Here is a 144,179-nt window from a genome sequence, read left to right as displayed (position 1 = left end):
TGTCAGGCATGTCTGCCTAGCAGGAAAACGAAGGTGTCTCAGCAGGCCGTACCGGCAATGGAACCGGAGGATCTAAAGAAGAGGTCTGCCACGGCTCCTTACGAAGAAGAGACCACCAGGAGCGGATATGATCCAGGTGTCGCCACATAAGCTGCCCATGAACATGAACCTGGTAAGATACAGGACCTGATTGATGGACAATGATCCCAGACAGCCAGTGAGCACCTTCGGCAAAGTTCTGAATGCAGACCACGTCGTCAGGTGTGAGGTGTCGAAGAGCCCATGCAATCCTTGGCTACAGTGCACCTTAGCACCAATGTCCGGCATCAGCAAACAGATTTATGTCCAAAGTTGTCGACCCATTAACAGCTTGGCAGGGGCCACCCCAGTCACTGCATGAGGAGTTGTCCTGTATGAAAACAGGAATCATGCAAGCCAGGTAACCATCCAGCCCCCAATTTGTTTCTTTAGCCCCCTTGTTACCGTCTGCATGGATAACACATTCAACGCCGGGTAATAAGGGGCGGTGTAAATGCCGTTGCATTCTGCAAAAGCGGCAAACTCCCTACTTGTAAATGAATCTCCTTTATCAGTGGCGAGCACCTTGGGTATGACATGGACCAAAAAATAAGTACATAGACACTCTCTGGTCGCTTGGGATGAGTCGGATGTCATTCTGTGGACCTCCAGCCACTTTGAGTGGACATCCACCATGATCAGAAACATCAACCCCAAAAAAGGATTGACAAAATCTGCATGAACGGAAGCCCAAGGGCAACCTGGCCACTCCCCAGGATCTAGGGGCGCGCCACATGGAGCTTCTGATGTTCATGACAAATGGGGCAGTTCTGGGCCAATGTCTTGATAGCTGCTTCCAACCCTGACCATCAAACGTAGCTTCGGCCAACATCTTCATCTTGGACAGTCCAGCATAAAGATCCTTCAAAACCAAAACATGCCCTATTGCAGGGACGACGACCCTCGTGCATCGTAGGAGGATTTCGTCCTCCATGGTCAATTCTGAGAATTTGGAAGAAAGCGCCTTCAACTCTCGTGGAAGCTGTTGCCACTGCCGACCATACAACAGCAGCTGATGTACCTTAGCACGCACAGGGTTAGTCTGCATTCACTTGCAGTCAGCAGTCACAGGCAATGAGTCCATCAAGTTGAGGACTGCAATGACTTTGTCCACCATGGGCGGGTCAGCGACCACAACCGGTAGGGGAAGATGACTCATCGCGTTTGCATTTTTGTCCCTGGACGGTGTTCAGGAGAGTACAGATCTGCAGCTAACAGCAAAGGCCAGCGCTGGATCCTGCTATCGCCAGGACCGCCTTGTCCTCACAAAATAGAATGAGTAGCAGCTTGGGTCAGTTATGATGATAAAATGGCGACAGTAGACATATTGATGAAAACGTTTCACGCCAAAAACAACAGCCAGGCAATCCTTCTCATTATGCACCCCAAACCCAGCGGTGCCACTTCTTCAAAAGCAAATGAAGGGGGGGCCAGGATGGTAGCCAGGTTTGGAATGCAATGCCTGTAATACTTTTTGAGACCTCGGCGTCTTGTGGTGCAGGGGCCATCTTTATCACCTGCACTTTATCCGCTGCTGGGTGTAGCCCTTCATGATCGACCCGGTAATCCAAATCACAACCTCCTTGCCGTGAAAGGCACATTTTTCCCCTCGCAGGCAGACTCCTTACTCAGAGAACCTTTCGAGCACTGCCTCGAGGTTCCTCAGGTGCTCCTCCACCATGGCCCCTGTAATCAAGACATCATTGAGCTAGATGGCAACACGCAGAATGCCCTCCATTACGCACTGAACACAGCACATGCTGTGGACATACCAAACGGAAGCCGGGTGTATTCGTACAGACCCTTGTTTGTGCTGATAGTTAAATACTTCCTCAAGGCCTTATCCATACGTAGCGTACAGGATCGGGCAGGCCCATAAATATCGGGGTTGGGCTTCCGGATCCACCTAGATAGAAGTAATAGCCTCCTTAATGGTACCGAGGCCCGGCTGAAAGACTTCGAGGAATTTGCTCAGCAATGACGATACGTACCCCCCATGCCCACGCGAAAAACGTATTACCAATCAATCTTCAAGTGGAGCAGCCAATCACAGTCCAACAAGCTAGAGCCATCAGCCTGCACCACGATGAGAAGACGATGCAGGGACTGATCACTGGAAACCACTGGAATGAATGTAGGCCCCAGGATATGCAAACGTTCACCTGTATACATGGCCAAATGAGCTGCGGAGCCCTTCGACGACAAAGCACTCGCTCGCTGCTTAATTTGATCGAAGGTCGAAGAAATAGCCACTCCTGTGTCAACTCCATCCAGAGAAAATGTCCATTGACCTGCATCGGAATACGGATTGAGGCTATGCAGGGCACTGACACACAATTAAGATGCATCTCGGCCTCATCCTCTTCCGGGTCATCCAAATGCAAAGCCTTACCATGGGGTCGATGCCTGCCATGACCTGGTCGCCGTCTGGGGCTGGGGTTCTGAGATGGAGCGATAAGAGTTATGATCCTCGTCACTCTCATCCTGCTCATTCACTGACCAGTAACAAACATATATTGAAGCATTTTACCAGGTGACTCCATCTATTGACACATTTCAATAACTGACATACTGCCCTGTCTCTAACTGTGCCTGATGAAGCAAGGCCAAACACTTCCAAATCCGAAACAAGGTCAGAGAATGCTGCAAAAACTCAGCAGGTCTGGCAGCATCTATTAGGGGAAGGCAATGGGGTAGTAATATTGTCATTGCACTAGTAATCCAGACCAAGGGGAATGCTCTGGGCACCCTGGTTCAAATCCCACAACAGCAGATGATGAAATTTGAATTCAATAAAAAAATCTGTAATTAAAAGTCTAATGATGACCATTGTCAAAAAACCCATAAGAGCGCCACTCTTATTAGGCCTAGACTTCCAGTGTAACCTCAAGAGCCTCACCCTCAGCTTTGGCGGGCCCCTGCCCCCACTCACGATCTGCAGCCTCGCTATGCTGCGAATCCCTCCCACTCCTCTCTTTGCCAATCTCACTAACGACTGTAAACCCATAGCCACTAGTAGCAGGCGGTATAGCCTGCAGGATATGGTATTTATCAGAGCAGAGGTCTGAAGGCTACTCAGTGAGGGGGTTATAGAGGCCAGCAATAGTCCCTGGAGCGCTCAGGTGGTGGTCGTTAAGACCGGGGAAAAATTCCGTATGGTGGGCGAATACAGTCAGACTATAAATAGATTTACGCTCCTCGACGCGTATTTCCTCCCCAGGATTGCAGACATGGTAAATCAGATCACTCAGTATTGGCTCTTCTCCATGGTGGATCTGAAGTCTGCATACCACCAGCTCCCAATCTGCCCGGAGGACCGCCACTACACGGCATTCGAGGCCGATGGCCGCCTCTTCCATTTCCTCCGGGTCCCCTTCGGTGTCACTAATGGGGTCTCGGTGTTCCAACAAGCAATGGACCGAATGGTGGACCAGTACGGGCTGCGGGCCACGTTTCCGCACCATCTGCGGCTATGACCAGCAGGACCACGATGCCAACCTCCACCGTTTTCTCCAGACGGCACAGAAACTCAACCTAACGTACAACAAGGAGAAATGCGTTTTCCGCACATCCAGACTAGCCATCCTCGGCTATGTCGTGGAAAACGGAGTCCTGGGCCCCGACCCGGACCGTATGCGCCCCCTCTTAGAACTCCCTCCCCCTCATTGTCCCAAGGCCCTCAAACGGTGCTTGGGATTTTTCTCTTACTACGCCCAGTGGGTCCCTCAATATGCGGACAAAGCCCGCCCACTCTTTAGGACCACACGATTTCCCCTGTCAGCCGAGGCACGCCAGGCCTTCGACGGCATCAAGGAGGACATCGCCAAAGCAGCCATGCGGGCGGTGGATGAATCCGTCCCCATTCCAGGTAGAGAGCTAATGCCTCAAAGGTAGCTCTTAGCAGCCACACTTAAATCAGGCAGGGAGACCCATTGCATTTTTCTCCCGTACCATCTCCGCTTCAGAACTCCGACACTCTTCAGTCGAGAAAGAAGCACAAGCCATTGTGGAGGCTATCCGTCACTGGAGGCACTACCTCGCAGGTAGGAAGTTCACCCTCATCACCGACCAAAGATCGGTTGCCTTCATGTTCGACAACTCGCAAAGGGGCAAAATAAAAAACGATAAAATTCTGAGGTGGAGGATCGAACTCTCCACCTACAATTACGATATCAAATATCGACCCGGGAAGCTCAACGAGCTTCCGGATGCCCTATCCCACAGGGACATGCGCCAGCGCGCAGATCGACCGATTAAAAAGTATCCACAATGACCTCTGCCACCCGGGGGTCACCCGGCTCGCCCACTACATCAGGGTCCGAAACCTGCCTTTCTCCAACGAGGAGGTAAAAGCGGTCACCAGGGACTGCCCGATCTGTGCGGAGTGCAAACCGCACTTCTATAGACCAGACAGGGCCCACCTGGTCAAGGCTTCTAGGCCCTTTGAACACCTCGCGATTGATTTCAACGGGCCACTCCCCTCAACTAACAAAACCATCTACTTCTTAAACGTCGTAGACGAGTTCTCCCGCTTTCCATTCACTATCCCGTGCCCCGACATGACCTCTCACACAGTCATTAGGGCCCTGCATAGCATCTTCATCCTGTTTGGTTTCCCCAGCTACGTACACAGCGACCGGGGTTCGTCCTTCATGAGCGACGAGCTGCGTCAGTACCTGCTCGACAAGGGCATTGCCTCGAGCAGGACTACCAGCTACAACCCCAGGGGGAACGGGCAGGTGGAGAGGGAGAACGCGACGGTCTGGAAGACCGTCCTACTGACCCTATGGTCTAGAAAGCTCCAAGTCTCCAAGTGGAAGGAAGTCCTCCCAGACGCGCTCCACGCTATTAGGTCCCTCTTATGCACAGCGACCAATCAGACCCCTCACGAGAGGATCTTCATTTTTTCCAGGGGCACTACCACGGGGGTCTCACTTCCGGCATGGCTGAGGACGCCGGGCCCCGTACTCCTGAGGAAACACGTCAGGGGGCACAAAACCGACCCCCTTGTTGAGAAGGTGCACCTGCTCCACTCCAACCCCCAGTACGCATTCGTCGAGTTCCCTGACGGCCGTCAGGACACTGTATCCCTCCGGGATCTGGCACCCGCCGGATCCAGCGCCCCCGCTGTCCCCACAGAAGGACCTCTCATACTACACCCCATGCTGCCGCCCCCTTGCGCTCCCGAGCCCACGAGCTCGCTCCGCCAGTCCCGCGCACCCGCGCCAGCCAGCCCCCAGCGCCCCCAGTCCCTGGTCGAACTAGGAGAGTATGAAGCTCGGATACAACCCTCCCCGGAGTCCGCCATCGTACCCCAACACACTACACCCGTACAGCCACTGCAAGAGGATGCAACCCCGGTGCTCCGCAGATCTCAGCGGACAATCCGACCGCCGGACAGACTGATGTTATAGACTATACCACCACCCCCGCCAGACTTGATTTTTTTGCAGGGGGTGAATGTGGTGAATGTAATATATGAATGTATATATACTAATTCACACTGTTATTGTAAGCACAGTAGCGCCATCCTACCACTAGGGGGAGTAGCGCTGGGAGTACTTAGGAACTTGTACTGGGCTCCACCCTTGGTTCCGCCCACGACTCCTCCCCCTAGTACAGCTGTATAAGTATCCGTGTCCAGAGCCAGCCTGGTTCACTTCGAGTTCATCAACGGGTAACAGGCTGGCTCTGAAGTAAGTCGATTAAAGCCTAGATTCACATCGGAAACACGTGTCTGGTGAATTGATGGTTCCATCACCCATGTCCTGTGATGCGACGAGACGAGAGGAGAGAGTAATCGAGGCTTTATTACACAGAGATGTGTTGCCTCCTACAGCTGCTGCTGAAATGGCTGCAGCTTGGAGAGCCCACACATTTATACTCCACCTACTGGGTGGAGCCAGCAGGCAGTGATCTATCCCTGTACCTGTAGTACCGGGGCCTTACCGTAATACCTTTGTATGCAGTGCAGTATCTACAATATAATACAGTGGTGACGACCACATTCACCCCCTGTTAAAAATGAGTCCAGCGGGGATGGTGTAAAACTATATACATACAGGTTGTCATTAAGATTTCAGAGAAGGTTACAAATTTAGACTATCGGGTGCCTTGATCCGTCGTTGAGAGCGCCGCAGTGTTGGTGGTGGAGTCAGGCGTCGGCTCGGTCGTCGGTGACTCCGGGAGCGTGTCGTCATCCTCTTCATCCCCGGGTGGGACCAAGGGGAGGATGGATCATCCTGGAGCGGGGGCTGTAGTGAGGTACGCTGGGGGGAGGGAGGGTGGTGCTGGGGCAGAGGGGGGGGGGGTCTGTGGGGATCCAGCTGGTGCCAGGTCCCTGAGGGAGACTGTATCTTGACGGCCGTCAGGTTACGCTACATAGGCGTACTGCGGGTTAGCGTGGAGCGGCTGTACCTTCTCAACCAACTGGTCCGCCTTGTGGAGCCGCACGTGCTTGTGGACGAGAACGGGTCCTGGCACTGCCAGCCACGTTGGGAGCAAAACCCTGGAGGTGGACTTCCTGGGGAAGGCAAAGAGACGTTCATGGGGGGTTTCGTTAGTCGGCGTGCACAGGAGCGACCGAATGGAGTGAAGTGCGTCGGGCAGGACCTCCTGCCAGCGGGAGGCCGGGAGATTTCTGGACCGTAGGGCCAGCTGGACGGCCTTCCAGACCGTCCCATTCTCCTGCTCCACCTGCCCGTTTCCCCGGAGAGTGTAGCTGGTCGTCCTGCTCGAGGCAATGCCCCTGTTGAGCAGGTACTGGCACAGCTCATCGCTCATGAATGAGGATCCCCTGTCGCTGTGAACATAGGCGGGGAAACCAAACAAAGCGAAGATGGTGTTGAGGGCTTTGATGACGGTGGCAGACGTCATATCGGGACATGGGATGGCGAAGGGGAATCTGGAATATTCGTCGACCACATTGAGAAAATACATGATGCGGTCGGTGGAGGGGAGGGACCCTTTGAAGTCCACGCTGAGGCGTTCAAAGGGGCGGGAGGCCTTCACAGGTGCGCAGGGTCCGGCTGGCCGGAGAAGTGTGGTTTACACTCCGTGCAGACCTGGCAGTCTCTGGTGACAGCCCTGACTTCCTCGATGGAGTAGGGCAGATTGCGGGCCTTAATGAAGTGATAAATGCGGATGACCCCTGGGTGACAGAGATCGTCGTGCAAGGTCCGGAGTCATCCACTTCTGCGCTGGCACATGTACCTCGGGACAGGGCATCAGGGGGCACGTTGAGCTTCCCAGAGCGATACAAAATCTCGTAATTAAAAGTGGAGAGCTCGATCCGCCATGCAAGATCTTATCATTTTTGATCTTACCCCGCTGTGTGTTGTTAAACATGAAGGCAACCGACCGTTCTGTGAGGAGAGTCAATCTCCTGCCGGCCAGGTAATGCCTCCAGTGCCGCACATCTTCAACGATGGCTTGGGCCGCCTTTTCGACGGAGGAGTGCTGAATTTCGGAGGCATGGAGGATGCGGGAAAAGAATGCTACGGACCTGCCTGCCTGGTTGAGGGTGGCGGCCAGAGCGACGTCTGATGCATCGCTCTCGACTTGGAAGGGGAGCATCTCATCGACCACGATGACCTTGGTGATGTCAGCCTTGATACGGTTGAAGGCCTGGTGAGCCTCGGCTGTCAGTGGGAAAGCGGTGGAGTGGATGAGTGGGCAGGCCTTGTCCGCATAGTTAGGGACCCACTGGGCGTAGTACGAAAAGAACCCCAGGCATCGTTTGAGGGCCTTGGGGCAGTGGGGAAGGGGGAGTTTCATGAGGGGGCGCATGCGATCGGGGTCGGGCCTTAGAGCTCCGTTCTGAACCACATAGCCGAGGATGGCTAATCAGTTTGTGCTGAACACACACCTCTCCTTGTTGTAGGTTAGGTTGAGGAGTTTGGCGGTGTGGAGACATTTGGAAAGGTTAGCGTCGTGGTCCTGCTGGTCGTAGCCTCAGATGGTGACGTTATCCAGGTATGGGAAAGTGACCCGCAGTTCGTACCGGTCAACCATTCGATCCATCTCCCGTTGGAAGACCGAGATCCCGTCAGTGACGCCGAAGGGAACCCTAAGGAAATGGTAAAGGTGGCCTTCCACTTCAAACGCGGTATGCGGGCGGTCCTCCTTGCGAATGGGGAGCTGGTGGTAGGCAGATTTCAGGTCCACTGTAGAGAAGACCCAGTACTGTGCAATCTGATTGACCATATCAGATATGCGAGGGAGGGGGTACGTGTCGAGCTGCGTGTACCGATTGATGATCTGACTGTAGTCAACGTCCATCCTGTTTTTCTCCCCCGTTATCACCACTACCACTTGGGCTCTCCATGGGCTGTTGCTGGCCTCGATAATACATTCCCGTAGCAGCCACTGGACCTCAGACCTGATGAAGGTCCTGTCCTGGGCGCTGTATCGTCTGCTCATTGTGGCGACGGGTTTGCAAACAGAGAAGGCGGGTCGACCTTCAGGGTCATAGAACAGTACAGCACAGAACAGGCCCTTCGGCCCTCGATGTTGTGCCGAGCAATGATCACCCTACTCAAACCCACGTATCCACCCTATACCCGCAACCCAACAACCCCCCCCTTAACCTTACTTTTTTTTTAGGACACTATGGGCAATTTAGCATGGCCAATCCACCTAACCCGCACATCTTTGGACTGTGGGAGGAAACCGGAGCACCCGGAGGAAACCCACGCACACACGGGGAGGACGTGCAGACTCCGCACAGACAGTGACCCAGCCGGGAACCGAACCTGAGACCCTGGAGCTGTGAAGCATTTATGCTAACCACCATGCTACCATGCTGCCCGGTCGTGAAGCCGCAGACAGTAAGGGGTGGTAGGGGCCCGCCAAATTTCAGGGTTAGGCTCTGGAGGTTGCACTGGAAGTCCAGGCTGAGTAGTAAGGCAGCGCAGAGGTTGGGGAGGACGCTGCTGAACTCTAAGCCCTGGATGGTGAGGGTGGCGATGTAGTACCCCCAGATCTCCACGGAGTGGGATCCAGAGGCCAGCGAGATTCTTTGGTTAAGGGGGTGTACCGTGAGGGAGCAGCGCCTTACCGTATCGGGATGGATGAAGCTCTCAGTGCTCCCGGAGTCCAGAAGGCAGGATATCTCATGCCCGTCGCCCTTCACCTTTGTCGACGCGATTGCAAGGTTGTGCGGTCGGGACTGGTCGATCGTGACGGAGGCGAGATGCAGCTGCTCGTCGGCAGTTGCAGGTGATGAGCGGCCCGATGAGGTGCCCGACGAGCAGGGATCCTGAGGCAGGGAAGATGGCGGCGCCCACGGGCCGCACGTGGTCTGAGGCGAGGAAGCTGGCGGCGCCCACTGGCCGCATGCGGGACAATAGCGGCGATTGAACAGGCCTGGCACAATGCAGCTAAATGTCCTTTCTTGCCACAGGCCTTGCAGAGCGCGCTCCGCACCGGGCTGCGCTGCCGGGGGTGGTTTGTCTGTCCGCAGTAGCACCTGGGTCCCCTGGGATTGGTTGGCTGCCACGCGGCGCAGGCGTGTGGTTGACTGGGGGCGGTCGCTGATGGGGTCCACGACGGGATGGCCACTGGTGGGGTCCCCGATGCCCAGGAGGGGTGGATCGTGCGGTCGGGGACATACGCCTGTATGTTTCGTGAGGCGACTGTGAGCGAGAGCGCTAGTTTCTTGGTCGCTGCAAAGTCACACGTAGCCCCTTCTAAGAGGCGCTGGCGATGTAGGCCGACCCTATTGGGTCTGTCACAGATGCGATGTAAGCAAGCTAGCCAATGTGCAAAGTCCTTTTTGGCGTTGTCTGCATGAGGATGCAGCTGCAGGCGATCCGGCTTGATGCGGAGATCCATCTTTATAAAATCTCTGTGTAATAAATTGATGCACTATCAATTATGACAAGACAAGAGTAGAGAGTAATCGAGGCTTTATTACTCAGAGATGTGGAGCCTCCTGCAGCTGCTGCTGAAATGGCTGCAGTTCGGAGAGCACACCCATTTATACTCCGCCTACTGGGCGGAGCCAGCAGGCAGGGATCTACCCCCGTATCAGTAGTACAGGAGCCTTACCGTAATACCCTCGTATGCAGTGCAGTATATACAATATAATATAACAGTAGTGATTACCACATCCTGTTAAAGGGTTTTTAAAAAGAAAATGGCGCTAACGTTTCAGATTTCAACATCGGCAGTATTTCGCTTGCTTTTGTACTTCCAAACTGATCCTGGACCCGCCCATGAACTGGCCAGGGCTGCTCCATTTCTCCTTTCCGTCCTGTGGTGATATGCATCATTGTAAATACACAAGGGGTTAATGTAAATACACGTAGACTAGCTAGACACTAGAGGGAGCACCAGAGATATGACACACAGACATTCAACCAATAGGTCAATAAGATAGAACACGACCAATGGGCATTCACGATACACACAGAGGTGATACTACCACAGGAGGGCATTACACCAACCCATATAAAAGGACACAGCACACATGATCTTCCTCTATCCAATGGAGACACTCCGTGTGTACACAAGGTTGATTTGAAACACATCACACCCACCACATGGATTGTAGCAGACTGGTTCCTCAGTCTGAGTAGCTATAGCAGGATTAACAGGAGAATCGAATCCAAATAGGAGAATTGTTAACAGTTTAATAAATGTGTTAAAGCTATCTCCAAGTCTGAACCTTCCTTTGTCAGAGTGCTCATCAAGGAAGCAGCTTATATTACGTCAAGAGCATAACAAAACACGTCCAACAGACAGCCAGGTCACTGCTGTGCCTGGTGCCAAAGAGCAGGGAATGTGCTCAAGCGAGTTCACTCAGATGACTTTGCATTTCTGGTGCGGTCTGCATATTATTTACCTCTGAGCAGGAAATCAGCCCCGACGGAACTGAAAGTGCTCTAACCATAGACTGTCGGAATGAACAGCTTGACTTTAACTGGAAACATCCAGTGAATGTTCTCCTGGCATCTGAACAACATTTTGACTGGAAATTCTGGGGACTTTTTTTATTTAGTGTCCAACCCAATGTGCACAGAATTCCTGAAGCTCCACGCAGTCGAACAAATGTTATTTCAGATGTTGTTCAATATCATCCATTTCAGTTCCCAAAGAAGTGATAGAACAGTGACTGATTTGACACCGCTCCAAGTTTTCCTTGGCACATTATCCACTTTGTGCAATACAAGAACCTGCACAAGCAACCACCACTCTTGTGGCAATCGGGCCAAGTATTAGCAAGTAGCAACATCCCACCTCAAGTGCTTATTTGAATATCACTACCTCAAAAGGTTTTTTTTCGAGGATTTATCTCAATAACTGAGAAAAGAATGAGGAGAAAAAGAAATGGATTAGAAACGCAATTGTAAGAATCCAAAGGGAACAAATAATTGGACGGCAAAGTTAGAACCACAGAAACACTGACATACACATTGGATTTTGTACGAGCAACACCATAGGACTCTTACCTCACATATGTTAAAAGTGAGGTAAGCTTTTCCTGTCCATCAGTCGCTCAGATTTTCCATCTGCTTTCCTGGTACAGCTCCATGAATTCTGTACTCATTCCTGTTTGAATTGAAGATTGATGGAGGGTAGAGGAAGCAGAAACAAAATTCTCGCCTTTAATAGAGCATAACAACTTTCTGGTGCCTTTTGGCACAGATCACTCATTATCAATTCAATGATAACTTGTATTTTACTGAAGAATGTCCCCTTACTCCAAACAATTGCCACACCTTGGGCTGACTAGGTTTCGAAAAAAGCAGCACTTATACCCTGATACTGCAACATTTCAGATGGACGGGTCCGTTGTGGGGGGCTGGGGAGGGTGAGGGGCAACATCAGGCAATGTGACTCTCTCTCCCCCCCCCCCCCCCCAAAACCCGGTCTTTCTGTGTACCCGCAAGGCAGCATCTCAATTCAACTGTTCAAATGCCCAATTCAAGACTGCACTTGCAGAGGCCATGGGCCTGTGCAACGGGACAGCAAAGTTCAAAGCTGACCTCAGGCCAGCCGATGGCCGCATCGCGGTTTGATGACGTGATGCTCACACATTGCCGGCGTGTGGCGAGGAGGGGGTGAGAAGGAGATAAGGGATGGAAGAGGCCAGCTGCGGTCACCAAGGAAACATGGTTGGGTATGGCTGATGAGGTCAGCAGCAGGGACATTGCTGCCTGTTGCTGGATCCAGTGCAGATAGAGCTTGAATGACCTAACCAGATCAGGAATGGATCAGGAACAGATTCACCAACAGCCCATTGCTCATCACCACTTCCTTCCTCCACTGTTTTGTAAAGCGAGCCAAAACAATCCCACACCAACTTACTCTTCAAGTGCAACCATTGTTCACTTTCTATTTCCTCACAAAATTTGTCTTTTCATCAATTACTCACCCCAATCCTTCTATACCAAAAATTTAAACGGCATTTTTGCTTTCAGGTTTACTCAAAGCTCTCATTTACAATTTGACATTAATAATTCTAATTTGGAATTAATTTAATATCAAATTTGTTAGTGCACTCAAATACGTCCTCTCTCTCTCATTTCCAAACTCTCTCCCTCTCTCATTTCCAAACTCTCTCCCTCTCTCATTTCCAAACTCTCTCCCTCTCTCTCATTTCTAAACTCTCTCCCTCTCTCTCATTTCTAAACTCTCCCCCTCTCTCTCTCTCTCTCTCTTGTTTCCAAACTCTCTCCCTCTCCCTCTCTCTCTCGTTTCCAAACTTTCCCCCTCTCTCTCGTTTCCAAACCCTCCCCTCTCCTTCCAGTCGCCACACTCCCCCCAAACTCTCCCCCTTTCTCCAGACCCAACCCCTCCTTCCAGCCTCTCCCCCTCCCTCGACCCGCTCACCCAACACAAACTCTCTCCGCCCTCCAAACTCTCCCCTTCCCTCCAAACTATCCCCTCAACACTCCCCTACCTCCTGAGGTCTCCAGGCATTGGGGCCTCTCAAACTCTCTCCAGGCCTTCCAAGCTCTCTCCCTCTCTCCCTCCGACATCCCAGTATTCATCGCCACAGTCCTGCTCCCCATGCTGATTTCTAATCTGTATAGAGCTTGCCGTTAAAGTCTGGTTTCCAGCCAGCCTGAGAACGGAGGTAAAAAGCAAAAAAATGCTGGAAACGCGCAACAGATCTGTGCAGATTTGATGGGCTGAAGGGCCTCTTCTGCACGGTGTGATCCTGAGGTCTGGCAGCATCTGTGGAGAGAGAAAACAGAGTTAACATGTCAAATCCATATGACTCTTCCTCAGGGTTAAAGAGAGGGAGAAATGTGATGGATTAGGAGAGAAGTAGATTGTCGGTGATTGGTGGAACCAGGAGAGATTGCAACAAAGATGGATGGGTCATGAGACAAAGGAAGTGTTAATGGCAGACAAAGGTGCTGGTAGATGCATGTGAGCAGAGATCTTCAGTTGTTGGGGCAGGGGGTGAGTGGAGAAGGGAGGGGAGAGGGGGAGGTGTAAATGGGGGATAAAGGAGGAGGAAAGGGGAGAGAAGGAGGAGAGAGGGGAGGGGAGTGGAGGAGGGAGAAAGAGGGACTAGGGGAATAAGGGAGATGGGTATCCGGGAAGTAGGTGGAGGGGATTGGAGAGGAGAGAAAGAGAGAGGAGGGAGAGGGATAGAGAAGAGAGGGTGTTGGGGAGGGATGAAGATATCCTTTGCAATCTGGGGGTCATCTGAAGCTTGCCATATCATTCAAGGGTACACTGTCTCTGCGGAGTCTAATTACTGATGTTAGACTGTGAAAACTTTAATGAGCGTTGTGTGATATTACTGATGTGGCAGGGTCTTCAATAACCAATAACCTCCTCCTCCAAGGAGGAGGAAGAGCCCTGAGAGGATGTAGTGTTACATCCTCTCACAGCACCCAGCACCATCACAGACACTGGAACCTCGGCAGGGAACATTGCATCAGGAGGGTTCATGCATGGCCTGGTGAGGATACCCCAATGCTGCACGTGTGGCTGCCAGAGAATGTGGTGGAGCAGGCCTTGGGCCGTGGGAAGAGTGTCCGGGATGATCAGGAGACTGATACGGAGTCAGAAAATAAGCCTCAGCAGTCGTCCGTGAGGCAGCAGATGCTGGATGTCCAGCGTCAGGTCCGTAGCGGCTATGCCAGAGGGGTTACACGCTCTGCTGGCTGGGACTGTGGAGGTGTCAAGCCAGGCCATGTGCACTGCGATCACCCACTCTTCGGAGAACCAAGCTTCCTCCATTGACAGACTGGCAATTGTCCTGGGGTGGCAAATGGAGTGCATTGCAAATGTACCCATGGGTACGCACTCGCGCCCTCCCCCTCGCCCTGACTCAGTGACCCAGTGCCAGGGCGACAGGGGAAATGGGAGCTTGGTCACCCTCCCTCTTCTGCAAACTCACCGGTACCACATGTAACTAAATATCCACATTGGTCACAAATGAGTTGTTTTTTAACAATGTTATTTGCCGTTTGATAATTAACATGTATCTGACATTGCCTCGTGCTGACGTTGTTATTCAGTGTGGTTTCTGTATGAGGGAGGCCACACGTGTGCACATGTGGGGAAATTGATGATGTTTGCATATGAGGGTGACACCTCTCAAGTGTTAAGTACTTAATGACCTTCATTTACTTTTCAAATTGATACTTGAATAACCCGGATGGGTTTCCGTCTTTTAGCCCTACCCATATCACGTATTATTGCAAAGCAGCCTGATGACATTAGAAACACCGCCCCATGACATCACCCCAATGTCACATCGTGCCATGGGGAACGCTCTAACGCATGAAGGCCATCCACACGCCTTGCCAAACCCAGAATAAATTGGGTGTTTCCCACTTCCAAGGGGGGATCCTTGATCCCAGGGAAGGCCTGCTGCTGGCCATTTAATTGCCACTTAATACCAACAGTATTAAATATACCAAAAGCTGTCTCCAAAGAAGCGGTATGGGGCTCTCGCTTGCTCTCCAGCTGGGGGTGAGACCCCCCCCATCCCCTAAAGTTAAATACTACCCCAAGATGGATCAGTCAGAGGCCTACCTGCAACTGGGAGTGGCTGTGGAATCCCAACGCCCTCTGACCATAGTGACTCAGTGGGGGTAACATCAGCTTAAAATACTTAGGGCACATCATCGACAGGAAGGGGCTTCACAAGATACCAAAGAAAATCAAGGCTCCTCGACCTACTAATGTATCCCGGCACGAAACAGGTGTCCACCGGACATACTCTCTTATTAAGTGTGCGTATGTATTACTTTTGGAACTTTGCAAATACTGGGGGTGTTTGCTTAAGGAGAAGCTTTAAAGTAATGGGGGAGGAGATGTTAAGTATTATAGTTGGTGTATGTTATTTTGGAGTAGTGTCCCTTTAAGGGGTGAGTTTCATGTGCACAGGATCAGCCTGGCGCACAGGCTTCAGGCCCAGTCTTGTATTTAAGCCTGTGGGCACTGAGTAACATAAAATAATCTTTAAAAACCTACCTGTTGAGTTGCAGCAATCCACAAATCTTATGATCTTTGGTTCTGACTGCGGTCTAGTAAATGGCCCAGTGCAGAACAAAATCAAATAGGGAATTCAGAAAAATCTCCTTTACCCAGAGAGTGGTGAGAATGTGGAACTGACGAGCACAAGGAGTAGTTGAGGCAAATATTACAGATCAATTTAAGCGAAAGCTAGATCGGCGCATAAGGGAGAGCTATGTTGCTGGAATTAGTAAGGGAACAATGGGAATTGGCTCAAGTGGAGTAAAAATGCCAGCATAGACTGAGTGGGCCGAATGGCCAGTGTCTGTGTTACAAGTTCTATGCAATCAGAACCACTTTCCACATAGCAGCTTTGCGAGCAGTGGGATTAATGGGAATGAAATCACACTGGTTTTTGTTGCGACTTGCACCAGCAAGTTGCAGCAATGATGTCACTGCTCACAGTGAACCAGTGTTTTATTTCACCAAAAGCTGACTGCAGGGATTTCCCACCGTTCACCATCACCTCCACTGAGGATAGAGACATTTACAGAGTTTCCAGCTGAAACCACCTGTGCCTTCAAACAATGGTCTGATTTGAAAAGGTAAATTTCACACAGGATGGGAGCGCACAACTATGTTCAGAAGTCTATTTAGAAAATTGTTCCACTGTTCTAAATCCTGATAATTTTATTTTTATTTTGTACCCCCCCACCCCGCACATCAAACTCCCCCACTTTTCTCAGCCCCCTCTGCAGAAGGGGCTGGGGCTGGGTGAAGTTCTCTGTTTGTGAGACGAGGGGAGGGATTCTCCTTCCAGCGAAGCAGGAATCTCAAATCGCCATCAGGCGGAGAATCGCGCCTCAGCTGAAAATAAGGCCGGTGCTGGATGCCCAACAGAACGCCATGCTCCAGCACCTTGATAGCGGCTTCAATGCATTCCGTGTCCCATTCCAGCGTGGGCATGCAAATTGTACAATACCATTAAAAGATCCGACCTCCAAGGGTTCTGTGACAAAATTGAAAAGGTAATTGAGTAATATGTAGGTTTCAACTGTAATTGTGAGGTGTCGAAGGCAGTTGTCTGGGAGGCTCTAAAGGCGGTGGTGAGGGGTGAGGTCATCTCGTTTAAGGCCAGGGTGGACAAAGAGGAGAGGTTGGAGCGGCAGAGGGTAATAGATGAGACGTTGGAGGTAGATAGGAGTTATGCAGAAGATGGGGACCCAGCAAAGCTGGAAAAGGGGAAGGAACTACAGGCAAGCTTTGACTCACTATCTACCAGGAAGGCGGTGCGCCAACTGAGACGAGCAAGGGGTGCAGTTTACGAACATGGAGTTAAAGCTATGTTAGCAGGTCAGCTCCGGAGGGAGGCAGCGGTAAGGGAAATTGTTCAGGTGAGAGATAGGGCAGGGAAGTTGGTGGTGGCTCCGGATCTGATTAACAAGGTCTTTGAGGTTGTACAGGTCAGAGCCACCTGGGGAACTCCGGGAGATGCAGGAATTTCTAGATGGGTTGGAGTACCCGAGGTTAAGGGGGTGGGGGACACGGCTACATTAGAAGGAGCGATAGTGGCGCAGGAGATAAAGGATGCGATTGGGAGGATGTGTCGGGGAAGGTGGCAGGGCCAGATGGGTTTCCAGGGGAATATTATAAAATTCCGTAGGGCAGGGACTCACTTTAGGTACCTGGGGGTGCAGGTTGCCCGGGAGTGGGGGGGGGGGGGGGGGGGGGGGGGGGGGCGCGGTTGGGTGGGGGGGGGGTGGCTCTGCAGGTACAGCATTTCTAGTTTGGTGGGGAGAGTGAAAGCTGATCTGGCAAGGTGGGATGGTCTCCCTCTGTCACTGGCGGGTCAGGTACAGGCGGTTAAATGACCGTGTTGCCGCGATTTCTATTTATTTTTCAATACCTGCCGATTTTCCTGCCAGAGGTTCTTTTCAGAGAGATTGAGGGAAGGCTTACCTCGTTCATATGGGCAGGGAAGGTGGTTAGAGTTAGGAAGGTGCTGCTACAGAGAGGAAGGCAGGCAGGAGGTTTGGGTCTTCCGAACCTGATGTATTACTACTGGGCGGCGAATGTGGAGAAGGTGCGGAGCTGGGTCAGAGGGGTTGATTCCCAGTGGGTTAGAATGGAGGAGAGTTTGTGTAGGGGGTCGGGACTAATAGCACTAACAACAGCGCCGCTCCCGATGGCCCCGTGGAAATACTCAGGGAGTCCGGTAATAATAGATTCATTGAGAATTTGGAGGCAGTTTCGCCAACACTTCGGGTTGGGGGCAGGGTCAAGGGAAATGCCGATTTGGGGGAACCACAAATTTGAGCCAGGGAAGTGGGATGGGAATTTTCAGAAATGGGAGGAGATGGGGATTAAGACACTAAAAGATTTGCTTCTTCGGAGTCGGTTTGCAGGATTGAAGGAGCTGGAAGCGAAGTATGGGCTGGAGCAGGGGGAAATGTATTGAATTATGCAGATTTGAGATTTTGCCAGAAAGGAGATACAGAGCTTCCTGGTAAAGCCAGCCTCCACATTGCTGGAGGAGGTTCTGACAACAGGGGGACTGGAGAAAGGGGTAGAGTCGGCAGTTTACGGACCAATTTGGAAGAGGAGAAGGCACCACTGGAAGGGATCAAAGCAAAGTGGGAGGAAGAGTTGGGAGAGGATATGGAGGAGGGGTTCTGGTGTGAGGTGCTCCGGAGAGTGAATGCCTCCACCTCGTGCGCGAGGTTGGGGCTGATACAGCTGAAGGTGGTATACAGAGTCCTGTCCAAAGCTGGAGGATTACTGGAAGGAGGTTTTTAGGGTAATTTCTAAAGTGGTGCACATGAAACTGGACCCGGGCCCACGGGAGGCCATATTCGGGGTGTTGGACCAGCCAGGGTTGGAAACGGGTGCGGAGGCAGATGTTGTAGCCTTCGCCTCGTTGATCGCCCGAAGGCGGATCCTGATGGGTTGGACAGCAACCTCTCCACCCAGTGCCCTGGCGTGGCGGCGGGACCTGTTGGAATTCCTGACTCTTGAGAAGGTGAAGTTTGAACTGAGGGGAAGGATGGAGGGGTTCTACAATTCATGGGCATTATTCATTCTGCACTTTCAAGAACTGGATAACATCGAACATTAGTTGGGGCGAGTGGGTGGGAGGGTTGGGGGGAGGGGGGCTATGTGTGTTAATGGCGACTGTGGGTGATTCCTGATTCCTTTTTGTCATTTGTTTGTGTGAACATGCGGGATAATGTTTGGGGTTTGGTGGGAGGATGGGATCGTTGTTATTGATATGGGGATTGACATATTCATTCCTGATTATTGTTTATTGTTGGTGGGTGTAAATTGGGGAGCAAATGTGAAAAAGGAGGAGAATAAAAAAATGTATTAAAAAAAGATCCAAGCTGGTAATGTGTGGCCTCCCGTGATGCTCCGCCTCTGCCAAGCGGAAACAATGCTGCCGTAGTTCGCTTTTGGTAATTAAAATTGGGGACCAGACGCCATGGCTGCTGAGGGTGAGAGAAGACATAAGACATGTTTCCAAAGGCGCAACCATGGGCTGCCAGTTGTGCCGCTGCCTGGGGGCGGGGGGGCACTGCCAAGGCCTGCGAGACTAGTGGGGATTGACCAGGAGATGGATCGTGGGCCTGTAGTGTTCCCCCAGGGCCGGGGTGTCTGGGCATGGACCGGAATTCCCGCAGCCTTTAATGTAGCCATCTGGCTGCACACTCCACTGCTTGAGTGGGAGGGGGCCTTTCATCAATCAGAATTGATTCCACTCCCTTGATAGAAATGAGGCTATGACAGGTGAGGACCTTGAGAGGATTGTTATCACTAAGGAGGTAGTGATGGGCAAGCTAATGGGGCTAAAGGTAGACAAGTCTCCTGGCCCTGATGGAATGCATCCCAGAGTGCTAAAAGAGATGGCTAGGGAAATTGCAGATGCACTAGTGATAATTTACTGAAATTCACTAGACTCTGGGGTGGTCCTGGTGGATTGGAAATTAGCAAACGTGAAAACACTATTTGGAAAAGGAGGTAGGCAGAAAGCAGGAAATTATAGGCCAGTGAGCTTAACTTTGGTAGTAGGGAAGATGCTGGAATCTATCATCAAGGAAGAAATAGTGAGGAATCTGGATAGAAATTGTCCCATTGGGCAGACGCAGCATGGGTTCATAAAGGGCAGGTCATGCCTAACTAATTTAGTGGAATTTTTTGAGGACATTACCAGTGCAGTAGATAACGGGGAGCCGATGGATGTGGTATATCTGGATTTCCAGAAAGCCTTTGACAAGGTGCCACACAAAAGGTTGCTACATAAGATAAAGATGCATGGCATTAAGGGTAAAGTAGTAGCATGGATAGAGGATTGGTTAATTAATAGAAAGCAAAGTGTTGGGATAAATGGGTGTTTCTCTGGTTGGCAATCAGTAGCTAGTGGTGTCCCTCAGGGATCCGTGTTGGGCCCACAATTGTTCACAATTTATATAGATGATTTGGAGTTGGGGACCAAGGGCAATGTGTCCAAGTTTGCAGATGACACTAAGATGAGTGGTAAAGCGAAAAGTGCAGAGGATACTGGGAGTGGGCTAGGGTCTGGCAGATGGAATACAATGTTGACAAATGTGAGGTTATCCATTTTGGTAGGAATAACAGCAAATGGGATTATTATTTAAACGATTAAATATTAAAGCATGCCGCTGTGCAGAGGGACTTGGGTGTGCTAGTGCATGAGTCACAGAAGGTTGGTTTACAGGTACAACAGGTGATTAAGAAGGCAAATGGAATTTTGTCCTTCATTGCTAGAGGGATGGAGTTTAAGACTAGGGAGGTTATGTTGCAATTGTATAAGGTGTTAGTGAGGCCACTCCTGGAGTATTGTGTTCAGTTTTGGTCTCCTTACTTGAGAAAGGACGTACTGGCACTGGAGGGTGTGCAGAGGAGATTCACTAGGTTAATCCCAGAGCTGAAGGGTTGGATTATGAGGAGTGGTTGAGTAGACTAGGACTGTACTCGTTGGAATTTAGAAGGATGAGGGGGGATTTTATAGAAACATTTAAAATTATGAAGGTAATAGATAGGATAGATGCGGACAGGTTGTTTCCACTGGCGGGTGAAAGCAGAACTAGGGGACGGAGCCTCAAAATAAGGGGAAGTAGATTTGAGTTTAAGTGGAACTTCTTCACCCAAAGGGTTGTGAATCTATGGAATTCCTTGCCCAGTGAAGCAGTTGAGGCTCCTTCATTACATGTTTTTAAGGTAAAGATAGATAGTTTTTTGAAGAATAAAGGGATTAAGGGTTATGGTGTTCGGGCCGGAAAGTGGAGCTGAGTCCACAAAAGATCAGCCATGATCTCATTGAATGGCGGAGCAGGCTCGAGGGGCCAGATGGCCGACTCCTGCTCCTAGTTCTTATGTTCTTATGTTCTTATGTGCAGCTGATGTGCGACCGCCAGATGCACATCATGCACCTCTGCACCCGATATCCGGACAGCGTGACCTTTGCCCTGGCGCACTCAACGGTGCCTGACACTTTTGAGGTGCTCCCTTTGGTGAGGGGTCGGCTCTTGGTCGACAGGGATTAACCGCTGTTGTAATGGCTGATGTTGTCTATCTGGAGGCCTCAGACCAACGTGGAGGACAGCTATAACAATCCTTGTGCAACAACCGGGGGCATCATCGAGTACTGGACCGGCGGTCCTGTAGGTGTGATTCAGTTGCCTGGGCTGCTCTAGAGGGACCCTCCAGTACAGCCCTGGGAGCTTCTCCCGCATCGTGATGGCCTGCTGAGTCCTCCACAACATCACCCTGCAGAGGGGCGACGTGCTGAAGGAGGAGGTGGAGGCACAGCATGCTTCATCTGATGAAGAGGGTGTGGAGAAAGGCCAGGACATGGGGCCTGGTCAGGCACAGGAGGCCACAGGACATATGCAGCAGTGCCGCCATGCAAGGGACAACCTGATCGCTTCCAGGTTCACCGACTAGGGAGCCTGGTCACCGACAGCTCAACCAACCCATTCCACCCCTACATATCCTGCCCCCTCCACCAACAGATATCCCCTGCACCCATCACCCCCCCAACCCCAGCACTCTCAATCCTTCTACGAGCTACCCACCAACTTCATGACAGGGTGTTGGTCCTTGGTCGGCAGTATCAGCGGGCCTGGTCCATGGGGTGGAGGGTGATGATGACCCGCTCCATGACGAGCTCTGGTGCTCCGCAACATCTCACAACTCCTGACCCCCCACCCTGGTGTCACGTACCACTGTCCACCCGGGTGATCTCTGCATGTGGGTTAGTCATTCCATCACACAGGTCCACAGACGCTCTGGGGTGATTGGGAGAGGGGGTCGGCGTGAGGCGTTGAAGAGCAAGCGGGGCTGTTGGTGGTGAGTAGTGACCGCATCATTGGGCCAGGTCCCTGCCGCCATCAGGAATGGTCACAGGGGATACCCCCAACTGGGGCCCTGGCCCATACCGTCTTCCAACACCCGCACCTGACATCACCGGCCCCCCAAAACACCCACCCCCCACCCCCACACAACATACCCTCTACACCCAGACTATCCCTCACACCCTGCAGACAGTGGGCCGAGACAGTTTGGATCATCAGTGAACATGTGTTTATTGTGCTGTGTATAACATCCATGCCTTAGCCCCTAATTTTATCTTATGTGCTGCACCCATGCCAACTTAACTGGTGTCCGAACTTCTAACCTTACATGCCCCAATGCTCCTTTCAGGTGGTCCCCCAAGAGGGTATATCAGATGTGGAGGTGACCTACTGTGTAGCCGTCATGTCACCTGGGCCCCCCTTGGCAGCCGCCTTCTGGAATGATTGGGCTCAGATGGGCCCGACAGTCTACCGGGTGTCACAGGTGGCCTGGTGCCACCCTGTTCTGTCCGCTGCCCATCGAATGTGGCAAGAACAGATGGAGGGGATTCAGAGGTGCTGCGGGGTGCAAGTGCCTCCCCCCTATGGGTGTCACCGCCATGGGCCGCATCATCTCCTCCTCCCTCGGGGTGCCTGATTGTCCCTGGGCTGCCAGTCTTGGTGGACCGCTCTCGTCTCGACCAGGGTCTCCATTCTCACGGCAATGGAGCACAGGGACTGTGCAATGTCCCTGTGGGACTGGGCCACAATACCCAGGTCAGCCAGCGCCAGGCAAATGCTCTCAACGCCCACAGCCATGGCCATTGTAATTGTGCCATCCTCTGGTGCACCACAGTAATGTCCATGTGGCCCTGGTATATTGCTATCTGTGACATGGATGCTGTGTCCTAGGCCTCAGGCGCTGTCCGCATGCTGTGCCCTGGGCCTTGGACATCCTGACCCAAGGCAGATGCCTTCACACACGCAATGCCTCCGCCATGGATGCTAAACTTGCTGTGGTGGCCTGGGTAGCACACATGGTGGACTCCTTCAATTGCTCCTGCAGGCCCTGGATGGTTGCTGACATCCCCTCATGTAGTCCCAGGCTCCTACATCGATGGGAATACCCTTTCCAGAAGTGTTAGACCCATCTGGACGGCAGCTATTCCCCGTGGTCGAGCCCCCCCCCCCCCCCGACCTTCCGCCTTCTCGGGGGTTCCCACCTCCACCTTGTGTACCGCAACATGTGTGTGGTGCGCACCAGATGATGCCCCAGCAGCCTCTTCACTAAAGTGCCCAACCGAGGCGAGTGTGTCTGGGATGGTGGAGGGTATAGGTGACTGCAGTAACGAGAATTCGGTGTCATCCCTGGACATATGCTCTGGGGTGTGGCGGAGTGGTGGGGGCGGGGGAATCCTGGTCGGTCCCACCCGGTCGCCTGGTGAGTCACGGGGTTGAGGCTGGGGACGGGGTACCTGGTGGAGGCACTGAAAGGCGCACACAAGACGCATGTTGGGATCGAGGGTAGATGTGCTGTGGGGAGGGGAGGGGTGACTCACGTGCTATAGGGACATCGGAACATATTGGGGCTCACTTGGTTGTCCCATGCCAACCTCCACCTCATCGTGTGTCCGCTCTCCCACTCCGCCAACCAGGTCCAACGCCTCTGCTCTGCGACGGTTTGTGGGCCGCCTACTCATGGGGGGACAGATAATGCACAGTCTGAGACACTCAGACATGGGCAGTGCGAGGGTCTGTGTGTGGTCTGTGTGTGCAGGGATCGAGTACAGCACCCAATTCGGCATCAGGCTTGGACCTCAATTTTGACCGGTTGCCTGATTCTCCACCAGATCGTGGTTTGTGTTTGTGGCTTTACCAGGTGGAGAGTTCTGCCCACGGACTATTGTTTGGGAGTTCCACAGATTCCATTCAGTCTGTGAGTGTCCATTCAGTAAATGGGCACTCTTGTGTAAGTGTAGACAGTAATTGCTGGTTGATATATCACCACAGACGACAACGTAGCCAAGGCTATGAATATCCGTGCCCAATATCCACCCACTTTCCGGAAAAAGTCTCTTGGTGTTTTTTTTATTAATCATAACCTGCAAACGCTGGGACTGTAAAGCTGTTTCTTTTTAAAATGCAAATCGAAACCTGGCACACAATGTGTGGAATCATCCCATTATGCACCAGGTCAGTGTTTTTCAAAGCTTTTTACCCATTTTTGCCACCCAGCCATCATTCGCTACCCACGGCGTCCAACTTTCGCTACCCACGCTGGCCAACCTTCGCTACCCACACTGACCGACCTTCGCTACCCACACTGACCGACCTTCGCTACCCACACTGACCGACCTTCGCTACCCACACTGACCGACCTTCGCTATCCACGCCGGCCAACCTTCGCTACCCACACTGACCGACCTTCGCTACCCACACTGACCGACCTTCGCTACCCACACTGACCGACCTTCGCTACCCACACTGACCGACCTTCGCTACCCATGCCGGCCGACCTTCACTACCCACACTGACCGACCTTCGCTACCCACGCCAGCCGACCTTCGCTATCCACACTGACCGACCTTCGCTACCCACGCCGGCCGACCTTCGCTACCCACACTGACCGACCTTCGCTACCCACACTGACCGACCTTCGCTACCCACGCTGACCGACCTTCGCTACCCACGCTGACCGACCTTCGCTACCCACACTGACCGACCTTCGCTACCCACACTGACCGACCTTCGCTACCCACGCCAGCCGACCTTCGCTATCCACACTGACCGACCTTCGCTACCCACGCCAGCCGACCTTCGCTACCCACGATGACCGACCTTCGCTACCCACGCTGACCGACCTTCGCTACCCACACTGACCGCCCTTCGCTACCCACACTGACCGCCCTTCGCTACCCACACTGACCGACCTTCGCTACCCACACTGACCGACCTTCGCTATCCATGCCGGCCGACCTTCGCTACCCACACTGACCGACCTTCGCTACCCACACTGACCGACCTTCGCTATCCATGCCGGCCGACCTTCACTACCCACACTGACCGACCTTCGCTACCCACACTGACCGACCTTCGCTACCCACGCTGACCGACCTTCGCTACCCACGCTGGCCGACCTTCGCTACCCACACTGACCGACCTTCGCTACCCACGCTGACCGACCTTCGCTACCCACGCTGACCGACCTTCGCTACCCACGCCGGCCGACCTTCGCTACCCACACTGACCGACCTTCGCTACCCACACTGACCGACCTTCGCTACCCACGCTGGCCGACCTTCGCTACCCACACTGGCCGACCTTCGCTATCCACACCGGCCAACCTTAGCTCCCCACGCTGGCCGACCTTTGCTCCCCACGCTGGCCGACCTTTGCTACCCACACCGGCCGACCTTAGCTCCCCATGCTGGCCGACCTTCGCTACCCACACTGACTGACGTTCATGATCCACGCTGGCCGACTTTTGCTACCCATGCCGGCCATCCTTCGCTACCGATGATGCCCGACCTTCGCTACCCACGCCGCCAACCATCGCTACCCATGCCGGCCGACCTTCGCTACCCACGCCGCCCGACCTGTGCTCCCCACGCTGGCCGACCTTCACTACCCATGCTGCCAGACCTTGGCTACCCAGACGGGCCATCCTTTGCTACCTACGCCGCCCGAGCTGCGCTCCCCATGCTGGCCGACCTTCACAACCTATTGTTTCCGCTTACCTTTAATGCAACCTGCGTGGTCCTCACGATCTCACTTGCTTTTATGTTACATTTCTGCTAAGGACCTCAGCTGATGATTTAAGTTCTCGCTGCATCCTTTGAAAAAAATCAAGAGGTTTGTCTTCGAACTCGCCATGCTTAGTATTCAAATACCTTTGAAGTTTTGAGGGTTTTAATCTTTCATTTGCCAGCACTTCCCTGCACATAAAGCACATGGGCCTTGCATTGGTACAATTAATAAATCCATACCTCAAGAAATCAACTGCTTCGTCACGATTTCAGCTGCTTCTTCATGGGTTGTTCATCAGAGACCCTGGAGCTCACACCAGCACTGCTTAGTCCTGCCGTGGACTCTCCTGTGAAGCTCATTCCAGCAGATTCAGTTGTGAGATCCTGGCCTGTTTGTTTTTCTAGCCCTCTATTCATTGTTACAAACTGATCCATCTTCAATCCTCATGCACTCCTGTTGCTTGCTTACTGGCAGCTACAAAATTGAGGAATCTCTCCTCTATGGTTTGCGACCAAAGCACGAATTATATGACATCAGTGAACAAGCCGGATGGGTGACCTGCTCTCTGCTGCCACTTCTGGCGGGAAGTTTGATCCTGGAACAGCGCAGTTGTCAGGAGGAGACGGCACTGGGACATCCCTGATGTCGGGAGGAGACGGTACTGGGACAGCGCTGGTGTCGGGAGGAGACGGTACTCAGACAGCACGCTGATGTCAGGGGGAGACGGTACTCAGACAGCGTGCTGATGTCAGGGGGAGACGGTACTCAGACAGCGTGCTGGTGTCGGGAGGAGACGGTACTCAGACAGCACGCTGATGTCAGGGGGAGACGGTACTCAGACAGCGTGCTGATGTCAGGGGGAGGACGGTACTCAGACAGCGTGCTGATGTCAGGGGGAGACGGTACTCAGACAGCGTGCTGATGTCAGGGGGAGACGGTACTCAGACAGCTTGCTGATGTCAGGGGGAGACGGTACTGGGACAGCGCTGGTGTCGGGAGGAGACGGTACTCAGACAGCACGCTGATGTCAGGGGGAGACGGTACTGGGACAGCGCTGACGTCATGAGAAGACGGCACTGGGACATCCCTGATGTCGGGAGGAGACGGTACTGGGACAGCGCTGGTGTCGGGAGGAGACGGTACTCAGACAGCTTGCTGATGTCAGGAGGAGACAGTACTGGGACAGCGCTGACGTCAGGAGGAGATGGTCCTGGGACAGCGCTGTTGTCAGAAGGAGACGGTACTGGGACAGCGTGCTGATGTCAGGAGGAGACAGTACTGGGACAGCGTGCTGATGTCAGAAGGAGATGGTACTGGGACAGCGTGCTGATGTCAGAAGGAGACAGTACTGGGACAGCGCTGACGTCAGGAGGAGATGGTCCTGGGACAGCGCTGTTGTCAGAAGGAGACAGTACTGGGACAGCGTGCTGATGTCAGGAGGAGACGGTACTCAGACAGCTTGCTGATGTCAGGGGGAGACGGTACTCAGACAGCATGCTGATGTCAGGGGGAGACGGTACTGGGACAGCGTGCTGATGTCAGGAGGAGACAGTACTGGGACAGCACGCTGATGTCAGGAGGAGACGGTACTCAGACAGCACGCTGATGTCAGGAGGAGACGGTACTCAGACAGCACGCTGATGTCAGGAGGAGACGGTACTCAGACAGCGTGCTGATGTCAGGGGGAGACGGTACTCAGACAGCGTGCTGATGTCAGGGGGAGACGGTACTCAGACAGTGTGCTGATGTCAGGAGGAGACGGTACTCAGACAGCACGCTGATGTCAGGAGGAGACGGTACTCAGACAGCTTGCTGATGTCAGGAGGAGACGGTACTCAGACAGCGTGCTGATGTCAGGGGGAGACGGTACTCAGACAGCTTGCTGATGTCAGGGGGAGACGGTACTCAGACAGCACGCTGATGTCAGGGGGAGACGGTACTCAGACAGCACGCTGATGTCAGGAGGAGACGGTACTCAGACAGCGTGCTGATGTCAGGAGGAGACGGTACTCAGACAGGGTGCTGATGTCAGGGGGAGACGGTACTCAGACAGCGTGCTGATGTCAGGGGGAGACGGTACTCAGACAGCGTGCTGATGTCAGGGGGAGACGGTACTCAGACAGCTTGCTGATGTCAGGGGGAGTCGGTACTCAGACAGCGTGCTGATGTCAGGAGGAGACGGTACTCAGACAGCGTGCTGATGTCAGGGGGAGACGGTACTCAGACAGCACGCTGATGTCAGGGGGAGACGGTACTCAGACAGCGTGCTGATGTCAGGGGGAGTCGGTACTCAGACAGCGTGCTGATGTGAGGAGGAGACGGTAGTCAGACAGCTTGCTGATGTGAGGAGGAGACGGTAGTCAGACAGCGTGCTGATGTCAGGGGGAGACGGTACTCAGACAGTGTGCTGATGTCAGGGGGAGACGGTACTGGGACAGCGTGCTGATGTCAGGGGGAGACGGTACTCAGACAGCTTGCTGATGTCAGGGGGAGACGGTACTCAGACAGCGTCCTGATGTCAGGGGGAGACGGTACTCAGACAGCTTGCTGATGTCGGGGGAGACGGTACTCAGACAGCACGCTGATGTCAGGAGGAGACGGTACTCAGACAGCTTGCTGATGTCAGGAGGAGACGGTACTCAGACAGCATGCTGATGTCAGGAGGAGACGGTACTCAGACAGCTTGCTGATGTCAGGAGGAGACGGTACTCAGACAGCGTGCTGATGTCAGGAGGAGACGGTACTCAGACAGCGTGCTGATGTCAGGGGGAGACGGTACTCAGACAGCGTGCTGATGTCAGGGGGAGACGGTACTCAGACAGCTTGCTGATGTCAGGGGGAGACGGTACTCAGACAGCACGCTGATGTCAGGGGGAGACGGTACTCAGACAGCACGCTGATGTCAGGGGGAGACGGTACTCAGACAGCGTGCTGATGTCAGGGGGAGACGGTACTCAGACAGCACGCTGATGTCAGGGGGAGACGGTACTCAGACAGCGTGCTGATGTCAGGAGGAGACGGTACTCAGACAGCTTGCTGATGTCAGGGGGAGACGGTACTCAGACAGCACGCTGGTGTCAGGGGGAGACGGTACTCAGACAGCACGCTGATGTCAGGGGGAGACGGTACTCAGACAGCACGCTGATGTCAGGAGGAGACGGTACTCAGACAGGGTGCTGATGTCAGGAGGAGACGGTACTCAGACAGCGTGCTGATGTCAGGAGGAGACGGTACTCAGACAGCTTGCTGATGTCAGGGGGAGACGGTACTCAGACAGCACGCTGATGTCAGGGGGAGACGGTACTCAGACAGCGTCCTGATGTCAGGAGGAGACGGTACTCAGACAGCTTGCTGATGTCAGGGGGAGACGGTACTCAGACAGCTTGCTGATGTCAGGGGGAGACGGTACTCAGACAGCGTGCTGATGTCAGGGGGAGACGGTACTCAGACAGCACGCTGATGTCAGGGGGAGACGGTACTCAGACAGCACGCTGATGTCAGGGGGAGACGGTACTCAGACAGCGTGCTGATGTCAGGGGGAGACGGTACTCAGACAGCGTGCTGATGTCAGGAGGAGACGGTACTCAGACAGCACGCTGATGTCAGGGGGAGACGGTACTCAGACAGCACGCTGATGTCAGGGGGAGACGGTACTCAGACAGCACGCTGATGTCAGGGGGAGACGGTACTCAGACAGCGTGCTGATGTCAGGAGGAGACGGTACTCAGACAGCACGCTGATGTCAGGAGGAGACGGTACTCAGACAGCGTGCTGATGTCAGGAGGAGACGGTACTCAGACAGCGTCCTGATGTCAGGGGGAGACGGTACTCAGACAGCTTGCTGATGTCAGGAGGAGACGGTACTCAGACAGCTTGCTGATGTCAGGGGGAGACGGTACTCAGACAGCGTCCTGATGTCAGGAGGAGACGGTACTCAGACAGCACGCTGATGTCAGCGGGAGACGGTACTCAGACAGCACGCTGATGTCAGGAGGAGACGGTACTCAGACAGCACGCTGATGTCAGGAGGAGACGGTACTCAGACAGCTTGCTGATGTCAGGGGGAGACGGTACTCAGACAGGGTGCTGACGTCAGGGGGAGACGGTACTCAGACAGCGTGCTGATGTCAGGGGGAGACGGTACTCAGACAGCTTGCTGATGTCAGGGGGAGACGGTACTCAGACAGCTTGCTGATGTCAGGGGGAGACGGTACTCAGACAGCTTGCTGATGTCAGGAGGAGACGGTACTCAGACAGCATGCTGATGTCAGGGGGAGACGGTACTCAGACAGCTTGCTGATGTCAGGGGAGACGGTACTCAGACAGCGTGCTGATGTCAGGAGGAGACGGTACTCAGACAGCTTGCTGATGTCAGGGGGAGACGGTACTCAGACAGCGTGCTGATGTCAGGGGGAGACGGTACTCAGACAGCGTGCTGATGTCAGGGGGAGACGGTACTCAGACAGCACGCTGATGTCAGGGGGAGACGGTACTCAGACAGCGTGCTGATGTCAGGGGAGACGGTACTCAGACAGCGTGCTGATGTCAGGGGAGACGGTACTCAGACAGCGTGCTGATGTCAGGAGGAGACGGTACTCAGACAGCACGCTGATGTCAGGAGGAGACGGTACTCAGACAGCACGCTGATGTCAGGAGGAGACGGTACTCAGACAGCGTGCTGATGTCAGGAGGAGACGGTACTCAGACAGCACGCTGATGTCAGGGGGAGACGGTACTCAGACAGCTTGCTGATGTCAGGGGGAGACGGTACTCAGACAGCGTGCTGATGTCAGGGAGGAGACGGTACTCAGACAGCACGCTGATGTCAGGGGGAGACGGTACTCAGACAGCATGCTGATGTCAGGGGGAGACGGTACTCAGACAGCGTGCTGATGTCAGGAGGAGACGGTACTCAGACAGCTTGCTGATGTCAGGGGGAGACGGTACTCAGACAGCTTGCTGATGTCAGGGGGAGACGGTACTCAGACAGCGTGCTGATGTCAGGAGGAGACGGTACTCAGACAGCGTGCTGATGTCAGGAGGGAGACGGTACTCAGACAGCACGCTGATGTCAGGGGGAGACGGTACTCAGACAGCGTGCTGATGTCAGGGGGAGACGGTACTCAGACAGCGTGCTGATGTCAGGGGGAGACGGTACTCAGACAGCGTGCTGATGTCAGGAGGAGACGGTACTCAGACAGCGTGCTGATGTCAGGGGGGAGACGGTACTCAGACAGCGTGCTGATGTCAGGAGGAGACGGTACTCAGACAGCTTGCTGATGTCAGGGGGAGACGGTACTCAGGACAGCACGCTGATGTCAGGGGAGACGGTACTCAGACAGCGTGCTGATGTCAGGGGGAGACGGTACTCAGGACAGCACGCTGATGTCAGGGGGAGACGGTACTCAGACAGCTTGCTGATGTCAGGAGGAGACGGTACTCAGACAGCTTGCTGATGTCAGGGGGAGACGGTACTCAGACAGCACGCTGATGTCAGGAGGAGACGGTACTCAGACAGCGTGCTGATGTCAGGGGGAGACGGTACTCAGACAGCTTGCTGATGTCAGGGGGAGACGGTACTCAGACAGCGTGCTGATGTCAGGAGGAGACGGTACTCAGACAGCGTGCTGATGTCAGGGGGAGACGGTACTCAGACAGCTTGCTGATGTCAGGGGGAGACGGTACTCAGACAGCTTGCTGATGTCAGGAGGAGACGGTACTCGGACAGCGTGCTGATGTCAGGGGGAGACGGTACTCAGACAGCGTGCTGATGTCAGGAGGAGACGGTACTCAGACAGGGTGCTGATGTCAGGGGGAGACGGTACTCAGACAGCCTGCTGATGTCAGGAGGAGACGGTACTCAGACAGCACGCTGATGTCAGGGGGAGACGGTACTCAGACAGCGTGCTGATGTCAGGGGGAGACGGTACTCAGACAGCGTGCTGATGTCAGGGGGAGACGGTACTGGGACAGCTTGCTGATGTCAGGGGGAGACGGTACTGGGACAGCTTGCTGATGTCAGGAGGAGACGGTACTGGGACAGCGTGCTGATGTCAGGGGGAGACGGTACTCAGACAGCACGCTGATGTCAGGGGGAGACGGTACTCAGACAGCGTGCTGATGTCAGGAGGAGACGGTACTCAGACAGGGTGCTGATGTCAGGGGGAGACGGTACTCAGACAGCCTGCTGATGTCAGGAGGAGACGGTACTCAGACAGCACGCTGATGTCAGGAGGAGACGGTACTCAGACAGCGTGCTGATGTCAGGGAGAGACGGTACTCAGACAGCACGCTGACGTCAGGGGGAGACGGTACTCAGACAGCTTGCTGATGTCAGGGGGAGACGGTACTCAGACAGCACGCTGATGTCAGGAGGAGACGGTACTCAGACAGCACGCTGATGTCAGGGGGAGACGGTACTCAGACAGCTTGCTGATGTCAGGAGGAGACGGTACTCAGACAGCTTGCTGATGTCAGGGGGAGACGGTACTCAGACAGGGTGCTGATGTCAGAGGGAGACGGTACTCAGACAGCTTGCTGATGTCAGGGGGAGACGGTACTCAGACAGCTTGCTGATGTCAGGGGGAGACGGTACTCAGACAGCGTGCTGATGTCAGGAGGAGACGGTACTCAGACAGCGTGCTGATGTCAGGAGGAGACGGTACTCAGACAGCACGCTGATGTCAGGGGGAGACGGTACTCAGACAGCGTGCTGATGTCAGGGGGAGACGGTATTCAGACAGCGTGCTGATGTCAGGGGGAGACGGTACTCAGACAGCACGCTGATGTCAGGAGGAGACGGTACTCAGACAGCACGCTGATGTCAGGAGGAGACGGTACTCAGACAGCGTGCTGATGTCAGGAGGAGACGGTACTCAGACAGCTTGCTGATGTCAGGGGGAGACGGTACTCAGACAGCACGCTGATGTCAGGGGGAGACGGTACTCAGACAGTGTGCTGATGTCAGGGGGAGACGGTACTCAGACAGCGTGCTGATGTCAGGGGGAGACGGTACTCAGACAGCACGCTGATGTCAGGGGAGACGGTACTCAGACAGCACGCTGATGTCAGGAGGAGACGGTACTCAGACAGCTTGCTGATGTCAGGGGGAGACGGTACTCAGACAGCACGCTGATGTCAGGGGGAGACGGTACTCAGACAGCGTGCTGATGTCAGGGGGAGACGGTACTCAGACAGCGTGCTGATGTCAGGGGGAGACGGTACTCAGACAGCGTGCTGATGTCAGTGGGAGACGGTACTCAGACAGCACGCTGATGTCAGGAGGAGACGGTACTCAGACAGCTTGCTGATGTCAGGGGGAGACGGTACTCAGACAGCGTGCTGATGTCAGTGGGAGACGGTACTCAGACAGCACGCTGATGTCAGGAGGAGACGGTACTCAGACAGCTTGCTGATGTCAGGAGGAGACGGTACTCAGACAGTGTGCTGATGTCAGGAGGAGACGGTACTCAGACAGCACGCTGATGTCAGGGGGAGACGGTACTCAGACAGCACGCTGATGTCAGGAGGAGACGGTACTCAGACAGCACGCTGATGTCAGGAGGAGACGGTACTCAGACAGCACGCTGATGTCAGGAGGAGACGGTACTCAGACAGCACGCTGATGTCAGGGGGAGACGGTACTCAGACAGCGTGCTGAAGTCAGGAGGAGACGGTACTCAGACAGCTTGCTGATGTCAGGGGGAGACGGTACTCAGACAGCTTGCTGATGTCAGGGGGAGACGGTACTCAGACAGCTTGCTGATGTCAGGAGGAGACGGTACTCAGACAGCTTGCTGATGTCAGGGGGAGACGGTACTCAGACAGCACGCTGATGTCAGGGGGAGACGGTACTCAGACAGCGTGCTGATGTCAGGGAGAGACGGTACTCAGACAGCACGCTGATGTCAGGGGAAGACGGTACTCAGACAGCGTGCTGATGTCAGGAGGAGACGGTACTCAGACAGCGTGCTGATGTCAGGGGGAGACGGTACTCAGACAGTGTGCTGATGTCAGGAGGAGACGGTACTGGGACAGCACGCTGATGTCAGGAGGAGATGGTACTCAGACAGCCCGCTGATGTCAGGGGGAGACGGTACTCAGACAGCGTGCTGATGTCAGGAGGAGACGGTACTCAGACAGCGTGCTGATGTCAGGGGGAGACGGTACTCAGACAGCTCGCTGATGTCAGGGGGAGACGGTACTCAGACAGGGTGCTGATGTCAGGGGGAGACGGTACTCAGACAGCTTGCTGATGTCAGGGGGAGACGGTACTCAGACAGGGTGCTGATGTCAGGGGGAGACGGTACTCAGACAGCTTGCTGATGTCAGGGGGAGACGGTACTCAGACAGCACGCTGATGTCAGGGGGAGACGGTACTCAGACAGGGTGCTGATGTCAGGGGGAGACGGTACTCAGACAGCTTGCTGATGTCAGGGGGAGACGGTACTCAGACAGTGTGCTGATGTCAGGGGGAGACGGTACTCAGACAGCGTGCTGATGTCAGGGGGAGACGGTACTCAGACAGCGTGCTGATGTCAGGGGGAGACGGTACTCAGACAGCTTGCTGATGTCAGGGGGAGACGGTACTCAGACAGCGTGCTGATGTCAGGGGGAGACGGTACTCAGACAGCGTGCTGATGTCAGGAGGAGACGGTACTCAGACAGCTTGCTGATGTCAGGAGGAGACGGTACTCAGACAGTGTGCTGATGTCAGGAGGAGACGGTACTCAGACAGCAGGCTGATGTCAGGGGGAGACGGTACTCAGACAGCACGCTGATGTCAGGGGGAGACGGTACTCAGACAGCGTGCTGATGTCAGGGGGAGACGGTACTCAGACAGCGTGCTGATGTCAGGGGGAGACGGTACTGGGACAGCTTGCTGATGTCAGGGGGAGACGGTACTGGGACAGCTTGCTGATGTCAGGAGGAGACGGTACTGGGACAGCGTGCTGATGTCAGGGGGAGACGGTACTCAGACAGCGTGCTGATGTCAGGAGGAGACGGTACTCAGACAGGGTGCTGATGTCAGGGGGAGACGGTACTCAGACAGCCTGCTGATGTCAGGAGGAGACGGTACTCAGACAGCACGCTGATGTCAGGGGGAGACGGTACTCAGACAGCGTGCTGATGTCAGGGGGAGACGGTACTCAGACAGCGTGCTGATGTCAGGGGGAGACGGTACTGGGACAGCTTGCTGATGTCAGGGGGAGACGGTACTGGGACAGCTTGCTGATGTCAGGAGGAGACGGTACTGGGACAGCGTGCTGATGTCAGGGGGAGACGGTACTCAGACAGCACGCTGATGTCAGGGGGAGACGGTACTCAGACAGCGTGCTGATGTCAGGAGGAGACGGTACTCAGACAGGGTGCTGATGTCAGGGGGAGACGGTACTCAGACAGCCTGCTGATGTCAGGAGGAGACGGTACTCAGACAGCACGCTGATGTCAGGAGGAGACGGTACTCAGACAGCGTGCTGATGTCAGGGAGAGACGGTACTCAGACAGCACGCTGACGTCAGGGGGAGACGGTACTCAGACAGCTTGCTGATGTCAGGGGGAGACGGTACTCAGACAGCACGCTGATGTCAGGAGGAGACGGTACTCAGACAGCGTGCTGATGTCAGGAGGAGACGGTACTCAGACAGCACGCTGATGTCAGGGGGAGACGGTACTCAGACAGCACGCTGATGTCAGGAGGAGACGGTACTCAGACAGCGTGCTGATGTCAGGACGAGACGGTACTCAGACAGCACGCTGATGTCAGGGGGAGACGGTACTCAGACAGCTTGCTGATGTCAGGGGGAGACGGTACTCAGACAGGGTGCTGATGTCAGAGGGAGACGGTACTCAGACAGCTTGCTGATGTCAGGGGGAGACGGTACTCAGACAGCTTGCTGATGTCAGGGGGAGACGGTACTCAGACAGCGTGCTGATGTCAGGAGGAGACGGTACTCAGACAGCGTGCTGATGTCAGGAGGAGACGGTACTCAGACAGCACGCTGATGTCAGGGGGAGACGGTACTCAGACAGCGTGCTGATGTCAGGGGGAGACGGTACTCAGACAGCGTGCTGATGTCAGGGGGAGACGGTACTCAGACAGCACGCTGATGTCAGGAGGAGACGGTACTCAGACAGCACGCTGATGTCAGGAGGAGACGGTACTCAGACAGCGTGCTGATGTCAGGAGGAGACGGTACTCAGACAGCTTGCTGATGTCAGGGGGAGACGGTACTGGGATTGCACGCTGATGTCAGGGGAGACGGTACTCAGACAGCGTGCTGATGTCAGGGGGAGACGGTACTGGGACAGCACGCTGATGTCAGGGGGAGACGGTACTCAGACAGCTTGCTGATGTCAGGAGGAGACGGTATTCAGACAGCTTGCTGATGTCAGGGGGAGACAGTACTCAGACAGCACGCTGATGTCAGGAGGAGACGGTATTCAGACAGCGTGCTGATGTCAGGGGGAGACGGTACTCAGACAGCTTGCTGATGTCAGGGGGAGACGGTACTCAGACAGCGTGCTGATGTCAGGAGGAGACGGTACTCAGACAGCGTGCTGATGTCAGGGGGAGACGGTACTGGGACAGCTTGCTGATGTCAGGGGGAGACGGTACTGGGACAGCTTGCTGATGTCAGGAGGAGACGGTACTGGGACAGCGTGCTGATGTCAGGGGGAGACGGTACTCAGACAGCGTGCTGATGTCAGGGGGAGACGGTACTCAGACAGGGTGCTGATGTCAGGGGGAGACGGTACTCAGACAGCCTGCTGATGTCAGGAGGAGACGGTACTCAGACAGCACGCTGATGTCAGGGGGAGACGGTACTCAGACAGCGTGCTGATGTCAGGGGGAGACGGTACTCAGACAGCGTGCTGATGTCAGGGGGAGACGGTACTGGGACAGCTTGCTGATGTCAGGGGGAGATGGTACTGGGACAGCTTGCTGATGTCAGGAGGAGACGGTACTGGGACAGCGTGCTGATGTCAGGGGGAGACGGTACTCAGACTGCACGCTGATGTCAGGGGGAGACGGTACTCAGACAGCGTGCTGATGTCAGGAGGAGACGGTACTCAGACAGGGTGCTGATGTCAGGGGGAGACGGTACTCAGACAGCCTGCTGATGTCAGGAGGAGACGGTACTCAGACAGCACGCTGATGTCAGGAGGAGACGGTACTCAGACAGCGTGCTGATGTCAGGGGGAGACGGTACTCAGACAGCACGCTGATGTCAGGGGGAGACGGTACTCAGACAGCTTGCTGATGTCAGGGGGAGACGGTACTCAGACAGCACGCTGATGTCAGGAGGAGACGGTACTCAGACAGCACGCTGATGTCAGGGGGAGACGGTACTCAGACAGCTTGCTGATGTCAGGAGGAGACGGTACTCAGACAGCTTGCTGATGTCAGGGGGAGACGGTACTCAGACAGGGTGCTGATGTCAGGGGGAGACGGTACTCAGACAGCTTGCTGATGTCAGGGGGAGACGGTACTCAGACAGCTTGCTGATGTCAGGGGGAGACCGGTACTCAGACAGCGTGCTGATGTCAGGAGGAGACGGTACTCAGACAGCGTGCTGATGTCAGGAGGAGACGGTACTCAGACAGCACGCTGATGTCAGGGGGAGACGGTACTCAGACAGCGTGCTGATGTCAGGGGGAGACGGTATTCAGACAGCGTGCTGATGTCAGGGGGAGACGGTACTCAGACAGCACGCTGATGTCAGGAGGAGACGGTACTCAGACAGCACGCTGATGTCAGGAGGAGACGGTACTCAGACAGCGTGCTGATGTCAGGAGGAGACGGTACTCAGACAGCTTGCTGATGTCAGGGGGAGACGGTACTGGGACAGCACGCTGATGTCAGGGGAGACGGTACTCAGACAGCGTGCTGATGTCAGGGGGAGACGGTACTGGGACAGCACGCTGATGTCAGGGGGAGACGGTACTCAGACAGCTTGCTGATGTCAGGAGGAGACGGTATTCAGACAGCTTGCTGATGTCAGGGGGAGACAGTACTCAGACAGCACGCTGATGTCAGGAGGAGACGGTATTCAGACAGCGTGCTGATGTCAGGGGGAGACAGTACTCAGACAGCTTGCTGATGTCAGGGGGAGACGGTACTCAGACAGCGTGCTGATGTCAGGAGGAGACGGTACTCAGACAGCACGCTGATGTCAGGGGGAGACGGTACTCAGACAGCTTGCTGATGTCAGGGGGAGACGGTACTCAGACAGCTTGCTGATGTCAGGGGGAGACGGTACTCAGACAGCACGCTGATGTCAGGGGGAGACGGTACTCAGACAGCTTGCTGATGTCAGGAGGAGACGGTACTCAGACAGCTTGCTGATGTCAGGAGGAGGCGGTACTCAGACAGCACGCTGATGTCAGGAGGAGACGGTACTCAGACAGCGTGCTGATGTCAGGGGGAGACGGTACTCAGACAGTGTGCTGATGTCAGGGGGAGACGGTACTCAGACAGCACGCTGATGTCAGGGGGAGACGGTACTGGGACAGCACGCTGATGTCAGGAGGAGACGGTATTCAGACAGCTTGCTGATGTCAGGAGGAGACGGTACTCAGACAGCGTGCTGATGTCAGGAGGAGACGGTACTCAGACAGCTTGCTGATGTCAGAATGAGACGGTACTGAGATAGTGCGCGTGTGAGGAAAAAGGGTTATAGCACACACTCACGTCATAATATCCACTCATGTATATCATGAGATGCAGACAGGCAGTGATTGACACACAGGATAACCAATGAACACACACGACACAGAACAACCCATCACCAGACAGGACACCACGACTATAAAGCCCACAGGGCATTAAGGCTGTCCCTCTCTCACAGGACTTGGCTGGGGAGATAGTCGCAGTGCACAGGCCAATGAACATCATCACTATGTGATAAAGAGCTAGTCTGGTCAAGACAGTAGGAGGTTATCAGTGAGGTTAATAGAGTGTCAACCCACAGCAGATTATGTGCAGCAATCAACAGGATCAATAAAACGGTGTTGGCCCATCTCCTGTGTCGGAAGCCTGTTTCTCGTTTCACTGCATCCAGTTGCAGTCGATGTTGGACCAACACAGATAACACATCAACTCCCAAGAAAGATTTTGACACAAATCCCTGACATCACACAAGGATCCAGTGAGGTTAACATCACATGAATGTGAATCTCAGAGAGACTATTACTGAGTGGGTGGGTGGTTAAACCTGGCAGTAAGAGGATACATATGTAAAGGATCACAAAGCCTTCAGTTGCCAAAGTCATTCACATTAACATTAAATGCGTCAACAGAAATGCAATATCTATACAGAGGTTGCACAACCATGACCCAAAAGAGAGTTCAGTATTTCTTATTTTTTCCTAATCCTATCACTGTGCATGGTTGCAGCCTAACATCGGCAGCAGAGGTAGAGATAGCCTGCTGACTGCTATTCTCTGTTTCAGAGATGACTTTGGCAGATGTCTACTGCTAAGCCTGAGGCCTAGAGGGCTGTGGTTTGACAAGGAATTTCTGCTCTGGGGCGGGTGCACCTTCCTCAGCATCGGCAGCCACTTCCAGAGGTTCATCATCTGACTTGGATTCAATGGGTGGCTGATTTACAGCACTCCTCCAGGTTCCAGAGACCAGGGCTGTCCCTGCCTCACACTGCTGTGGAGACATGTCAGTGAGGCTGTAAAGGATAGGCTTGCAGACCACGAAGGTACAAACTAACAAGAGCTTTATTGGAAAGGAGTTTTCTCACAAGCTCCTAGAATAGACTGACTGTTAGCTCCACCCAAACTGCCAATGATGTCATCAGTACATCATGTGATTGAACTCATAAAGTGACCTTGTTCCTGGTAGGAACATAACACTTTCCTCCCACGTTAGGATCGAGGTTCTTGCGATGAATGACAATATAATGTGCTTGTGGCTTCACAGCTCCAGGGTCCCAGGTTCGATTCCCGGCTTGGGTCACTGTCTGTGCGGAGTTTGCACATTCTCCCCGTGTCTGCGTGGGTTTCCTCTGGGTGCTCCGGTTTCTTCCCACAGTCCAAAGATATGCAGGTTTGGTGGGTTAGCCATGGTAAATTGCCCTTAGTGACCAATTAAAAAAAAGGTTAGGAGGGGTTATTGGGATACGGGGATAGGGTGGAAGTGAGGGGGTCGGTGCAGACTCGATGGGCTGAATGGCCTCCTTTTGCACTGTATGTTCTATAATATTAACAATCAAAATTTGCAGTACGAACAATTAACAAATGCAACAGTCCGGACATTTTGGATGACATCGATTCCTGTGTGGTTGTAAGTGGGCCTCATGCGTCTGCTTTTGCATGTTGACTGCAGCCTTGGGTGTGTTTGGTTGGGTTTTGACATCATCCCCTATTGTATCAATTGGAGCCGACATGAGATTTGCAGATTGACTCGGTGTTGAAATGTCCTCAACTGACATACTGTCTTCCACAGTTGTTTCTGGTATTGTCAAGTTCTCAGGTATGTACAGGTCTTAACTTGGCACAGTTTGTTGCAGGCTCTCGGCTAACTCTGCTTCTGGCAACCTTGTTCCAACAGCTAAAAGTTTGTTTTTTAAATTTAGAGTTCCCAATTATTTTTTCCAAATAAGGGGCAATTTAGCATGGCCAATCCACCTACCCTGCACATTTGGGTTGTGGGGGTGAAACCCACACAAACATGGGGAGAATGTGCAAACTCCACACCGACAGTGACCCAGGGCCAGGATTCGAACCCGGGTCCTCAGTGCCGTAGGCAGCAATGCTAACCACTGTGCCACTGTGCTGCCCCAACAGCTAAAAGTTGGTCATCATGTCTTCTCCACAAATTGTCCTGAGTTTGAACGACAACAAAATTGGCACCAGCCGCGGTGAAATTCATGACCCGTTAATGGGCTAGTATCGGCGCCACATGGAACCTGAGAGTTTCCAGTGAAAAGCGGTGCCCGATTCAACAGAGTCGGGACTGCCAATCGAGAGGCTGACAAGTTGCAGCCACGTATTAGCACCCTCATCCCCACACCCACTCACCCCAGCCAACAAGCTGGCATCATGAAGAGCGACACCCTGGTTCGCGGATGCAGAGCCTCAGACCCTGCTGTATGCTGTGGTGGAGAGGTGGGGAACTCTGATCCCCGGGGTGGCAGGGAGGCTGCCACCCACTGATGTACACATGGCCTGGGTGCAGGTGGCAGAGGCCGCACCGCCAGGACTGGACAACAGCCACTTTTTCTGACTCCATTAGATTGGTGCGGTTCTTTTTCGGGTGTTTTCAATGTGGATCAAGCACGTTGTTGCCAGTCGCTTTGTGGTATTTTTAAAAGATCGACTTGCAGACCATGAAGGCACAAACAACAAGAGCTTTATTGGAAAGGTGTTTTCTCACAAGCTGTAAAATAAATAGACTGACTGTTAGCCCACCCAAACGGCCAATGATATCATCAGTGTGTCACGTGATCAAACTCTTGGAGTGACATTGTTCCAACTAGGAACAAACATGAATATACACAGAGGTGTTCTCCACAGTGAGACCTTGTGCCTAACCTGGTACAATGACCCGCCAAGATATATGTGGTGGTGGAGGGTGCAGCTGATCGCTGCTCTGCTTTGGTGTTTTCATCCTCATGATGATCTGGGGGCCTTGCTTTATGTTGGTCCTCCTCATGTGCCTAGATCTGTTGGTACCAATGAAAGAGAGAAAATGGTTTTAGTTCATGAGCGGACATAACGCAAGATTGGATGCCACTCACTGTGAATGTCAGGATGTCAGAACTCAAGGAGGTATCACCTGTGCTCGGTTACCGGGATAAGCCAATCATCCTTCCCCACAGGAGTGATCCCCGATCTCCCCAGCCAGCCCAATGGCATCCTCCTTGCATTTGATGAAGGATGTGATGTTGGCCATCCCTCCTCCAGTCTGGGATCTTCTCCTTCTGTTGTGGGCCAGTTTGGACGAGATGAAGACAAAGGAAAATGAACGTGATGAGAAGGGATGGAGCAGAGGTTGGAAAATGTGTTGAGCCCTCCAAGAAGGGCCAGGGATGGAGGGTGCACAGCTTGCTAAATGAGATGGTAGTGATGCGACAGTATCCATGAGTCAATAAGTGGTGACATGTGACCCCCGCAATGTGTGTGAAGAGAGAAGACTCCTGAGTGCATGATGTCATGATGAGATTTTGATATTGGAGGGAATTGAAGGTCGCCACACCATGGAGGGATGTGACTCTGTTAGGGAGGGTGCAGAAGGGATTCAGCAGGATGCTGCCTGGGCATCTGGGCTGGAATGTATCAGCTCTGGAGAGAGGCTGGTCAGGCTGGGGTTGTTCTCCTTTGTGCAGAGAAGGCCGAGGGGGGAACCTGAGCGAGATGTACAAAAGCATGAGGGTCATAGATAGGAAGAAACCTTTCCCCTTAGTAGAGGGGTCAAAAAGTAGAGGCATAAATTTAAAGTAAGGAGCAGAAGGCTTAAGAGGATTTGATTAAAGATGTTTTCATCCAGAGGGTGGTAGGAATCTGGAGCTCACTGCCTGAAAGGGTGGTAGAGGTGGGAGCACCCACAACATTTAAATGAGCACTTGAAATGTCATTGTATACAAGGCCATGGACCGAGTGTTGGAAAATGGGATTAGAGTGGAAAGGTGCTTGATGGCTGGCACAGCCATGATGGGCCGAATGGCCTTGCCTGTGTGCTGTAAAACCCTACGGGTGTGATTCTCTGGCCTGGTTTCGCTCAAGCTAGAGCACAATGAGGCCAGAGAATCGGAGGAGCAGCCTAAAACGAGAACCGCGGCGGGCGCCAAATCGTTGGCGATGCAACTGGCCTGCTCCAGTCGGCGAAATCGGGATCCCGCCATAGCGTGACGAGAAACAAATTATCACCATCTAAGCCCTGTTTCCTTACCCCACAGCCATCGGTCTCCCATGATCCAGTGGCTTCCCCAGCAAGTGGTCACACTGGTAGTACCCCTTTTGAAAAACATGAACCTGACGGATGGACTGCTGCAGGGAGCCGAGGAGGTGAGCTTCACTCACAGGCAGTGAGCCCAGGGGCACTGGGTTGGTGGGGGTGCAACTGGGGGTGCAACCACAGTTGGGGATGGTCCACCATTGGGGACAGGAGGTCTCGGGGCTGGGGTAAGAATGAGGGGTTCCACTCCGGGGGGTGGGGTCGATTGTGCGTGTGTCATCCATGCCAATCCACGGACCATGTGTTCCCATTAGGGGGGCAACCCTGGTCCCTGCCTGTTTCCAATGATCACCCATAGCTCCCAATGCCCACAGGGGTCTCTGGCCGTGCGGCTGAATGCGATTGCTAATCGGGAATTGGCAATCATGGCTAAGTGAGCACTTCACACATCTCAAGTGGATCCCCGTGGGTGGGCCATGTAGCATGTGGGAGTCATTGATTCGCATCCTAATCACACCTTGATGCATGGACACTTTGCTTGAGCACTGTGGGAGGCAGCACCTTAGACGCAGCGGGCAAACTTAGATCACCCAGGGGATGGGCCCTGGGCATATGTCCGCGCCTGGGTGTGCATGAGCAGGGCATGTCGGACAGAAGGTGTGGGGGGGGGGGGGCACGTCTGGGGGATGTGGAATTGGTGGTCGGCCCTCATCATGGAAGAAAAAGCCAGAGGGGTCATACTGATTATGGTGAGGGTATTTTAATGTTCCTTGTCCAAGTGCACACTACTGCCCCACCCTTTCAATGGTGCCTCACCACTGTCCCCACCTTCCCATACCTCTGCCCCCCCCCCCCCCCCCCACCAAATACACATTCCACACCTTACCTCCCACCTGCCCCCACCCCCAAGTGCCCTCTTGGTGATCCTCGGCATGCTTGGCCTTCCTTGATCTATTGCATCATTCAGGTGTATCCCCAGGATGCACATCTGAGGTGGCGGCAGCCAGCTGCTTACCATGTGCCAAGGCCTTTGATGTCCCTGGTGGCCATCCTCGGGGGGCTTTGGGATCAGTGGGCTCCGGCACACTTGATGGTGGCATATGCACAGCTGTGTCGCTCTTTTCCGGATGCTGGCTGCGAGACGCGGCCTCATCAGATGGGGAGCTGGTGGTCAATGTCGCAACTCCATGGGACGGGACCGTGTTGCCACCCTGCGCCCCCTCCTCCCGCTCACTGCCCATAGGGCCTTGGCATTCACCTCGGGACGGTGGGGCAGGTGGATTGAGCTCCAACTGCCCCTGCATTGTCTGGACTGCCAGATCTGGCGCTTCTCCAATGTCTGCACCATGGTGTCAACGCCCTTGCCGATTCTCCGCAGCTTCTCCGCCATTCCTATCTCATACCGGGACATGTCCCTCAGAGCCTCATCAATGTCAGCCTGGTACTGGGTCATGTCCCCCAGTGAGTCGAATATTCTGCCGGGGCCCTCAGCCATGGCCGTTGCCGACTACGCCACGCCTTGGACACTTCCACTAATGCTGCTGACATCATGCACCAGGCTCTCCATTGTAGTTGCCATCCTAGCAGTGTTGGCCTCAGTGCCACATTGCCGGTGACATTTCCTCTACCCATAGCTTTTGGGACTCCTCCAATTGGCTATGGACCTGCTGGAGCGTCACTACATCTAATGCTGCTCACTAAAGTCTCCATCAGCTCTGGAATAGTATGCTCAGCATCTGGCTGGGACCCAACTGGGTCCTGGGATCCAGCAGACCTCCCACTGCTGTCTCACCTGGGGGTTCCTGCCTCCACCTGATGTACATTAATGAGTGTGTGGTGCTCACCAGATTGTGCCCAGAAGCCTATTCACTAACGTTGCTCACCAAGGTGTGGAGGGTGGGGATGATGACAGCTGTGACGCTTTAATTGTGGCATCCTCCGAGCTCTCCTCCGAGGTGGTCACATAGGAGGCAGGAGAGGGGGCCACTCCGGGATGGGCCAGCGCTGTTACCTGGAGGACCTGCAGGAGGATGAACATGTGGTCAGTGGGAGGGATGGGTCAGTCAGTAAAGCAATAACAATTCACATTTGGCAGGTCCTCCGGATGGGGCCCGGTGGATCCTCATCTCTGCGGCGTGCACCGACCTCCTCACTGGGGACCGCTCTGTCCTCGGCCACCCCCGTAACCTCTAGGGTGGGTTGGGGTTCAATGGAGGATTGGGGGGGGGGGGGGGGGGCTGGTCACGTGGGGGTTGTTATATTACTTGTTTGTAATATGTCATTACTCTTTGCTTTACTTCCAGAATGGTCTGATGGTTAGATTTCACAGAAACTACCAATCTTCAATTCAAAGCAAAATAGGTTTAATGAATAACGAGTTAAATAATAATGAATTTGTTCACTCTTCAGAACTATCACTGATAATAAAGTAAATCAGAATAAGGATTAATTGTATTTAACTATAAGAATTAACTAAGCTATATAGCTCTCGAACTGCTGTCTAGTCACTCCTGGTCGAAGAGAGGGAGGATCTTCCAGGTTTACATATTTATATCTGAATCTAGTGCTGCCATCTAGTGGTTGTCTTACTCTATGATGCAGTTGTTAACCCTTCATATACCAGCCTATATACATATCACTACTATAGGACTGGGAAGGTTTCGGGGGAGGGGGGGGGGGGGGCGGTGTCAACTCAAGCATGTGACCCAATGTAGGTCGTTGACCTTCTTGTGGCACCGGAGGTCAATCCTCCTGGTCACGCTTCCCGAGCTGATGGCCGCTGCCACATCATCCCAGGCAGCACTGGCTTCCCTGTGGCTCACCCTCCAGGACCCTCGGGGGAACAGAACATCCCTCCTTGCCTCCACTGCATTGAGGAACCTCCCCGGGTCGGTGTCTCCAAATCGTGGGGCCAGTCACCTTGGCACCATGGCTGCAAGCTGAGTGGGGTTGACTGAGCTGTTTACGTGCTTCTCGACCCTTGTTAGCGGGGGGCTGGTAACCGTGGCTCTGGCGAGTCGGCTGGCGAGCCTTCATGTGCGGCGTGAAGCCTGTGGGACCTCGTTAAGTGGACCAATTAACATTGTATTTCATTGCCGGCCTCGCCGGGAAGCTCACTACCACACTTAGAAATCTTTCCGGAGAATCGCGCCCTGGCGGAGTGACTGAGATAATTCATCATCTACCTGCACTGGATCGCATTCTGGGGGCAGGTGCCAGCCTCGCTGGCCTGCTCTGCAATGGCCTCCCATGCCGGAGGGATGAGGCTGGTTTGGGTTTTCAAGCTTTCCCTAAGGTAAAGAGTGCTGCCATCTAGTGGTTGTCTTACTCTATGATATTCCTGTAGCAGCCTCCCCGAACAGACGCCGGAATTTGGCGACTAGGGGCTTTTCGCAGTAACTTCATTTGAAGACTACTTGTGACAATAAGCGATTTTCAGTGCTCCCTATGCTCTTTTTAACAATGATGTGGTAACTTCGGGTAAGCGTTCTCCAAAGCGGCCTTCAGGACGCGCGACAATGCAGAATCGCCGAGCAGAAACTTATAGCCAAGTTCCGCACACATGAGTACAGCCTCAACCAAGACCTTGGATTCATGTCGCATTACATTCATCCCCCACCATCTGGCCTGGGCTTGCAAAATCCTACAAACTGTCCTGGCTTGAGACAATTCACACCTCTTAAACCTGGGGTTACCCCACTCTCTGGATTTGTAAAGACTTAATCACCTGCAAATGCTCGCATTCAAAGCATCGTCTTGCATCTTTGACTTTGTCTATGTATATATGTTTCTGGAATCTACCTCTTCATTCACCTGAGGAAGGAGCAGTGCTCCGAAAGCTAGTGATTTGAAACAAATCTGTTGGACTGTAACCTGGTGTTGTAAGACTTCTTTCTTCTTAACAAGAAGCCATCCCTGTGGATCTCCTGGAGACAGCTCGGCTGGAGAGAGTGAAATGTTTGTGTTCGGACAGCAGTTAAATATGATGCCCTGACCTTTAACCCTGTTAGCTAATGGCAGGGAAGACAAATCACTTCCCGATCCGCCATGTGATTCAGAGACATACTCTCCTGTACATAATTGAAGAGCTTCCAAGCCCGGAATTGGGCACAATTTCCTGTCATTCCAACCAATAGAAAATGAGCTACAGAACCTCCTCCATCACCACTTAGCTTCAAAAACTGAAAATTCCGCCCAATATCTTTAATAAAATCTATTGGAAAACATCGCAATAAAAGTTAGGAAATGACCAATTAATTCTTACATTTGATCAATATTGCAAATATACAAGCTCCTGCTGATTATCAAAAAAACTTTTAAATGGGATTTTCTTCAAAATGTTAGCAAATAAGCCACCCGATGCAGTTGTTTTAATTTTCAGGGAATGCATCAAAGAATAGTTAAGCCATGAGGTGATTGAGCAATTATTCCCCTATTTATGCACTTTGGGAAGGAAGTGAAGGCATTCGAGTGGGTGTCGAATAGATTCATGAGAATGGTTCCGAGCATGAGGAACTTCATTTCTGTGGGGAGATTGGAGAAGTGGGGTCTTCCTTGGGGAAGAGAAGTTTAAGAGGCGATTTGACAGAAAAGTGCAAAATCATGAGAGGCCTGGACAGAGTAGACAGGGAGGAACTGTTCCCGGCTCTTCAATTATGTACAGGTGAGTATGTCTCTGAATCACATGGCTGATCAGGAAGTGATTCGTCTTCCCTACCATTACCTAACAGGGTTAAAGGTCAGGGCACCATATTTGGATCTGGAATGTACAGCCTGAGAGAGTGGTGGAGGCAGATTCCAGCATGGGTCTCAAAAGAGAATTGGATAATTACCTAAAAAAAACGAAAATTCATAACTGCAGGGAATGGTTGGGGAGTGGGTCTGGCCAAGTTGCCCTTGCAGGGAACCACCATGGACACAACAGGCTGAATGGCCTCCCCCTGTACTGTAACCATTCTATGATTCTAATTCTGGAGTGTGATGGAATATTCTCCACTTGATTCAGCTCCAACAGCACTTAAGAAGCTTAACCATTCAGGATCCAGCAGCCTGTTTGATGGACATTCCACCCACCTCCTTAAACTACACTCACCTTGGCTAGTGGAGAATATTCACTCACACACTTGAATTGTGCTTTGTAGATCATTGGTAGACTTTGGGGAATTCCCATCCTCTGAAGTTTTGAGGCAATGATAATCAAGATGTTTATGGTGGGGTATTCAGGCATGGTAATGCTGTTGAATATAATAATAATAATAGCTTATTGTCACAAGTAGGCTTCAATGAAGTTACTGTGAAAAGCCCTTTGTTGCCACATTCCGGCGCCTGTTTGGGGAGGCCAGTACAGGAATTGAACCACCGCTGCTGGCCTTGTTCTGCATTAAAAGTCAGCTCTTTAGCCCACTGTGCTAAACTAGCCCCGTTATCAAGGGAATATCAAGGGAGATGCTTAGATTCTCTCTTGGAGATGGTCGTTGCTTGGCACTTGTGTGGCATGAATGTTACTTGTCGAATAATAGCCCAAACGTGAATGCTGTCCAAGACTCACTGCAAATAGGCATGGGGTGGGATTCTCCGACCCCCCACCCAGCCAGAGAATTGCCCGGGGCAGCGTGAATCCCGCCCCGCCACCCCAACGCCAGCTGCCGGATTCCCCGGCACTGGTTTTTCGGCGGGGGCGGAAATCGCATTGCGCCAGTCGGGGGCCGTTGGCAGTGGCACCCCTCAGCGATCCTCTGCTCCCCGATGGGCCGAATGGCCACCCGTTTTCTGCCAGTCCCACCGGCGTAAATCAAACAAGGTCCTTACCAGCGGGACCTGGCTCTGCGGGCGACCTGCGGAGTCCTCGGGGGGGGCTCGGGGGGATCTGGCCCCGGGGGGAACCCACAGTGGCCTGGCCCGCGATCGGGGCACACCGATCTGCAGGCGGGCCTGTGCCGTGGGGGCACTCTTTCTCTCCGTGCCGGCCGCTGTAACAGTCCGTCGTGGCCGGCGCGGAGAAGAACACCCCTGCGCATGTGCTGGGATCACGCCAGAGCACGCCGGCGCTCCCGCGCATGCGCCAACTCGCGCTGGCTGGCGGAGGCCCTTCGGTGCCAATTGGCGTGGCGCCAACCCTGCCGGTGCCGGCCTAGCACCTGAAGGTGTGGAGGATTCCGCAACCTCCGGGCGGCCTGACGCCGGATTGGTTCACGCCACTTCTCGGCGCCAGTACGGCCCGTCCCACTGGATAGCGGAGAATCCCGGCCTTGGAGTGCTTTGGTATCTGCAAAGTTGTTAATGGCGCTGCACAATGCACAATGTGCAATCATCAGCAAACATCCCCGCTTCTAACCTCATAATGAAGCAACTGAAAATTGCTGAGCCCAGGACAAGACCCTTTGTAATTCCTGCAGTGAGGTCAGGGACTGAGAAGACTGACCTCCTGCAAACAAGCCATCTTCTTTTCTGCCAAGTATGACTCCAACCAGTGGAGAGTTTTTCACCAGCTTCCCAGTGACTTTAATTTTGCCTGGGCGCCTTGATGTTACACTCAGTCAAATGCTGCCTTGATGTCAAGGACAGTCTCTCACGCCTCACCTCCTGAGTTCAACTCTGTTGTCCATATTTGACCCAAGGCTGCAATGAGGTCAGGAGCTGAGTGGCCCTGGCAGAACCCAGACTGAGCGTCAGTGAGCAGGTTGTTGCTGCATAAGTGCCGCTTGATAGCACTGTTGAAGACCCCTTCCATCACTTTACTGATGTTCAAGAGTCGACTGATGGGGTGGACATTGGCCGCGTTGAATTTGTCTTGTCTTTTTTTGACAAGATATACCTGGGCTATTTTCCACATTATCGGATAGATGCAGATGTTGTAGCTGTACTGGAACAACTTGGATAGGGGCATAGCAAGTTTTGGAGCGAAAGTCCCCAGTGCTGTACCATTGACAGAATGTTGTCAGGTCTTTTGCTGTATCCTGTGTCTTTTACCGTATCTTGACATTACATTGTGTGAATCAAACTGGCTAAAGATTGGCACCTATGCTGGGGACTTCAGGAGGAGGTAGATATGGATCATCTGCTTGACACTTCTGGTTAAATATGGTTGCAAATGCTTCAGTCTTTTGCACAGATGATAGACTCCCCAATCATGAGAATAGTTGTGGAGCCTCTTCAGCTCCTGTTAGCTGCTTAACTGTCTACCATTATTCACGACTGGACATGATAGGAATGCACAGCTTGGTTGTGATTCATTGGTTGGGGGTTGGTTATTCATGGCTGAACCAGGGATGGGATTGTCTGATCCCGCTGCAGTGAATGGGAGATTTAGCTCAACGCCAAATTCTCTGTCCTCGCTGGCAGTGATCGTGAAGCAGTCTCACAACAGAGAATTCCAGCCGTGCCAGACCCTCACCGCCGCTGCCTGTCATCCATCGTCCGGTGCGATTCCGCTATCTAACTGCTCGTGCGGATTTGCACCCAGCACGATATTGCCGTTCGATCGTACCCGAAGAAATAGAAATGAAAAATGTTAATAAACAATGAGCCAAACCCAGCACGATTTTGACCAAACTAAATGTGGATCTCAGAGACTAATAATGACTTCAATTCAGCGCAGGTAGTTGATGTCGCTCCATTTTAATGTCCTAATGACGTGGCCCACTTAAGAATGTTGAATGTGAAGATAATTAAAACCATGCAATATGTTCTGCATTCCGAACTAACACACGTGAATATTTATTCCAGGGGCTATTAAGGAAATGAATAATCCTCGTGAGATACAAATGAAAAAATATTTGAAAATGGGCGGACATGTAGGACACCCTTCATATGATGAATACCTGCCTGGAGCAAGGCACATATTTATAGTTAGCAAACAGCAGGCAGAGGCACACACAGATACCTCCCCATGGTCATTATACTTGTTTCTCGTGGCTCCAACAGACTCCTGCCAAAGTTATGACAGGCAGGCACAAAATAATTTTTTGGGGTACAATCCAAAATGATTTTCCTTTCAAAACACAGCACCCTAGCACACACAGAAGAAGCGAACACAATCATAATGCTTGAAATAAAGAGCCTTTTCCCAGGAGTAAGAATATTAGCAGCTCCTATTGGTAAGTAGTGCTTGCCCCATGCCAAAATGGAGGGAAATTGACTATTTAATGTCCTTGGCATCAATGCTAGAGATCTGAGGCTCCAACAACGATAAGTATTTTTTAGCAACTTTAGAATAATGAATTCTTCAGGCACTTCACAGAATTACTGTAGAGTAAACCAGGGCTCCAAACCACATAAGGGAATTTTAGGCAAGCTGGGCAAAAGCTTGATCAAACAGGTATAAGCAGGGAAGAGAGGTAAAGAGGGAAAGTGGTTCACAGAGGGGGATTCCAGATTTTAGGGCTCAGGGACCACCTCCAATGATGGAGCAACTCAGCAGATGCTCACTTATTTAGACATAAATGAGTTGTACGGAAGGGTTTTTAAATTAACAATATGCAAACGTGGCAAGAATGTGAAGCATTCACCACCACCTGCCGACAAAGTAAACAAGACAATTAGAATGCCTTCAACTATATCCGGGACCCGACTTCCTCAGGATCACAAAATAAGTAGGTGGCACGGTGGCACTGCCACACAGCTTCAAGGACCCGGGTTCAATTCTGCCCTTGGGTCACTGTCTGGGTGGCGTTTGTACTTTCTTCCCGTCTCTGCGTGGGTTTCCTCCGGGTGCTTCGGTTTCCTCCCACAGTCAGGTTAGGTGGATTGGCCCTGCTAAATTGCTCCTTTATGTCCAAAAGGTTAAGTGGGGTTACGAGGATAGGGTGGAGGCGTGGTCCGAAGTAGAGTGCTCTTTGTGAGGGTCAGTGCAGACTCGATAGGCTGAATGGCCTCCTACTGCATTGTAGTGATTCTATGAAGTCTCTGAAAGTAACAATCCCCACCTACAGATTTCTTGTTGGTGCTTCATGAGGCCGAAAATCGAGGTCAGGTCACCACTATGTAATTGTGAGCAATTTGGTTTACAGCTTTGATCTTTGGCAAATTCATCAAAACGTAATCTTACAGGGCAGCACGGTGGCCAAGTGGTTAGCACAACCGCCTCACGGCTCTGAGGTCCCAGGTTCGATCCCGGCTCTGGGCCACTGTCTGTGTGGAGTTTGCACATTCTCCCCGTGTCTGCGTGGGTTTCGCCCCCACAACCCAAAAATGTGCAGAGTAGGTGGATTGGCCACGCTAAATTGCCCCTTAATTGGAAAAAATAATTGGGTAATCTAAATTTATAAAAAAAAACGTAATCTTAGTACAGAATAGAATATTGAACTGGATGTTGATGCCATCACAATCCATTGGTTCATGGATAAGGCTGACGTTTCATTCCATAATTGATGTCAGATATAGGTGTTCCCAATTACACAAGGCCCCTTTCTCTGCATAATCAATTGTGTAGCTTTTATAGAAGTTACAGTTTCAATTATTTGTCAAATGAGGAAGTAATTTTATTTTTGGGTAGTAATTGTCAAATTTAAAATTGTCATCGAAAATTTGAAAATCGGTGATGTCCGAGCATCTTATTCCTTTAGTCTTAACGATATTGGTCTTGAGTTTTCAGGACGTGCTCTACAGTGGTCCTAGAAGAGGGCAGTTTCGCAGGGACTCTTGAAGCCTTCCACAACTGGCAGGTACCACTGTATATACTGGATACAAGAATAATATTCTGACTTAATTTACAGGAAGTACTTGTTTTATGTTGCTCTGATTTAAGTTGATTTCTATAAAAGTGGTGTTGGTTTCAGGACCTGTTCCCCCAGATTTAAATTCAGATTTTCATCCTTGCATTTCTCACATCATCGCGTTCCGTGTGTCATCGTGCAGCGCGCCAAGCTCCCTTCAGCCAACATCAGGCCCTGTCAGGTCAGCGCCAATTTTGAGGCTATGTCCGGAAGATGTGTCTGTTTTACGATGAAAAAGCTGGTGCCGCCCCCGCGCCGATGCTCCGACCGATGAGGGGATAGCAGCCACGCCACGGAAAACCCCCAGCCTCCACAAAATAAACGGCCGGAGAATTGCCGGGTCCGTGGCTATGCGTGCGCACAGTGACAACCTGCAGCTGTCCCGCCGTACAACATGACGCCAACTGTATGCGGATCTGGCCTGCTAGATAGTGTCCCCCTGGACACCCTCTTGCCACCCCTGGCCGCTCCCTGTCAGTCCCCTCAGCCCTCGACGAAGCCCCCCCCCCCCACCGCCGGTCAGCAGCACGGCTCCCCCCTACACACACAATCTAGTGATTTATTTTATTTTAGTTTCAGCCAAGAATACAGTGCTACACATGTATGGCACAGTATTTCAACTTGCATATTGGGTTTTTTCCAGGCGAGAAATGTCCTGTGGAGCATAAGTCCGGCTTTAACATTGATTCTTATGGGAAACCATGATTCACATAAAGTTGATTCAAGTGGCAATTTTCAGGAATGCGACCACATGTTTATAGTGAGGATTTATTGAAGCGGTTCCCAACCTTTTATATGCCATGACTACACCTCCATACTATACAAAACTTTGGAGGCACACCTATTTTCTCTGTCTTCTTCCCGTACTGGGAGATTCGATTTTAACTTTTCCCTGTCCTCTCTCCTGTTTATTTTTCTCACCTCGTCCTGTCTCTCTCTGGCTTCTCCCATGATTTTTGAGCCCTTTTTGAGTTTTTGCTTTTTGTGCAGATGCATGGGACCTTTGTCTTCAGCTCCATGTCCTGTTGGTCATGCGCCTGGGCCTGACCAACATAAGAAATCTAAACCGTGCATGTGCGACTCTTTCCCAACCGGCACATGCGCAGGGGGCACAGGATTTGTTGGGTCTTGGAGATGCCAACTACAGAGCTGAAGACAGAGGCTTGTTTTAGATGATTTAGACGGGTGGGGGGTGGTCTTCACAGCACACTAATATGTGGCGCACTGGTTGGGCACCACTAACTTATTATCTTAAATTTTCTTTTGTATTTATTTATGATTTGACATTTATTGCTTGCGTCCCTATAAGAAGGGAGGCGGGGGGTGGGTCACTTCCATGATCAGTGGGCACCACAGAGGCATCATCGCCCCCAGGAATAACATTTTGATTTAGTTAGTTATGTTTCCTTTGACTTGTTGTTTTAGTTACAGTATCAGGGACTGTCGCTCCTGTCATTCTTGTTTAATTTATTGATATTTTTGTTCTATTTAATAAAGAGTAAAGTTGGGGGGGAGGCACGTCTATTCAATTGCTTCTGATTGATGACATGACCATCCTATTTACCACCTTAAAAATTAATTGGACTCACAGTTAGCCTCAAGAGGGAGCTGCACATGAGGTTTTCTGGGTCAGTTAGCTTATTTCCTCATTGTGAATCCATTGTGTATGACCTGCGCAAAAGCAATATTTTGTAAAGGGCAATGAAGAGTCCACACTGAGTTGTGTGAGAAAAACAAAACTACTTTGTTTAACTCTTAACTATTAGTAGTTCCCTACTGCGTCTTCTTAAAAGGGGCAGCAGGGTAGCATGGTGGTTAGCATAAATGCTTCACAGCTCCAGGGTCCCAGGTTCGATTCCCGGCTGGGTCACTGTCTGTGTGGAGTCTGTACATCCTCCCCCTGTGTGCGTGGGTTTCCTCCGGGTGCTCCGGTTTCCTCCCACAGTCCAAAGATGTGCAGGTTAGGTGGATTGGCCATGCTAAATTGCCCGTAGTGTCCTAATAATAGTAAGGTTAAGGGGGGGTTGTTGGGTTATGGGTATAGGTGGATACGTGGGTTTGAGTAGGGTGATCATGGCTCGGCACAACATTGAGGGCCGAAGGGCCTGTTCTGTGCTGTACTGTTCTATGTTCTCTAGTAAGTGCCTTACTGGCCGACTCTATTTATACAAGATCAAGTGAACATTGTTCAGGGTCCCCCCTCCCGCCTCCTTATCGGGGGAGCTCAAAATCTGCAACTCCACAGGGTAGACCTGCAAAAGACCTGTCTGGGTTGTGTAGTGATCTTTACATGGGTATGTACAGCAGGGGCTGATGGGAAATGGAAAGATCACTAGGGGGCAGCACTGGCGGGTATAATGGGGGAAGCAAGAGCCCTCAAGGCTCTTTGGCTGATTAGACTGTGAGGAGACCAAAGGCAGAGATTTAGCTCAGGGCTGCTAGCATGGTCAGGCCTAGTTGTAGTGTATAGAAAAGTTGGAACCTTTCTACTAGTACAGTTCTTAAAGTAAGAGCGCACGCAGTTATTTAAGTTGTATTACTCAATAAACTTTATGGAAAACTTCTGGACGACTTGGAGCCTTCTTCCGAAAGCCTTTGTTGTAACCGAATTGAGTAGCACATGTTACCTGCCATACAGGTAATAAAACAGGTTGTAACATAGTGTGAGCCGTTAAGTTGCCCGGAAACCTTTTTGCAAGCTTTAGAAACTGTGGGTCAGTCTCCGGCAGCAGATTGACAAATATCTCAGCTCTTGGGCACAGGCTTCCCAGAAAATCAGCATTCATAGGCCCAAACCTGCAGCTGAACAACAAAAAGGTATATTTCTAAATGATCTGAAGCAGCTTTAACATAATATAGCCTGCGGCACTTCACAGGAGCGTCATTCCACAAAATATGACATTGAGCCACAAATCTAGGTATCTCAGCGGACCAAAGTTTTAATCAGGAAACTAAGTTCTCGGGAGTGTCTAAAAGGAGAAAAGTAATTAAGAGACAGACTGGTTCATGGAGGGAATTCCAAAGCTTGTGATCTATGCAATTGAAGGTGTAGTCATCAAAGGTGGAGCAATTCAGACTGGAATTAGAGAACCGCAGAGATCTCAAAGGGTTGTGGGGCTGGAGGAGACCAACAGAGATAGGGAAGGAGTTGAAAACAAGGATGAAAATCTTAAAATTAAGGCATTGTTTGGCTTGGAGCTACTGTCAGTCAGCGAGCACCAGGGTGATAGATGAACGAGGATGGCATGTGTGAAGCACGGGTGACCTTAAATTTATGGAGGCTAGTGAGAGACCAGCCAGAAGTGCTTTGAAAAAGTCAAGTCCAGAGATAGGCATGAATGAAGATTTCAAAGCAGATGAGCTGAGGCAGGGATGACTGAAGATTCTCTGGCCCTGCGGCGGCATTTCTCGATTCCTAAATGGCCTTCATGGCCATTGCTCCAACACTAGCTCCCGCATGCTTTGTGGAACGACGATGCGATCCAATTTCAAGAGCACCCCGTCGACAACCGGCAGGTCATCGCGGATGTTGTAAAATTGCGGGCATTGGCCGTTGAGCCACCCGTCTGACATTAGGCACATCACCCGCTGCAGAAGTGGATCAGCCACTGTCTCACGGCGAATTTGCATCAGTCATGCATCCGAAGCTAGCAAATGGGAGGCTGCAAGCTGAACTTGAGCATCTATTTGGCAAATAAAGCCGTCATGATCACACGGAGTTGTGATCGACCTTGAGAGGGCATCGGCAACGGCAAGGTCCGTACCAGGGGTATAGATCAGTTGAAAGTCGTACCTGCGCAGCTTAAGTAGGATACGCTGGAGGCAAGGCGTCATGTCATTCAGGACCTTTTTGGTAATATTTACAAGGGGGCAGTGGTCGGTTTCAACCGTGAACTGCAGAAGTCCATAGACGTAGTCGTGGAACTTCACGACTCCAGTGAGAAGGCCGAGACACTCTTTCTCAATTTGCGCATAGCGCTGCTGTGTGGGAGTCATTGCCAGTGACGCATACGCAACGGGGGCCCATGACGAAGCCTCGTCACATTGCAGGAGCACGGCACCAATCCCAGACTGACTGGCATCGGTAGAGATTTTGGTCTCTTTGGTCGGGTCAAAAAAAGCCAACACTGGGGCCGTGGAAAGCTTGACCTTCGGCTCCTGCCATTCACGCTCGTGAGCAGGGAGCCATTGGAAATCTGTGGTTTCGCGAATCAGGTCTCTGAGGGCCGTGGTGTGTGAGGCAAGATTCGGAATGAACTTCCGAGGAAATTCACCATTCCCAGGAACTGGAGGACCGCTTTCTTGTCCTCGGGCTTCTTCATGGACGTGATTGCTGCAATCTTGTCCTCGTCCGGACGCACCCCCAGGTGGGAGGAGATGTGATCCCCCAGAAACTTTCGACTGGCCGAAGGAGCATTTGGCCCTATTGAGGCGGAGGCCGTGTTCGTGGATGCGCCTAAAAACATGCTTAAGGTGGGCAATGTGTTCCTGCGGGGTGGTTGACCAGATAATAATGTCGTCGACATATTCCCGGACGCCGTCGATCCCCTCCATCATCTGCTCCATGATCCAGTGGAAAACTTTGGATGCAGAAATGATGCCGAATGGCATCCGGTTGTAGCAGAACCTGCCAAAGGGTGTGTTGAACGTACACAGCTTCCTGCTTGACTCATCTAGCTGGATCTGCCAGAAACCCTTCGAGGCATCCAGTTTTGAGAATAGTTTGGTGTGGGCCATCTTGGATGTGAGCTCCTCATGTTTCGGAATCAGGTTGTGCTCCCGCGTGATATTCTGATTCAGGTCTTCAGGATCAATACAGATCCGCAGCTCGCCGGACGGCTTCTTGACGCAGACCATGGAGCTTAGCCAGTCTGTGGGTTCTGTGACCCTAGAAATGACTCCTTGGTCCTGGAGGTCCTGGAGCTGTTGCTTGAGGCGGTCCCTGAGGGGCGCAGGGACTCTGCGAGGTGTGTGAACGACAGGCGTGGCGTTGGGCTTCAGTAAGATTTTATACGTGTACGGGAGCGTGCCCATGCCTTTGAAAACATCATGGTATTGCTGGATGATGGAGTCAAGTTGCGCCCCGCATGTGCGAGGCTATCCAGCATAGTGCGCACCTGCGCGAACCGGTTGGTGACATCAGCACGCTCGCTGCGTGTAAGCACGGGACTCCGCGAAAAGCGCGCAAAATGGCCGCCGTCGTTCGGATCCAGAGCCTGAAAGATTGAATCATTTGGACCCGTTCTGCCTCGCAAGGGGCTTGCCGCGCCGTTTCAGCGGCCTGGATGCAGGAGTAGCGCGTGGAGGCATGTTCATGCAGTACACAGGTCTCAATGGCCATGGAGAGAGTGAGCTGCTTTACTTTTAGTAGCTGCTGGAGCAGGGGCTCAGATTGAACACCAAAAACAATCTGGTCACAGAGCATGGAGTCAGAGGTGGACCCGTAGTTGCAGAACTGCGCAAGGATGCGGAGGTGGGTAATAAAGGATTGGAATGACTCGTCCTTACCCTGAATTCGCTGCTGAAACATGTATCTCTCGAAGCTCTCGTTGACCTCGACCGCGCAGTTGCTGTTGAACTTCAGAATTGTGGTCTTGAACTTCGATTTGTCCTCCCCCTCATCGAAGGTGAGTGAGTTGTAAATGTGCAGAGCGTGGTCACCGGCTGTGAAGAGGAAGAGAGCAATCTTCTGTGCGTCCGAGGCAGCTTCCAGGTCCCTGGCTTCGAGGTACCGCTGGAAGCGCTGTTTGAAAAGTTTCCAGTTCGAGCCCAGATTCCCTGCAATGCGGAGAGGCGGAGGCGGGCGAACGGAGTCCATTCTGTAGGATGGCGCGAGACTGGTGGAAGGCAGATCCCTGAAAGGTAGGTCTCAGAAGTGCGAGCATCCCTCAACTCCTGGTACTATGAAGTGTTGGCTAGTGTAGACTTGAGAGAAAAACAGACATTTCCAACACTGATGAAGGTTCAACTCAATTTTATTAACTATTTCTAACTAACATACGACGACTGAGGGTCTAAACGATGCTAACTTAAACTAGAGACCTAAGCCTTGTCTGAACCAGTTGATTCTCTCAGCACGTGTTGTGACTCTGTGCTGGGCTGGATGAATTCTTGTTACACTCAGAGGCAGCACCCAGAATGAACGGGAACCGTGGTGCCCTCTGCCTTTATAGTGTGTGTATTCTAACTGGTGATTGGCTGCGGTGTTTGTACATGTTGATTTCTCCCTGTGTGTGCCCATCAGTGTGTGTCTGCACCATGATATACTGGTGTATATTATGACAATGACATCGTGGGATGAGACAGCGATGGAAATCTTAGCGGTACGTATATGTGGTTGGAAGGTCATCTCTAAGATGAACAGATTGGTTTAGTCTTGGACTATTGCCAGAGTGACGGATGGAATCAATAGTTAAGATACCTCACAAAATTGTATTTCTGATATAAATCTCATTGCACATTAATTCTATAGTTCACATTAATGCAATAAAATGTTGTCCCTTGTCTGCATAAACCATCATGTTTATTGGTGCAGGGGTCAGCTATGTGATCAGTAAAGTGACAGTGCCGCAAAGCTTACTAGGATCTGAGCATTTATGCTATTATCCCCTGCTTGAAACTAATTTAAATTTTCCTCTTGCAAAAGGCAAAAAGCAATAAACTTTCGGACCTAGATTTTCCTCCAGTTTCCTGCCTAACCTTGGAAGCACTTGGCAATGAGGCATTAGCCTCCCCACCTCAACCTTAATCTTCCTCCTCTGTCCCTAGCGGATTGACTGCTGCTTCCCCACTCTTGCATGTATATGGCAGGGAGATGGACTATCGCAATCTGCCTCCACATTCCAATTCCACTGGTGCCCCGAAAGAACCTGCCAGTCGTTACTATGGCAGCAGCATAAGACACCGTACTGTCATTTTGGAGGGCATTTCTCTTTCTCGATCGCCCTTAAGCCCCTGACATTATGTTTGACCTCTATTCTTCGGTCCTATCTTACCCCATTATCCTGGGTTTCACCTCTATTTCGTGCGAGAGCCGTGACCCCATTGCAACAGCATCTGAATCCTCCCGGTTGGTCGTGGGATCCCCCTCCCTCCCACCCCATTACTCGCTGACAGGAATTTTATCAGCAATCTTGTGGGTATTAACAATCCTAACTTGGGAAAATTAGCTGGAGACGAGGCAGCAAGTGAAAGTCTTGGGCCCACCTTGCTGGGGGAGGGGGAAAGAAAATCCACTTCTGGGCAAGGGAGGGTCGAAGAAAGTTTTTATTAAAGTTTAGAATCTGAACAGATGTTTCCCTGAGTTGCACAACTTCACCACAGAACTAAAGCCAGAGACAGATCTTCTGGAACCACATTCTTTTTCATGCGCAATTTAAAAAATGATGTATTTTTTCCCCCAGAAAATAGAAAGACTGCTTTAGATGTTTATTGCAGAGCTTTCTTTACTGGGCGACATCCAGTTTGTGTGCTATTGGATTCACTTCATAAAACAGACTAATCTGATTGAAAGTATTTTAAAAAGGTTGTAGTGGCACGCAAGCTGGCAGCTTGATGGCTCCTGTGCTCAAAGAGATTGGGGAATTCCAGAGTTCCTCACAGGCCGCAGGAATACTTGACAAGAATACAAACTGAGATATCACTCATTCACTTAAAAACAAGTATTGAAAAAATATTTTTAGTCACGAGAGGAGGCTTGAAATTGCACCAGTTTGCTTTTGGCATTGGAGGTGTCAGTTAATTCTAACTTCACCTAAGTATGGAATGACAGCTCAATTCTTTCTTATTTACAGACTTAGGACAAACCGTTCCACCACACGTACGAGAAACTGTGTGGTTTTACGCTGAGATCATCTGGAACTACGTACTACTCTGGGGTAGATATATTTTGCGATATGGCTAAAGACGTTTGAGGATGTTAGGCTCATGGGAGAAGATTTTCTCGGTGTGCATGGTAAACGTAAAGGAAAAATATCGGTGAGGTGTCCAGAGCTACATTGCACAACACCCTTCTAAACATTAGGAACAGGAAGTTGTAGAAATTTGACTGGGATCATTTTTGGGCCCAGGCGCAAATGGTGTGCATGCCCAGACTAAGAATCTCACAGCCAGACATTAAATTAGACCTTTTCACTAACCTCTAATACACCTCTAATACACAAGCTGCCATTACTCCCACAGCCATCTAGTGCGGTATGGATCACTAATGACAAGCCATTTACCTCACTGGCAGACGCCCAAACGTAAATTCTGTGATGAAATTTGAAGGAGGTTTTAAAGTAAAAAGCAAATCACTGCGGATGCTGGAATCTGAAACAAAAACGAAAAGTGCTGGACAATCTCAGCAGGTCTGACAGCATCTCTGGAGAGAGAAGGGAGCTAACACTTCGAGTCTGGATGGCTTTGACAAAAAATCATCCAGTCATGAAATGTTAGCTCCGACCTCTGGCAACAGATGCTGTCAGACCTGCTGAGATTGTCCAGCATTTTCTGCTTTTGGAGCAGGTTCTGGTGGGTTTGACAGTCGGGACAAATTCGGAGGGAACTCTTGTGCTTTCCTATAAATCCCCGGGAAGGTTTCATCTATGACTAAACATGTATTTCTTTAGTTAGTGACGGAAGCAAGTATTTAAGAATGCCGAGTAGACCAAGCCCAATATCTGCCCAACTCATCGCAAACAAATGTTGCCGTGAGATCATTCAACAGGCCATTAGGGACCTAATAAACATATGTCAGGAATTTAGCAGTTGTTCTAGACAGCTGTCTGGGGCACGTAGAAGTTGGGCCAATGAAGTTAGCAGCGGGCCAAACATCATCATGGGTTGACATAGGTCACACCATTGCTAAATCAGCCAGTGTTGTGCCGCTAAGATAAAAAAATGAGTGCAGCATGTTTCACTGTCCACCCCAAAGTCAGGAAATGGGTTTTGTTCACAATCGGGCAAGAATAGAACATAGAACATAGAACAGTGCAGCACAGAACAGGCCCTTCGGCCCTCAATGTTGTGCCGAGCCATGATCACCCTACTCAAACCCACGTATCCACCCTATACCCGTAACCCAACAACCCCCCCCCTTAACCTTACTTTTATTAGGACACTACGGGCAATTTAGCATGGCCAATCCACCTAACCCGCACATCTTTGGACTGTGGGAGGAAACCGGAGCACCCGGAGGAAACCCACGCACACAGGGGGAGGACGTGCAGACTCCACACAGACAGTGACCCAGCCGGGAATCGAACCTGGGACCCTGGAGCTGTGAAGCATTTATGCTAACCACCATGCTACCCTGCTGCCCCTAGTTTAGGAAAATTGTGCCGATTTTCTCATTCTGGATAATACTGAATAAAGGTCTTTTCTTTGGTACGTTACTTAAAAATTTGATATTATAACAATTTTGCTGAGGAAAAGAGAGGCACTGGAACTTGACATTTTAGCTACTTAGGAGGCTTATGACTCATTCTGATGTTCATGTACAGCATTAAGAAAAGACTCATGCCAATGTACCAGACACATGTCCGCCCACCATTAGCAACGTGTTAACAGTCAGAAACATGTTTAGCGTCCAGCTTCAAATGAGAGCTATCTCATTCCAGTTGATTATCATAAACTTCTCTTTCTCTCTGACAGAAAGGAAAACAGAATTAAAGAATGCGAGTATTCCCTGGACGTGGGCCCAACATGAGTTGGTTCAATCATGCAGTTCCTTAATTGACATCACATGTAGTTTGTGAATTCTGGATGACATGGCATGTGCCCATGAAAATGGTGTTAAATTGACAATATGCAACAATTGTGTTATAAAAATGCACCGAATGCTTTGAAGGTTACGGTGCTGCTGTTATTTGCTTTTGATTTACTGAATCTGAGTCTTTATGGTAGTTAACTTCCAATGTGACTCACCCTCATCGCAAGCTACTTACAGAACTGAATTTCTATTCCTCCTTCCCGTTTATCAAAACACCAGAGAAAAGCTCATTTTTATTTTCAGCCACAGGCAATGGGATTCAGTTTATTGCATGGTGAATATGATCGGCGTGATTCATTTCTTTCAGGTTGATGGATGGGAGATGAAGAAAGAGTTTCAGTCATTACAGGAGCTGACACTCTTGCCTCTGATGCAACACTTAGAGAATCTGCAAATTTTTATACTGCCTCCAAAGTTGGAAGGTTTGTCAGCGCTAAACCTTTCACTAATTTTCCCGGTTTGTATGTCTGGTGGACATAATCTTTATCATTGTCACAAGTAGGCTTACACTGCAATGATGTTACTGTGAAAATCATGTCTCTTGCAATGACCTGGAAAAGTCCTGCCACATAGAAGCAGAAGCAGGGATCAAGAATTACCTCAGGGGTACTCCTGATCAACTAATGTGACTTTGGGGGAAGATTAGCAGAAACCCCCATTTGTCTCTCTCTCTATCCGGAGTTTTCACAGATCCTCTACTAATTCCGCGGCTGCTGATTAGGAGACAATGCAAGGACATCCCAGGGACGAATTGTGGAATGATGACAACTACTAAAGGCGGACCTGTTTGTGCTCTTTGTTGTCAAGAGGGGGTGTGGGGGGGTGGGGGGGGGGGGGGGGGGGGGAGGGGGCAGGGGGAGTAAGAATAAAAGGGAAAGCAGCCTGTGGGAAGTAGAGGGTGGGATAAATGAAATGACAGAGTGGGATAGAAAGCAAGGCGATTGGTAATCATTGGAGTAAATAATGAACAGTTCTGTCAGAAAGCTAAAACATGAATAACAAGTTTCAAACTGCCACACACAAAATAACAAAATGGAGGACAGAGTCCATGGATTGAAATTGTTGAACTCAATGTGGGGTCCAGAAGGCTGTAAAATGCCTATTGGGAAGATGAGGTGTTCTTCCTTGAGCTTGGATTGAGCTTCATTGGAAGGAGTGTTTGGGTCCTTGGATGATGAAGAGAGAGGAGATGGAATGGCAGATGTTACATCTCCTGCAATTGCATGGAAAGGTTCCATGGGAAGGGCATTACCCTCCCCTCCCCTACTCTGTCAGCACTCTGAAGGGAATGTTCACTCCACAACACCCTGGTCCACTCCCCAATCAACCCAACCCTTCACCTCTATCCCAACACAAGCTCAGAATGCAGCCTCTTCTACACTGGGGAGATCAAATGCACGCGGACAACTGCTCTGTGGAACACATGCGACAAGTTTCTGTTCTCTCAATAGCATCATAGGATCTGGTTGCACCACTATAAAGAATCTCAATATAAACATCCTCAGGCAGAACATTTCTGCGGGGGAGAACCAGCATTGGATTGGATTGGATTTGTTTATTGTCACGTGTACGGAGGCACTGTGAAAAGTATTTTTCTGCGAACAGCTCAACAGATCATTAAGTACATGAAAAGAAAAGGAAATAAAAGAAAATACATAATAGGGCAACACAAGGTACACAATGTAACAATAAACACCGGCATCGGGTGAAGCATACAGGGGTGTCGTGTTAATGAGGTCAGCCCATAAGAGGGTCGTTTAGGAGTCTGGTAACAACGGGAAAGAAGCTGATTTTCTGTTTGTGCGCATTCTCAGACTTCTGTATCTCCTGCTCGATGGAAGAAGTTGGAAGAGTGAGAGAGCGAGTAAGCCGGGTGGGAGGGGTCTTTGATTATGCTGCCCGCTTTCCCCAGGTAGCGGGAGGTGTAAATGGAGTCAATGGGTGGGAGGCAGATTTGTGTGATGGGCTGGGCAGTGTTCACGACTCTCTGAGGTTTCTTGCAGCTTTGGGCCGAGCAGTTGCCATACCAGGCTGTGATGCAGCCAGATAGGATGCTTTCTATGGTGCATCTGTAAAAGTTGGTACGGGTTAATGTGGACATGCCGAATTTCCTTAGTTTCCTGAGGAAGTATAGGCGCTATTGTGCTTTCTTAGTGGTAGCGTCGAGGTGGGTGGATTAGGACCGATTTTTGGAGATGTGTACCCCTAGGAATTTGAAACTGATAACCATCTCCACCTCGACCCCGTTGTTGCGGACAGGGGTGTGTACAGTACTTTGCTTCCTGAAGTCAATGCCCAGCTCTTTAGTTTTGCTGGCATTGAGGGATAGATTGTTGTCGCTGCATCGCTCCACCAGGTCCTTTATCTCCCTCCTGTATTCCGACTCATCGTTATTCGAGATCCGGCCCACTATGGTCATATCATCAGCAAACATGTTCATGGAGTTGAACCAAGTTTTGCCATACAGTTGTGTGTGTACAGGGAGTATAGTAGGGAGTATGCAGCCTTGCAGGGCCCCGGTATTGAGGACTATTGTGGAGTGGGTGTTGTTGTTCATTCTTACTTTCTGATTGTGGTCTGCAGGTCAGAAAGTCGAGGATCTAGTTGCAAGTGAGGAGCCAAGTCCTAGGTTTTGGAGCTTTGATATGAGCTTGGCTGGGATTATGGTGTTGAAGGCGGAGCTGTAGTCAATAAATAGGAGTCTGATGTCGGAGTCCTTGTTGTCAAGATGCTCGAGGGATGAGTGTAGGGCCAGGGAGATGGTGTCTGCTGTGCATGGATTAGGTGCTCAAGTCTTTGAGTGGGAGTTGAACACAAAGGTATCTGATTTAGAGATTATCGACTGCTGCCAACAGAGCCATGCTGACAGATGCCTTATGTTTTTTTTAAAACATTTAGATGAGCACTTGAAACAGCATACAAGGCGATGGACCAAGTGGTGGGAAATAGGATTAGAATATATAGGTGTTTGGTGGCCGGCACAGACACGATGGGCTGAAGGGCTTCTTTCTGTGCTATAAAACTCTATGGCTCTATACGTCCACAAGCATAAGCCAGGCTTGCAGTTGTTTGCCATGTTAATTCACCACCTTGTTCTCATGCGCACATCTCTGTCCTCGGCCTGCTGCAGTGTAAAAGTGAAGCTCAACACAAGCTTTAGGGACAGCACCCTTAACTTCTGATGACCCATTTCACAGCCTTCTACTCTCAACATTGAGTTCACCAACTTCAGGTCATGAAGTCAGTCTCCTCTTTGATTCTTGTTTATGTGCCTCGACTGGTTTGAGAATGATATTTACAGCTGGCATTTACACTCATGCTGGACCGATGCTTTGTTCCTTTGCTACACCCATTATCACTTCCTTCTCTGTTTGTTCCATGACAGCTTTGTCATTTAATCTCTCCCGCCCTCTACCCTATCCCGGACCTTGCCTTGTTGTTCTTCCTTCACTCTGCTCCCACCCCCCCCCCCCCCCCCCCCCCCACCCCTCTCCCACTCTCGGCTACGTAAGACCCATCACACTTCCACCTTCAGATAAAAGCAAATTACCGCAGGTGCTGGAATCTGAAACAAAAACAAAAAGCACTGGACAATCTCAGCAGGTCTGACATTATCTGTGCAGAGAGAATGGAGCTAATGTTTCACATCTGGATGACTCTTGACTGTCAGCAAAATCTGTCATAACCCACAAGCTACTTAGATTTCTCTGGATAACTGAGAGTTAAAATTGAAATGCACTGTATGGCCCAAAAGATTATGAAACAAACATTCCGGGAACTTTCAAAAAGGATCCGGGAAAAGTAGATTTAAAAATTAAACTAACCGGCTTCTCCCACATTACACTCGCTATAAGGACGGACACTAATGAGCAACCCTTGTCCATTGATTGCAACTGAATCCGGTTTTTATAGGTGACATCCAATCTTGGGCAGATTCCCTAAAAGTTTGAAACTTGTCATGGAGCCTGATACCCTACATTAGAGAGACCCACATCAGCTGGCCTGCACAGTCCCAGAACTCACGGTAGCATGGTGGTTAGCATAAATGCTTCACAGCTCCAGGGTCCCAGGTTCGATTCCCGGCTGGGTCACTGTCTGTGCGGAGTCTGCACATCCTTCCCGTGTGTGCGTGGGTTTCCTCCAGGTGCTCCGGTTTCCTCCCACAGTCCAAAGATGTGCGGGTTAGGTGGATTGGCCAGGCTAAATTGCCCTTAGTGTCCTAAAAAATAAGGTTAATGGGGGTTGTTGGGTTACTGGGATAGGTATACGTGGGCTTGAGTAGGGTGATCATTGCTCGGCACAACATCGAGGGCCGAAGGGCCTGTTCTGTGCTGTACTGTTCTAATTCTAATCACCACCAAATCAAGCTTTACAAATCAGCTATGTTAGGTCACTCATCCAATTTAATGGCACATACCTGTTGAGTGTGAGTGGAATGAGATCTCCCAAAATTTGGACTGGTGACTGTAGGCCCAATTGCAGTAATATTGGTTTTTAAAAATGTTTGAGATCGTTCTATATTTTCGTAACTTTCTGGATTTTTAGTTTTCATTACAACAATCCGCCATCAAGTCCAATGAAGCAGTCTTTCTAAATACAAAAGTAATTCCTCACGGCACCACGGATCCAGGTTTGATCCCGGCCCCGGGTCACTGTCCGTGTACAGTTTGCACATTCTCCCCATTTCTGCGTGGTACTCACCCCCACAGGTGCAGGTTAGGTGTATTGGCCACGCTAAATTGCCCCTTAATTGGAAAAAAATAATTGGGTACTCTTAAATTTTTTTTTTTTTAAATCGTCTCTTTCATTGGATCCTGCACTTCCCACAATTAGTGATGCACTAAAGCAGACTTTTATCTATTTCCACAGTTGTTAAATCCTCGAACAGGTTGCTAGTCTGGCCCCAGAGGTTTATAGCTTGAGGGGCGCCACACCACATTGAGTGTGGCTGACCAGCAGCCTCTCTCACTCTTACCACTAGCCATTGGCGTTTTGGAATGATTTGCAGGTTGACACTCAACCTGTTTGGGCGTGTGATGAACAAACATTCCTTGGCCATCAAGTCCTGGATGGACTCAAACCTGGAGCTTGTGGCCATCAGTTATTAGAACATAGAACATAGAACAGTACAGCACAGAACAGGCCCTTCGGCCCTCGATGTTGTGCCGAGCAATGATCACCCTACTCAAACCCACGTATCCACCCTATACCCGTAACCCAACAACCCCCCCCTTAACCTTACTTTTTAGGACACTAAGGCAATTTAGCATGGCCAATCCACCTAACCCGCACATCTTTGGACTGTGGGAGGAAACCGGAGCACCCGGAGGAAACCCACGCACACACGGGAAGGACGTGCAGACTCCGCACAGACAGTGACCCAGCTGGGAATCGAACCTGGGACCCTGGAGCTGTGAAGCATTTATGCTAACCACCATGCTACCGTGCTGCCCTCAAATTGTGTGCCACAATAAACACAGGGTAATAGAACCTGCAACATTAGCTTGTCCTCTAGTTCATATTCACTTTGTTCAGAACACTGTATTCCGAATCTGCAATCGGATTTGGATTTGATTTATTGTCCTGTGTACCGAGGTACAATGAAAAGTATTGTTCTGCGTATAGTCCAGACAGATCATTCCATACATAAAAAAACATAGGACCTTACATAAATACACAATATAAATACATAGGCACAGACATTGGGTGAAGCATACAGCGTGTAGTACTACTCAGAAGAGAAGATGTGTGAAGAGATCAGTTCAGTCCATTAGAGGATCATTCAGGAGTCTGATAACAGTGGGGAAGCTGTGTTTGTACTTGTTAGTGCGTGTTCTTAGACTTTTGTATCTCCTGTCCGCTGGAAGAAGTTGGAAGAGAGAATAACTGGGGGAGGAGAGGTCGTTGATGGCACTTTCCCAAGGCAGCGGGAGGTGTAGATAGAGTCAATGGATGGGTGGCAGGTTTGTGTGATGGACTGGGCTGTGTTCACGACTCTGTAGTTTCTTATGGTCTTGGGCCGAGCAGTTGCCATACCAGGCTGTGATGCAGCCAGATAGGATGCTTTCTATTGTGCATCTGTAAAAATTAGTAATCACACAGTAATTCTAAAAGGAATGGCTACGCACATTATTTAATGATAGGTGATGTTTAGTTTGCTGAGGATTTTGTTTTTTATTTCAATAATTCTAATGGCTGATTCAATTAAATTACAATGCTGCCAAACACAAGTGCTACACCCAGTTCTAGTTGCCAATATAAAAAGAGAGACAATAAAGCTTTAAAGATAGTAAGGAGAAGGGCCAGAAGATTGAATTCAATTATCAAAGGTGTGTCAGTTATGAAGAAAGCTTAAGGGAGACATGCATTTTCAGCCCCCAAAAAGAAGAGGTGATTATATTGAGATACGTGTGAGTGGAATGAAACAGTCCAATCTGGACCGTGACTTTAATTTGAAAAGAACTTTGGGATTTTTCTACACGCATGAACTAATGTTGACTAAATTGCGTTCTTCATCCCAAACTATTAAGTGATTTTGCGAGTTGCTGTGAATAGCATTTTTGATAGATGTTTCCAACTATTTCAATTTTTTGCAATGAACCTAGAAGCCCTTTGCAGGTTCATTGCAGCAATTTTCATGTGCACAGTGTCTTTACTACAGCATGTTCGTATATATTTATTAATGTAATGACATTAACTTTGTGTTAACTATGATTCTATTGGTGGCACTCTCACCTCTGGGTCTCTGGGTCCAGAGACTTGAGCACAATGCTGAAGAACTGCTGCACTGCCAGAGGTGGTGTTCTGAATGAGATGTTAGCTGATGCCCCATGTATCCTCCCAAGTGGGCATAAAATTGTTCTTTGCTGCTAATTCCAATATCTGCAAGTAGAGATTTCAGGATGAACATGCAGTGATCGATGACTGAAGAAATTGAAAATGAAATGAAATGAAATGAAAGAAATGAAAATCGCTTATTGTCACGAGTAGGCTTCAATGAAGTTACTGTGAAAAGCCCCTAGTCGCCACATTCCGGCGCCTGTTCGGGGAGGCTATTACGGGAATGCTGGCCTGCTTGGTCTGCTTTCAAAGCTAGCGATTTATCCCTGTGCTAAACAGACCCAGGTTAGCCAGCCGCGTCCCAAATGGTTGTACAAGAGCCTCCGCTTGTGTATCGAGTTGCATTTTCATACCACAGGTCCTGCATTTCCAACGCTCTCCCCCCCACCCCCCACCCCGCCCCCACGCCAGTCCAAAGAGGATTTTTCTAATCTGTTCAGTCGAGCCACAGACTCAAGAGGAATCAGAGACAGACTGGGCTGAATTAGTGACAGAGGGTAAAATGAGGGAGGGGCTCACAGGCCAGAGGTCTCAAGGTTTGGACATATCGATTTGCAATTCCCGGGGCAAGAGTTGCACGCACGTTTTGAGGGATGTTACTCAGGTGGACATAAAAGATGCCATGACACTGTTTCAAAGAGAAGCAGGGGAGTCATGCCTGACCAATATTTATCCATCAATCACAAAAACAATCATTATCACATTGCTATACCATCTCCAACTCCCCTCCACATTACATAGTGCATCATATTTCTACCCTGCTTGCTGCCACAATATACACCAGTATATCATGGTGCAGACACTGATGGACATACACCAGGACCAATCAACATGCACAAACACCGCAGCCAATCACCAGTTAGAATACACACACTATAAGGGCAGAGGGCACCACGGTTCCCGCTCTTTCTGGGTGCTGCCTCTCAGTGGAACAAGAACTCATCAAGTCTAGCACAGACTCACACCACGGGCTGAGCAGCGGCGTGCAGAGGTCTGGTGATGCCCGGGGCAAATCTTGATTCTATGCCCCCAAAGACTCAAGTATAAGGCCTAATATACTGAGAAATATTATGAGAAAGGAAAACATTTTGAATATATAAACACAGATGAAACATGAAATAAACGCTTTAAACATAGAACAGTACAGCACAGAACAGGCCCTTCGGCCCTCAATGTTGTGCTGAGCCATGATCACCCTACTCAAACCCACGTATCCACCCTATACCCGTAACCCAACAACCCCCCCCCTTAACCTTACTTTTATTAGGACACTACGGGCAATTTAGCATGGCCAATCCACCTAACCCGCACATCTTTGGACTGTGGGAGGAAACCGGAGCACCCGGAGGAAACCCACGCACACAGGGGGAGGACGTGCAGACTCCACACAGACAGTGACCCAGCCGGGAATCGAACCTGGGACCCTGGAGCTGTGAAGCATTTATGCTAACCACCATGCTACCCTGATTTATTCGATTTTAATATTAATCAATCAAATTTATTAAGTTCTTTTCCCCAAATGATACCTCCTGTCACAAAACACCTGAACTACTTCATTTTTTACATCAGCTGTGAGAAATTCTTTTTCAATGCTTATTAAAGCCAGGTTGGTCAGTCGCTCCTGTGACATAGAAGACCTCAGATATGTTTTTATTAATTTCAGTTTTGAAAATGACCTTTCACAGCTTGCGACTGAAAATGCAATTGTAAGCAGTAATCTGTATGAAACACACAGCGTCGGAAAGACATCCCTCCCATACTGCAGTAAAGACTCCAGAGCATCTTTAGGATCAGGGGGAACTCTAGTCCCTCCAGCTCGAAGGAGCATCACAAAATCAATAATTTCGTCATATAACTGAATTGCAACCACATCATTGTCATAATAATTTGCAAAGTCTGAACATTCCTTTTTTAATTTCTCTCTTTCTTGTTCATCTCCACTGATAATTTTGTGCAATTTATATCATAGACTTGCAAATTAGTGGTATCTGTATTCAAATATTAGCATGTTAAGGAATAAATGTCTCCAATTCCGAGATTAAATGCCATAGCAGTCCTCTGATCATCCAGGCTTCACTCTTACTACATCCCACGTAAATATTTCATTAAATATCACCAAAAAACCTATAAAAAACGTAGTTGCACCCGTTCTAGAGCTATTCACTGACCTCTTTATCTTTGCCATCTCTAAGGTATAGGACGGCTGCCTGAGGTTAAATTGCGCTGTAAGTTAGTCAATTTCCCCTTAGCGCTGGAATTCTAGGGATATTGTTCTCTTCTTCAGTCATTTTGCTTTGCAACACGGTAGCATAGTGGTTAGCATCAATGCTTCACAGCTCCAGGGTCCCAGGTTTGGTTCCCAGCTGGGTCACTGTCTGTGCGGAGTCTGCACGTCCTCCTCGTGTGTGCGTGGGTTTCCTCCGGGTGCTCCGGTTTCCTCCCACAGTCCAAAGATGTGCGGGTTAGGTGGATTGGCCATACTAAATTGCCCGTAGTGTCCTAAAAAGTAAGGTTGAGGGGGAGTTGTTGGGTTACGGGTATAGGGTGGATACGTGAGTTTGAGTAGGGTGATCATTGCTCGGCACAACATCGAGGGCCGAAGGGCCTGCTCTGTGCTGTACTGTTCTAAATCTAAATCAATGGGTGAGATGTTATGTCTCAAAAGTTGCGCCTCCCTCCTCTGCAACCCCCATGGAGAAGGATATGAGCAGAACGTCATGGAAATACTGTTATGACCCTTGTGGAAACAACTACAAACAACCCAACTAAGACCAATATACAAGACTTCACTTTTATATTAGCAATCACACCAAAATCAACGTAAATTAAACATGAATTAACAGGAAAATTGCAATAATATGACCGATAAATTACACATAGCAGATACAAAGACATATCTCACACATTTCGGTCAGCTCATTCAGCACGTATCGCTTTCATTTCAGCCACAATATCCTTCAAAACGTTGAACTTCTTCAAATCAAATTCCATCTTCATTTCTCTAAAGCTTTAGCACCAAGTCTCATCAAACTACTTCACCCAATTTCCACAAATATAATTTTCACAGTCAACACATTTCCAGATCCCTTCTTCTTCACAAAACCCTGGTCATGTGGGGCCTGTTTGTGCACTATGCCAGTGCATAAAGGGTCCCCAAATCCAGATATAAAAGCTCTGTTCAAGATCCGAGCTCCAGCAGCTTGCAGTCAAGTCTCTGAGAATCTCCCCTGCACCCTGCTGACCCTGGGCTTTAAGTATAAAGGGTAAGAGGGCAAAAGTTAAGAGGCCATGATGAATTTTTATAAAATACTGGTTCTGTCCCAAATGGGTGCCCCTGGCCCAAATGTCAAATTCTGGGCACGACAGTTTAAAAGTTGACAGCTACAGAGAGGGTGCAGAGAAGAGTTTTAAAATAGATCAAATAAATAAAATAAATAAATGAATAAATAAAACTCACCCATGGTGGCAATGCCGTCCATTCTGGAAAATTCGCGCCCTTTCTGCTCCCTCTCCAGCCTCTGCAGTGCGCAGGCGCGCTCGGGCCGACCGCGGTGCGCAGGCGCGCTAGGGCCGACCGCGGTGCGCAGGCGCGCTAGGGCCGACCGCGGACCGCGGTGCGCAGGCGCGCTCGGGCCGACCGCGGTGCGCAGGCGCGCTCGGGCCGACCGCGGCGACCGCGGTGCGCAGGCGCGCTCGGGCCGACCGCGGTGCGCAGGCGCGCTCGGGCCGACCGCGGTGCGCAGGCGCGCTCGGGCCGACCGCGGTGCGCAGGCGCGCTCGGGCCGACCGCGGTGCTGCCCCCATCCAGTCGCTGCCCGGGGCCAGCGCCCCGTCGGCCCCCCCCTCTGCACGCCGCTGGGGCTGAGAGAGTCAACTGGTTTGGACAGGCTTAGGTCTCTAGTTTAAACTAGCATCATTTAAACCCGCAGTTCGCATATGTCGATTAGTTAATAGTTAGTTAATAAAATAGAGTTGAACCTTCCTCAGTGTTGGTGGTATATGTTAACCTCGCAAGTCTACACCATCCAACACTTCACTTGGACTCTGAAGAAGAGTCATACAGACTTGAAACGTTAACTCTGCTTCTCTGTCCACAGACACTGCCAGACATGCTGAGTCTATCCAGCATTGTCTGCTTTTATTTCAGATTTCCAGCATCTGCAGTATTTTGCTTTTATTGTCACGCGGCTGTTTGTGGGAGCTTGTTGTGCACACATTGGCAGCCATGTTTCCTGTATTACAATGGTGATCACACCTCGTTGGCTGCAGTGCACTTTGAGGTGTTCTATGGTCATAAAAGGCGTTAAATCAATGCAAGTCTTTCCTTTTGGAAAATCATTGCAGTGCTTTCAGACAGTGTCAAACAAAATGATCTTCGATCATTGGAATCCTTGAGAGATCCTGAGGAGTGTTTCGTTGATCCAGTCTTGACCTCGGCCTCCTCAAGCAACGTGGATGGCGTCTTTATCCTGCATTTCTTCCATAATCCTGGACATTACCCCCTTGTGATTATGTTGTTTATTATTTATTTATTGTTGCTTTTTTCCTGCAAGCGCGTGCGAGATGTGAGCACGAGGGCGAGTGTTGCCTGTTATCCTGTTCTAGCAAAATCACATTATGTCGATTATGTGAAATGTGGTCTGTGCTTTTACACCATTTTGTTATTATGTCTTATTATCCTTGTGATTGTGGGAATGGAGTGCTTTTTTGTGACCCTTTTCTTGTTTATAAAGAAGATGAGTGGAGCCAGGGTGGGTGAAGGGGAGATAATTGGGGTTGGTAGGGTTTGTTTAGTCCTCACTGAGATTGAGGATAGCCCCCCCAGTTCGAGCTAATCCATGCCCGGGTTTTTTGATGTTATTTGAATTGAAGGATCCGTGCCTTTCTCCTTGGATAGCCTGGGCAGATTCTGTATCCTCGGGAGGACTGGGCTCCGTCTGGCTCTTCCTTGATGTTGAGTTTCTACTTTGGGTCTCTCTCTTTATTCATCCTTAGAGCTATTGAAATGAGTAGATTTGGTGCATGCTGGAATGAGGTTGGTTAATCGGTGGTTGGTTTGTTGAAGATAGGGACTGTTCTTGGTATCCTTTCTATGGTGGTGGATGGCATGGGGTGTTCGAGGATGGTCCTGGGTCAGTTCAGGCGTCCTTCCCTTGTGGGTTTTTTCTCCCTTTTTTCCTCACCCTGGTGACCAGGATACTGTTTCTAATCCTGGTCCAGTGGTTTGAGGAGGTTCTGCCAGTCGTATCATGGAGGAGAGAAACGGCCCTCCCTCCCAGGGCGCCAAATTGGAGGTAATTTCTGTGTATCCAATGCTTGATGTTGAGCAACCAATGTGACAAATCCGAGATTTCAAAAGGGTTGAGAGAGGTGGTGGTCAGGTAAAGCTAGCTGTTGTCAATCTACATGTGGAAAGAGATATTGAGCTTTCAGGTGATGTGACTGATAGCAGATAGATGAGAAACTGAAATGGGACCACGAGTAGTTCCTTGGGGGAAAATCAAAAGTAAAAGTGAGGGTGGCTGTGACTGGAAAGATTTATTTTCTCTTTTTATAAATTTAATGTACCTAATTCATTTATTCCAATTAAGGGGCACTTTAGCGAGGCCAATCCACCTACTCTGCACATCTTTGGGTTGTGAAGGCGAAACCCACGCAGACACGGGGAGAATGTGCAAACTCCACATGGACAGTGACCCAGGGCCGGGATTGAACTCAAGTCCTCAGCGCCATGAGGCAGCAATGCTAACCACTGCGCCACCGTGCTGCCCGTGACTGGAGAGATAAGGGGCAGAATTCTCCAGTCCCCCAGCCACGCGTATTCCTTGACAATGCACCATCCACTGGCAGTGGGATTCTCTCTTCCCACAGCTTGTTAATGGGATTTCCCATTGATGCCACCCATTCCGCCGGTAAAACCGTGGGCAGGGCTGCACTGCCAGTGGGGAAAAGAATCCCAACGGCCGGAGAATTCCGGCCAAGAATGGAATCATTTGATTGCAGTCCCACAAAACTGGAAGGTAGTGTGGTCAACTGTGTCAAAGGCTGCAAACAGGTTGAGAATAGATCAATAGAGAATAGAGAATAGATTGGTTTAGCTCACTGAGCTAAATCGCTGGCTTTTAAAGCAGACCAAGGCAGGCCAGCAGCACGGTTCGATTCCCGTACCAGCTTCCCCGGACAGGCGCCGGAATGTGGCGACTAGGGGCTTTTCACAGTAACTTCATTGAAGCCTACTCGTGACAATAAGCGATTTTCATTTACCTTTGTCATAGTCAGATGCCTCGGTAATTTTGCGAAGAGCCTTTTTGATGCTGCAGCACAAGTGGAAATTTGATTGAAGGGATTCAATCATGGGATTGAATTTAATTGTCGCTGCGGTGGTCCCAATGTCGGGTCAGAAAGCTGCGGGAAACCCCGCCTCAGCCTTTTGCGAGATGCCTGGCCATATTTCCCAGAGATCAGGGCTGTCATTCATTTTAAGGAAGGCAGCCTCCTCCCAGGAGCTATTGATCAACCAGAGATCAATCAGCAATCTCGGCGGCACTCTTGAAAGCAGAGCCACTGCTGGGACACCAGTACGAAAAATTGCACACGGTGAAAACACATTGACCTCTCAAAACAAGTGGGATCTGGGAGACAATAGGGTCAGTCAGGTACATCCCGACTAGGAGGCAGTGGTTGATGAGAGAAAGCTGTGCCAGTGCCATGAAGTAGCCATTGTCGGCGGCGGCCTCTGACCTCGGCCACAGAATGCCGAAATAAAAGGGACCGCACACACTGACCCTGTAGAGAGACCACCAGTCTCCCCACCTGGCTGAGAACCCACTCACCGCTGGGAAAATGATAGCCGTGGTGGGAGGAGGATTGCTTTTGGCCAATTAATTGGGTGCGAAGGCCATTGTCCAACTACCCTGACGCTGGTAAAATAACGCAACAGCAGAAAGCCAATGGGTCACCTGCCAGCCCAATCCTAGAGGGCTGGTAAAATCCAGTCCAAGCTAATCTGGAAAGATTTCTAAGTGCCCAGCGAGGCCGGTAATGCTATTCAATGTCAATTAGTCCACCTACCGAGACCCCACAGACTTCTTGCGGCAAATGAAGGCTCGCCAGCTGATTCGCCGGCAATGCACTCGCCAGCCCCCCGCTAACAAGTTCGAGCAGCACGTAAACAGCTCTTGCTCAGCCAACCCCAGGCAGCTCATAACAATGGCACACAGGAGACCAGCCCCAACATTGGGGGATGCAGATCTGTGGAGGCTGCTAGACGCAGTGGAAGCCAGGAGAGATGTCCTGTTCCCCTAAGGGTCCAGGGCGGTCAGCCACAAGGCAGCCAGTGCTGTCTGGGACGAGGTGGCGGCGGCTGTAAGCACCGGGAGTGTGACCAGGAGGAGTGGCCTCCAGTGTTGCAGGAAGGTCAATGACCTACACCAGGCAGCAGGAGTGAGTAGACACCAATTCCCCCCACACTCCCCCGAGACCTTTCTGCCCCCACGCGAGCACCCTCCATGAGACTCCAACCTTCCCTCCAGTCCCCCTCTCCTTTCAAACCCTCCAACCCTTCCTTCACAGCCTCCCACTCCCTCAACCCCCCCCAACCCTTCCTTCACCCTCCCTCCCACCATTGTGAACCATTCATGTGGTCAACGAAGCCCTTTCTGTGTCACCTCAGGAAAAGGACTCCCACAATGGATGGGAGAGGGCCCAGACCAGCAGTGGCGTGTCGGACTAAGAATCCTCACCACCTTCGAGGAGCATGCCCTGGAGGTATCAGGGATAGCTGAGAACAGAGTGGTCAGCAACGAGGAGACTGGCGGACGTCACAGAGCTGCGGAACCATCGGGCACTATGCGTAGCACATGTCAAATGTGAGTTGTTATTGCTGTACTGACTGACCAATCCCTTTCCTGCAGCTCCTCCAGCCAACGGCGCTGGCACATCCCGGATGGTCCCCTCTCCAGCCTCCCAGGAGAGCTCCAAGGAAGACACGGTTGAGGCGTCACAGCTGTCATCCCCACCCTCCACCAGCGCAGAGACACACACCTCGGTGAGAAATGTTAGTGGTCAGGCTTCTGGGAAACAATCTGGTGAGCACCACACAGCTGCTGATGTACATCTGGTGGAGGCAGGAACCCCCAGGCAAGACAGCAGTCAGAGGTCGGCTGGAGCCCAGGACCCAGCTGGGTCCCAGTCAGATGGTGAGCCTGTGGAATAGGCTATCCCACAGCTGATGGAGACGTTACAGTGGTTACCATTGTTGCTTCACAGCGCCAGGGACCCTGGTTCGATTACTGGCTTGGGTCACTGTCTGTGCGCAGTCTGCACGTTCTCCCTGTGTCTGCGTGGGTTTCCTCTGGGTCCTCCAGTTTCCTCCCACAAGCCCCGAAAGACGTGCTGTTAGGTGAATTGGACATTCTGAATTTCCCTCCGTGTACCCGAACAGGCGCCGGAGTGTGGCGACTAGGGGATTTTCACGGTAACTTCATTGCATTGTTTGGGCAGCACGATAGCACAGTGGTTAGCACAGTTGCTTCACAGCTCTAGGGTCTCACGTTCGATTCCCGGCCGGGTCACTGTCTGTGAAGTCTGCACGTTCTCCCCGTGTCTGTGTGGGTTTCCTCTGGGTGCTCCAGTTTCCTCCCACAGTCCAAAGATGTGCGGGTTAGATGGATTGGCCATGATAAATTGCCTTTAGTGTCCAAAAAGTTTAAATCTGGGTTATGGGGATAGGGTAGATACGTGGACTTGGGTGGGGTGCTCTTTGTAGGGGCCGGTGCAGACTCGATGGGCCGAATGGCCTCCTTCTGCACTGTAAATTCTATGATTCTATTCTATGTTAATGTAAGCCTACTTGTGCACTACTAAAGATTGTTATTATTATTAGAGCATGACATTCAGAGGGAGATGTCAGAGACACTCCACAGATCCACAGCTGATTGGAGGAGTCCTACAGGCGACAGGTGCAGGAAATGTTGCCGGCAATGAGTGGCACCGAGGCCAACATTTCTAGGGAGGCGACCGCAGTGGACAGCCTGCTGCACGATGTCTGCACCATGAGAGAAGGTAGCCAAGGCATCGCGCAGTAGTTGATGGCCATGGTTCAGGGTCTCAGCAGATTGCCAACTTTTTCTTTTATAAATTTAGAGTACCCAATTATTTTTTCCAATTAAGGGGCAATTTAGAATGACCAATCTACCTATCCTGCACATCTTTGGGTTGTGGGGGTGAAACCCACGCAGACACGGGGAGAATGTGCAAACTCCACACGGACAGTGACCCAGGGCCGGGATTCGAACCCGGGTCCTCAGCGCCGTAGGCAGCAATGCTAACCACTGTGCCACCGTGCTGCCCTGCAGATTGCCAATTTGATGGGGGACCTGATCCATTACCAGCCTGGCCTTGTTGAGGTTCTGTGGGACATGTCCCGCTCTCAGATGGGAATGGCTGATACGTTGCAGAGCATGTCGCAGTCACTGAGGAGCATCGTTGAGGGCGTCGATATGATGGTCCAGACTATGGGGAACCGCCATGGCTGCAGAGCTAGATGATGCAGGGGCAGCCGGGATTCGAACCAGCTGCCCCTCCATCCCGAGGTGAACCCCAGGGCCCTATGGGCACCCACCGGGAGGAGGGTTGCTGGATGCCAACCTGGACCCGTCCCATAGAGTGGCAACGGTGACCACCAGCTCCGCGGGTTCCACCCCTCTGATGAGGCCGCATCTTGCAGCCAGCATACGGGACAGGGCAGTGCGGTTGTACAAGAGCCTCACAGCCCCCCAGAGGACACCCGCCAGGGGCATCGAAGGCCACGTGACGAGGTAAGCAGCTGGCTGCCTCCACCTCTGATGGGCATCCTGGGAACTCAGCTAGATTAGGAGGCCCAAGCACATTGTGGATCACTGAGGGCACCAGGGGAGGGGGACGGGGTATGTGTGGGGGGGGGGGGGGGGTTAGGTAGGGGGTGAGGCAAGGATGGGTGGGGGTGGGAAGGGGGGGCAGCACTATCAGGAGAGTGGGGAATTGTTACACACAATAAACACCCTTGTGCATAACCAGTAAGATGCCTCTGTCACTTTCTTTCACAATGAGGGCCAACCTCAAACCCTTGGCCCATCTCTCCGGGATATCCCCTCCCCGTGGCACTCTCCCACCCTCCGGCCATGAACATCCCCGGAGCTGTATCACATCTCCTGGGTATTCGGATGTTGGCTGCTGTGTGTGGTGTTGCCTCCTGCAGTGTTCAAGCACAGTGTCCAGGCATCAAGGTGTGATTTGGATGCCAAGCAACGACTCCCACATGCTACATGGCCCACCCACCACCCACCCACCGGAATACACTTGGGTTGTGTGAAGTGCTCACTTAACCATGATTGCCAATTCCCTATTAGCAAAAGCCATCAGCCACACAGCCTGAAGCCTCGGCAGTCGGTGGGGGTTATGGGTTGTTGGTGGGGCAGACAGACAGGGACAAATGTTGTCCCCAGTATGGGTACACACGATCCGGGGTTTGGCATTTAAAAAAAATTCATTTACAGTATATGGGTGCCGCTGGTTAGGCCAGCATTTATTGCCCATCCCTAGTTGCCCTTCAGAAGGCGGTGGGGAGTTGCCTTCTTTGTTTTAATAAATTTAGAGTACCCAATTAGTTTTTTCTAATTAAGGGGCAATTTAGTGTGGCCAATCACCTAATCTTTGGGTTGTGGGCGTGAAACCCACGCAAACAAGGGGAGAATGTGCAAACTTCACACTGACAGTGACCCGGAGCCGGGACCGAACCTGGGACCTCAGCATCGTAGGCAGCAGTGCTAACCACTGTGCCACCATGATGCCCAGCGAGTTGCCTTCTTGAACCCTGCAGTCCTTCAGGTGTAGGTACACCTCAGTGCTGTGAGGGAGGGAGTTCCAGGATTTTGTCCCAGCGATAGCGAAGGAACGGCGATATATTTCCAAGTCAGGATGGTGAGTGACTTGGAGGAGAACCTCCAGGTGGCGGGGATTCCAGGTTTCTGCTGCACATATCCTTCTAAATGGTAGTCGTTGTGCGTTTGGAAGGTGCTGACTAAGAATCCTTGATGAGTTGCTGAAGTGCATTTTGTAGGTGGTACACAAGGTTACTCTTCATCGGTGGTGGAGGGTTTGAATGTTTGTGGAGGAAGGAGCAATCAAGTGGGCTGCTTTGTCCTGGATGGTGTCGAGCTTCCATAGTGTTGAAGCTGCACTCATCCAGACAAGGGGAGAGTATTCCATTACACCCCTGACTTGTGCCTTGTAGATGCTGGGTAGGCTTGGGGGGTCAGGAAGTGAGTTACCCGCTTAGGATTCCGAGCCTTTGACCTGCCCTGATAGCCACAGCATTAATGTGGCTAGTCCAGTTCAGTTTTTGATCGATGGTAACCCCCATGATGTTGATTGTGGGGGATTCAATGATGGTAATGCCATTCAATGTCAATGAGTGGTGGTTAGATCCTCTCTCATAGATGGTCATTGTCTGGCATTTGTGTGGCACGAATGCAACTTGCCACTTATCAGCCCAAGCCTGAATATTGGGAAGGGTGGGCAGTGGCGTGCAGAGGGGGGGGGGGGGCAACGGTGCATTGGCCCCGGGCATCCATTGGATGGGGGCATCCAATCAGAGAAGGAAAAAATTTAGATTACCCAATTATTTTTTTCAATTAAGGGGCAATTTAGCGTGGCCAATCCACCTACTCTGCACATTTTTTGGGTTGTGGGGGCGAAACCAACGCAGACACGGGGAGAATGTGCAAACTCCACACGGACATTGACCCAGAGCCGGGATCGAACCTGGGACCTCAGTTCCGTGAGGCGGTTGTGCTAACCACTAGGCCATCGTGCTGCCCCAGAGAAGGAAATAAGATAGTAATTTTAAAATTTCAGCGGTGGTAAATCAATTTTTGGAGGCTCACCACACTGCAGAGGCAGTTGTTAGCCCTTTATTCCTTTAACATGGTGTACCCTTTCTGTCTAGAGAAAATGGTCCTTCTCCCCATCCCCCCCACACGCATGCGCATGATGTACGTGGTGTAACCATCAAAAGCAACAAGCAGATGTGGCTGTTCGTTCCTGCGTTTCCTCGAGTCATAACTCGTCTTTTCTTCAGCTTTTTGTGCATCTAGATTAGTTATTTTACCTACTCAGGTCAGTGAATAGCTCTAGAACAGGTGCAACTACGGTTTTTATAGGTTTTTTGGCGATATTTAATGAAATATTTACGTGGGATGTAGTAAGAGTGAAGCCTGGATGATCAGAGGACTGCTATGGCATTTAATCTCGGAATAGGAGACATTTATTCCTTAACATGCTAATATTCGAATACAGATACCACTAATTTGCAAGTCTATGATATAAATTGCACAAAATTATCAGTGGAGAATCAGTGTGAAATAATTTGATACGAAGGAACAAAGAAATGAAATATGGTTTATCCGTCTGCAACTGACCGATTGTTTACCATTTTCTTCCCATTTTCTCATGCGTCTTACGGTTTTTGAGATAGAAAATGAAATGTTACGAGTATTTCGTGTACAACCGAGTGGAGCACAGAACAGGAAAAAAAAGAGGGCCAGAGTCGAAGAAGAGTCCCATCAAAGAGGGGCATTAGATGCATGGATAAAAAGAAGTAAAGAAGAAGTAGGAGAACCTGGAGAAGTAAAAGATGATGTGGGTGCAGAGAAGGATTTTTCTGATACGGATTCAGCTCGGTCAGAACATAATACTCTCTCTCCTCAGTCTCGTTGTCAGGATGATGATCCATGTGAAGAAAATAAAGAAGATATTTGCATATTTTTGCAAAGAAGCGATTTTGGCTGTTTGAAGAAACCGATTCCAGGTAATTTGAAGATAACAATATTACAACATGGCCCTGAAAGATATCAGAATAAAAGTGGTCCATTTGCTGAGAAGGATGGGAGATCATTTTCCAAACAGTGGTTTGATAAAGTTTCCACAAACGGAGAAATTGTGGAGAGAAAATGGTTGTTATACTCTCCATATCGGAAAGCATGCTACTGTTTTGTTTGCTTTTTGTTTTCAAAGGAGCATTTGTTGTCTGTGTCAAACTTTGGAAAGGGAGACGGTTTCTCCACTTGGAGAAAATTAAATCCAACAATACCTGACCATGAGAAAAGCCCTTCTCATAGAACTCACATGAGAGAATACCCGAACCTTGTAGTTCGACTCCATCATTCAACTACGATAGATGCTGAACTTCAACAGCAAATGTCTGCTGAAAAGAAAAGATGGAAAGCTATAACTGAACGGATTGTCGAGGTTATATCCTTTCTGGCAAAACAGAATCTGGCCTATCGTGGACATCGAGGAGAAGGAATATCTGGGTTATCAGAGCCAGGGGAGACAGTCAGTGAAAATACAGGAAACTTTCTAGCAACAATCAGACTTTTGGCCAAATATGATGACATCTTAGCAAAACACTTGCAGAGAGGGAAAGAGAAACCAAAAAGTGTCACCTACTTGTCCAACAGAATTCAAAACGAAATAATCAATCTTCTTGGTGAAACTGTCAAGAAAAATATAATTTCCGAAATTAAGGACGCAAAATATTTTAGCATAATGCTGGATTCAACTCCAGATATTGCCCATGAAGATCAGGTTTCTGAAATTCTGCGTTACGTTCATATTGATGAAAACAGAAAAGTAGAAATAAAGGAGACATTTCTGGGATTTTTTCAAGTCAACAAGAAAGATGCAGTCAGCCTGGTAAATAAAATTCAGGAAAAATTGGAAGAAGACAAAATTTCCATGAATGACTGTCGTGGTCAAACATATGATAACGCAGCAGTTATGGCTGGAGTGAGAGGAGGTGTTCAACAAAAAATTCTTGAAGTTAACCCAAAAGCTGTGTTTGTGAACTGCGAGAACCACAGCCTCAATTTGTCCTGTGTCCATGCAAGTGAGGTGCAACCTGTTGTTGTTACATTTTTTGGCATTCTAGAAAAACTCTACTTTTTTTCTTCATCTACTTCTCGTTGGGAAGTGTTAAAATCATTTGTCACTCGGACTGTGAAAAGACAGTGTGACACAAGATGGAGTTCCAGCCATGATGCTGTGCAAGTAATCCACGAAGAGTGTGACAACGTTATTGCAAGCCTTCAACACCTGCTGGAAGGAGAATTTTCAAGGGAAACTAAATCTGATGCAGGATCGCTACTGAACTCTATTCAACAGTTCCCGTTTATAGCTTTATTAAATTTTTGGTACTCAGTTTTATCATCAGTGGATAAAGTCTCAAAACATTTGCAGGATCCGAAAATGGGGTTCCATGAAGCTTCTTGTGATCTGAGAGGACTTATTCATATCTTGAATTTGAAGATGACGAAATTATCCACAATGCAATAGATTTAGCCAATGAATATTGTGAAAATTGGGGAATACCAATTGCACGAACAAGGAGAAGAAGAATAATGCCTGGAGAGTCAGCAAGAGATAGTGGACTGACGGCACAAGAAGAAATGAATAGAGTAATGGTAGAGATTGTGAACAGATTAAAAACTGAAATTGAAGACCGCAGTGTCCGTCTTCAAAGACTCAGTGACCGATTTTCTTTTCTTCTGAACTTGAATTCAGGAGTGATTGAAGATGAACAAGAAAGAGAGAAATTAAAAAAGGAATGTTCAGACTTTGCAAATTATTATGACAATGATGTGGTTGCAATTCAGTTATATGACAAAATTATTGATTTTGAGATGCTCCTTCGAGCTGGAGGGAATAGAGTTCCCCCTGATCCTAAAGATGCTCTGGAGTCTTTACTGCAGTATGGGAGGGATGTCTTTCCGACGCTGTGTGTTTCATACAGATTACTGCTTACAATCGCATTTTCAGTCGCAAGCAGTGAAAGGTCATTTTCAAAACTGAAATTAATAAAAACATATCTGAGGTCTTCTATGTCACAGGAGCGACTGACCAACCTGGCTTTAATAAGCATTGAAAAAGAATTTCTCACCTCTGATGTAAAAAGTGAAGTAGTTCAGGTGTTTTGTGACAGGAGGTATCATTTGGGGAAAAGAACTTAATAAATTTGATTGATTTATATTAAAATCGAATAAAGCGTTTATTTCATGTTTCATCTGTGTTTATATATTCAAAAGTTTTCCTTTCTCATAATATTTCTCAGTATATTAGGCCTTATACTTGAGTCTTTGGGGCATACAATCAAGATTTGCCCCGGGCATCACCAGACCTCTGCACGCCACTGAAGGGTGGTGTTGTGGGTGGTTGCCTCCCCAAACGCCTCCGCACCGCCCTCCCATTGTGGCCCACCCCTGCAGAGGGTCCCCCGCCCCAGTCAAGGGTCCCCCACCGAGTACTGGTGCGGCAAGCCCAGCGGCCCCAAGGTCTTTGCCTGTCAGCAGAGATGGCTACTTTCCTCCAAGGCCCCCCACAGAAGCCCTTCCACCATGTTCACATTTTTCAAAAGGAGTACTAATCGGCGGCAGCGTGACCACTTGTTGGGGAGGCCGCTGAGTGGCAGAAGGCCGTTGGATATGGGGTGACTCTCATTAATTGTATGGAAATAGTGTTTAAGTGCTGATAATTGGTTTCTCGCCACGCTACGGTGAGATCCTGATTTTGGCTACGTCGGTTGCATTGCAAACTGTTTGGCATCTGGCACGGTTCGCGTTTTCAGCCTCTCCCGTTATTCACCGACTTTGTTTCGCTTGAGCGAGAGAGCAACGAGGTCGGAGAAACGCGCCCGTACTTTCATAATTAAAGAGATTGTGACTGTATTTATGAGTTAATCCTATTCTGATTTGATTTAATGTAGAATAGTTAATTAGGTGGAGGCAAGCACTGAGATTTGGTTCAACATGTTTCAAGGACCATCTATGCCAAACTTGCATCTGACATGCCCAGAAGAAGGCCAGAGTTGGCACAGCTCAGACGTTCCTCACAATCACCAACATTGACGCTAATCCTGTGGACATGCCAATCCTGCATGACCTCTTTGGTCACGAGAGGACCCACAGGAGACAATGAAATAACTTGCAGCTTGGAAGTCACCGCACCTTAAGGGGCCAAGCCCTCACGTTGAGGGGCTAGGCCCGCGCCGGAGTGGTTCCCACTCCGCCGGCTGGCGTGAACGGCCTTTGGTGCCACGCCAGACGGGGCCGAAAGGACTTCGCCGGCCTGTATAAGTCCGCGCATACGCCGGAGCGTCAGCGGCTGCTGACATCATACCGGCGCATGAGCATGGGAGGGGGTCTCTTCCGTCTCCGCCATGGTGAAGACCATGGCTAAGGTAGAAGAAAAAGAGTGCCCCCACGGAACAGGCCCGCCCGCCGATCGGTGGGCCCCGATCGCGCGCCAGGCCACCGTTGGGGCATCCCCCGGGGTCAGATCACCCTGCGCCCCCCCCCAGGACCCTGTCGCCCCCCCACGCCGCCAATCCCGCCGGTAAGGTAGGTGGTTTAATCCACGCCGGCGGGAGAGGCCTGTCAGCGGCGGGACTTCAGCCCATTGCGGGTCAGAGAATCGCCGCGGGGGGCCCGCCGACCGGCACGGGGAGCCCGCCGACCGGTGCGGCGCAATTCCCGCCCCTGCCAAATCTCGGGGGGCGGAGAATTCGGGACACGGCGGGGGCCGGCCCCAGGAGCGATTCTCCGACACGGCGGGGGGGTCGGAGAATCCCGCCCAAGGTGTCTACCACTGCAGGTATATTAGAATAACGTTAAGGCACTCATTTCCTGATGATAGGAGGACAGGCACTACCAATATAATAAATATATTCCGCTTTTCTTAACCTAACTGAGATCTAGTTAGAATTCTTTAAACCACATCCTGTCAGACAAGTAAGCTATGCTAATTTATGAAATGGTCTTTAAACATCATGGTGTCCTGACGCACAAATGCGTGGTATGATGACGTGCAGAAACACAGTAACACACCTTTCATGTGGCATTTTTGCAAGTCAGCATTTTTTGTATTTCCTTCATTTTGAGTTGTTATTGCTGTTTAGCCCATTTACAACTTTATCTGAATGAACATCGGCATTTTAAGGTGACACTAGGCTATGACTCAGGGTGGCTCATCCAAAACGAGTGAATATAAAGTAGACAACAACCCTTTTCTGCATTTTAATCAACAGCTAATTTGGAAAGGCCTTTAAATGCTGTTGCAGCAAAAGTAAAGTAAGGCCCTCCCAATTATTGAGCAGGGTGTTTAAAAAAATAGCATGAAGATGTTCTGCTCATAAATTTTCTTAGAAGTCCTCAATTCTATCCTAAAACTATAAGTGGTCAAATTTAGGCACAGCTGTTTCTTGAATGCACTGGTATGCAGGGGAAGATACCAGCACCGAATGATTAACTCAAAGATTTTTTAAAAAAATTTACCCAATTCAATTTTTTCCAATTAAGTAGCAACTTAGCGTGGCCAATCCACCTATCCTGCACATCTTTGTATTGTGGGGGTGAAACCCAGGCAAACACGGGGAGTGTAGTAATCCACGGGAGGCAGGAGTTCCGTCACCACGCCAATATTTATTTACAATAACGATATTACAGGAGCAGCTACAAACAGTGCTGCTAGCAGTCCAGTCAACTTAAGACTGGCTCACAAAGCCTACACAGGTGCTTATATGGGCCCCCTCAATGAGCTATCATTGAGGGAGCTCATACTCCAATTGGCCAACCAATAAAGCCAATTGGAGTTCATTACAGGGAGGAAGTGCAAACTCCACACGGCAGTGACACAGGGCTGGGATCGAACTTGGGACCTTGGCTCCGTGAGGCTGGAGTGCTAACCGCTGCCCTGATTAACCCGAAGATAACCCCAATATTGGACCTCAGGCCTCATTAATTGAAAGCTGATGAAGTGAAGCAACCAGTCATTGGAGCGTAAATGACGCTTCAGCATCTCAACAGTGCTGATGCCTGTGAGGGTCAAGGAGCGAGAAATGCAGGTCAGAGTTTTTGCGTGGAGTTGGTGGCCCCACCCACATGCTGAGACGTCAGGGGTTGAGTCCACCAGCAGCCCAGGAAGCCATGCCCAGATTTAATAGGCTCGATTCTCCGGTCTCCGACGCTGAAATTGCATTCAGTGATCGGCCGGAGAATCCCCGTCTGCTCTGAAATCGGGGCGCCGGCGCTTTTGCGATGCTCCACCCCCTCCAAAACGGTGTACTCGCATTTTACACTGCACGCCGTGTGGTCGGCCTCAGGATGTCACCTGAGGCCCTTCCCCCGATGCTCTGCCCCGGATGGGCCGAGTTCCCAACGGCGTGGGTCCCTCATGCTATTTATTTTACTGAACCCGGCGTGGCGACTGCAGACTGTGTCCAGCGCCGCCACAATCGGGCGGGAGCCGTTCTGCGGGCAGGGGGTGCTCTGGCGGGGGCTTGAGGCATTGGTAGTGGGTGGTCCGGAGGTGGCGAGCCTGGCCAAAGGAGGGTATTATTTGGCAGGCCGGTTCTGCGCGCGGCGGGCGCCATGTTTCAGGCCCGGCAGCTGCAGGCCACCGGCGTGCGCATGCACGGCCATGGAGCCGGCAATTCTCCGGACATAACCGCAGGTAAAGCCGGGGGCATCACGTTGCATGCCCGCTCACCCCCCCCCCCCCCCCCCCCAACCCACCAGACAGAGGATCACTGCAGCTTTTGCGCTGTAGTTTCAGGTGTAAAACGCCACTGTTCCCCCGTCAGTCTTCAAATCAGACGCTGAGGTGGGAAACGGTAGGAAGGCAGGAATTGAATGCTATATCGGATCGGTTGGGGGGGGACGCAGTGGAGGGGGAGGGGGGCAGTGCTGTGGTGCAGGGACTTAGGGTAAAGGGAGGATTAGAAGCCAGCTTCACATCAGCACACAATTTGAAGATTTACATTTTTGTTGGCATGACGTCTCAAGGTTTGGTTTTACTGAGTGCCGCTGTTGCAAGCTGCCTCAGAGTGAACCAGTCATGTTGTGTGTCCTCAAACGGGCATTAGGTTCCGTGTTACTATTCATAAAATTGGTTTCAGGGGTTGCCACTGCAAAGTGTTTTTTTTTGTCCTTTCACAATATGATGAGTAAAATCTGGCGTGACATCTGCGTATGATTCCTGCCCAGAAACTACTTTGGTGACACAGGGCCAGATTTTTTCAGAAATAGGCTGACTCCAGAAGCCTTTAAAAGTGCCAGGCGAGACCCGGATGCGGAATTCCCACCCCCATTTCCAGCAGATCCCATTTTTACCAGCAGAGGAAATGAGCCTTGTGGGTCATTTAAATATCTGGACACCGGGGGCGGGATTCTCTAACAAATGGGGCTATGTCCCCACGCCGGCGTTAAAACTGGCGCCAACCACTCAGGAGTCAATGGTCCCTGATAATGGGGAATGGTCCCCGATAATGGGGAATGCTCCCCTTCCTAGGGGGCTATGTTGGTGTCGGCGTGGTCCCCGCAGCTCCAGCCAGCACGGAACGGCCCCCGTGATTTCATGCATGTGCGGAATGGCCGGCGCATTTCCACGCATGCGGGGATTGCCCGGCATATTTCTGCGCATGCGCATGGCTTCCCTTCTCCACGCCAGCCCCGGGGCAATATGATGGAGCCCTACAGGGGCCTGGGGCGGAGTAAAGTAGGCCTCCACGGAACCAGCCCACCTGCCGATCAGTAGGCGCCGATCGCGGGCCAGGCCACCGTGCCCCCCCCCCCCCCCCCCGCCCCTCCCCTCCAGGAGACAATTCCAGAGAGAGGGATAATTGGGGGACCTCTCTCTGGAATTGTTAAGTCTTAATTAGCTGCAAATTCTCGCATTCAAAGTATCATATTGCATCTTTGACTTTGTCTATATATATGTTTCTGAACCTACCTCTTCATTCACCTGAGGAAGGAGCTGTGCTCCGAAAGCTAGTGTTTGAAACAAACCTGTTGGACTTTAACCTGATGTCGTAAGATTTCTTAATCAGATAGGTGGATCAGAGGCTGGCTGCTCTCCTGAACCCAGCAGTAACCACCACCTCACCAGTGGTGCTGTTGAGTGCAGAAGAACTGCTAGTGGCTGATCGATTAGCAGCTCTTAAGGGCAAGACTTCTGTCCCCTGTATCTTTGATACAAAAGCATTCCGCTGGCCTGTCAGGTGCTTGCGTGGCACAAAAGCAGCTGGCCTTCTCGAGAAGGGGCAACGCAGGGGTCTCACCAACTCTGCGGCCAAGACCCCCATCACCAACACAATGATCAACCCCTTGTTTCGTGAACTATCTTCTGAAAATCTGAAACCAATTGAGAAATTGCTGGGAACATCCTTTTTTTAAAATTTAAAGTGCCCAATTCTTTTGTCTTCCCAATTAAGGGGCAATTTAGCATGGCCAATCCGCCTACCCTGCACATCTGTGGGTTGTGGGGGTGAGACCCAGGCAGACACGGGGAGAATGTGCAAATGCCACACAGACAGTAACCCGGGACCAGGATCAAACCCGGGTCCTCGGCATCGTGAGGCAGCAGTGCTAACCACTGCACTACCCTGCCGCCCTCCTGGAAATATCCTAACAATATAATCATTATTTTCTGTTGCTATCATTTATATGCCTCCTCTGTATTTCCAACAAATTCTGTGTGACTTAACATTAATCATCTCGTTTGAATAATATATTAGATGAACCACAGAATAGCGCTTAAAATATATTTCCGTTCACCTGACAAAAAGTGGAAACATTCACTTAATCACAAATAGTATTGTGATATTATGCTGATCTCAGCAAAGTGTTTACAGATATTGAGTGACACATAATACTATACTACTAATGTTGTTAATTTTTTTTAAACTTGCATTGATTGTTTCTTTTTCTAAATGCTGGCCTGGACATTGTGGAGAAAGTAATGGTAAGTGTAACAGCACTCGTTGTTTTTAAAGAGTAAATTGGACAGCAACTTCCAGCAACCAGACATACAGAGTTTTTTTTTTAAATTTAGAATATCCAATTCATTTTTTCCAATTAAGGGGCAATTTAGCGTTGCCAATCCACCTACCCTGCACATCTTTGGGTTGTGGGGGTGAAACCCACGCAGACACGGGGAGAATGTGCAAACTCCTCACAGACAGTGACCCAGGGCTGGGATTCGAACCCGGGTCCTCAGCGCCGTAGGCAGCAATGCTAACCACTGTGCCACCGTGCCGCCCCAGACATACAGAGTTAAACACAGAAATCAAAAAGATGCTGTCTGAGTTGCTTTGCCCCTGCGGAAGCTTCATTCTAACAATATCTCGCCAAGAGACGAGACATTACGATATGTGGAAGGATGTGAAGTTGGAATATTAACATGACCAATACCCATTAAACAACCAAAAATGTTAGGGCTTTTCCATTCAAGTATAACTTTTTTTAAAACAATGTAATATGTCTTAATTGCTGCAAAACGACCTCTCTGGCACAGAAAACTAATTTGCAGAAGAGGAGTCTCATTCCCTCAGATTTTAATTATTGTTGGAGATTTATTTTAAATAACAGTTTAGCGTGTTGGGCCTGGAAGAAACATGTCTGCTCCCCCAGCCCAGCTGTAAAGACACTTACGTGTTGGGCCCAGCCCTTCTCACCCCCTTTTACCTGCCAGATTTCCTGAGGACTGTGAAACCCGGATGACAGTGGTTGGAAATAGAATTGTGGTTAAAATGGAGGCTTGCAGCCTTTTGCAAAGGTTTCAAAGACAGTTCTGCTTCCTGAGAGTGGATCGGATGCCCACCCCTTGACCTGTCTCCATCAAAACTGGAAAGGGGGGTGGACTGCCGTCTCATATTTTTTATGTTTTAACCACCTGACCCACAAACACGTCCATTTTCGGAGGGGTGTTAAAATTACCCTCTCTGCTTCTTAGTTAGGGTTCTTCAACCTGATCGGTTAAGACGCTGGATTGTCACTTGCCCTATTTGCCAGGGCCCCTCGATCCCCTGCAAGGGGGGGGGCATGTTGTTTCAGGTTACGAATCGCGGCTCAAAGCCCAGAGAAATTCTGTGAGAAAGTGTGACTGTAATGTGCAGCGAGTGCCGTTCTCCCACTGCTGACCGCACAATCGGGGCCACTTGTCTCAAAGGCTCTGTAATGTGGTTGCAAGTTGCGACAAAATATCTGAAAATAGTTTGGAAATTAAGTAACTAAAGACATTACGACAGCACGTACATTAGGAGAAACCCAAAGAAAAGGGAACAACAATGTGCTATCTTTACTCTTTCAAATGAAATTTGCAGTTTCTGCCTGGGTCTTTTTGGACCACACTCATTCAGTAATGAGACTGAACAACACTGTGACTCTGCTGATTGCGTAATTAGTACAAACAGCTGAGTGGGGCAGGAAAGTTATCAGAATTGCCCTCAAGTCTTCACTAAAGCGTAAACTCAGTTTACGTACTCAATTCCTGGAATGGGACTTTAAATGATACACGACCACCTCAGAGGCAGGAATGCTTTTACTGATCCAGACAGAAAGGGCAAAATAAGTCCAGCCAACTTGAGGCAGTTCAGGAGAAGGAGTTACCATCAGATTCTGCTGCGACCATGAGTGTAGACCCCTTGAGAGTAATTATTATTGCCTCAGCTTGTTCTCCTCATGACTCAGTGCCAAACGACATCCTGCAAGCCCGAAGCTCAAACAATGACCCGCTGAATCCTCCTGCCCTCGAGTTAATATTTACCTGAAGCCCCCAGCTGTTTCCAGCAGGCATCTCACATTTTGTCCTTCAATTGCCCGCAGGAAATTGAATGCAATACGGAATTGATGGAGGTGGGAGTAAATAAATTCAATTGTACCTGAGGATGGGTAGATGTGGGACAGGGTCTTACTTATGGTCTTGGGCTGAGCAGTTGCCATACCAGGCTGTGATGCAGCCAGATATGGGGCGCGATTCTCCCGAGTCACGAAGACTCGGGAAGCTGGCGTCAAAAACGGGCGGGTTTGACGCCAGCCTCCGCCCCCCCGACCGGGAACCGATTCAGCTCCCCGGTCGGGGCTAGCATCGCGCAGCCGTGAACTCCGGCATAGAGTTAGCGACGGCTGACGTGTCAGATGACGTCAGCCGCGCATGCGCGGATTGGACGACTCCAACCCGCGTATGCGCGGATGACGTCATCACGCATATGCGTGAAATCCGTGCATGCGCGGGCCGGTATGCCCCTCAGCCGCCCCGCGAATGGATACAGCGGGGCGGCGGAGGGAGAAAGAGTGTGTGGGGTAAGTACCCGCTGCCCGCGATCGGTGCCCACCGATCACGGGCCCATGGCACCCTTGGCACGGCCGTGGTACGGCCGTGCCAATCGGTTCCATGGTTCCCCAGATTGGGACTTTACGGCCGTTTTTACGAACGGTCAGACCAGGTTTGTTTTACGTTCATAAAAACGGTCGTAAAGGCCTTGGAAATCGGCCCATCGGCCAGGGGTGAATCGCTGCTCGCCGTAAAAAAACGGCAGCGATTCGTGTCGGGAGGTGGGCGTGGGGGGGGGGGAGAATAGCGGGAGGGCGTCAGACCAGCGTGGCCGTAAAAATTTACGCCACCCGCTATTCTCCGCCCCGTCGTGAGTGCGGAGAATCGTGCCCATGATTCTTTCTATGGTGCATCTGTAAAAATTGGTAAGAGTCAAGTCGGACATGCCGAATTTCCTTATTCTCCTTCGGATGTATAGGCGCTATTATGCTTTCTTGGTCGTAAAGTTGATGTGGGTGGACCTGGACAGATTCTTGGTAATATGCACACCTAGGAACTTGGAGCTGTCAACCATCTGCACCTCAGCCTCGTTGATGCAGACAGGGGTGTGTACGGCACTTCACTTCCTGAAGTCGATGACCAGATATAGTTTTGCTGACGTTGAGGGCGAGTTGTTGTAGTTGCACCATGCCACTAGGCTCTCTATCTCCCTCCTGTACTCTGACTCATTGTTATTTGAGATTCCACCCACTATGGTCCAGTCATCAGCAAACTTGTCAATGGAGTTGGAGCTGAATTTTGCCACACAGTCATGTGTCTTTAAGGAGTTTAGTAGGCGGTTAAGTATGCAGCCCTGCGGATCCACTGTATTGAGAATTATTGGGGAGGAGGTGTTGTTGTTCATTCTTACTGCTTGTGGTCTATGGGTCAGGAAGTCGAGGATCCAGGTGCAGAGGGAGGAGCCAAGTCCTAGGTTTTGGAGTTTTGATATGAGCTTGGCTGGTATTACGGTGTTGAAGGTGGATCTGTAGTCAAGAATAGGAGTCTGATGTAGGAGTTCTTCTTGTCAAGATGCTCCAGGGATGAATGTAAGGCCAGGGAGATAGTGGCCGGGATTCTCCCCCAACCGGCAGGCGGGTCAACCGGCGCCGAAGGGTCTCTGCTGGCCGGCACGTGTTGGCGCATGCGCGGGAGCACCAGCGTGTTCTGGTGCATGCACGGGAGCGCCAGCGTGTTCTGGTGCATGCACGGGAGCGCCAGCGTGTTCTGGTGCATGCACGGGAGCGCCAGCGTGTTCTGGTGCATGTGCAGGTGGTTTCTTCTCTACACCGGCCATGGCGGAGCTTTACAGAGGCCGGCACAGCACAGGCCCTCCCACAGATCGGTGGGCCCAGATCGCGGGCCAGGCCACCGTGGGGGCCCCCGCCGGGGCCAGATTGTTTCCCCGCACCCCCTCGAGGACACCGCTAACGGCCCTCAGAGCCAGGTCCCGCCGGTGTGGCGGTGTGGACCTTGTGTATTTCACACCGGTGGGACCGGCCGAAAACGGGTGGCCACTCGGCCCATTGCGGCCCAGAGAATCGCCGGGGGGGGGGGCACTGCCAATGGCCCGCGACCGGTGGAACGTGATCCCCGTCCCTGCCAAAAAACCGGCACCGGAGAATTTGGCAGCCAGCATCAGTGGGGCAGGACTCACGCCACCCCTCCGGCAATTCTCCAACCCCCCCCCCCCAACCCACTATCTTCTGTGGACCGGTTGTGGCAGTATGCGAATTGCAGTGGATCAAGGCATTCTGGAAGTATGGAGTTGATGTGCCTCATGACTAACCTCTCGAAGCACTTCATAATAATAGATGTCACGGCCACAGAACCGTAGTCATTGAGGCACATTGCCTGGTTCTTCTTTGGCACCACTATGGTGGTGGTCTTCGTGAAGAACGTGGGAATCTCAGAACACAGTAGGGAGAGGTTGATGATGTCTGCCAATACACCCACTAGTTGGTCCACACAAGATCTGAGGGCACAACCAGGGACTTCATCACGATCAATTGCTTTCCAAGGATTCCCTTTCAAGAAGGCCGATCTGACTTCGGAAGCTGTGACAGGGGATATGGGTGTGTCCGTGTCCTGGGGCATTTAACAAAGGTATGTTGGCTTCCTGCTCGAAACAAGCATAGAATGCATTGAGTTCATCGGGGAGGGGTGCATTGTTGCTGGAGATTCTACTCGGCTTTGCTTTGTAATCCGTTATGTTGTTTAGGCCTTTTCACAACCTATGTAAGTTCATGTCGTTAGTCTGTGACTCTACCTTAGTCTCATATTGTCTCTTGGTGTCTCTGATGGCTTTGCAGGGATTGGACCTATATTTCTTGTATAGGTCAGGGATGCCTGTCCTGAACATCTCAAACATGGATGTCATAGGGAGTGGATCTCCTGGTTAAACCATGGTGTCCAGTTGGGGAATGCACATACTACTTTCTATGGCATGCAAAGATCAACACACTTACTGAATTCTGTGACGGTGGTGGCATACTCGTCTAGGTTGGCCGCTGAGTTCTTGAATATTGACCAGTCCACTGACTCCAAGCAGCCATATACAAGCTCATCCGTTGCCTCGGACCAGCATTGCATGACCTTCTTAATCGGATTCTCCTGCTTAAGTTTCTGCTTATATGCCGGGAGAAGGAGCATCGTCTTGTGGTCCTATTTTCTGAAGTGCAGGAGATGGATCAGTAGCCAACCATGATGTTTGTGTAGCAGTGGTCAAGGATGTTAGTGCCCTGGTGGGACAGGAGATGTGTTGGTGGAATTTTGGAAGTACAATCTTGTGGTTGCCCTGATTCACTTCTGCCTGGGATGGAATGTTGACCGCTGTGAAGATGGCAGAAGTGAACTCCCATGGAAGGTAGTATGGGCGGCACTTCACAGCCAAGTATTCCAGGTCCGGGGAGCAGTAGGTCGGCAGGAGGACCAGGAGAAGTTGACGAGGAGGCAAAGCCCTCCACCTTCGCCTTGCCCAATGCCATCGTGCGGTACATCTGGTGAATTGGGAAGGCCTCAGGTTGAATGGCACAGTCCGGTGAGTCTGATTTTCCAACTGGGATTAACCAATTTGTGAGCACAAAGATGTTTTACCAACACCATGGTCACAATCACATGCGATGTGAACTGTGTCTTTGGTTACTGTCATTTCAGTGTTGTAACAGGATTGGCATCCTGATTGGAAATGATTTAATAGGGAGTTGTGTTGCTCTGTTTAGTTGCTATAAATATGGCAGTTAATAAGGTCGCCTTTCTTAATCCTAATTATGAGTATACTTTCAGAGTCGCCAGGTATCTCTCGATACCGCCACAAGGTTCAACCCGAATACCGATCAAAGAGCCAATACACCAGTTAGTTAGTTCAAAGTCAATACTATTTATTAACACACAGTAAGATCTACTCATGCACAATAACACTACAGGCTAAACTATATCTATCACTAACACCTATACTTAACTTCGGGTGCCCACTTAGGTCAGAGGAACAATGGCCGTTGTTCAGATCTGAGGCTGTTGGGTTCGAAGAGGAGAACAGCTAAGGTCGCCCGTCTGGTAACAAGCGTTGAACGTGAACTTACTGCTTCTGGTGGTGCTGGTGGAAGGGTCTCTACGCTTGAGAGCCGAATCCAAGAGGCTGAACCTTTCGCGCGGGTTCCTTCTTATACTTGGAGGGGCTTCGCGCGCTTTTAGGCGGGCCTTAAACTTGGTCCCAATTAATTGGGCATGATGTGGAGATGCCGGCGTTGGACTGGGGTGAGCACAGTAAGAAGTCTTACAACACCAGGTTAAGGTCCAACAGGTTTGTTTCAAACACGAGCTTTCGGAGCACGGCTCCTTCTTCAGGTGAATGGGCAATTAATTGGGCAGCTTCTTGATCACTGCCATCGTTCTAAACCAATAAAGGGGTGGGTGCCTTGATGGCTGGGCGTGTCCTAGGTGGCCGTTGGCCTTGCTTTGTTTGTGTCTTTGGTTGGGGTAGTGGCGCCAGACTGTCTGGAACAGTATCGGCTACCTGAGCACTCATTCTTTGTTTCCCGGAGATGGGCCATCACTATGTAAATCGACCCAGAATTTCGATTCTGTCTGCAGACTGCTTTCCAAATATACATTCAGGCTCTGTGCCTGCCTGTTGCTTAGTATTGTCCATATTTCCCTATAGGTTCTGCGAGTGTCCATTTTATATACTGAAAGTAGCCATCCCAGATGGCGACAGTTGGGAATGTATTTGGGAAGTCACAGCAGGTTGAAGCACTTCAGAGAAGAAAGCAAGGTTGGAGGTTGAATGGTGGTTTCCAGGGGGCTGGAAGGGGGATGGTGAAATTGATTTTAAAGTGGAGACAATGGTATCTGAGGCAAGTGAACCATTAATAATGCCTGCAAGCACAACAAAAGATCAGGAAGCTTTTATTTTGCGCATGTCATTCCTACCAATAGATATATTAACAGCAGAGCATGCATTGATTCTAACTTTTAAGGTTTATTCTTTACATTGATTGTTTCAAAGAAACTTTAGTTTCCAAGATTGTGCAACATACATAAATCAACCAGGTCTCTAGTATTGGCAAAATTAAGTAATTTAGTTTCAAGATTAACACTGGGATAAGTTTATGTTAAAAATAATTAATTTTATTTAAATAGATGCACATCTTGCTCAAAACATTTGGGCGCGATTCTCCGCAAATGCGGAGAGTCGTAAAGGCTGCCGTGAAACCGGCCGTGTTTCATGGCAGCCTTAACACCCGTTCCCGGGACCCGATTCACCCCCCCCCCCCCCCCGGTCGGGGCTAGCATCGCGGGCTTAGCGAACGTTCGCTAAACCCGGCCGCCAAGACTCACGGCGGCTGACGCGCACGATGACGTCAGCCGCACATGCGCGGGTTGGACAGCTCCAACCCGCGCATGCACGGTGACGTCATCGCGCATATGCGTCAGACCCGCACATGCGCGGTCCGTAATGCCACTCAGCCGCCCCGCGGACTAATCCTGCGGGGCGGCGGAGGGAGAATGAGTGCGCGGGAATCGGGCCCGCTGCCCGCGATCGGTGCCCACCGATCGCGCGCCCATGCCACCCTTGGCACGGCCGTGGTGCGGTCGTGCCAATCGGTGGCATGGTTGTGTGGCATGGTTGTGCAGAACGGCCCTCCAGACCTGACCTAACTGTTACCCATCACCTATTCACCTATTACCTCTCACACCTACCACCCTAGCAACATATCACCCACCCATCTACCACCTAACCCACCTACCTCATCAATCTAACCACCCTATCACTTTACCCATTCACCCATTCAACTAACACTTAAACTTACCATGCGGCACCTAATGCTGCACAAAAAGTGATGTGTCCGGTCTTCCCCTTGAAGCTGCAATGGTGCTCTCCAATGAAAGCAGCGCGGTGCACATTGCTGGAGATGCCTGGCCTGGAAGAACCAGCAATAAATGCAAATCAATGTTGAGGCATGGCTTAGTTTGAACGGAATAGATATCTGATGATGACTGCTGCGTCACGGGAGATCCAGGCCAAGGTTTCCAACATATTGAGTCCACCTACATTATCCTCCAACAGTCTGCAGCAGCAATAACAATCACATAAATTCAGCAACTATTGTTACAACGCCCTGGGTTAGTGCACGGTCAATTGCCACCCCACTTGACCCGGAGTCACAACACAAGTGAATTAGCCAATAATTCTTGGAAAAGTACCCTAAGTTCTTGGCTGTTGGCCACCCAATAATTACAGTCCCCAGGTTTGTAAAAGTAAACACAATTGCTGTTTATTTATAAGAAGAACTATAATGAAATATGCTATAAATACAATTGGTTAACTATTATCTCATTCCTAATTCCCTTTAACTTCCCCTGCAACGCCCCCCCCCCCCCCCCCACCGCCTCCCCCCACCCCCCCTCTGCCCAAACCTTCTACTCCCACACACAAGACCGACAAACACAGAGGGGAAGAAAGGGGTATATTAAAAAAACATAAGGAAAATGGAAAGGAGTCTTACTCTTCCTCAAACTTTACTTTCAGTTCAAGGCTTTTGCTGTAGATTCATTCTGGTCTCTATCACAGAATTTACAGTGCAGAAGGAGGCCATTCGGACCATCGAGTCTGCACCGGCTCCTGGAAAGAGCACCCTACCCAAGGTTAACACCTCCACCCTATCCCCATAACCCCATAACCCAGTCACCCCACCCAACACTAAGAGCAATTTTGGACACTAAGGGCAATTTATCATGGCCAATCCACCTAACCTGCACATCTTTGGACTGTGGGAGGAAACCGGAGCACCCGGAGGAAACCCACGCAGACAAGGGGAGGATGTGCAGACTCCGCACAGACAGTGACCCAAGCCGGAATCGAACCTGGGACCCTGGAGCTGTGAAGGATTGTGCTACCCACAAAGCTACCATGCTGCCCCTATGGTTTCAGAAATACAGCACTCACAGCCTTTCTGGAGAAGTGAGGGGGAGTCCTGGGGCGGAATTCTCCGCAAGGCCCGACGCCGTCATGAAACACGGAGAGTTTCAAGACGGCGTTGGAGGCCGCTCCTTGCCCCCTATTCACCCCCCCCCCCAATCGGGGGGGCTAGGAGCGGCGTGCCATAAATCTCGGCCGCCGAGAATGACGCGGCCGGCACGCCTAATGACATCAGCCGTGCATGCACGGGTTGGCCGGCGCCAACCCGCGCATGCGCGGTTGCCGTCTTCCCCTCCGCTGCCCCGCAAGACGTGGCGGCTTGATCTTGTGGGGCGGCGGAGGGGAAAGAGTGCGTCCCATGGAGACGCCGGCCCGACGATCGGTGGGCACCGATCGCGGGCCAGTCCCCTCCCGAGCACGGCCGTGGTGCTCAGTCCCCTCTAGGCCCCCCACAAGCCACATACGAGCCTTTGGCGCCATGTTCACGCCGGCAGCGACCAGGTGTGGTTGCCGCCAGCGTGAACAGGTCAGGAACGGCAGGCCGCTCGGCCCATCCAGGCCGGACAATTGCGGGTCACCGTGAAAAACGGTGACCCGCGATTCTCCGAGCGGCGTGTCGCAAAGCGCGACACGACATTTTGGGGGGGTGGGAGAATCATGGGGGGGCCAGAGCAGCCCTCCCGCGATTCTCCCACCCGGCCTGGGCAGCGGAGAATTGCGCCCCTGGTCTTTGTTCGCAGTCTGGATTGTTTCCCTGTAGATTCATTCATTCAGGTTCTCTGCTGTTCCAGAAATACAGCAGTCACAAAGTTTCTAGAGAAAACATAGAGGATACAGAGTCTTGGCACTCTGAAAATAGAATAGAATCGAATCAATACAGTGCAGAAGGAGGCCTTTTCTCCATTGCAACTTGAAAAACATTGACATTGCATCCAGGTTGAAATGTTAATTCGTGATCCTTGATCCCAATTCTGTTTCACCTTAGAAGTAAGTGGACAGCTTACACCACAACTGTTTACAACCCAATACTAACAACACCTTTCTGGGACTTTGGGAAACTCAGTCTACTCACTGCAAACTCAGAGATTGCAGCCTTTGTTTCTTGCCTTCCTCTGATCTCTAACAATCAAACCATCCAGAATTTTTTAAAATTCATTTTGCAGGATATGGGCACAGTTGGTTAGGCCAGAATTTATTGTCCACCCCTAGTTGCTCTTCAGAAGATGGTGGTAAGTCGCCTTCTTAGACTGCTGCAGCCCTTGTGGTGAAGGTGTAACCACTGTGCTGTTAGGGAGAGAATTCCAGGATGTTTCCCCAGTGATGGTGAAGGAACGGCGATATATTTCCAAGTCAGGGTGGTGAGTGACTTGGAGGGGGTGGTGTTCCCAGGTGTCTGCTGCTCTTGTCCTTCTAGATGATGGTGGTCGTGGGTTTGGAAGGTGCTGTCTAAGGACCTTTGCTGAGTTCCTGCAGTGCATCTTGTAGATGGTATACACGGCTGCCACTGTTCATCGGTGCTGGAGGGTTTGAATGTTTATGGAAGGGGGAGCAATCAAGCTGACTGCTTTGTCCTGGATGGTGTTAAGCTTCTTGAGTGTTGTTGGAGCTGCACTCATCCAGGCATGCGGAGAGTATCCATTACACTCGGTCAGGGGGTGAGTTATTCGCCTGAGGATACCTAGCCTTTGACCTGCCCTGGTAGCCACAGTATTAATGTATGCTAGTTCAGTTCAGTTTCTGATCAATGGTAACCCCCCAAAATGTTGATTGTGGGGTATTCCGTGATGGTGGTGCCATTGAATGTCAAGGGACAGAGGTTTGATCCTCTCTTGTAGGAGATAGTCACTGCCTGACACTTCTGTGGTGTGAATGCAACTTGCCACTTGTCAGCCCAAGCTTGGAGATTGTCCAGGTCTTGTTGTATTTGGACATGGACTGCTACATTATCTGAGAAGTCGTGAATAGTGTTGAACATTGTGCAGCCATCTGCAAACATCCCCACTTTTGACCTTATGATGGAAGGGAGGTCATTGATGGAGCGCCTGAAGATGGTTGGACCTAGAACACCACCCCAAGGAATTCCGGCAGTGATATCCTAGAATTGAGATAATTGACCTCAAACCACTACAACCATCTTCCTTTGTGCCAGGTATGACTCTAACCAGCAGACAGTTTCCCCCCGATTCCCTTTGACTCCAGTTTAGCTAGGGCTCCTTGATGCCATATTCAGTCAAAGGCTGCCTTGATGTCAAGGGCAGTCATTCTCACCTTACTCTCAGGTAAACTGCAGAACAAGTTACATGACTCCCTTCATTCCCCTAAATTTAAAGCTACTGTCCCAAAATATAATATAATATAAATCTCATTATTGTAGCAATATGTGTAATGTACTGAAATGTACGACAGAGAAAGTTGCTTCAGAAATGGCCACATACACCCGCCAGTATACGTGAGGTGTGTGAAGTTTAATTAAATTATTATGGGAACCAGTGAAAATTTATCGAGTGCTGATCAGTACTTAATCCCGAGAATCTCGACACGCCGAAAAAAAGGTGAGCTGCGAACATTCGAATCGCATGTGATTTGAAATGAGCTTTGTTAATCCCCATCGTGACATTGGGTCTGGTGAGCAAAGGTGGACATCCTGTCAAAGATTTGCATCTTTAGATTTTTTAATCTTTAAATAATGCGAAAGCTTCACATTTTAAATGGCCACTTATACCATTTGTCACACTCGCACAAATGTCAGTGGGTCATTGAAGTCCTGTAGAACAGGAGTCAAAAGCTTTTTGTTTAGAAGTGCACTTTGAGAAGAAGTTCAGACTAAACCTGCTGACAGTATTTTGTGTAATTCCACTTCACAAAAAAAATGGCTTGCTCCCAACCATTGGCATCCTTTTGCTGAAGCCTGGGCAAAGCCACCCATGAATTTGCAATACACAGTCGAAAATAAATAATAGTACAGAGAGCAATCGATTGCAATTAATCTTCTGCAACTGCCGCTCCCCACAATGCCTAAATGTTACATCAGAAGTTGATACTATCAACTGAAGCCTGCTAAGAACAGCAAAAGATGCTACTTTGCTGCTGCCACGCTCTTTCCTGCCTGCTGCTGAAGAATAAACATGCTGCTGAATGATGGCGAAAGATTCTGGTTGGATGAAAATGCATCCTTTCTGTTGCATTTCCTGTTGAGGTGGCTCATTCATGAAGTAATCTCCCCCCCCCCCCTTCCCTTTTCCTTCTCCAGCCCCAGCCAAAGACCGCCCCCCCCCATCCCCCCGCCCATGGAATAGCTCCCACCCGACTGGCGGCACTGGACTCAGTCCGCAGCCGCCACGCTGGGTTCACAAAACAAAATAGGATAAGTGTTCCATGCCAGCGGGAACTCGGCCCATTGGGGGCGGAGCATCGGGGGAGGGCCTCAGGTGACGTCCTGAGGCCGTCCCGACGGCATGCGGCCTACACTGCAAGTACGCATTTTTGAGGGGGCGGAGCATCACAAAAGCGCCGCCGCCCACGATTTCGGAGCAAACGTGGATTCTCCGGCCAATCGCCAAACGCGATTCCGGCATCGGAGATAGAGAATCCCACCCAACGTTTTTATGAGGCAGTTGGCCTGCTGCTGTCAATTTTGTACCCTTGGTGAAACTGAGTTTCATGGATCATGTCTTGCCTGTAAGCTGCATGCAGATAAAATAGACATTTTATCTCATCTGCGAGCTCAGCTGATTAGGTGGGCAAGAGGTCGAGCTGTACAGATAAAAAGATCCCAGGTTTGTTACCCAAACTGTGCTGACGTAGCTGATCTCAACCAGCCAGCACTGTGGTAAAATTAGTCAGGGTTTCTATTCCTGATTCTACTTTTATTCAGTGGTGGCTGTTGGAATGTCTAATTTGTGGAACTTGGATGGAGCTTGGCCGTCACGTCTAAGTTATTTTTTTTCGCACTCACTGTCGGCCCACTTAAGAATAATGGCCATTTAGCGCAAGAACCAAGGGGCAACTAACACTTGCAAATTCAGAAAGGAATGAACATTTTTAAGTAAGAGGGAACAATTTCCAATCACCTATTTTTAAAAGTCTGTCCAAAGATGTTGGGCGGGTTTCTCCATCCCGCCGCACCAGATTTCTGGATATTCGGTTTCGCCGGCTGGTCAATGAGTTTTCCCACTGTGGGGCAGCCCCACGCCGTCAGGAAACCCCCGGGCTGCCGGCAAAATGGAGAACCCCGACAGCGGAGAATCCAACCTGTTTTCTCCCACATTGACTCACCTTAACCTTATCACCATGGCCCAGATAGAGGAAGTTAGTGCATTGCATCTAAGTTAAGAGCTCCTCTGATGTTAAATTCCAGGGTATTCCAAACCCTAGAAGGATAACTTAGAACATCAGTTCTTAATGGTGTATATTTTCAATTTGGCATACTGTGAGAAAACATGCAAACCAGAGAGGAATTGTTCAGCCACTTTGCATAGATACATAGATACATAGAAGTTAGGAGCAGGAGGAGGCCTTTTGGCCCTTCAAGCCTGCTCCGCCATTCATCACGATCATAGCTGATCATCCAACTCAATAGTCTAATCCTGATTTCTCCCCATAGCCTTTGATCCCATTCTCCCCAGGTGCTATATCCAGCCGCCTCTTCAATATATTCAATGTTTTAGCATCAACTACTTCCTGTGGTAATGAATTCCACAGGCTCACCACTCTTTGGGTGAAGCAATGTCTCCTCATCCCTGTCTGAAATGGTTTACCCTGAATCCTCAGACTGTGACTCCTGGTTCTGGACACACCCATCATTGGTAAATCTTCCGTGCATCTACCCTGTCTAGTCCTGTTAGAATTTTATAAGTCTATGAGATCCTCCCTCATTCTTCTGAACTCCAGCGAGAACAATCCCAACCTAGTCAGTCTCTCCTCATATGACAGTCCCGCCATTCCTGGAATTAGTCTGGTAAATCTTCGCTGCACTCCCTCGAGAGCAAGAACATCCTTCCTCAGAGAAGGAGACCAAAACTGTATACAATACTCCAGGTGTGGCCTCACCAACGCCCTGTATAATTGCAGCAACACATCACTGCTTCCATACTCGAAACCTCTCGCAATGAAGTCCAACATACCATTAGCCTTCTTTACCGCCTGCTGCACCCGCATGCTTACCTTCAGCGAATGGTGCACAGGGACACCCAGGTCCCGCTGCACACTCCCCTCTCCCAATTTACAACCATTCGTGTAGTAATCTGCCTTCCTGTTTTTGCTTCCAAAATTAATAACCTCACATTTATCCAAATTATACTGCATCCGCCATTGATTCGCCCACTTGCCCAACCTGTCCAGATCTTGCTGTAGGATCCCTGCATCCTTGTCACAATTCACCCTCCCACCTAATTTGGTATCATCTGCAAACTTTGCGAGATGATCATTTAATAAAGAATATGTAGTAACTTAAGAGAAAACACACGGCAAGAAGGTCTATAACACTAGAGCAATACACTTCACTGCGCTGATGGCTATACACACAGTATTACATGAAATTAGCCCCTTGTTTCCAATTACCTATGTTTCTTGAACTCTGAGACGTCCCTTGTTTCCAAACAACATCCAATATTATGTAACTCTATGAGCTAAATCCAGCAGAAAATTACCATGCACAGGTTATTTGTCCACATTTGGGGAAAACCGTCTTCAGTTTCAGCAAAGGCGTTATCTTCCCGGTTTGAGTTTTGAATTTTAGCGTTATACTTTTAGCAATAACTTGTTTCCAGGGGAGACTCTTTTCTGCAACTGGGTTTGGCTGTGATAGTAGCTACCTCTACTCTGTCCCTTTCCCCAGTTATTGTGCTGTGGATATATAATTATTTCACATTGATGTGACCCTCCCTGTGGACCGGCTTGTTTTTAGCTTGTAAATCCCGATTCCCTAATCTCTCCACTCCTCTTCTATACCTCATAGTGTCCCCTAGTCACAAAAGTAACACTTGCTTTTTCCTCACTAGTATGCTAATTTGCATATCTAAACCCCCATCAGACAGCTGCCCTTATCAATTCCCCTTTTTATTTTATCCCAATTACATTTTTTTATCTTAATTTTCCCCAATTCTTAGCAAATAAATTACAATTGAGTCCTAATTCTTTTGGGCAATTTGACATTTGCAATATGGTGTTCGTGCTTGGATGATAGGCCTGTGGCAATGTGGTCAAAGTCCCTTACAAATACATCTCAGCACAGCCCAGGAATTGAGAGGTTAATTTCTAATATGACCAGGACTGTGATCCTCTCAAAATCCTTTCATTTGTTAAAATGTGCTGGTTCCTAAATTAGGCATTGGGTAATCTCTTAATCTCTTAATCCATTCCACACAAGAGGTGCCGTGATCTGTTGATAATTTGTTGTGTTACCAATTGAGGGGATGGGGAAACCAATTTTCAGGCAGTTCTTCAAATATTAACAATATTAGATTAACCTGGATTGGATAACGTTCAAGTTAAATGCATAATAAAACAATGACAGCCTATATTAACTTTGACTGACATTCATTGAGTTCTTCTGTGTTTCGAGACATTTCAGACTTGTTTGTCTTTCTTTGGATGTGGTACGCATGTAATATATGAATGGATCAAGCTCTGCTGATTGTAATTACAGATAGTGAAGCATCGAGCTAAGTCAGATTGTTCTATTTTGGTACGCAAAGCTTTCTCATTTAGAGAATGGTCGTTTTATCCTTCACTTCACCCGCACATTCTTCATCCGCACATCCAGTCATAGAAACAGCTTCCTCCCCACAGCTACTAGAGTTCTCAACGACTCTCCCTTGGACTGATCTGTTCCCTGTAAGAACACTATTCATGATACCTATGCTGCTCGTGCTCCTGCTCCTGTATTTGCTTTGTTGGGCCCTTGTTCCACACTGTAACCAATCACTATTTGTCAATGCACTTTGTCGATTATTCTTTTTGTGAACTGTGTACTGTTGTTGAAAATATGGAAAGTTGTGTCATTTGAAACATGGAAGTCTGGCAATATCTAGTCTGAGAGAAACATGAGAGGATACAGGGAAAGATCCCACGAAAGCTTAATAGCAGCTGCAAAGAGCAGGATTATAAAATGCAGATTCTTTCTCTCAAGCAGGTTTATCAAGCACACAGGATTCTTGTATTAAGCTTAAAAAATGGTTCACACCTTCATTGAAAGTAACTATCTTAGGAAGCATCTGGAAAAGCATGGATGAAGGTTTCAATTGAATTAAGTGACGAATGTTTAAAACAGGCAGGTCTTTCAAGTCATAGCCAAGTGGATTTTAGCATACAGCTAAAAGCAAAGATTTCACACCTTCATTGAAATGAACTCTCTTAGTAAACCGCTGGGAAGGAAAGGATGAGGTTCAGTTGAATTTGGTGTCAATTCTAAGTGTGAAATTTTGCTAATATCAAGTAAATTAAAGAAAATTGGAGACTATCAGTCTACGAGAAACATAATTTAAAGTCAAAATCAAAGGCAAAGTTATGAGCTGGGGACAATTGGAAAATTAAACTATTGAAATGACAGGAATTAAAAGTAACACCTATTGAAACCAAAGCATTTTTGAATATCACAAAGGAACTTTGAACATCACAAAGGACAATGTAATCAGATCTGAGAGGTGAGGCGATGCCCAAAATGAATACTTAGTTGTATTAGAATGTTTAGATCAAAGATACTTTTTACTAATCAAAGTGAAATAAGTTAATTGACAATAAGGTCATAAAAACTGAATAACTGTTAGAAAGAGAATATAAACCCAGGGAGCAGAACCAGAAATCGGAGAGAGGAGAGAAGCATATTCAGCTTAGCCAGCTCGGTCATGGGAAAGATGAGACAAGCAGCCGAGCTTAAACAGCTATACATCTAAGGAAGACTAGAATTTAAACAGGAGTCAGTCAGCTGAGTGATAGCTAGCAGAGCCAGCTCTTATAGCTCAGTACATGGGATCAACAAGACACAGCAACGGAGCAAACCAGCGAATACATCTCAAGAAGACCAGACTTTAAAGAAGATTGATTGTCAAATTGGGCCTGAAGGTCCCTCCAACCAACCAGCAGGATCCAGAAGCAAGATCTTTTTACCTTTCTGTAAAGAAAGTGTTTGCAGCTTTTAAAAGAAAAATTATAAAAATAAAATAACTTAAACGTTTTCACCTGAAACAGTGGTTATTAGCCTACTTTACTTACGTAGCAACGCAGGACCCAGGACATCGATGCTACTAAGTGGTAAGTAGGTAAAATTCTTTGGTGAAGGTATGGGTTATACCGGGGATCACTTGAAAATATAGTTTGACCTGAATAGCACCCACCGAAGCCTGCATCGGAGTCAGGGAGTGAGAATCCCTGTTCACCATTTAGAATATCGACCCTTTTTGGTATAGGGGTAATTCTAAGAATAGTGGTGAGTTTTAACTTCAGTACATACTGTATATGTTCCCTTGGCTGCAGAAAAATACTTTTGACTGTACTTTGGTACACGAGACAATAAATCAATCAATCAATTTATACAATGACAAATATTGTGCGGGATTCTCAGGCAACCGGCGGGATGGCCCGATGTAAGTGCCAAGAACGTCACGAACCACTCCGGCGCCGAGCCACCCAGAACGTCAGGAAACCTCTGACCCGGAAGGGGCTTGCAGCGGCGTGACACCAATTGCAATGGTGTCGCCCGTTACAGACATGTGCACCATCATTGACGCCGTGCGGCATCGCAGCACAAACGACGCCACCGCCGGAGACCTGGCAAAATGGCCGCCCACCACGCAGCACTGAGATTCCAGGAGCGGGACATCGAGGCGCCCCTGGATGCAGTGGAGCAGAGGAGAGAGGCCCTATACCCCGGACACAGCCGCAGGGTCGCACCACACCTCAGCTGGCGCCTGTGGAGGGAGGTGGCAGAGGCCGTCAGTGCCGTGGCCGTAACAGCCAGGACAGGCGTCCAGTGTCACAAGAAGGTCGATGACCTTGTCAGGGCAGCCAGGGTGAGTATCCCCAGCCATTCCACCCCCCCCCCCCCACCAATAGGATTTCCCTTTGTGGGCACCCCCATTCGTCAGGAAATCTGCGAGCATGAGTGTGTGACTGGCGAAATGGAGAACCCCGCCCATTTTCTTTATGGGATGTGGGCTTCACTGCCTAAGGAGCCTTGGTAAAATCCTGCAGTACATCTTGTAGATGGCACACTCTGCTGCTACTGTGCGCCGGTGGTGGAGGGTGTGAATGTTTGTGGAAAAGCTAGCAATCAAATGGGTTGATTTGTCTTGGATGGTGTTGAGCTTCTTGAATGTTGTTGGAGCTGCAGTCATCCAGGCAAGTGGAGAGTATTCTATCACACTCATGACTTGTGCCTTGTAGATGGTGGACAGCCATTGGGGAGTCAGGAGGTGAGTAACTTGCCGCAGTATTCCTAGCCTCTGACCTGCTCTTGTAGCCACAGTATTTATATGACAAGTCCAGCTCAGTTTCTGGTCAATGGTAACCCCCAGGATGTTGATAGTGGGAGATTCAGTGATGGCAATTGTAATTTCCCACACAGGACCTACAGGGTGGGGGTGCTTATCTTACCCATTCTCCTTGCGGAGTACAAGCTACCCCATTAGGTGCGGGGTATTGTAATTAGATCATGTATATAAGATCATGTATATAGAACATAGAACATAGAACATAGAACATAGAACGATACAGCGCAGTACAGGCCCTTCGGCCCACGATGTTGCACTGACATGGGAAGTCAAAAACTAAAGGCCATCTAACCTAGACTATGCCATTATCATCCATATGCTTATCCAATAAACTTTTAAATGCCCTCAATGTTGGCGAGTGCACTACTGTTGCAGGTAGGGCATTCCACGGCCTCACCACTCTTTGCGTAAAAAACCTACCTCTGACCTCTGTCCTATATCTATTACCCCTCAATTTAAGGCTATGTCCCCTCGTGCTAGCCACCTCCATCCGCGGGAGAAGGCTCTCACTGTCCACCCTATCTAACCCTCTGATCATTTTGTATGCCTCTATTAAGTCACCTCTTAACCTTCTTCTCTCTAACAAAAACAACCTCAAGTCCATCAGCCTTTCCTCATAAGATTTTCCCTCCAATCCAGGCAACATCCTGGTAAATCTCCTCAGCGCCCGTTCCAAAGCTTCCACGTCCTTCCTATAATGAGGCGACCAGAACTGTACACAATACTCCAAATGCGGCCGTACCAGAGTTTTGTACAGCTGCAACATGACCTCATGGCTCCGGAACTCAATCCCTCTACCAATAAAGGCCAACACACCATAGGCCTTCTTCACAACCCTATCAACCTGGGTGGCAACTTTCAGGGATCTATGTACATGGACACCGAGATCTCTCTGCTCATCCACACTACCAAGAATTTTACCATTAGCCAAATAGTCCGCATTCCTGTTATTCTTTCCAAAGTGAATCACCTCACACTTCTCCACATTAAACTCCATTTGCCACCTCTCAGCCCAGCTCTGCAGCTTATCTATGTAAGGCATATAAGATTAAAAATGCTATAGGGAACTACCGGATAGTGTACATGTTGTTTGTGTAAATAAAACTTTGTTTCGTATTTTACCCGGTGTGGACTCCTCGTGTCCTTATTAAACTGGCGATGAGGAGTAAACTGGTTTGCAGTCACACTGCAACCTACTCAGCTGCGCCACCTCCCTGATTTTCTGGACCCAGGCTGGATTTCTTTGATTCTCCATGAGTCTGTTTGGGTGGTTCGATGCATTTGACGCCGGTGTCGAAGACTGGAACCGATACGCTGATCTTCCTTCTTCCGGGTCAACAATATAATGGAGAGCGAGCGGCAGACGGTCATACTATTGACGGCCTGTGGACCGCATACATTCGGGGTGATCCGGAGTCTCACGTACCGAGAGTCTCCGACGACGCCGCACACACAATCATTTGACCAGCTTGCGACACTTATGGCACAACACTTTAACCTAACCTCATCGATAATCATTCAAAGGTATCAATTTATTATGATGAAGAGATCCACCGACGGGTCTGTCACCAAATTTGTATCTCGGGTTTTGTGAGAATGGAACTGATTTGTCCGATATGCGCCGAGATTAATAACATGGAAAATCAGAAAAAGCTTTTGGGCAAAGTCTCCCTAACTTTTCAGCAGGCTCTGCAGATCCCTCTGTTCTAAGAAAGTGCAGAATGTGGCGTTCAAGAGGTACAAGAAATGGAGGTGGACGTTTTGGGGCATCATCCTTCACGTGGTTTTCTCGTGGCCTGGACCAAATGCCGCTGCGACTCTGGCCTCTGGGCGAAGAGCCAGCAGCTGAGACACATGACATCCCTGGTAACAAAAGAGCCAGCGCTCCAGGCCCCCCGGTCAAGGTAGGCACCAGCCTCAGGCCAGGACTTGCATCTGGATGACCCAGAAGAGGCAGAGGATGAGGCTGAGATGCAGCTGAACTGTTTGGAGGCACCTCGTGTGGTCCATATTTGTGTTCCAATACAAGGGATTGGTCATATGGTCATATAAAACTATATTTTATGGAAAACATACAGAACATCAACAAAATACACAGTCAATCAAAGCATGGTCAACAGTTTGTACAGACATTCCCCTTTTAAACTCTACCCTCCGCCCTTGCGACGAACAGAGTCATGAATAAAGTCATGAATGGCCTCCACCTCACCTCAAAGCCCTCTGCTGACCCCCTCAACATGAAATTAATCTTCTCCAGCTGGAGAAAGTCGTACAAATCCCCCAGCCAGGCCGTGACATAAGAACATAAGAACATAAGAACTAGGAGCAGGAGTAGGCCATCTGGCCCCTCGAGCCTGCTCCGCCATTCAATTAGATCATGGCTGATCTTTTGTGGACTCAGCTCCACTTTCCGGCCCGAACACCATAACCCTTAATCCCTTTATTCTTCAAAAAACTATCTATCTTTACCTTAAAAACATGTAATGAAGGAGCCTCAACTGCTTCACTGGGCAAGGAATACCATATATTCACAACCCTTTGGGTGAAGAAGTTCCTCCTAAACTCAGTTCTAAATCTACTTCCCCTTATTTTGAGGCTATGCCCCCTAGTTCTGCTGTCACCCGCCAGTGGAAACAACCTGCCCGCATCTATCCTATCTATTCCCTTCATAATTTTAAATGTTTCTATAAGATCCCCCCTCATCCTTCTAAATTCCAACGAGTACAGTCCCAGTCTACTCAACCTCTCCTCATAATCCAACCCCTTCAGCTCTGGGATTAACCTAGTGAATCTCCTCTGCACACCCTCCAGCGCCAGTACGTCCTTTCTCAAGTAAGGAGACCAAAACTGAACACAATACTCCAGGTGTGGCCGCACTAACACCTTATACAATTGCAACATAACCTCCCTAGTCTTAAACTCCATCCCTCTAGCAATGAAGGACAAAATTCCATTTGCCTTCTTAATCACCTGTTGCACTTGTAAACCAACCTTCTGTGACTCATGCACTAGCACACCCTGACTCATGCACTAGCACACCCTGACTCATGCACTAGCACACCCTGACTCATGCACTAGCACACCCCCGATAACATCTCTGACCTCCAATTCAACAGGATCATTCACCGGATCATCAGAAAGGCGAAGGCCACAACATCGGCCCCTTCCCGTCCAGCAGATCCGGCTCCTCCGAAAACCCAAAGATCGCCACCAGAGGGTCCAGCCTGACCTCAGTCCCCAATATCCTGGATAACATCCCAAGCACTGCCTCCCAAAAGCCCTCCAGTTTCTTGAACCCCAGAACATATGCGCATGCTTCACGGCCATCTCCCACACTTCCCACTTCCCACACCAATTGGTCACCCCCGGGAAGAACCCACTCATCCTCGCCTGAATCATGTGTATCCTGTGCACCATCTTGAACTCAATCAAGCTCATCCTCGTGCAGGAGGAGGTTGAGTTCACCCGCTACATCGTCTCACACCAGAGTCCCCATCCTCTTTCCCCCGCAATTCCCCCTTCCACTTATGCTTTATCCTCACCACCTATATCTTGCCCTGCTCCCCCAACCACCTATATATGTCCCCAATCCTACCTTCCCCCAAATCGCTAGGGAGCAGCAGTTGCTCCAACAACGTGCGAAGATTATAAATTAACGGTAAACACAGCTTCGCGATTAGACTGCTACCCTTTCCCGCGCATCGGTAATCTGAATGTAACAATGGCTGGCGGTTGTGCATTCACAAAATTGGACATGAGCAACGCTAATGTTCAGCTGGAGCTCGATAAATCCTTATAGAAGTATGTCACAATTAATACGCACAAGGGACTACATGCATATGCCTGGCTTCCGTTCAGAGTATTCATGGTGCGCGCAGAATTCCAGTGTGTCATGGAGAACATCCTGCATGGGTTGCCACGCATTGCTCACAGTTTATTTAAACAACGTGTTAGTCACAGGGGCCATGGGCCAACAACATTTGCAGAACCTCGAGGCGGTGTTGAAGTGGTTTCCTGAATATGGGGTCCGCCTGCAGTGCGCGAAAGGCGTGTTTCATGTGAAAGAAGTGGTATATTTGGGCAATCGGGTGGACCGAGACGGTCTACACCCCAGTCGCCGAGAAGGTACGGGTAATCAAAATGGCCGCTGCTCTGCGGGACGCACAGAACTTTGTTCTTTTCTTGGGCTAGTAAATTATTATGGGCGATTTATTCAAAATTTGACTACCATCCTTCGCCGCCCTCCGCTTGCTCTTGAAGGCTTGGACTTGTGGCATGATGCGGCATTTATAATGGTGAAGCGGCGGTTGTCCTCTTCAGGGGTGTTGACACATTTTGACTCTTCAAAGCCACTATATATCACGTGAGATGCCTTGCCGCATAGCATTGGGGCAGTCCTGCCCCATCGCTGAGCGGTGACCTTGACCGTCCGATCATTTTGTCCTCCCTGACGCTGGCTGTTACCGGGAAAAAAAAGCGCAGGTCGGAAAAGAAGGGCTGGGTGTCGTATTCACTGTAAAGCAGTTTAATCAACACGTCTGTGGCGCCATTTTCCACTGTCACGATCTCAAGCCATTGCCAGGCTTTTTCTGTACTTGTCAAGGTGCGACATCTGGTGCGGTCCAGTGGGCAAGAGTGACAGCTACCAGGGGAGTTGAAGGCCTTCTCCTCAAAATTGTCAGAGTTGACCATGGAAGATGATGTCCTCCTGTGGGGCACCAGGGTTGTTGTCTCAGCGAAGGGACAGGCTGTTGTATTGAAGGACCTTCACACTGGACATCCCAGAGTGATGCTGGCGAGAAGCTGTGTTTGCAGGCTAGGTTTAGACATGGATATTGAGACGTTGGCCCAGCAGTGCTCCAACTGGGCAGTACAATGGCACAGTGGTTAGCACTGCTGCCTCACGGCACCGAGGACCCGGGTTCGATCCCGGCCTCAATTCACTGTCCGTGTGGAATTTGCACATTCTCCCCATGTCTACGAGGGTCTTGCCACACTAAAATTGCCACTTAATCGGATTGGGTACTCTAAGTTTATTTATAGAAAAGGAGTGCTCCAAATGTCAAGAGCACCAGAAACTCCCCGAGGCGGCACCCCTACACCCTTGGGAGTGGCTGGGGCACCCTTGGGTTCAAGTGGTCCAATTTCGCCGGTCCCTTCTTGGGTTCGATGTTTCTCATCCTGGTGGAGGCCCATTCAAAGTGGTTGGAAGTCCACAAGATGGGATTGATCACTTCCCGGGAGACCATCGAGCAATTGGGAATTTCCTTATCCACCCATGGAATCCTCTTTAACAAGCAAAGAATTTGCCACTTTTCTGAAAAGCAATGGGATTCGCCACGTCTGCACCACCCCACACCATCCGGCATCGAACGTTTGGCAGAGAGGGCCGTGCAGGCGGTCAAACGGGGATCAAGAAACAAATGTCTGGCTCAATGGACATAAGACTGGCAAGATTTCTATACTCATACAGGACCACGCTGCACGCAGTAACTGGGGTAACTCCCGCTGAGATGTTAATGGGTCGTGGACTCTTCGTGCACAACTGAATTTGGTTCTATCGGACATTGGCGCAAAGGTGCGTTGCAACCAAGATTTGCAAGGGTGTTGCCCAGCTCGACATCAACCTAATCAACACTTCGCACATGAAGATGAGGTGTTAGTTTGTAACTTCAACAATGGTGCACGCTGGCTCTCTGGGATTGTCGTCCATCAAACAGCAGCAGTCCCTTACCGGGTTTGGGTCCAGGGGCAACTAATGCGACAAAACCTGGTTCATTTTACTTGGTGTGAACTCCCTGTGTCCTTATTAAAGTAATGTCAGTGAATGTCAAGGGGCAATGGTTTGATTCTCTCCACCTTGACCAGCAGAATCTGCAGCTATATTCCCTCATCTTCCTTTTTAAAAAATGTATTAGACCACAATCAGTAAGAATAAACAACACCGCCTCCACAATAGTACTCAATACTGGGGCCGCGCAAGGCTGCGTACTTAGCCCCCTATTATATCCCTGTACACACACGACTGCATGGCAAAATTTGGTTCCAACTCCATCTACAAGTTTGCTGATGATATGACCATAGTGCGCCGGATCTCGAATAACGACGAGTCCGAATACAGGAGGGAGATAGAGAATCTAGTGGAGTGATGCAACAACAACAATCTCTCCCTCAATGCCAGCAAAACTAAAGAGCTGGTCATTGACTTCAGGAAGCAAAGTACTGTACACACCCCTGACAGCATCAACGGGGCCGAGGTGGAGGTGGTTAGCAGTTTCAAATTCCTAGGGGTACACATCTCCAGAAATCTGTCCTGGTCCACCCACATCGATGTTACCACAAAGGAAGCACAACAGTACCTATACTTCCTCAGGAAACTAAGGAAATTTGGGATGTCCACATTAACTCTTACCAACTTTTACAGATGCATTATAGAAAGCATCCTATCGGGCTGCATCACAGCCTGGTATGGCAACTGCTCGGCCCCAAGGCCGCAAGAAACGTCAGAGAGTCGTGAACACCGCCCAATCCATCACAGGAACCTGCCTCCCATCCATTGACTCCATCTACACCTCCCGTTGCCTGGGGAAAGTGGGCAGCATAATCAAAGACCCTTCCCATGCGGCTTACTCACTCTTCCAACTTCTTCCACCAGGCAGGAGATACAAAAACCTGAGAACAAGCACGAACAGACTCAAAAACAGCTTCTTCACCGCTGTTACCAGACTCCTAAACGACCCTCTTATGGACTGACCTGATTAACACCACACCCCTGTATGATTCACCTGATGCCGGTGTTATCTAGTTACATTATGTACCTTGTGTTGCCCTATTATGTATTTTCTTTTATTTCCTTTTCTTTTCATGTACTTAATGATCTGTTGAGCAGCTTGCAGAAAAATACTCGCAGAAAAATACTTTTCACTGTACCTTGGTACACGTGACAATAAACAAATCCAATCCAATCCAGTGTTGGTGTTGCTGGCTCGGGCAGCATTTATCACCCATTCCTAATTGCCCTTGAAGAGGTGGTGGTGAGCTGCCTTCCTGAACCAGTGCAGTCCATGTGGCAGGCCTTTCCTCTACTTTTACGTATCACCCTACCCTGTAGACATTACAGTAATGTTAGATGCCTTGCCTGAGATAAACTTGTGCAGGCATAAAACACTCACAAACTGTTTCACAGCCGATGCCGGAAATGTACAGGGGACAAGGGAGCGTTGCAAATCTTTGGGTTATTAACAAGTTCAATTGTTACTTAGTAATCTAAAAATGGCATGCAGGCAGCCGATTTCGGCCATCATTAGTTTGGAGGCTGGCACCATGACATATGGCTGGCCAATGGCACCATGCCCTATTTTATGTTTGCACGACATTGTTGCCGGGCGGTGGGGGGGGTGGGGGGTATTGCAACTTGCCTGATTTTTGGATATAAAATCCAGTCCAATGAGTAGAGTAAATTGCTTTTAGGCATCATTTAAATGCTTGAAACGGAATAAGGGTGGAGACTTGTCAGATATTAACCCTGGGAGTTAATTATCAAATTCTGACAAGTGAGTCAGAATGACGTCCGTTCAGCACCTCACCCAAATCGTTGCTAGGTTTTTGGATAGGAGTCAGAAACAGGAAATGTAGTAAGCGGGTTTATTAATCCTCCCTGCCCTGTAGACATTAAAGTAATGATGGTACCTTGCCTGACATACTCTAGTTTGAGATTGAAAGAAGTGCCTTTTTAGTTTGTAGGGATCAGTCACACCTCAGGTGTGGCTTTACCCACTTTACCAACTTCAGTAAACTATCCACTGATGGTGACCGCTGGAGTTTTAGTTTGATGTGCAACTATTAGAGAAAAAAAGACAATTAACATTTTTGCGAATGCTGAATTTCAACTCAATGCCTTAATGATACAGAAGACAGTTCGCCCTAAGGCACTTTGGGTGAGGTACTGAATGGACGTCATTTGCAGAGATGTAATCAGACAATACACAGCACTGTGTCAAAGTTAAAGATATTTGGGATGGGAGAGGTGTGGTGGTGGGAGGTGGTGAGGAGAAATGCAGGAGGAAAGTGGGTGCTGAAAATTTGCTCAGCGAGGTAGGTTTTAAGGAGGTTCTTAAATGAGGAAAGGAAGGATGAAAGGTCAAAAGGCAGATAGGTTTAGGAAGGGAATTCCAGATCATAGGGTCGATACGATTAAAGCCAATGATGCACAAAAGGTCATAGGTAGAGTATTGCAGTTTTCGGAGACATGTCGGGATGGAGAAGATTATAGAAATAGGTGGGGAATTTAAGATTAGATGAGGAGGGATAAAAGAAGGTTTATGCAAAGCATGGGTCAGTGAACTAAATAACCTGTTTCTGTGATATCCACTCAACGTAATTCTATATAGAGGCAAATCCATGAAGGGATTCATTCAAACATGAATATGACAATTTCAAATTGGAGGTGTTGAGGTAATATGCAGACCCGAGAACTTGGAGTCGGAGGTGAGCAGGATAATGTAGAGTAGCATATAGCAGCAGAGCTTTGAATGAAATGAAATTCATGGAGGTGTGAGGCAAGCATTGGACCAGGCAAGCCTGGAGGTGATGAATTATACTTGATGGATTAGGGTTTCATTAATGGACGGGCATAGAGCAAGACTGATGATGTTACGGAGGTGGGATCCTGCTCAGGATCAGATAGTGTGCTGAGGTTGAAAGCAGTATGGTTCAATGTGAGTTGGGATGGTTAACAGTGTGTGTGGTTGGGACTGAAGACAGTGGTTTTGATCTTCCCATTGTTTAATGGAGAAAATCGTAGCTCATCTATACCAAAACAGACACGCTGGGCGTATCCAGACATGTGCTGGAGAAGGAGAGTTAGGTGTTGCAGCATGTACATTTAACCTAACGTTATGTCTGCGAACAGTGTCACCAATGGGCAGCATGTAATAAAGAGAAGGGGGATAATCTTAGATCCTTGGGGCAACACGGTGGCACAGTGGGTTAGCCCTATTGCCTCACGGCGCCGACGTCCCAGGTTCGAATCCCGACGCTGGGTCACTGTCGTGTGGAGTTTGCACATTCTCCCCGTGTTTGCGTGGGTTTTGCCCCCACAACCCAAAGATGTGCAGGCTAGATAGATAGACCATGCTAAATTGCCCCCTTAATTGGAAAAAAATGAATTGGGTACTCTAAATTTAAAAAATTTTTTTTAGATCCTTTGGGGACTCCAGTTCCAAAGGCAAGAAAGTAAGTCACTGCTGGTAATGCTGTGGCTGGGTACAAGGATTCACCTGAGGAAGAAGCAGTGCTCCGACAGCTAGTGTTTGAAACAAACCTGTTGGACTTTAACCTGGTGTTGTAAGACTTCTCACTGTGCTCACCCCAGTCCAACGCCGGCATCTCCACATCATGGGTACAAGGAGTGAAACCAAGCAAGGCTTCAGCAATCCAGGGGAGGCGTTAGGGGATAGTGGTCTTATCAACTGTGTCAAAGGCTGCAGAGTAAGCTAAGTAAGCTAAGAAGATACAATGGACTAAAGTCAGAACCACATAAACTCACACCCGTGACTTTAATTAGGACCATTTCATTGCTGATTCAAAGCCAGAATCGGAGGGATTTGAGAGGCAACAACACATTGAAAGATTTTGGTGAGCAAAGGGAAGTTGGTGATGTGGCAGTTACTTGCAAAGCCTGAAGGATTGACAGTGGCTTCCTTGAAGAGAAAGTTGATGAAGTTCCTCAAAGGTGCAGCTACAAGGTTTGATTTATCTGGAAATTGAAAATGAAGCAACTGTTTTTCATCAATACTTGCGAAAAAGATTGTATATTCGGATGTAAAATCTGTCGAGTGAATATCTTAACCATTTTGCTGGCCCTCATTAGATTAAAGACATATGAGAAATGTTTTAGATATGTTAATTAGCTGCTCTTTTAGCATATTACCTTCTATTAAGAGTTTGTAGCAAATGAGTAATAATCACTTCTGAGACAAGTCAAAAAATTCAACACTTATAAAAATTGCCCTTTGTTAAATGTCAAGCAGACAATCTATTATACAACATGTGCAATGGAAGCTCAACCAGATGCTGTGGGCAGTAAAGGGTTTTCCCCATTTAAAAGAAATCTCTACATAAAATCTCAACACTAAGCAACTCACATCCTTGTTCTTTATCTATATCTTGATCTCAGGTCAGCTTTTATAATACATGCCTCCGACTTCCGGTGGCAGCCAGCCATGGTAGGTCTCGTTTTCGGCAGCTCCCACCGCTAACGGACTAACGGGCCCTTTTAAGGAGCTTTGACGGCCCTTTTTCGGCACAAATCGGCAGGCAAACGGCGCTAGAAGGCTCCCCACGGCAGTTTATGGAGGGGACCGGGAACAGGACGGCCAAACAAACGACCAGTGAGAAGCGGCAGCAACGGGCGCGGGAACTGAAAATGGCGGCTGGCTTAGATCAGGCAGCGTGGGCCAAGTGATAGCAGGAACAGCAGGAGTTCCTTAGAAGCTTCTTTGCTGACCTGAAAACGGAGATGCTGGCCCCAATGAAGGCCTCAATGGAGAAAATGGTTGAGAGCCAGAAAATGCAGGAGAAGGGGATCAAGGAGATTGAGAAAAAGGTCTTGGATAATGCAGACGAGATACTGGGCCTGGCCGTCAGGGTGGAGGCACACGACGCCCTACATAAGAGGTGGCAGGAGAGGCTGGAAGACCTTGAAAATAGGTCCAGAAGGCAAAACCTGCACATTCTGGGCCTACCTGAGGGTGCGGAGGGGTTGGACGCGAGCGCATTTGTGACCACGTTACTGCGGACCCTGATGGGGTCAGGAGCATTCCCTCGGTCTCTGGAACTGGATGGGGCGCACAGAGTCCTTGCAAGGAAGCCCAAAACTAATGAACCGCCGATGGCCATGGTGGTACAGTTCCACTGCTTCTCAGATAAGGAACGAGTCCTGCGATGGGCTAAAAAGGAGCGGAGCAGCAGGTGGGAGAACAGCGTAATCCACATCTACCAGGACCTGGAAGCAGAACTGGCCAAGAGGCGCGCTGGATTCAACCGGGCTAAGGCGGCCCTCCAGAGCAAAGGGGTGACTATAGACCAGTGAGCCTTATTTCTGTTGTGGGCAAAGTCTTGGAAAGGTTTATAAGATATAGGATGTATAATCATCTGGAAAGAAATAATTTGATTAGAAATAGTCAACATGGTTTTGTGGAGGGTAGGTCGTGTCTCACAAACCTTATTGAGTTATTTGAGAAGGTGACCAAACAGGTGGATGAGGGTAAGGCAGTTGATGTGGTGTATATGGATTTCAGTAAAGCGTTTGATAAGGGTCCCCATGGTAGGCTATTGCAGAAAATACGGACGCATGGGATTCAGGGTGATTTAGCAGTTTGGATCAGAAATTGGCTAGCTGGAAGAAGACAAAGGGTGGTGGTTGATGGGAAATGTTCAAACTGGAGTCCAGTTACTAGTGGTGTACCACAAGGATCAGTTATGGGGCCACTGCTGTTTGTCATTTTTATAAATGACCTGGAGTAGGGCGTAGAAGGATGGGTGAGTAAATTTGCAGATGACACTAAAATCGGTGGAGTTGTGGACAGTGTGGAAGGATGTTACAAGTTACAGAGGGATATAGATAAGCTGCAGAGTTGGGCTGACAGGTGGCAAATGGAGTTTAATGCAGAAAAGTGTGTGGTGATCCATTTTGGAAGGAATAACAGGAAGACAGAGTACTGGGCTAATGGTAAGATTCTTGGTAGTGTGGATGAGCAGAGAGATCTCGGTGTCCATGTACATAGATCCCTGAAAGTTGCCACCCAGGTTGAGAGGGTTGTTAAGAAGGCGTACGGTGTGTTAGCTTTTATTGGTAGAGGAATTGAGTTTCGGAGCCATGAGGTCATGTTGCAGTTAGACAAAACTCTGGTGCGGCCGCATTTGGAGTATTGCGTGCAGTTCTGGTCGCTGCATTATAGGAAGGATGTGGAAGCATTGGAAAGGGTACAGAGGAGATTTATCAGGATGTTGCCTGGTATGGAGGGAAGATCTTATGAGGAAAGGCTGAGGGACTTGAGGCTGTTTTCTTTAGAGAGAAGAAGGTTAAGAGGTGACTTAATTGAGGCGTACAAGATGATCAGAGGATTAGATAGGGTTGACAGTGAGAGCCTTTTTCCTCGGATGGTGATGTCTAGCACGAGGGAACATAGCTTTAAATTGAGGGAAGATAGATATAGGACAGATGTCAGAGGTAGGTTCTTTACTCAGAGAGTAGTAAGGGTGTGGAGTGTCCTGCCTGCAACAGTAGTGGACTCGCCAACACTAAGGACATTCAAGTGGTCATTGGATAGACATATGGACGATAAGGGAATGGTGTAAATGGGCTTTAGAGTGGTTTCACAGGTCGGCGCAACATCGAGGGCCGAAGGGTCTGTACTGCGTTGTAATGTTCTATGTTCTATGTTCTAAGTTCGGGCTGTTGCATCAGGTGAGGCTGTGTGTCACGTATCAAGATCGCCACCATTACTTTGATGCGCCGGAAGCGGCGTGGAATTTTATCAAGCAAGAAAAGTTGGACTCGACCTAAAGGACAGCCACACTGGGACGTTACTCTGGTGGGGATGTTAATTGCCGAGTAGCCGGAGGGAGCGACATTATGTGGTTCCCTCTTATTTTAGTTTGTTCCCTGTTTCTTCAGCCATGTTTTCGGCTCTTGTAGCGCTCGGTCGCAGAGAGATGAGAGGGGCCCTACAGGTAGGGCTGCTCTTCTGGTAGCTGGAGCTGTTTATTTTGTGGGGCCAGGTTTGTTGTTTGATTTGCTGGGGGAGGGGGGCGGAAAATGTTCTTTGGTGGCCGTTGAAACAGATAAGTTGGGCTTTCCACAGGGAAGGAGGGGCCCGAAAAAAGAGGCATCTAAATAATCGGAGACAGAGGTAGGAGCGCCCGGGGTCAGCATGGGTCAGCTGACTCACAGAAGCGTAACGGGGGAAGAGCCAGTGCAAGCGGGTGCTTGATTTGGGGGTTTGGGATCAGAGGGCTGCTGGGGGGAGGGGTAGGGGGAGGGGGATGGGTTGCTGCTTTACTGACAGAAAAGGAGCCAACATGGAGGAACAGAGGGAGCGTCGGGGGAGGGCTCCAATGGGAGGGCTCGAGTAAGCGGGGGACGCGGGCTCGTGGCTGGCCGAAAAAGAGAGATGGCTAATCGGCAGGGGAGGGGGAGGAGGGGGGATTAGCCCCCCATCCAGGCTGATCACGTGGAATATGCGGGGCCGGAATGGGCCGGTCAAGAGGGCTCGCGTGTTCTCGCACCTAAAGGGGTTAAAGGCAGACGGAGCCATGCTACAGGAGACGCACCTAAAACTTGCGGACCAAACAAGAATGAGAAAAGGGTGGGTGGGCCAGGTCTTCCATTCGGGGCTGGATTCAAAGATCCAGAGGAGTAGCAATCCTGGTCTGCAATCGGGTGGCTTTTGAGGCAGGGAATATTGTGGCTGACAAGGGGGGGCAGATACATATGGTCAGCGGGAAACTGCAGGGGACTCAGGTGGTACTAGTGAACATTTACGCCCCGAACTGGGACGACATGGAATTTATGAGACGCACGCTAGGTAAAATTCCGGACTTCGACCCGCACAATCTGATTATGGTGGGATGACTTTTACACAGTTATAGGCCCTGTATTGGACCGGACAAACCCCAGGTCGGGGAAGCGACCAGTGGCAGCTAAAGAACTGAGGGGATTCATGGAACAGGTGGGGGGAGTAGACCCGTGGAGATTCGCCCGACCGACAGCGAAGGAGTTCTCTTTCTTTTCCCATGTCCACAAGGTTTACTCCAGTATAGATTTCTTTGTGATGAGCAGGGCGCTAATCCCTAGGGTGGAGGGGACAGAATGCTCGGCCATTGCGGTGTCCGATCATGCTCTGCACTGGGTGCATTTGAGTCTTGGGGAGGAGAGAGGTCAGCTCCCACTATGGAGGCTAGATGTGGGGCTGCTGGCAGATGATGAGGTTTGGGGGCGGATAAGGAGGAACATTAAAAATTACCTGGAAACTAATGATACGGGGCAGGTAGCACGGTCCACGGTGTGGGAGGCCCTTAAGGCAGTTATCAGAGGGGAGTTAATCTATATCAGATCCCATAGAGAGAAGAAAGAAAGTGCGGAGGGAGAAAGGCTAGTCAAGGAGATACTCAGAGTAGACAGGAGCTACGCGGAGACCCCCGAGACGGGGTTACTGAAAGAGCGCCGGAGGCTGCAGGCAGAATCCGACCTGCTGACCACTGGGAAGGCGGTAGCAGAGCTGAGGAAGGCCAGAGGTGCTGTCTATGAATACGGGTAGAATGCTGGCAAGAGGGAGGCGGCCAGGGAAATTGGGGAAGTACGGGATAAGGAGGGCAACACGGTCATCGACCCAGAGGGGGTGAACAAAGTCTTCAGGGCGTTTTACGGTAAATTGTACGAGTCAGAGCCCCCGCCGGGATGGGAGGGGATGAGGAAATTCATGGACCAACTGAGGTTGCCGAAAGTGGAAGAGGATCTGGTGGAGGGACTGGGGGCCCTGATAGAGCTGGAGGAGATGGTAAAGGGTCTAGGGAACATGCAGCCGATCAAGGCCACGGGGCCGGATGGCTATCCTGTAGAATTCTACAAGAAATGTTCAAAGCTACCGAGTCCACTCCTGCTAAGGACCTTTAATGAGGCCAAAGAGAGAGGGACCCTCCCCCCAACAATGTCACAGGCTTCGATTTCACTCATCCTCAAACGAGAGAAAGATCCACTGCAGTGTGGATCTTATAGACCGATATCGCTCCTGAACCTAGACGCCAAACTGCTGGCCAAGATCTTGGCTGCTAGTATTGAGGACTGTGTCCCTGGGGTGATAGGCGTGGATCAGACAGGCTTCGTCGAGGGCAGGCAATTGAACTCCAATGTACAGAGGCTCCTAAACATCATCATGGTGCCCTCAGAGAGAGGGGAGGTAGAAGTAGTGGTGGCGATGGACGCAGAGAAAGCCTTTGACCGGGTGGAATGTGACTACCTGTGAGAAGCGCTAAGAAGGTTCAGATTCGGTGAGGGGTTCATAGGTTGGGTCCAGCTACTCTACCAGGCCCCCGTGGCAAGTGTGTGTTGGAATACTTAAGGCTCCACCGGGAGAAGAGGCAGGGGTGCCCCCTCTCCCCGTTCCCGTTATTATTCGCCCTTGCGATAGAGCCGCTCACTAGAGCACTGCGGACTTCAAGGAACTGGCAGGGGTTGGTTCAGGGGGGAGAAGCATCGGGTCTCGCTTTACGCGGATTATCTGCTCCTATACATCTCGGACCCACGAGAGGGGATGGGGGAGGGCATGCAGATTCTGAGGGACTTTGGCAATTTCTCGGGGTACAAACTAAACGAGAAGAAAAGCGAGATGTTTGTGATCCAAGCTAAGGGGCAGGAAAAGGGACTAGGAGAGCTTCTGCTGAAGATGGTCGAGAAGAGCTTTCGGTACCTAGGGATACAGGTGGCTCGAAAGTGGGATGCCCTCCACAAGCTTAATCTATCTCAGCTGGTAGAGCAGATGGAGGGGGTCTTCAAAAGGTGGGACATAGAACATAGAACAGTACAGCACAGAACAGGCCCTTCGGCCCTCGATGTTGTGCCGAACAATGATCACTCTACTCAAACCCACGCTATACCCGTAACCCAACAACCCCCCCCCCCCCCAACCTTACTTTTAAGGACACTACGGGCAATTTAGCATGGCCAATCCACCTAACCCGCACATCTTTGGACTGTGGGAGGAAACCGGAGCACCCGGAGGAAACCCACGCACACACGGGGAGGACGTGCAGACTCCGCACAGACAGTGACCCAGCCGGGAACCAAACCTGGGACCCTGGAGCTGTGAAGCATTTATGCTAACCACCATGCTACCGTGCTGCCCCCTAACATGCTCCCACTATCTTTAGCGAGGAGGGTCCAGACCGTTAAGATGACGGTTCTCCCCAAATTCCTGTTCGTCTTCCAGTGCCTTCCCATCTTCATCCCTAAGTCCTTCTTTAAGCGTGTGAATAAGATCATCTCGGGATTCGTATGTTCGTATGGGCAAATAAGACCCCGTGAGTAAAGAGACTGTACCTGGAGCGCAGTCGGGGAGGGGGGGGGCTGGCACTGCTGAACTTTTGCAGCTACTACTGGGCAGTTAACATATATCATGATTAGAAAATGGGTATTGGGGGATGGGTCGACGTGGGAGCAGTTAGAGGCGGCCTTATGCAAAGGTACCAGCCTAGGGGCACTTGTAACGGCACCTGTGCCGTTTTCGCCAGCCCGCTACCCCTCCAGTCCGGTGGTGGTGGTGGCATTAAAGATCTGGGGTCAGTGGAGATGGCACAGGGGGGTGGAGTGAGCCTCAGTTTGGACCCCGATACACAACAATCACAGATTGTTTGTTCTTTTCTCTGTAAATATGGTTAACATTTATTTTGTTATGTTAATTGTTGTGTACGGTTATGCAAAAATTTATGTTTTTGACAAAAATTTGAATAAAAATAATTTTTTTAAATACACGCCTCCAACCCATACAACTCGTCACCTGATTAAAAACAACAATTTTAAAAATCCAAATCACCTCATTTTTCAGTTTGAGTGGAGGGAATTTTTCTCAGCATCTCATTTGGTCTGACTGCCTGACCTGCCTTGTCACTGGCACTGGACTTTGTTCCTCAACATCCTTCCATCCCGAGGATCTTGCCTTGCGTTAAGCATTAAACAAAAAATTAACAAGATATATCCATGTGGGAATTATTGAAAAACCATTGCAGATTTTTAAAAGATCGGCAAACACATTTTGCACCATATTAAACTGCCCCTTAGTGTCCAAAGGTGAGGCGGGTTTATAGGGAATGGGGCGGGAATAGGTTAGGATGCACTTTCGAAGGGTCGCTGCAGACTCAGTGGGCAGAGTGGCCTCCTTCTGAACTGTAGGGATTCGATGATTCTATAACTCTATGATTGTGGAATTAAACAAAGGTAAAGGCGAAGCATCACCAAGCTTTGCAGGTACAACTTTTCCTCTTGGCCAATCACATGGGATTTCCTGAGATCCGAACTAATTAAATATGTTGATATGCTCTGGATGTCTGTTGAGCCTGTAAGAATTCAATTACTGGCCTACCTTACACTACACCCTATCTTGCCTTTCACTGAACTCAATGAAATGTAAAATTAGGCAGCATACTAATTGTCGGTTTGTTTACCATTGGGTGGATTCGTTTAAGGTTACCTCAGGTTTCTGGTTCAAGCATACCTGCTACAGCTAAAAATAAATCTGGTGCATTTTATTTCCCAGGCCTCATGACAATGTCACCAGCGAATTCCTACTAAATTGGCTGGCCAATGGGGAATCTGGGAGCAATTCCACATGAATGCACATCTTAGAGGGAGATTGTATTTCTTTATCGTTTCCAAGGTGATTACAAACATTGGAAAACAGGAGCATGAGTAGGCCATTCAGCCCATCTAGCCTGCTCTACCATTCAATTAAATCAAGGCCAATCAGCTATCTTAGTGTCACATTCCTACGCTGTCCCCATATCCCTCGAATACATCAGCACGGGGAAATCTATCAATTTCTGTTTTGAACATGCTCAATGATCCTCAGCCCTCTGTAGTGTGAAATTCCAAAGAATTCCTCCTTATCTCAGCCTTAAATGGTCTGTCCTTTATTCTGAGACTGTTGAGGAAGAATGCTGGGCATGTATAGCTGGAAAGCCCACCAGAGGCACTTGTGGAAGTTCTGACGATGAGGAGGAAATTCCCCTTCCTCAGAAGTGTGAAATAGGTCGGCAAACACATTCTCCACCGTGCATGGGGAAAGGGTACAGTACTCAGCAGATTGAGCAGAGCCAGAACCTGGGAACAGCGTATGAAATACTTCAACAACCTTACTCCAAGAATGAACACTGATCTTCATTTATCCGTTTCTCTATGGCACATGGCAGCAATCCTTTGATTCTGGTGAGTGTAGGGCATTTGATATTACTGATACCCCTGGAGTGCCTTACGTTTTTTTTGTAAATTTAGAGTACCCAATTCATTTTTTCCAATTAAGTGGCAATTTAGCGTGGCCAATCCACCTACCCTGCACATCTTTGGGTTGTGGGGGCGAAACCCACACAAACATGGGGAGAATGTGCAAACTCCACAGACAGTGACCCAGAGCCGAGATCGAATACAATCATGGCGGATCTCCCCTCAGCCTCAACTCCACTTTCCTCCTCATTCTTCATAACCCTTCACCCCATTACTAATTAAAAATATATCTATCTCCTCCTTAAATTTACTCAGATTAAACTTTCCACAGATTCACAGCCCTTTGAGAGAAGTAATTTCTCGTCAGCTCTGTTATAAATCTGCTGCCCCGGGCAGCACAGTGGCCTAGTGGTTAGCACAACCGCCTCACGGAGCTGAGGTCCCAGGTTCGATCCCGGCTCTGGGTCACTGTCCGTGTGGAGTTTGCGCATTCTCCCCGTGTCTGCGTGGTTTTCGCCCCCACAACCCAAAAATGTGCAGAGTAGGTGGATTGGCCCCGCTAAATTGCCCCTTAATTGGAAAAAATAATTGGGTAATCTAAATTTTAAAAAAAAAAATCTGCTGCCCCTTATCCTAAAACTATGACCCCCTCATTCTAAATTGCTCCACAAGAACAAAGAGAAAAGAGCAATACAGAACAGGAACAGGCCCTTCAGCCCTCCAAGCCTGTACTGGTCATGATACCAACCTTTGCCAAAACCCTCAGCACTTCCCAGTGCCGTATCCCTCTATACCCATTCTATCCATGCATTTACCAAGATGTCTTTTGAATGTCATTAATGTATCTGCTTCAACAACCTCCCCTGGCAATGCGTTCCAGGCACTCACCACCCTCTGCATAAAAAAACCTGCCTTGCACATCTCCTCTAAACTTTGCCCCACCGACCTTAAACCTATGCCCCCTGGTGACTGACCCCTCCATCCTGGGGAAGAGTGCCTGCCCATCCACACTATCCATGTCCCTCATAATCTTGTAGACCTCTATCAGGTCACCCCTCAACCTCCGTCTTTCTAATGAAAACAGTCCAAGTCTATTCAGCCTCTTCACATAGCAAACACCATCCAGACCAGGCAACATCCTGGTAAACCTCCTATGCACTCTCTCCAAAGCCTCCACATCCTTCTGGTAGTGTGGCAGCCAGAATTGTGCACAATATTCCAAGTGCAGCCTTACCAAGGTTCTGTACAACTGCAACATGACTTGCCAGTTTTTATACTCGATGCCCCGTCCAATGAAGGCAAGTATTCCGTATGCTTTCTTGACTACCTTGTCCACTTGTGTTGCCACCTTCAAAGATCTGTGGACCTGCACGCCCAGATCTCTCTGACTTTCTATATTCCGAAGAGTTTTGCCATTTACTGTATATTTCCCCTCTATGTTAGACCGACCAAAATGCATTACCTCAGAGGAAGCATCTGCATTACGTCCACAATGTCAATACCTTTAATCATTTTATATACCTCAATTAAATCTCCTCTCATTCTTCTCAACTTGAGAGAGTATAGGCCTAAACTGCTCAAACTCTCTTCATTTTTAAAAAGTAAATTTAGAGTACCCAATTCATTTTTTCCATTTAAGGGGCAACTTAGCGTGGCCAATTCACCTACCCTACACATCTTTTGGGTTGTGGGGGCGAAACCCATGCAAACACGGGGAGAATGTGCAAACTTCACACGGACAGTGACCCAGAGCCGGGATCAAACCTGGGACAACGGCGCCGTGGGGCAGCAGTGCCAACCATTACGCTACCGTGCTCTCAAACTCTCTTGATAATACAAACCCTCATCTCTGGAATCAATTATGTGAATCTCCTCTGAACATCCTCTAATGCAACTACATCCCTCCTCAAATAAGGGGACCAGAACTGAATACAGGTACTCCAGATGCGGTCTCATCAATGCCCTGTACAGTTGCAGCAACACCTCCCTACTTTTATTCTCTATTCCTTTAGCTCTAAAGGCAACATTCCATTTGCCTCCCTTATTACCTGCTGTACCTGCATACTAGTTTTCTGAGATTAATGCACGAGGATACCCAGACCCCTCGGCACTGAAGCACTCTCTCCATTTAGGTAATAAGTTGCCTTTCCATTTTTCCGACCAAAATGGATAACTCACATTTATCCACGTTAAATTCCATCTGCCAAATATTGGCCCACTCATCGAGCCTTTCTATATCCATTTGTAAATTTCTTATTTCCTCATTGCAATTTACTATCCCACCTATTTTAGTGATATCCACAAATTTGGCTATAGTACTTTCAATCCCTTCAATCAAGTCATTAATATATATTCTAAATAGTTGGGGCCCAAGGACCGAACCTTATGGCATCCCACTCATTACATCTTGACAATTAGAAAAATACTCATTTAACCCGACTCTCTGCCTTCTGTCGGTTAGCCAGTCTTCTATCCAAGATAATAAATTACCCCTAATCCCATGTGATCTCACCTTGTGTATTAACCATTTGTGCGGCACCTTATCAAATGCCTTCTGGAAGCCCAGATGCATTCCATCTACAGGAGGACCATTATCCACTTGGATAACTTGGTTTGTTACATCTTTGAAGAACTTTAGCAAATTAGTCAAAAACAATTACCCTTCATAAAACCTTGCTGATTCTGTTGGATTGCGTTTTGACTTTCTAAATGCCCTGTTATTACTTCCCTAATAATGGATTCTAGGGCAGCACGGTGGCCTAGTGGTTAGCACAACCGCCTCACGGCGCTGAGGTCCCAGGTTCGATCCCGGCTCTGGGTCACTGTCCGTGTGGAGTTTGCACGTTCTCCCCGTGTCTGCGTGGGTTTCGCCCCCACAACCCAAAAAATGTGCAAAAAGTAGGTGGATTGGCCATGCTAAATTGCCCCTTAATTGGAAAAAAATAATTGGCTAATCTAAATTTATAAAAAAAAAATAAAAAATAATGGATTCTAACAATTTCCCACTTTCTGCCCCCTCCCTTCTTGAATAAGGGCATCACATTAGAATTTGCCAATCCACTGGAACCTTTCCCAAATCCAGGGAATTTTGGAATTTATAATCAACAGAAGTATTGAGGGCGAGATTCTCCGCACTCCCGACGGTGCGGAGAATAGCGTGGCTCGTAAAATTTTACGGCCACGCTGTTCCGACGCCCTCCCGCTATTCTCCCCCCCCCCCCCCCCCCCCCCACGCCTGACTCCCGATACGAATCGCTGCCGCCGTTTTTTTACGGCCGGCAGCAATTCTCAGCTGATCGATGGGCCGAGTTCCCAGCCCTTTACGGCTGTTTTTACGAACGGCAAACACACCTGGTCTGGCCGTTCGTAAAAACGGCCGTAAACTCTCGATTTTTAAAACCATGGCACCCTTGGCACGGCCGTGGTACTGCCAAGGGTGCAGTACCACAATGCCCGCGCACTCTTTGTCCTTCCGCCGCCCCGCAGTATCCATTCGCGGGGCGGCTGAGGGGCATCCCGGCCCGCGCATGCGCGGGTTTCGCGCAAATGCGCGATGACGTCATCCGCGTATGCGCGGGTTGGAGTCTTCCAATCCGCGCATGCGCGGCTGACGTCATATGACGCGTCAGCCGGCGCTAACTCTGGCAAGCGGGCTTAACGAAATTCGTTAAGCCCGCGATGCCGGAGTTTACGGCGTCGGGATGCTAGCCCCGACCGGGGACCAGAATCGGTTCCCGGTCGGGAAGGGGGGGGCTGGCGTCAAACCCGCCCGGATTTGACGCCAGCCTTACGATTTCTCCCCATATGGGAGAATCTCGCCCTGAACTTTTAAATAAGACATTTTTTTTAAAGTGGACATACAGGCCAAAGATGTCTGAGAATGTGAATTCAGTGACTGTCTGAAAAGTTCCTGTGTGGATTAGATTCAGTGCTGAGAAAGAGACAAGAGAAAGTCACAACCTTTTAAAGACAGAGATATTTCAGCTGAAGTCAACACTACCAAATCCACGCATTTTAACAGCAGCAATGCTTCACCGTCTACTCCTCATGGACAAGTCAAAGCCTGATTCGTATATCCTTTTCAAACCTTTTAGACTCATTTCTCATTTCTAATCCTTCCGTGTGTTTGGTTATTTTTTCTCGGGTTTTAATACCTAATAAATTATTTCTTTAACTCAAGAAAACCTGGCTCCTTTCCAAACATAAATGCTTTTGGACTGGGAAAAGGGATGCACAAGGGAAGAGATGCTTTTGAATTAACCTTGTTGCAGCCAACCAAGGGGGTTGAATAAAGAAAGGGAGCCAGTTCATCCTTCCTCACTCGGGGCATAGCAATTTGGAGGTATCCCCTCCAGAATTGTAACAATTTGGGGATCTCATCCAGGAATTTAACCAATTAGGGCCCATGCTGAGATAGTTCATACAGAGGGGACAGAGGATAACCAATCTGGGGGCTTTGTCCAGGGAGTGGTCGTAACAAAATTAATTTTAATTCTGCAAGTTTCCACCACTTCACTCATTCTATCCATTCATAGTATCTGTCGATCTTCTGCTGTGCTAGCCACTTGGGTCTTTCCACCAAAAAATCTCACTGCTTCCACTAATTAATCTCGTACTGTATAGAGCTTCTTTCACCATGGCTTCCACAAAGACATAAAAGAGAAATGGTGATAGTAGATAGCTTGTCACACCCTGTGCCCAATTACAGCAGGTTCAATTTCACACAATACTGCCCTGATTGTAGTAGTCTATCCCATGTAAAAGCCATAATCATTCTTTTATCTCTGCAGTCATCTCTAATTGCCTCGAAGCACTTTCAACAGCTTTTGCCAGTTCACCCAATCAAAGGCTTTTTCATAATCCACAAACTAGGTGTACTCTTCTGGCTGGTATTCTGTGCTCGTCTTGCTTAACATTCTCACCACTCTTGTTCCACAACCCTTCCTAAAAGCTAATCAATCACAGCTCTTGTAATGGCTTGCTTTGACATCCAATCTATTTGCTTGGATATTTGACATTTTCTTGGATGTGTGTAATCAAAGTGATGGTGTAATGCTCCACACCTTTCATGGTGTTTTCCTTCTCCAACAAGGCCATTTTAATCCTCAAAGTCTTATGGCCATTCTCCATAAGTGTGCATCTCCTTGCACGCGTGAAGCAATTATTTTGCTGCCTTCTCTCCAGGTTGTTTTATCGTTTCTGCAGGTTCCCATTCTTTTGTTTTCCCTGACTTCATTTTGCTTTCACTCTTTCCCACCCCCCAGAAGCTCAGGTCTGAAATTATCCTGAGAACTGCTAGCTTGCCCCCTTTGCCGTACAGGTCTTTAATGTTCTCTTTCCATCTTCCTTTACTTCATTGGGTTCTATAAACAACATACCACCTGGACTATCAATTCCTCTTGGTGCTGGCTCACCTCTCCTTTCTCCCATCAATTCTTTTATTTTCCAAGGTTTCACTCTTCCTTTTGTTTGTCGTTCTTCTAATTGCAAAATGTAAAACGCCACCATTCCCACACCAGCGTGGGGACATAGTCTCCAAATCAGAGAATCCAGCCAATCAGGTGCACATCCTGACATCATCGCGCATGCACACGATATTTTAGTCGGTTGGCACAGCCCTGACTCATGCCCGTGCCTGCCAACAACTAAGTTGCAATTAAACCCATTAAGGAGCTATTTTATGGATGGTGGGCTGGCCAACTGGCTGGGAGGCCTTCATGTTTCCTTCATCCAGAGTGGGATGAAATGTCTTAGGGTGAAATAAAATTTTAAGAGATGCCTGGAGGCTGCGGTTTTATGCGTTCTGCTGTCAGGTGTCTGAACGTGTTGCCTGGACGCAGATTGCTGCATTTCTTCATCATATTTAATTTGTCCAGCTCTGCAGCGCCCTGAAGCAATACCGCAGCAGCTGTCCCCACATTAGAAGGGCCAGCCCGCCCTTTACTTGGCTCAACCCCTGCTCCAAAGCACGGAGGCTTTCTTTTTCATCACCAGTTAATTGGGCAGCCAGCATGAAATCACGTTCCAGGTCTGATCGTGGACGGAAATGCATTTCACATCCGCTTCTGGGCCTGCAGAGTGGCCGTTCCTGACGAGCGCAAACCTCAGACCACGAGAACTTGCTGAAGGACATGATTGAAGGAAGATTAGAGGGATGTAGAGCAGCGGCGCTATTTACCGGAAAATTTCCAAGTCCGGTTTCCAGTGTGTTTGGCGGAGTATTTCCCGACGGCTGCAGTGCTGAGAATTGATGGCGCTATTCAATGGTACTTAGCCGTTTTGGTGGGCCTTGGGAAGTTTCTCCCCTTCGAGGCCACACTTAGGCCACACTTAGGCAGGATTGGCTCCTCACAGATTGGGGCCCCATTGTGCCCCGATCTCGACACCCCTCCCCCTACTTTCAGGACCTCACCTTCACACACCCAAACCCTTCTTTGGTCCCCTCAAACCTCACCCATACCCATTTCATGATCCTGACCCCTGGCAGTGCCCCTGCAACCCTGGCAGTGCCAAGGTGCTCAGGTGCCGGGGGAATGCTAGGGTACTACCCTGCTCTGCCCCCAACCACCTGGCGAGCTCTAATAGCCTATGAGACCCCCTAAGGTGCCATCACGCCGGGTCCACAATTATAGAGACTAATGCTAAATGATGCGTAATTGTGGCCACGCAGGCGGGCCGCTGACCTCAGGGCACCGGGTAAATATGGTGCCCGGAAATATCATTATCAGATCACGTCCACGCGGAGCCTGATTTGGGGCTTTCCAGTGATTCGCTGGGCACGGCGCTGAGGGAAAATCATGCTCCAAGTGGGAGAATGGTGATGTAAGACAACCTTATTTGAAAATGGGAGGCTCCTCGAGCAATCGAAGAGGAAAGTTCACAACTCCAAGACATGGGGGAACAAGCACAGTGGTGAACCCTAAAAAAGCATTGCCAAAACTCAAAGAAAAACATCCATGGACTTTAAATTGCCATCAAGCTTGACGTTACCGTTCGACCTATTCCAAATAGGAGAAAGATGCTCCAGGCTCTGTCCCAGTGTAAAATGGACTCAGCCACCATTTAAAAATAGCAGATTAAAAGTAGCTTGGGTCTTATTTTCACTTAGGTCAGCCTAAAAAACTCATGCTTGGTGTCAAAATTTAGAAAAAGAATTCTCAATAAAAAGGAAGTGCACCTGCTCTGAGAGGCCTAACTCAAACGGAGGTTCAAATAAATAGATAAAAGTTTGCAGGTCCAATAGAAAAACACGTTTTGACAATCCCAACAAAACTGAGCAATGTGGATACTCTGAATAATGAACTCTATAAAAAAATCTCTTTCCCGAAGTGGCTCATGCTTTATTACAAGTGATTAGGTATATTTACATGGAACATTTTAAGCATTGATGTTGACTTTGGGGTTTCCTTCTGCATTACGTTGTGGGGATTCTCCCTATGGCTCTTGACTCATGTTGATATTGAAGTCATCGTACAGCTGCCTTTTTAAAATAACCAGATATTCACAGAGTTTCCCAGTGCAGTGCACAAGATGCTGTGCCATTGGATTTGGAGTTTGGCCGAACTATTTGATCTGAGGGCGCGATCCTATGGCCACGCTGCGCCGATAGAGCAGCATGGCTGATGAAAGTCAGGTGACCCTGCTCTCTGGATCTACCCAGCACGCAACACATTGCAAGGTGAATCGCACCCACAATGGGCGACATCACGTTTTGGCAAATCTGCATATGAGAGTGAGGCAATTAGCATCAGGGATCTTTGGTGAGTGCCGTTTGGTACTGCTCCCCACGAAAAGACGGGACGGCACTTGCTGGGGTCTCCAAGGGGATCAGAAACCTCCAGCTGCATGAGCTTTGGAAATGGTGGTGCCCTGACACTGCTGGTGCCACCTGGGTACCCTGGCAGTGCCAGCCTGGCACTGCAAATGTGCCCAGTTGGCACTGCCAGGTAGTGTGGGCATTGCCAGGGTGGCAGGTTGGCACTATCAAGGTGCCAAGCTGGCATTTTTGCGCACGCACAATCGGGTCGGGGTTGCCGGTGTGGGTGTTGGGGGCTGTGGGGGAGGGGGCGATTTGCTTTTGGGTTGGGGGAGGACAGGGATTGTTTTGGGTGCCTCGGAGATCTCTCACTACAATGGGGATTTCTGGGGCTTTGTGTGGCCTCGGCCGTGCTTTCCCCGCTTAGGCCCCTTACTCAAAGTGAGTCGCAATGAATAGTCATGTGTTTCTCAACACTGCGCTCGCTAGGGGACTGTATTCCTTTTTGGGAAGATCCCGTCCTTAGACATTTCATTTGACATCTACCACTTGTGTACCCATCCAATGGCATGGAGGCAGCCTCATCTTCCCCTTGCAGACTCTATCTGCGGCACTGCTGAACTGCCAGCCCTCTGATTGGGCCAGCAGCTCGAAGAGGTAGGTTGCCATCTTCAATTCAGACAAGATCTTTCACAGAGCAATCCAGTTAGTCCCACTCTTAACTCATATTTTGGAAGCTGTTTCTAAAACATTTGAACCACTCCTGAGTGTCACTACAAGTCCGAACACTTCATGTTCTTCGGCAAGCTCCTTCAGAACATAGGAGCAGGAGTAGGCCATTCAGCCCCTCGAGCCTGCTCCACCATTCAACTAGATCATGGCTGATCGTTTACCTTAACCCCCTTTTCCCACGCTATCCCTTGATGTCCTCCATTGGGGCTGGTTTAGCACAATGGGCTAAACAGCTGGCTTGTAATGCAGAACAAGGCAGCAGCGTGGGTTTGATTCCCATACCGGCCTCCCCGAACAGGCGCCGGAATGTGGCGACCAGGGGCTTTTCACAGTAACTTCATTGAAGCCTACTCGTGACAATAAACTCTTATTATATTATTGTCTAGAAATTTATTGATCTCTGTCTTGAACATATTCAGTGTCTGAGGTTCCACAGCCCTCCAGGATAGACAACTCCAAAGATTTACTGCACTCTGAGTGAAGAAATTCGTCGTCCTGAGTCCTAAAAGTCTTGCCCCTTATTCTGAGATGATGGGCACGGTTTTCCGGCCCTTTACATTGGCGCGATCTTCTGGTCCTACTGAAGGTGACGCACCATGGCGGGTTCCCCAACAGTGAGACGGACTAGCCACACTAAACACCGTAGATTTTGATGAAGCCAGAAGATACCATAGGCATCCAATGGCGAAACACTTCTGCTGCTGGAAAACAATTTTCAGCAAGACATTTTTGCTCCTGTACTCAAATCCTCTTGCGATAAAAGCCAAAATAAGACCTTCCCAATTGCTTGCTGCACCTCTATGCAGGCTTTCAGTGACTCATCAACAAGGACACCCAGGTCCCTTTGGACATCAACATCTCTAACCATTTAGGGCAGCAGGGTGGCGCAATGGTTAGGCCTGCTGCCTCAAAGTGCTGAGGTCCCAGGTTCGATCCTGGCTTTGGGTCACTGTCTGTGTGGAGTTGCACATTCTCCCCGTGTTTGCATAGGTTTCACCCCCACAACCCAAAGGTGTGCAGGGTAGGTGGATTGGCCACGCTAAATTGCCCCTTAATTTAATTTGGTCTGTAGTTCTGTGTTTTCTCTCTCTCCTTTCTTAAATAATGGGGTTACATTTGCAACCTTCCAAACTGCAGTCTCTGTTCTGAAATCTATAGAACCTTTAAAGATGACCCACCAACGTGTCGACTCCAAGTCTTCCATTACTTAGTGGAAATGAGTACTGTGACAAGGAGGAAATGGAATGAAATTAACGCTCACACTCTGGGCACAATTTCCTTCCCCCGCTGTTGCTTATTTTCCCGTAGTGAATGATGCTCTTCATTGGCTGCTGGTCCCGTCAATGTCTATTGCATTTTACATGGTTCACCCATCCCATCATCGGGGAACCCACAGACGAAGACTGCCTCTGGTGGGACCAGAAGATCCCATGGGTGGGAAGGGTTGCAAAATCCATCCTCAAAGTGAGACCATGAAAAATCATTGCTGGATCGAATGTGATGCCAAATTTGGATTTGGATTTGGATTTTATTTATTGTCACGTGTACCGAGGTACAGTGAAAAGTATTTTTCTGTGAGCAGCTCAACAGATCATTAAGTACATGAAAAGAAAAGGAAATAAAACAAAATACATAATAGGGCAACACAAGGTACACAACGTAACTACATAAGCACCGGCATTGGGTGAAGCATACAGGGTGTAGTGTTAATGAGGGCAGTCCATAAGAGGGTCGTTTAGGAGTCTGGTAACAGCGGGGAAGAAACTGTTTTTGAGTCTGTTTGTGCGTGTTCTCAGACTTTTGTATCTCCTGCCCAATGGAAGAAGTTGGAAGAGTGAGTAAGCCTGGTGGGAGGGGTCTTTGATTATGCTGCCCGCTTTCCCCAAGCAGTGGGAGGTGTAGATGGATGGGAGGCAGGTTTGTGTGGTGGACTGGGCTATGTTAACGACTCTGTGAAGTTTCTTGTGGTCTTGCAGTTGCCATACCAGGCTGTGATGCAGCCAGATAGGATGCTTTCTATGGTGCATCTGTAAAAGTTGGTAAGGGTGGTTGAATAGCTTGTTACTCACTATTTTAGCTCATACAGGATAAATGTTTAAGAGGATGAGGACTGAGGAGGTATTTTCCTCTCAGAGGGTTGTGTGACTTTGGAACTCTCTACCTCCGAAGGCAAAGGAGACCGGTCACTGAATATTTTTAAGGCAGAGGGAGACAAATTCTTATTAGGTAACGGAATCAGAGGTTATCAGGGGTAAATGGGAAGGTAGAAGGTGAAACACAAACTTATCAGCCATGATCTTATCAAATAGTGAAGCAGGCTTGAGAGGCTGAATGGCCTACTTCTGCTCCTATTTTCTATGTTCATATGTTTTGGGAGTCAGGCTCACCACAGAAGAAGAAAATTGCTTGTAAAATGTTAAATATGCTGTGTCAAGTGTAGGTCTATCTACTCAATGCACAGGTAGTTCAATGTACTTGATTCGAACATAAAAAGGCAGAACAGTTATTAAAATCTAGTAATACCTAAACCACACTTCTTGACGAACGAAACAGCAAAACCTTATATGCAAAGATGGACATCCAAGCTACTAAAAGTAATGGTGAATGGTCGTCCGAGCATATTCATCAACAGCGTAAAAGAGGTTGGAGAAAGAGCGCTGCAACATCTTCCCCAGTGCAGAACTTCAATATTCAAAACCTGATTTGCAAAGAATGAAATTCTAGAAAACTATCGCTCTGCTGTAAAAAAAACTTGGCCAGGATCGGGGGCTGAATAGTTTCCGTCCTATTTGTTTTGGCAAATAAACACTATAATGGGTTTGCTCAAAGACTTTGCATCTCAAAACTTTTGAATTTACTTATTCGGCAGCTTAAGAAATTCATCTAGAGCTTACCTAAACTTTCCAATCACTTGAATTATACCAGCAGTAGTTCCAGTGATTTAAACCTCGACAAGCATTCTACACTCGCGATGCAGACACGATAAGGTTCTTTATAAAAGCAGGTCTTGATTTCCCTTAATGATATAAATGGCCTATTTTTACATATGTCATCTGTCCTTGCGATGAGCCAAAAGAACTGCTCAGCAAGAAGGAATCGTAAAATTCGATGTGTATCAAATAACGAAGGCCCCATCATAGGCCCCAAGGAGCGACCGGAAAATAGCAATGTTGGGAAACACATGTCGGATCCATTTTATTTTAATAATGTGTGAAACGTGTTTCTCCTGTTTTCATGTTGCCTGATTACGTGTAGAAACTTGCACTGTGAGTGGGACATTTCAGTTGAAGACTCAGCTTGGTTAAGCACAAGCAGTGTCACTTTGTTCTGCTTTTGCTTCTCATTTCAATTTCAGTCTATTTTTAAAATGACCATGCGGTAATAAACAGAGAAGTGTTGCAGGAGCAGCTGGCGTCAGTAGCTACAAATAGACAGGAAATTACAGTGACATGTCATTGAGATTGAACCTGATGAAAACAAAAGACAAGTACACTCGTTCTAAATGTTGATCCACTGCGGCTTTCATTTCTTCATTCTGTTAATATGGCTTGAGGAATGTTTCATTGCGACACGGGGACATTTGCAGTTTCATTCATACACAGAGCTGCCATCACAATTGACACGCAAGGCCCAAATTTGTTCTACTTTACAGAATTCAAGTGGTGGGGGAAAAGCCCAGGCTTTTGGGGGCCTTTGGGGGTCTGACTAGATGGCAGGAAGGCTGGCAAATTGGCGTGAAAAGGGGTTTGGTGGTGTGCCTGACGTCTTCCCGCCGCTATGCCTTTAGGCTAATCTTGGAGAAGGCGGCAGGCGGCCCTCACCTGCCTACTGCTCAGTTGAGCCTTCACTGAGGCCTACCTGACAGGCCCCAGCGCCACCACACCTCACCTGCCTTACTTTGAAAGCATATTGACATTTATTCACCCTCTCTCTCCAGCTTCAGCCCCAGCCACTGCTGGTGGTGGTGCTGCTGAACTGCCAGCTCTGTGAGGGCCAGCAGCTCTTGGGGCTGGGACACCATTCTTCGCAGGAACCGACGCCCCAGCAACAACAACCGAGCTAGCTGCTGCTGGTAAAATGCAGCCCTGCAGCATGTCCAAAACATCCTTGCCATAATACTAATATCACAATTGGTTCAATCTGGAATATAATGTCTGAAATAGAGTCATGGTTAGAGTCAGTTTTACAGCACGGAAAGTGCCCTGGGCCTATCGTCCACACTGGCCATCAAGCACCTATCTACTCAAATCCCATTTTCCAGCACTTGGTCCATAGCCTTTATCCTATGGCATTTCAAGTGCTCATCAAAATAATTCTTAAATGTTGTGAGGGTTCCCGCCTCTACCGCCCTTTCACGTAGTGAGTTCCAGATTCCAACCACCCTTTGGGTAAAAAAGCTTTTCCTTACATCCTTTCTAAACCTCCTGCCCCTTACCTTAAATCTCATAATCTTATTCACCTCAATCAGGTCCCTCCTCAACCTTCACTGCTCCAGGTAAAACAGCCCCAGCCTATCCAGTCTCTCTTGATAGCTGAAACACTCCAGCCCAGGCAACATCCTGGTGAATCTTCTCTACAGCGCATGTACATCAAGGTACTTCTGATCCATTGTACTGTCTAGGGTCTTACCATTCATTGTGTATTTCCTTGCCTTGTTAGTCCCCCCCCCCCCCCAACATGGATTAATTCACACTTCCCTCCTTTGCACAGCCACGAACGAGACCCCTCATGACCACCAGTTTGTTTTCCCCAGGAAATCCACCTCCGGGCTCTCGCTTCTGTACTGGTTGAAGACACCGGGGCCCGTCCTACTCCATGCAGGGCAGCGCGGTAGCACAAGTGGATAGCACTGTGGCTTCACAGCTCCAGGGTCCTAGGTTCGATTCCCCGCTGGGTCGCTGTCTGTGCAGAGTCTGCACTTTTTCCCTGTGTCTGCGTGGCTTTCCTCCGGGTGCTCCGGTTTTCTCCCACAGTCCAAAGACGTGCAGGTTAGGTGGATTGGCCATGATAAATTGCCCTTAGTGACCAAAACAAAAAAGGTTAGGAGGGGTTATTGGGTTACGGGGATAGGATGGAAGTGAGGGCTTAAACGGGTCGGTGCAGACTCGATGGGCTGAATGGCCTCCTTCTGCACTGTATGTTCTATGTAATCTATGCAAACACATAAGGAGCTATAAGTCTGACCCCCTGGTCGAGAGGGTCCAGCTCCTTCAGACCAACGTACGCACACCCCGATGGCTGACAGGATACGGTTTCCCTCTGGGACGTGGCACCCGCAGGATCCCCTACCACCACCCCAACCTAATCCCCCAACCTACACCGAACAGCGCCCCTGCCCCTATATGGCCTCCACACCCCGTTCTATACTCCCTCCCCCCTTCACCGACCCACAGGAATGAAGCTCCTGAAGACACGCTCCCGGATTCCACTCCTGTGCCCGCACCGACGAGTTTGCCACCCATGCCCACACCGACGAGTTCACCACCCATGCCCACACCGACGAGTTCACCACCCATGCCCACACCGACGAGTTCACCACCCATGCCCACACCGACGAGTTCTATACCCGGGCCCACTACGATACCAGAGCTCCGGCAATCGCAGCGCACGATCAGGGCGCCAGACAGACTGAACCTGTGAGCCCTTCACCCCCGCCAGACTTCAATTTTTTAACAGGGGGTGAATGTGGTGAACGTATTGTACTAACCATTCTTCAGTGTATTACATTGTGTCACGCTGTCACCATGTGGGCTCCACCTATGGACCATTGTACTGTACTACACGGAATGTATCATGTTGGTGCCCTTGTGGGCTCCGCCCTGGCTCCACTCCCTTGAGGGGAGGTATAAAGAGCAGCTGCCCTGTAGGCGGCTCTCACTGGCAGAGCAGTCACAGGCAAGCACTCTTCTAGTCGATTAAAGCCACTGTTCACTTCGCCTCTCTGTCTCACGTGAATTGATGGTTGCATCAACGAGTTCCATATGTTGAGAGGCCATGACGGCCTGATAGTTGCAGCTTCACGCGAGGACTTTGAGGTCGCGTATGTACTCCTCCTGCGATTCCCCGGGGCATTGGCGGTGAGTGGTGAGGAGATGCCACGCGTATACTTTGTTCGCCGGCTTCACGTATAGGAGCTTCAGCATCGTGAGGGCGTCCGCGTATGTGGAGGCTTCCACAAGTTGTACAGAGATTTGATGGCACACCCGGGCGTGGAGGAGGCTCAGCTCCTGTTCAGCAGTGACGGTGGGTGAGGAGGAGGCAGCGAGGTAGGCCTAGAAACATCGGAGACAGTGTGAAAAAGTCCCTGTGGCTTTCGCGGCCTGTGGGTCGAGTTCCAGTCGGTCAGGTTTGAGGGCTGAGGGCAGCACGGTGGAACAGTGGTTAGCATTGTTGCCTAGGGCGCTGAGGACCCGGGTTCGAATCCTGGCCCTGGGTCACTGTCTGTATGGAGTTTGCACATTCTCCCCGTGTTTGCGTGGGTTTCGTCCCCACAACCCAAAAGATGTGCAGGATAGGTGGATTGGCCACGCTAAAACTGCCCCTTAATTGGAAAAAATAATTGGGTACGCTAAATTTTTTTTAAAAAGGTTTGAGGGCTGATTCCATTGCAGTGTTGTAGTCGATTAAATTGATGCGACCATCAATTCAGGCGAGACAGAGAGTTGAAGTGAACAGTGCCTTTAATCGACTAGAACAGTGCCTACCTGCGACTGCTCTGCTAGTGAGAGCCGCCTACAGGGCAGCTGCTCTTTATACCTCCCCTCAAGGGGGCGGAGCCAGTGGAACCAACATGATACATTCCGTGTAGTACAGTACACAGATGGAGCCCACTTGGGCAACAGCGTGATACAATATAATACAGTGGTGAATGGTTAGTACAATATGTTCACCACAGGTCCTACCATTCATTGTATATTTCCTTGCCTTGTTAGTCCCCCCCAAAATGGATTAACTCACACTTTTCAGGGTTAAATTCCATTTTCTACTGTTTGCCCATCTAACCAGCCCATCTGCATCATCATGTAATCTAAGGTTTTCCTCCTCACGCTTGACCACCCGAACAGGCGCCGGAATGCGGCGACTAGGGGCTTTTCACAGTAACTTCATTGCAGCGTTAATGTAAGCCTACTTGTGACAATAAAGATTATTATTCTTATATTATTCCTGAGAATGCAGCTGAATGACCAGATATTCTGGGTGGGATTTTCCAGCCCTTCCCGCTGCTGGGATCTCCCGATCCCACTGAAGGCGGCCACTCACGGCGGACATCCGGCTGTGGGGTGGGCGAGCCATGAAAAACGCTGTAGATTTCTGCAGGATGAGAAGATTCTTCCGGCAGACAATGGCAAGCCGTCTCTGCCACGGGAAAACACACCGTGGGGGTCAGGGCAGAAAACCCGCCCTCTGTCATTTCCACTCCTCCTAAACCAAGTTCTGGGATGAGTACAGGAAAATGTCCAGGCACTTGTTATCCTGTTTGGTTCTGCCCCTCCTTTCCTGTCGGATAATACCAGCCCCCTCGTTTATGCCGCCAATATTCCTCCATTCAAAATGTGGAACAAGAGGGCACGGTACAGATTGTCCCAAATTTACATCCAACAAACACCAAACATAAAGTGAAAATTCTGAAATAGGCATAGGTTTCTCCTAACTACAATGCTGGCAGCAACTCTACCAAATTCAAGAAAAACCAGACAGATAGTTGTTGGAAAAATAGATTCTGAGAGCCAGAGTAACATACAATAATTTTAATTCTTAGAACTGGTAAGGTGGAACGCAATTGTCTCCACTCGTGTGGTAACTTTCTTTATGTCATGGGCTTTAGCGATATTACAGTGATAAGCAGATACCTTGTGGAGATAACGGGTGCAATGTTGTATTTCCTTCCACACAGGTTCAGGGATGGAAAACTATACCTTTAGACACCATTGGTAAGGTTCTGCAAATGAAATCTGCTCTCATCTAGTTGGTAGACAACAGCACGTAACTTCAGACAAAAGCCTCTTCTCTTTTAACCCTATTGCTGAACTTAGTCTATTTCTATTAAGTGTAGATTGACCATGATAAATTGCCCTTAGTGACCACAAAGGTTAGGAGGGGTTATTGGGTTTCGGGGATAGGGTGGAATTGAGGGCTTAAATGGGTCGGTGCAGACTCGAGGGGCCGAATGGCCTCCTTCTGCACTGTCTGTTCTATGTTCTAGTCATGAAGTACTGTAAAGAGGAGATAGACTAGCTTGAGGAGGCTGCTTTTGGCAGTTTTGATTATAAAATAGAAACAATGCTGCTTATGGATCTGAGATTAGTATTGGATGTTTACATAGAACAGTACAGCACAGAACAGGCCCTTCGGCCCTCAATGTTGTGCTGAGCCTTGTACAATGGGCAGTTATCTACTATTCACATGTGGGTCCAACCTTTCCTCATAACTACCCATAATGGGTATTAATCGGGGAAACCTTTAGTTATTTTAACTGATATATTAAGTATGTCATGTGGAGAGGATGGATACTTATTGCCCACTGATGATCTTTATCTTGATAAACAACTTTATCCTAACGTAAAAGTTGCTATTTAATGATGACATTAATCTTTAGTGAATACACAGATATACAAGATACTCAATACTTCAGTATAGTGTTGTAGAGATTTTGTTGTGTGTGCGAAGTTCAAATGAAATGTTAAACAGTTATTAGAAACCACAAATGTTCAAGTAAAATTGTTCCTCTTTAACCTTACTGAAAGATTGGACTTAGTCCTGAGGTGATAAATCAATTTTCCATCCAGTAGACTTTGGCATTTCTCCCAGAGTGGGAATGTCTGGAGGGGAAACCATTGACTGATTAAAAAGATCATCCGAGTCATCTCTTTAGGCAGCCGACAGGGACAAGAGCAACGTCTTCGGAGTTTGCTTCTCTTATTCCCCTTGGTTCTGATTTTAATTAAAGTGCTTGTTTATCTTTCCTTTTCTTGTGTCAACTGTCGCTTTATCAGTGGTATGTTTGCCTGCGTCACACGGTTTTGGTGTTGAGTCCCATTCAAGGACATGAGCACAAAGATCAATGCTGATAAAGGTCAGTAAGAAGTCTTACAACACCAGGTTAAAGTCCAACAGGTTTGTTTCAAACACGAGCTTTCGGAGCACGGCTCCTTCTTCAGGTGAAGGAGCCGTGCTCCGAAAGCTCGTGTTTGAAACAAACCTGTTGGACTTTAACCTGGTGTTGTAAGACTTCTTACTGTGCTCACCCCAGTCCAACGCCGGCATCTCCACATCATGATAAAGGTCAGTGCAGTGGTGAGAGTGGGCTGCAATGTTGGAGGTGCCATCTTCTAGGTGAGATGTTATACTGAGGCCCCACCTGCCTGCTCTGGTAGATATAAAAGATCTTGACGCACTATTTAAATGAAGAGCAGGGGAGTTGACTTTGATGTCTAGCCCAACATTTCTCTTCCAATCAACATTAAACAAGGCTATTTGATCATTATCGGGGCGAATCAGGGGGAAACTCTCACCCAAGACAAACCAATCCACTTGATTGCTATGCCTTCTCCAAATATTCATTCCCTCCACCACTGACAAAAATTGGCAGCAGCGTGTACCATCTACAAGATGAACTACAGAAACTCACCAAGGTTTCTTCTGTAGCACTTTCCAAACACACAACCATTATCATCTAGAAGGACAAGAGCTGCTTTTTGAAGGGCAATTAGGGATGGGCAATAAATGCTGTCCTAACAGTGATGGCCACATGTGATAAATGAATTTAAAAAAAGATACCTGGACACCACC

The 144,179-nt window shown here is 49.6% G+C and overlaps 1 long non-coding RNA gene across 2 annotated transcripts; it reads right to left on the bottom strand.

The window, feature by feature from the left end:
- Nucleotides 1-40,948: 40,948 nt before the first annotated feature.
- On the bottom strand, nt 40,949-97,487 carry LOC119968598. 2 transcript variants are annotated; one of them, XR_005461147.1, is made up of 3 exons: nt 97,311-97,487; nt 68,713-68,859; nt 40,949-41,281 (listed from the first exon to the last, which is right to left on the bottom strand). It is a non-coding gene; the product is annotated as an uncharacterized LOC119968598 (long non-coding RNA). The 2 variants fall into 2 exon arrangements; XR_005461148.1 differs by lacking the exon at nt 40,949-41,281 and adding an exon at nt 44,424-44,533.
- Nucleotides 97,488-144,179: the final 46,692 nt, after the last annotated feature.

The sequence above is a fragment of the Scyliorhinus canicula genome, chromosome 7 (genome assembly GCF_902713615.1).
Source record: "Scyliorhinus canicula chromosome 7, sScyCan1.1, whole genome shotgun sequence".
Taxonomy (NCBI): Eukaryota; Metazoa; Chordata; class Chondrichthyes; order Carcharhiniformes; family Scyliorhinidae; genus Scyliorhinus; species Scyliorhinus canicula.
This window is presented reverse-complemented; position numbering and strand designations above follow the sequence as displayed.